General features: G+C 40.3%; 1 protein-coding gene, 2 long non-coding RNA genes and 2 other non-coding genes across 12 annotated transcripts; 2 read left to right on the forward strand and 3 right to left on the reverse strand.

Annotated features, from left to right (window-relative positions):
• Positions 1 to 259: 259 nt before the first annotated feature.
• On the reverse strand, positions 260 to 27,065 carry TMPO (thymopoietin). Of its 5 annotated transcripts, XM_055576557.1 has the most exons (9): positions 26,523 to 27,042; positions 18,950 to 19,076; positions 16,656 to 16,814; positions 11,306 to 11,403; positions 5,080 to 5,199; positions 4,885 to 4,980; positions 4,353 to 4,463; positions 3,291 to 3,379; positions 260 to 2,516 (listed from the first exon to the last, which is right to left on the reverse strand). In XM_055576557.1, the coding sequence occupies exons 1-9, from the start codon at positions 26,799 to 26,801 to the stop codon at positions 2,231 to 2,233; spliced, it is 1,365 nt and encodes a 454-aa protein (XP_055432532.1). In that variant the 5' UTR covers positions 26,802 to 27,042; the 3' UTR covers positions 260 to 2,230. The 5 variants fall into 5 exon arrangements, with proteins under 5 accessions (XP_055432532.1, XP_055432540.1, XP_055432550.1 ...); XM_055576565.1 differs by lacking the exon at positions 5,080 to 5,199; XM_055576575.1 differs by lacking the exons at positions 4,885 to 4,980; positions 5,080 to 5,199.
• A 169-nt stretch (positions 27,066 to 27,234) lies between these two features.
• On the forward strand, positions 27,235 to 36,734 carry LOC129649303 (uncharacterized). Its single transcript, XR_008713078.1, has 4 exons — positions 27,235 to 27,280; positions 29,394 to 29,463; positions 29,915 to 30,019; positions 35,993 to 36,734. It is a non-coding gene; the product is annotated as an uncharacterized LOC129649303 (long non-coding RNA).
• TRNAW-CCA (transfer RNA tryptophan (anticodon CCA)) lies at positions 36,131 to 36,202 on the reverse strand. Its single transcript has one exon. It is a non-coding gene; the product is annotated as a tRNA-Trp (tRNA).
• A 99-nt stretch (positions 36,735 to 36,833) lies between the features above and the next one.
• Positions 36,834 to 36,905, reverse strand: TRNAD-GUC (transfer RNA aspartic acid (anticodon GUC)). Its single transcript has one exon. It is a non-coding gene; the product is annotated as a tRNA-Asp (tRNA).
• A 17,552-nt stretch (positions 36,906 to 54,457) lies between these two features.
• LOC129649307 (uncharacterized) lies at positions 54,458 to 83,799 on the forward strand. 4 transcript variants are annotated; one of them, XR_008713084.1, is made up of 4 exons: positions 54,458 to 55,076; positions 57,294 to 57,578; positions 59,312 to 59,364; positions 83,705 to 83,799. It is a non-coding gene; the product is annotated as an uncharacterized LOC129649307 (long non-coding RNA). The 4 variants fall into 4 exon arrangements; XR_008713083.1 differs by lacking the exon at positions 83,705 to 83,799 and adding an exon at positions 77,289 to 77,658; XR_008713081.1 differs by lacking the exon at positions 83,705 to 83,799 and adding an exon at positions 72,244 to 72,359.
• Positions 83,800 to 144,179: the final 60,380 nt, after the last annotated feature.

Consider the following 144,179-nt stretch of genomic DNA (forward strand, 5'->3'; position numbering starts at 1 on the left):
CCACATGAATGGAAGAGAAATGAGACATCAAGAGATAACATATTGCAAAATGCTTTATGTAGAGAGTGAGAGGTACCTCCGAGAGCTTGCTTCCCTACATCATTCTGTGAGTATAATAGCTATACACTGCTTACCTAGGAACAAGAGGACCAGATTATTACAACAACTAGAAGCAAAACATAAAGGAGTAGACTAAAATGAGAACTAAAATTCAATAATACACAAATCTCACATACAAAATGTTACCAGGAAACCTTAGTTTGTGCTATTTGAAAAAGTATTTATTGCAATGACAAAACTAGAGGTTAATTACTTTTTTATTATTGAATTATATTGTAAAGTCTACATCTACAATTTTAATCAGGAAGAAATGCTTTGCATTTACATCAAGGACACATTTATTCTAGTGGAATTAAACAGACACAGACAAAAGACCAAGTACACATTAAAAAAAAAAAAAAAGACTATATGTTTTACCTGGTCCTACTTTTGCTAGTTTGGACCATACCTTTTCTACTAGAAAACTGATCTCACATACATGTTAAGTCTGATTTATCCTCCCACATTTCTGAACATTAAATGCAGCTTCTCACAATTTCTAATTATAAACAAAAGATGGGAAACATAGTTTACAAACAAAGTAAGTAAAAGTAGACTGCTATTACTGTATAGAGGCAACGCCGAATACAACGTACTCCCTCTGTGGCTCATCTCAAAATACTTTTACTTGGAGAGGCAAGCATTTCTCACCTAGGAGCAAGTTTCCCACTGCCTTTGCAGAGACCAGACCTGCAAATGTTTCTGGTCAACTGCAAAGTAAGTGGAAAATGACTACAAAATATCTAAAAGCTAAATGTCACACAAGGGCTGATGCAAATCAAAATTGTGTGCTGATCTAAATATACACCTTCAGCTTTTTCTTTTTAAAAAGTATCTATTTCAGATGATATTTAAAAATAACTTACATTTTTAATGTGCTTTATTGTCAATGACTGTAAAGTTGAAACAAATGATTAAGTCAAATTTTTGTTTTACTTGATTCTATAGAAATTTCAATTACCCACTACTTTACCAAAGTTATACATGAGGTAAGTTTTCGCTAAAAAAATAAACCAACCACAAGGATAAAATTAACCATTTCAAGAGTAAACAAAAATCATAATGCCCGCCTCAATTTCAGAGTTTATAAATTTATGTGTTAACTACTGTGTATCCAAGGAAAGTTTGTAATGTAGCTTAAAAGCACATCTTTTTGCACTTTCAAATCAAATTATGTTGGGAAATACAGGGCAAAAAACCTTGGCAAAATTTGTTTTTAGTAACAGAAGATAATTCAGTGATGAATCCAAATGGAAACTAAGACTGGTGTTTAAAATTTCTAACTTCTAAACACACACACACACACTTATCTAAAAAGTATTTTGGTAACGAATTGGATTGATAGAATAAAATGTCCTGTAAATAAAAAGTACAAGTTTCCAATTATAGCCTTATAGCTAGCCAAACAGTCTTTAAAAACATGTACAGCCAGCTAACAGTTCTGTAAAACACACATGTTGCCCTGATAGACTCCTGCTAAAATCAATGTCATTTAAATGGGTCTTACTGAAGTAGGACACTCATGATACTAGTTATCTTTTAAAAAGTGAGTACAATAGGGCTACAACAAAAACATTACTATTAAAGGTTACAGAAGAGATTATCCCAGGACTTTCCCCCATAAACACCATCAAACTTTGTTGCAGTTACAAAAAGTAGAATCCCAAGTTACTTTTTCTCTTACTGAATCTCACATTTCCCATATCTCTAGTTTTTATTCAGTAGAGAGTAGTTCTTAAAATCTTTTCTGTAAGAATTCAAAGTATTTAAACATGTAGCTTCACATTATACTGCCATGTTTTGCCCTTCTTGTTTCCCAAATACACAAAAACAATATACATTTTTCTCAAAAAAGAAATAAAGATGTCCACATTAAAAAAATAAAGCCTACAAAAAAGTTCCAGAGCTAAAAAAGGTTATTCATATGGCACGAAGTGATCTCCTACTAGTCCAAGTTCCAAAACATTAAATGAAGTCCATTTATATATCTTGCTTGCTTTCAATGGAATACTACATTTATTGAGGTGAAATCACATTTTTTTTTTGTTCTTGAGTCAACAAGTGTACACAAATGTTTTTTGATAGTTATTAAAAATAGGAGACCAAGTTGAATGTGCCAAAGACATATCATTCAGTTGACTTTTTTAGAGTCATTAGATAGAAACTTATAGAATGGATTTCCTTGATTGGTTTCCATAGCTTGATAGACCAGAAACAAAAAACCGGCCACAACAACAAAGAGCAAAATTTTTATCCACATGGGAATGGAGCGTCCCTTTTTTGTCTTTTCTGACTTGACATCTGCCAAGGGAACATACTTAGGAATATATTTAGATGAATAAGATTCCTCCATCCTGAAATCACTGAGTTCTAATGGCCGGCCAGCAGCCCCTTTGATTGGTCTGCGGCAACTAGCACTGTTGGGAGTGAAAGGAGGAAGAGAAAAATAAATATTAGATAAAGTTATGACCTAAATAATAAAAAATGTCATATCATTCCTAATTTCAAATTCCTAATTCCTCAAATTCTTTGAGATAATAGTAAAAAACTGTCATTAGTCAACCTATTTAAAACTTCTATACATTTTTCATTTAGATTCATGTTTTATTAGAAAATAATTATTCCGAGTATTATAAATAGTCACTAAATTTGCCTTTTTAAGGTTTTTCAGAGCTAATATATTTACGAGATTAAGAGGAAAAAAAAAAAATAAAGGCAGTTTGGTTGTGATTCCCCCGTGACGAAATAATTCAACAGATATCTAAAAGCAGTCTTTTCAATTAGTAAAGAGAAACACTCAGGAATAAAACGGATTTCCTTCTTGTTCGCTTTCAGTTTAGATTTAAAAATAAGAATTAAATAATAGGTAAACTGATTTACTGACAACCCTTCAGCTTAACAAATTTAATTTTGGAATTGACTCAACTTTCAAGAATATGAACTAGTTAGTGCTTAGAAGAATTAAAGAGCTCCCAGAAAGAACATTTTACTTCTGAGAACAGAGGCACAATAATTTTGTGAAGAATTAAAATTTCTGATTATATATGAATATATAAAATAATTACGTTGTATACCCTAAATTTATACAATTTTAATGTGTCAAATATACTTCAATAAAGGTGGGAACAAATAAATAAATAAAAATGCTCTAATAGAATACATTATATACTTGTTTCAGTGTATGTGAATACCTAATTCCTGTTGGTGTAGCTGCTTCAAAGGGAAACATTTCCTTAAGAATATCCCTTTCTACTCTTCTTTCCTCTGTTTTTTCTCCCACCTATTAAGAAACAAATAAACAACCAAAAGTTAAAATTTAATGTAAATGCACAATGATTAGAACATAATTTTAAAGAGAAGTTACAGAGAACAGAATGCACTTAAATCTATCCAACTTTTACAACTGCCATTTTAAAATTCATTATTTCTTAATTATCCATGCATTTCCAAAGCTCTCTTCAAATTTCCTCAATGTGAAGATATGTTTATGTTGTAATGGGGATCACACATTCAAAAACAAAAAAATAAAATTCAACAGCTAATATGGCAGTGTTAAGTTCCCTCTGATGCTTTTCATAAGCATTAAAAGTATATTGTTTCTTCCTATTAATTTTGTAATAAAACAAATGATCAAATATAGAACACATAAAATTAAGATAGATCTTTTAACAAATTTTAGTATATGCTTTTAACTACAGTCAATCCAATCTTCCTAACTTAAGAAACAGAATAATTTTTTAAACAACCCGATTGCTTTGCTAAATTACCGTTATGCCCAGATCAAAACAATCTTTGATGAAGAATCATTAAAATTATATCATGCAGTTAGTACTTTAAAGCTTAATTTTATAAGAGTTAATTCAAGTATTATACAAAGGCACTGTAAAGTCCCATTACCTGACCTTTCAATGAAAGATAGTATAGCTTCCCCCATAGCCCAAGTAACACCTTCAACTCAGATCCATTTTAACAGAGGACATATTAGAAGCAGCACATAAATAATCACTCCCTTGAAAAATGGAACTTAAAGAGGCACATAGTAGCAAGAGGATAGTATTAGCATGTCATACTATATTAGTTACTTTTCACCGTCACTAATAAAGTATGCCTTCAAGATAATATATGCACATATATAGACACACACACCCCACCCAATTAAGAAAGCACCGCTCCCTCCCACTTCAAAAAACAAATATAAATATTTCTTCATTAAAAGATCAATGATAGCATCGATCTAAATTTTATTCATTTACTTCAGCTCTTGTCAATGGTTTCTTTGGTGTTCTTCTGGGTATGTCTGAGAATTCAGTGATTGGCAGAATAGGAGCTGCATGCTTGAAATTTCCAGTCACCCTATTGACAACCTGCCAAGATTCAAATTATTCAGACTCAGAATTATCCAAACAAAACAAAGACATCGTTAAAAGAAAAAAAAAGATAGTTGATTTCTGTAATATTTGAAACTTTCCCTTAATAAAAATTTAGGCATAAGAACCTAAAATAATTATTCAGTGTTTCATATGTGAAGGAAGCCTTATCATTCTTTAAACATGTTAGCAAAAAAGTATCCTTATAACACTAAGGATTCTTGAACAATGAATTATATATATATTTAAGTGGCTATATTGAAAAATTCTAAAATTCAGAATTATATGGGGGAAATGAATTTAAAATATGCTTTAAAACATTTTAAGTTTGAAGTCTGTCAAAATTTACCACCTCCCCAATTCTAATTAAAGGGTAATTTACAGAAAATACCACTTGTATATTATGAAACATATTTACTAAGGTTTCGTTGCTTGAAGCCATTATAGTTTCAGCTATGGGAGTACTCTCTGAAATTATTGCACCATCTATACGAAAATGTTCTGAAGTTTCCACCTGTTAGTTTGAAAACAAAATAAAAACAATAAATATAAAATAACCACTAAGACCCTACCAATCTGAAAACCCAATTCTAGGCAGTAAGCCTTGCATCACCCTTTTCCTCGGAGTTCTTCTTGACCCTCTTGTAGATTCCCTAGTTAATGCCTGCAGAGGTCCGCCTTTTGAAGATCCACTTGTCCATTCAGTCTCAGTTACTCCAGCTTGAGAATAGCTCTATTCAAGCATCGACACATTAAAAAGTCATATTCTAACATCAAAACCTTAATAATGATGGCCATATTAGCACACTAAGAATCCATTAATGCCAGCATTTGAAAATAATGCTCTGCCTTCCAAGTATCACTAAATGTAATGACTGAACATATATGCAGGCACCAGAAAACACTGAAAATATGGTCGAGTCCAACTATAGGAGCTCACATACTATAATAAAAGTGAGGGTGGGGAACACATTAATTTATCACTGGCTCCTTTTGTGACTTGCTGTTCGCTATATGGCTCCAGTATCATAGCTGCATCTCTGGCTGTCTAAACAAAAAAGCAGGCTGATCACTACTTGTAAGAAAGTCATTTGTTATATATAAGAAGTTAGTTTCCTTTTAAAAACAAAATATAAATTTTATAACTGTTAGATTAAATATTAGTCTTATCATGTGGTCAGGACTAAATAGAATCATGTGAAAAGCACTATATTAGTGCCTATACTTGAAGTTTTTGTTAAAATGTAGATTCTGATTCAGTAGCTCTGGAGTAAGGTTTGAGAATCTACATTCCAAGTATCACCTTATTTAACTTTGAAACCTCTATTACCAGAGGATTCTTTTAACTAGGGGACACCCATAAATGATTAGTTATACTAGAATATGCCTAAATTGTCACTTCTGCTTTCAAGCTAATATTTTATATAGATAACTGATGTTTTTATATCCAAGTTAGTGTCTACTGATTTTAAAGACAGAAATATATTTTACTCTTATCTTGGGACAAGAACAGTCATCCAGTAAGTAAGTTCATTTGGCTGGAAGCACTACTACCAAAACACCACAAGGTACACACTTTGTCTCACACACCTGGTTTTGTATTTATCTCTATTTGGAACTGACTTTATAAGCTTTTCCCCTTTGACTCATAATCTGAATCTTTGGGTTTCTTTTCCTACTACCAATAGGAAAAATCTGGTGAATGTAAACAATGTCCCTCAAAAGACAAATCTGTAAACAATTTACACACATATATAATGTGTGTGTGCGTGCTTAGTCACTCAGTCATGTCCGACTCTTTATGACCCCATGGACTGTATTCCGTCAGGCTCCTCTGTCCATAGATGATGCTTAATAGTTAAAATTTCTGATTATTTGAGTAGCATGGAACACTAGTTTTAATCTGAGGTTCTCAATCCTGGTGGCACAGTATAATCTAGGAAGCTTTTAAAAAACACCAAATGCCCCAACCCCACCTTTGATCAATTAAGTCAGAATTGCTTCTAGACTGGCCTGGGCTTAACAAAATTTTGTAGCTCCAAAGGGATTCTAATCTGCCAGGGTTAAGAATAACTGGTTTAAGACAATGTAACTGACTTATTATGCATTTGAAAGTCAAGTATTTTTTTCAAACTAATTCCAACACTGCTACCTCTTTAATAATCAATTAATTGCTCAAGGCCAATAAAAATAATAAGAGTACTTAAAAAGACCAAATATTTTACCTATAACCACGAAGGTAAATGGGTGAAGAAATATCCTTTTCCCTTAAAACTGGTTATTTACCAAATTCCAGGACTTTCCATTTGTTTTATTCTGAATAAATAACTGAGATAATCTCATCAAAAATTTTACCAAACATCTACTGAAACTATTATAGTTTATACAAAAAAAAGTTTACATTTTTAAAATTAGTTATTTTTGACAGTAAAGGCCAAGTTACATTTAAAGATTTTTAAATTTTCTTCCCTGAAAGAAAACACAAGAAACTTACTTGTTGCCTGTGGGAATAGCTGGCAACAGGGAAAGGAAGGACATTCTTCACTATAAATCATTTATGCTTTCTCTGAATCAGGTTTATTAAGTTCTCTGCTTGAGGACTGTCAACCAATTTTTATTAGCTCTTGACTATCACTATCTAATTTAGAATTAATCATCTTCACAGAAAACTATCTTTCACTATGAAATATAGTTTTCTGTGAAGATGATTAATTCTAAAAAAAGAAAATTTTTTTCTACCAGAATCCACTATGAAACAAGTGACTTTCAGAAGTGTAAATAAAAAACAAATTACATTCAATATTATAACTACTTCAAGATGGACCAAATAATCACTGACTGAAAAGAAACTCACTGTTATGTAAAATTAGTAGTTAATGTGACTGCTGTCTGCTCTGTGGTCAAAGTAAGAATTGTAATGTCATCTATATACAGCAAGATATTCTATAGAAAGTGGTCAATTTATCATGGAGACAACAGGAGGAAGAAACAAACAAAAAAATCTATCAGGTAAAAAGTTATTCAGAAGACATTAGGTAGTTGGGGTACATGAGAATGCAGGAACTAGGTTACTAAAGGAGGCCATATAAATCCCACTCAGTAATAATACAAGCCCTAAACAAATTTATAACTAGTTTGTAAAAAAAGATGATCAGGATAATTAAAATCCACCTTACTAAGTACTACTGATTTATGTAAAACATGACCAATATGGTTACTCATATTAACATCAAAAAACAAAGCAAAAATGGCACCATATTCCTCCAGGAGAGAAAGATACTCCCACACAGTACTTGTGGGAATTGAAAATGCTTCAACTTTTACACAGGGGAATTTGCTAACATCTAGAAAAACTGCCCAGTAATTTCACTTCTAGATTTTATAAACTGACTAAAACATGAAACAACGCATGTAAAAAAGGCTGTTCGCTGGTTCACCTTCGCATTATTCAGAATACCACATAACTGAAAACAATCCAAATATCCACCAAAAGGAAAGCTGGTGGCTGAATAAATTACAGTAAATCCATAAAATGCAATACTATGCAGGGGTACAAAGCAATGAGGAGGATGGCTCTACTATATCCTGTTATGAAGTGACTCCCCAGGATATGTGTTCAGATTAAGAACAGAAAGACAAAAATGTGCAGTGTATTATTTACACTCGCTTCCTTTTTTATAAGGAAGTGAGTGTAAATAATAATAAAGAGATAAATGTATTATTTTTCTGTAATGTATTATTTATCTGTATTTAAAAAAAGAAACAAAATATAAACCAGAAAGAAATAGTAACCTTTATAGAAAGAACAAAGATAGAAGCCAGATTTCTGACTCTTCTTTTGCCCAAATAAAACCACATATATTCTCAATAATTAAAAATAAACATGAAAGGAAAAAAAAATTATTTTCAAGTGACTTTAGGCATAATATTTTGATTTTATATCCTTGGCATAAGAAAAACTGCCCCCAATCTGAAACTGTAATTAGCAGTTTTACTACTAGTAGTAAATACTGTTATTTAGAAACATAAATATAGTGAAAATTACATAAGAAGCTATTAAGAACCAAGATACTCAGCATAAGAAAAGAGAGTCAGAAGTTTGTAAGACTGAGAAAATAGCCTACATTCATAAACTTGAGAAACTTATGACCTATTTTCTCTTTCTAAAAAATAAGTATTCCTAGCTCTACTCAGGCATCCCTAGTGGCTCAGACAGTAAAGAATCTGCCTGCGATGCAGGAGACCTGGGTTCGATCTCTGGGTTGGGAAGATTTCCTAGAGAAGGGAATGGCTACCCACTTCAGTATTCTTGCCTGGAGAATTCCATGGACAGAGGAGCGTGGCAGTCCATGGGATCGCAAAGAGTTGGACACGACTGAGCAACTAACACTTCCACACTTTCACAAGCTCTACTCATTGAGAAAGCCCAGAACAATGACAACCCAGCAGGAAAGAACTCCTTGGCATCCAGGTTGTAGGTACCTACCTCCCAAATATTTTCCACTAAAAGGATTAGGAATTCTTTGGAAAAAATGACTAACTTATAAGAGGCAGGAAATATACATGAGTCCAGGACTTCTTACTGTGCCAGAACACAAGAAATTATCAAAGACAAATGGGGTCAATCAAAGAGAGAAACCAACTCAGTTAATTCCCAGCAGCTACGGATGCTATGATTTGAACATGAAAAAAATAATGACTACAACTGATCATATATCAAATATATAAAAACCATACTAGTAAAAATACATTATTGATAACCTTTCAAAATGACTGGGCACTTAACTTGAAAAATGGCAAATAAAAGGCATGTAAGCAGTTATCCTGGTTCTCCTACATGAATTTTATTTCCAAGTCACTAAGCAATTCATAAGGGGAAGTTCTTTATAAAGGAATTTTAGTTATATAGGTAAAAACACAAGTCACATCCCAAGTACTGGTTGTGGCTAGAGGCTACTTAATGAATAGCAGATATAAAATATTTCCATCATTACAGAAAGCTCTATATAGCATAGCCCCACTAAAAGTCTAACTCCCAGTCTACTGGAAATACAGGGCATAAATGAATGACCCTTGAAGAAGCAATCTGCCAAATCCACAAAGTGAGAAATTCTGTAGAGAACTAATCTAGTTTCAGCACCAAATAAATAGAGGAAGGGAAAACAGTTACAGCGGAAATAACTACAGACTTAAGACAAACCCCAAAACACCGAATGATTATGTGGAGTTTGTATGCAACCTAATTCGAGTAATAATCAATCATAAAAGAGACATTTCTGAAACTGGAGGTGATTCTATGAAGAATGTATAGAGCTTTGAACACAGATATGAAAGAATTATTTATACACACACACACAATGCCATTATCATTCCAAATAAAAATAAAATCCAGCTATTATCTTTTAGAGATATATACTGAAATACTGACATTTTTTAATGTGTGAAATGAGAGGTGGTTGGAGATTTATTTTAATACACTTCAGCAATAAACAACAAAACCAAAAAAACTAAAAACGCTGCAGGGTGCAAATGAAGATAAAACTGGTAAAATGTTAACTGCTGAGGTTCTGTGAATGGTCAATAAACTCTTTCCTCTACTTTTCTATACAATTTAAATTTTATATAATAAAGCCATCATCTAAATCCTGCCTGCCATCTCCTTAATGTACTCTCTCCTTTCACTGTCTATCCTGTCCTTTGATTTAGATTCCTCAAGTCAAACAATAACCCCCTGAACCTTATTTAATACCATCCTCCCAACATCAACCTCTTTTAACCTGGTATTTGACAAACCAATGCATTCTTCTTAGCACTAAACCATCTTGCCTACATTAACTGGACCAAAGTTCTCCATGTCTGTCTATTTCAGTGCTCCTCACCAGATCTTCCTAGTTTCTCTTGCTTTGTTATTTCCTTATTCTTCAGTGTGCCCCTGCAGCTCTTCCCTGGCAATAACAGATAAAAGGACAAAATATTTATTCCAGTCTTTGTTCAGTATTAAACAAAATCTTCTTTCATTCAAAGTTCTACACATTGTCCATACAGTCACTAAGCTTGTTGCTAACAGTTCCAATATTGAAACTAATTACATCAAACTAAGAGAGACACATGGCTTAAGAAATCAATAACACTTCCACTGAGGATGTGTGACTTAAAAAATGACAAAGGAAAAATGAAAAAGATAAACAGTCAATGAGACAGAAAAAGGATAAGGAAAAGAACTCTAGGGATAGATCAATCCTTGATTAGTTAATACTTTGTAAACTGAATTCATTTGTATCTGTGCTTAATTTTCCCTTAGTTTCTACATTTTCCTTTTGGAAAACTGCACCTTGCCTCACCTATAAAATGCTGAATTTTCATCTAGAATAAGGAAAGAAAACAGTATGGTCTTAGGACCAGACTAGCTTCAGAACTGAGGGAAAAGCCACAGAATATAAGACAAAAATAAAAGCAAAATCAAAGACCTAGAAACAAAGACACAAATATGAAACCATTACCCTGCCTTTTATTGTATCAGAATTGCTTAGGTGTTTCCACCTTTTAAAAATATTGGCATTTCTCTTAAAAAAGCAATATGACTGGCTCTGAACCATGCTTAGCACAGAATCAAACACAAATGAGACATTTACTAAACACTTAGGTTTTGCAGTAAACACAGGATACACTACTGACAGAACACACATAGTTCAGATTTCCAGAGTCATTTACTGAACACTTTATTATTGAATGTACTGGATTCTGGGTGTCAACTATTAACTACAGGCTGGGACACAGGCAAATAAGTGTTGTAGCAGATTGCTTACAACTGAATACAGTGATCATAAAGCTAAAGATACCTGATTGTGCTCAACTCTTCTTTGCTTGAGTGTTACCGGAGTCTTTGCTCTGCCTTTCAGTGGTTCTCTCTTCTCAAGCTTGAGCTCTATTTTAGAGTCTGGAAATAATATTGGAGAAACCGTTACTCTCTGAAGTACACCATAAACTGTGTCATCCTAACATTACTTGGAACCCTGGTTTTGTTTCCCTGATATGTAAAACAAGTCTATTGGTATTATCCCCAGAGACCCAAACTGGTTAACTGCAATATCTGTCTTTAAAAACTTTTGTTTCTCATTCTTATTTTATTCCATTTTTATGTCATCCACTCCATAATATGATCACCACTTCTTCCTATTTACTTTTTTTTCCCTGGGACTAACAGCCTGAAACAATGTAAAATTCCAGAGGCTTTTCACTGAAAACAATTTAGAAGTGAGAAAAGGACATTAAAACGCACAGTTACCATTTGTTTCGATACAGTGCATTATTACTATACAAAGGTTTTTAAATTAAAATTTTGAATGTGGAAGGGAAAGTGCTATAAAGAATTTGAAGAATGAGAAAAACTTGTATGGTATCAAGCTGCTAACACAGTACTCTTGCCTGGAAAATCCCATGGACGGAGGAGCCTGGTAGGCTACAGTCCATGGGGTCGCAAGGAGTAGGACATGACTGAGTAACTTCATTTCTTTTTTTTCAAGGAGGTATCTTGTTCATAGAAAAGTAAATCACAGGTCACTTCTTCTTTCCATAATAAAGTAACATTTCTTTGAAGAGAAGCTAGTGTATATATATTACTAAGCATATCACCATGATAGTTATTACCATAACAACTCAAATACATGTATCTTTTTATATGGTTCAAAATCCCATTCTCCTAGTCTTGATTTTTGTCACCATTTGAGAGGCTAGATTTTTCAAGAGACTGATAAAAATTTTAGTTAGCTTCCATACTTTTGCGGCCATTTATCAGTGTAACAAAATTAATGTTGTCATTTCTATTAACAAAAAGTTAATTACTTTCTTATCAGAGACAGAAATGGAGTCAATTCTTAAAACAAAAGCTTAGTCTTCATGAAGTCAATGGTTTCGCTAAAAAACAGTCAAGATAATTATGTGGCTTGCTAACTATCTAGACTAGCACTAGTCACTCCAGTCTACTTGCAAGTTTCCCAAAAATAAACAGTGATTTTTCCTTTTTACTATGTCAGTTCAGATAGTTTCATCTTTATTTAGGATTAAGGTATCAACTCCATCCCCAACTTCCTAGTAATTCTATTAATGGCTCTATTATCTATGGGACAATCCTTAACAAAGTCTTTTGTCCGTTAACTCAGAATCTTAGGAATTAGAAAGCACAAAGTAAAGAACCCAACAGTAGTTAGCAGAAATTTGGTTACACAAATTAGTAATCTGGTCACAGACTAGTTTCTCTTACAAACTTAAATTTCAATAGCTGATAAAAAACATGATCCTCATGAACTATACTAAAATGAAAAAAAAAAAAAAACAAAACCCATGGTCCTCAAATAGGAAAAAAAAAAAAATCTGAATATTTTCAGCTATACCATTGGAATGTCAGGTGAGTTTCTATGAGGAAATGGAAAAGGCATGTTCATCCACAAATATCTAACTTGCTGCAACTCCAAGAATAAAACACACATACAACATGTTTGTGGAGACCACACAAAACTGTTCCAATTTAACAACTTTATTGAATTTGCAGAAGCATTCTACAGTTATACATTTAAAAAATCACAGAGTACTTAATAGGTACATGTATACATGTACATTTCAAAAGACAAATAACAAAATTACTCCCAGAAAGCTGCAAAGATGGACAGGTTAGTCTAAGAATATAGTAATAGCTGTAAGTCCCAAGAGACTGTATTTTGCTTATACTTAATCTACTATTTTCCATAAAAATACAAAGAAATTCAATAATCAAGTGCCTCTACAATTAGACTCTCTCATCTTACAATCATAAAAATGAAAACAAAGAATAATATACTGCTTTATATTGACACATAGAAACTGGTATACAGTATGATTTCTTATAACTTAAAAAAAACTAATAAAATTGCTTTGAAAATTTAGCTTAGATTAAGCCAAATCATCCATGAATTACTACACACCTTAGGAGTGTAAGTTCCAGCTTTCTTAATTCATCTGACTATAGCTTTACAGTTATGGTGAGACTGCAGTATCCCAGAATACTACGGTCTAGAGCAGTATTTCTCAAAGTGTGGTCTACCAACTGTTTGCTACCAGTCCATGAAAAAATGAGGCATTTGCACTGGAATGTAAATCAGCACACTGTCTGTCTCTCTCAATAAAATTTTACCTCAAAAATAAACCCTGTCATTGATCTAGATTCAAATTCTGGTACATGCTTATCTTATCTGTGGATAAGTAACAGTTTGTAGACTGGCACTTTGAGTTGCACTGATTTGGAATATTATGAACAATACTGTAGACATCAGCAAAAACAACACAAGTGAGAAGAGAAATTATGTAGAAAATATAAGTTCTGGAAAGCAAAGAGATATTTAGTAATATTTAAACCATGAAGACTCAACTTATAATCTAGTTAATGGAATTTTCTTAAAGAGCTATAAGAAAACCTTAAAATCTTAAAATAGGAACAACTATTTGAGAAAAAAAATATGATCTAGAAAAGCTTTAAATTGTTAGTCTCAGGCTTTCTATATATCCAACTTAAAAAAAAAGGCAGTTATATGTAGGCAATTACCTTTATAGTGCAATTTAACTGGTAGAAGTTTGACAGTTTGGCATAAAAGTATTTCAAATTCCTAGAAAAGCTGCCAAGTTCCCCATATTAAAGATTACATAGATGTCTTTATTCTTAATTTTACTAGTGTTTATTTCCACACTTTTTAATTACTTTGAGTACTTCTCTTCCAAATAATGTTCCACCTTTAAAGGGCACAACAGCCAGCTTATTCTTAGAAGCTGGATTTATTTTGCAATCCTTTAGCCAGAGATGTCGGCGGCCTAAAGTAGAAGATCCCATGGTATGGGCAGCCATCTTTACCTCATCAAAGGCAGCTTCACAAAGGAATGAGGCTGCATCATATGCTCTGCTTAGCAATCCAAGTGCCTGGTTCGTGCAACTAGGATCTGAGCTAAGAATCTGTGCAGCCTGACTCACATCTGCCTGCAGAGCCCGAGCTACAAAGGCAGTGTGGGTTGCAACCTGCAATGCTGATGCTGCAGCTTCATAGGTTCTACAAAGTGCTAAGTCCAACTGTTTATCACAGGACTCAGTGGAAGCTGCCTGAATACTCGCTGGTGGAGCGGCATGAGAAATAAACTCTAGGATTTCATCATCTACTTTTGGAACTGATAATATCCGTGTTGCCTCTCTAGAAGAAACTGGATACCTGCATGCCAATGAAGGCAGCTGCCTATCAATTTGCTGCCACTCCTCTTTAATTACTTTTAAAATAGATTCATGGAAGGGAAAAGATAGTTTGGGGGCATCTATTTTATCATGCTGTGATTGCTCAGACATTTCTATGCCTAAAGTAGAGAGTGAGTGAGAAACAACAGTTTTTGCAAAAGACATCAGTTCAGATCCAGGTGTATTTTGAAATGTCACAAAGGAACCTGAATCCTTTTCCTCTACTGACTTTTCACTGAATCTTGGTAATTTTCGTGGAGGAGACAGGGGTTCAGTTTCTCGAACATTAGATGGACCAATTCTCTTCCGTGTATTTGCTACATCGAGAAGGGGTGTAGAGGTAGAAGTCCCAGGCAAACTACCTCCTCCACCCTGGACCAATAGAGAATTGACATAATCTCTGATTGCCCTAGCAAGTGGTGGAGAAATTACTTGTGATTGCTCAGACTCTTCTAGTGCTTTCCTTTCACTGGAGAGAACTGACTGATCTGAACCATGGGACCTCTTGGTACATACTGGCTGAATTTCACTTTTCTCTCCAAAGTAAGTATTTTCTACTGTGTCTTTATAGCAAGTACTGGTGGTTTCTTTAATCAGTGAAGGAGAAGCTGCAGCAGAGACCAACATGGCAGCGAGTTCATGCTGAGGAGATGACGAAGAACTTTTCTCTAAACATCTATCATGGCTAGACTTGGAGGAAACAAACAAACCTCCAGAGGCTAACTTTTGGTCCCTGTCAGGCAAGGTTGTGGCAATAAGAGGTTCCCTAGGTAGGTCTCCCTTAGAAGAATGTACTTTCTTAGCTGCCTGTTGTTCTGTCCTGCCCAGAGGAGGACGGGTGGAGATTTCAGGAAAAGAAATAGCCTGAAAAAATCCACCAGAGGCAGTAGTTGGAAGTTCAGAAAAAGGAACAAAATCCCTAGTGGACTTCGCTTTCTTGTGTTCTTTCTTCTTTCCTGTAGAGGCAAAAGAGGCAGGAAGTTTAAGCATTACTGTGTTTAATCTGATTCTACTCTTTGCCTCTTTGCTAACATAGTGGTGAAGGAAAAGACTATATTTCATATTTAGAACAACCAATCTGACAGATTGTGCCCTGACAGGCAATGCTTATAGAGATATAACCAATTTGAGTCATTAAATAGTCATGAGCTAACAAACAAGTCATATGAATTAAAAATTTATAAGTGTCAAATTGTCATATAATAAATTTTAAAAGGTTGTTTATTTCACATATTACTTGAAAAATATTTATATACCATGGCCAATTTTCCTTAAAATAGCCCACAAAAAGTATGTCAAATTTACTATAGTTGTCTTGAAATCAGATCTTCTAGCAAAAATCATAAATTTAAATGCTTATCAACAGAGAACAGAGAAAACATGCCATATGTAAAGACTACTGCTATATGAGAAATAAACCAGACGTATGTAATAAATCGAAAAGAGATCTTAGTAATATAACACAGAATAAAGAAAAATAAGTGGCAAGATTTAGCATGATATCACACTGATTTTTAAAAAAGTACAAAATAATACCACAGACAGATGTATATGAAAAAGTATTTTAAAATAGGCTGCAAAAATAAGCATCAAATTAATGATAGTGTTTGCTTCTGTGGAGATGTTACTCGGAAAGGGGTAAGCGGGGAAACTTTGTCTCTACTCGTAACACTTTTTCCTCTTAGAAAGATGAGACTTGGGGCAAAAAAGATAAGGATACCTGGCAATTTTATGTGACAAAAATTAGACATCTGTACTTTTCTGTTTCTTAGAATTCTCAACAAAAGGTATTAAATTACTTGGAGGACTAATCATGGGAACAAAATCTACATATATCTTGGTAATATTATTTAAAATTTTATCTTCACGTTTATTGTATCTGATGAATCTGAAAAATTTTTATTTTTTTGATTATATAGTTTATTAACATCACAAAATTTTACCTTCTTCATTGTCACTGTATCTGTCAGAGTCATTACTTCCATTCTGTCTTGTACTTTCCACTGAAGAAGAAATTGTTGGCAGAGGAGTAGAAGATCTAGATTCTGTTCCTTGTTCCCTCAGTTTCAACAGCTTTTTCTCATATAGTTTCCTGGTTGTTCCTGCATTAAGGCAGAACTTGCTTTATTACTTGTATTGTCTTATATAAAGATTCAGCTCAGACATTATCTTTGGAAACATTAAAATGCTACTTTTCACTGTTTCTTCTTCTAAACTTAAGTGCTTAAAATATTTTCTAAAACAGGTTTTTCTCCTGAGATTTTAATACATGATTTTAACAGTGTTTTTTTCTTTTTAGTAGTATGGGATACACAATAGATTGATTTACGTCTTAAGGATATCCTACTACTGAAGAGTCACGTATGACTGAGTATCTTTGAGTGAAAAGTTTTGAACTTTGTGTAATTTCTCTAGTACTATGTAGTGAGTGTTGTCACTTTAGTCGTGTCTGACTTTTTGTGACCCCATGGACTGCAGCCCACCAGGCTTCTCTGTCCATGGGATTCTCCAGGCAAGAACACTGGAGTGGGTTGCCGTTTCCTCCTCAGGGGTCTTCCTGACCTGGGGATAGAAGCCACATCTCCTACATCTCCTGCACTGGCAGGCAGGTTCTTTACCACTAGCACCACCATAGTATTTGCCTTTGTAGAAAAATGTTTATAAACAGACTGTACTCTAAATTATTATGATTTAAACCCCACAATTCTAAGAGATTAATATGCCTATAAAACGCCATTCAGTTATGGAAAAAGCTCTGTAAAGTCAAAATTTAAAAATCAATATATTTGACACACAACACAGTAAACTTAAGATGTTAAATCATATTTAAATATACTGCTGCAGTAAAAATAACCTTTTATGGAAAACGTGTTATAAACAGAAATTACACACCAATTAGATGGCAAAATAAAACTGATTATAAATAATTTAGTTAAACATCAATGACAACCAAAAATATTTTACGCTAATGCATGTCTTTCCTTGATTTCTATAAGAGGAATAACATGATAAACATGTTTTCTAGAAACAATGTGCATCTCAGAATGCTATGTATAAAAGTAGTCTTAAGATGAAGAGCTGGGGAAGGGGAAATAGAGAGCTGTACTTAACCTTTCAGTTATACAAGATGAATAAGTTCTAGAAATCTAAGTATGGCTTGGGCTATAGTTAACAATGCTGTATCACATCCTTGAAATTTGCTAAGAAGGTAGATCTTTGCTCTCACCACACATACACACATAAAAAGAAAACCATATGAGATATGTTAATTAGCTTGATTAAGGTGATCATTTCACAATGTACATTAAAACAGCAAGTTGTACACCATGTATGTACAACATCTGTCTGTCAATTATACCTCAATAAAGCTGGGGGAAAAAACAAACAACTGGCATATCAACATGTAATTTAATATGTTTGATATACAATACACAGGTTCCAACATCTCCTTTTATAATTTTAAACGAAAAAATATAAAGAGTGTATTTATTGTCTGTTCGTAATTATATTAATAGGCTTACTATCATCCATTTGGAAGCAGTACATTAATTCTTATTTGCAACTACACCTATAGATTAAAAACTCACAAATCTAGAGTATTCAAAATTTTATATAACTGAGAAGATCAAATAGAACTTTCTCATCTTGAGTTTATTGCCAACACCCTCCAAAATTAAGGCATATCAGCCTTGCAAACTTAATGACCTAACAATAACCAAATGATGAAAATCCAGGGTATTTACTTTCAAGTTTTCTCTTTTCAGTTTGTTCTTTAGGGTATCCTTCTTGAATTACAATTAAGGCAAGATTTTTTAAACCGCATTTTTAATGATAACTAAAAGGGGGTACTATGCTGGGAATTTAATAACTTGAGTTATATTAACAAGTCTGCCACTAACTTACTGATTTGGATTAATCTGGCCAGCTATGTTACCTAAGATTTTCCTCAACTGTTATATAAGACCCATTATGTCTCACCAAGCAATATGATACGGGCACAAAACGAAACAATCTAAATAGAGTAATCTTGAGGATTATATAGTTAAGATTATATAGTTCAATTGTCTAACTTTATTTCCCCCATCTATATTTATATTTAGGGAAACTAAAGTCTTGGTCATAAAAATAATTAATGACAGACATGCCCTTAGAACAAAAGCTCTACCTGCTAGACAAGAGGGGAAAACAATTTTGGGGACTGCTTCATAAAAGGATACTCGAAACTTAATCAGCTTACCCACAATAGGACCAGGGTTCACTCCGTATTTCACAAGCTGATCCAGAAGATCTTCGTTAGAGAGCTCTGTTACATCTAGATCATCTTTATCTTCTGGTCTGGGTTTATCAGTTTTCTTTGTGGCTTTCTGTAAACAAAGTCCAATTATCAATTCCTAATTAAAATTTCCAAATTAAGAAATTTTCATTTACTATATAGCTAACACTGCATGTAATAAACATGCAAATTTATCTTCAGGCTAACTTATGCTACAGTAGGGCTTAGCAATTTGATTAATTTAAAAGCAACTCATTATTCAAAAGTATTTTGTAAGTTCAATTATAATTATACAAACCTAACAAGCCAAGCAAGTAACTCAAATTTTAGTTATTACTGTTAAAATAGTCGATTTTGGTTAACTTATCTAAGAAGAGGTGATGGCACCAAAAATTCGAAAAAGCAAGTCTGGGTCTGAACATTTTCATTCAGATATTCCTAAATAACAATTTACTACTGGCTTTTCAATAATTCTTGACAGTTTAAACCAGCAAACTTTAAGACTTTACCATAAAGGTTTACTCATGTTATGTATAAAAATGATTGCTTTTAAACAAGCATACTGGAATTTAGGAAGCCCAAACGGATATTCTTTTTTGTATATAGTGACTTTAGTAGCCAGTTTTTTGACACATGAAGGAAATCAGACTTTATGAATACCTATCATCTCTGTTACTGCTTTGTTACCACACAATCTACATGATCATTTCACTAAGACTAGCTGAAAAATGTGGAGCAAACGCAGAGAAAAAAAATCTAAAGGTGGTTTTTAAATTAATTTAAGGGACAGCATTATTTACTGGAAAAACTATATAAACTTCCAAAGTTAAACAGGGGAAGGAAGTGAAAGTCTGGTTACCTTTTAGCGTTGTGGCAAATAGCTTTACAAATGTCTCAGTAATCCCAGAAAGCATCAGAGTACTGAATATAAATGGTTGTTTAAATAATGGCCACAAATATCAAAGTCAATGTAGGCCCAGATTACTATTTAAGGCAGCAGAGTCAATACTGCATCCTAGAAATATTTTATGCAAAATGGCGAAAATCATAAAGTTGTATGGGCTGTTTACTTTCCAATGATGCTGAGGGGGAAAGAAAAACCAGGCATTATTTGGTCACGTACTAGAATTTGTTTTTCAACCAAACAAAAATGTGAAATAACTTTATATAAAGAGCATAAGTTATGAGCAACCTAGACAGCATATTAAAAAGCAGAGACATTCCTTTGTCAACAAAGGTCTGTCTAGTCAAGGCTATGGTTTTTCCAGTGGTCATGTATGGATGTGAGAGTTGGACTATGAAGAAAGCTGAGCTCCGAAGAACTGATGTCTTTGAACTGTGGTGTTGGATTCTTGGGAGTCCCTTGGACTGCAAGGAGATCCAACTAGTCCATGCTAAAGGAGATCAGTCCTGGGTGTTCACTGGAAGGACTGATGTTGAAGCTGAAACTCCAATACCTTGGCCACCTGATGCGAAGAGCTGACTCTTTTGAAAAGACCCTGATGCTGGGAAAGATTGAAGACAGGAGGAGAAGGGGACGACAGAGGATGAGATGGTTGGATGGCATCACCGACTCGATGGACATGAGTTTGGGTAAACTCTGGGAGTTGGTGATGGACAGGGAGGCCTGGCGTGCTGCGGTTCATGGGGTTGCAAAAGGTTGGACACGACTGAGCGACTGAACGGAAATGAACTGAAAGAGCATAAAAAGAACAATGTCATCAACACAAGAGAAATTGTTGACACAATTTTTTAAGTGTCATGAAAAATTACCAAGGGCACTTTTAGGAGGCTTTAAAATTGTACTCATCTAGGATCATCAACATCCCACTCCAGTACTCTTGCCTGGAAAATCCCATGGATGGAGGAGCCTGCTAGGCTGCAGTCCATGGGGTCGCTAAGAGTCGGACACGACTGAGCGACTTCACTTTCACTTTTCACTTTCATGCATTGGAGAAGGAAATGACAACCCACTCCAGTGTTCTTGCCTGGAGAATCCCAGGGACGGGGGAGCCTGGTGGGCTGCCGTCTATGGGGTTGCACAGAGTCAGACACGACTGAAGCAACTTAGCAGCAGCAGGATCATCAAGCTCAAATCTCAAGCAACCTACAACTGATGTCAAAATAGCTGCCTAGAGTCTAAGAGTTCTAGATAGCAAATCCTTGAATTTTTTACAAAAGGCTTTAAAAAAACAAAAAGACCTAATCCTGTCACCTACTTGAATTTTCCAAATAGATTGGGAAGAAAAACTCCATTGTGTAACATAAATACTTTAGGTATAGATCACTTGTAGAAAAAAAATTCCTCCAACCACAAGAAAGTTCAAATTCTCTTAACATCTATGAATTTCAACGTCTGGATACAGCCTGAGGTTTTCAAGAACTCTATCTTTGTGTTCATCACATTCACTACTCAGTTTTTATTAGTTATCTGCACATATGCTTTACCTTTTCCAGATGATAAACTCCTTCAGCAATAGTCCTTCAGTCTGGTCTGTTATCAAAATCTCAGAACTTTTGGAAGAGTTGCCTCTATTTTAAAAAGTCTTACTCCATTCTGAGTCCTAATCATGGGCCTGAGAATCTTTATTCTAATGTGTAGCTCAGGTGATTTTGGATGTAGCATTTAAGAGGATAACACAAAACAGGGGTACTGTCATATTGTAACCCAAGCATCTGAAATTAAAAAGAGTCCCTGACATAGGAAAAGGTACCTGATAGATGTTTCATTGAATGAATGAATCAAAGCGCCATCCAATGAAGGGGAAATTAGCCACTTATTTAAAAAAAATCAATTTCTTATTAAGAAAGAACAAAGCCTTAGCAAACCCAAGCAGGAAACCAGCTTCCTTACATTTTCTTAAAACAGTGAAAAACTACAGCTGTACAAAGAAATTTTGAGTAAGAGTCCAATAAACCGGCATAAGGTAAGTCAAATAGTACAGGTGTTCATATCAGGGCGCCTGAGCTTTACTTTTAATGAAAAAAAGTTCCAGAAAAGTAATGCCATTCTATGAAATATCAAATTTAATGAGAATATAAAAATTGGGAGTATACATATTTACCAAGTAGTGTAGTATACATGTTTATCAAACCAGCAGTTTCAACCAGGAAGAAGGAATCATTAGTTGTACCGATTTCTGCCTCCAACGAGCTTTGTTCCTTTAAGTAAATATGTAATTTGTTTCCTTTGGTCAAAAATACCAAGTACCAATTAGGTGCCAGGCACCACTCTCTAGTTTCTTCCCAACTACCAGATGATACTGGTTTTTTTCAACTTTAAAATTCAAAAGTTCTATGATATCACCTAATGAGCCACTCATTTAAATCTCTACCATTACCAGCAAAGATGATGAAAAGTGAAAGTGAAGTTGCTCAGTCCTGTTCAATCCTTTGCGACCCCATGGACTGCAGCCTACCACGCTCCTCTGTTCATGGGATTTTCCAGGCAAGAGTACTCGAGTGGGTTGCCATTTCCCTCTCCAAAGGATCTCCCCGATGCAGGGATCGAACCTGGGTTTCCCACATTGTAGGCAGACGCTTTACCGTCTGAGCTACCCGGGAAGTATTAATATAACATTATTACTATAAAACAGATTCTACTGAGCATTTATATACCAAATTGTGTTCTAAGTGCCTTATGTATTAACTTGAAAGAAACTGAAAGTCGCTCAGTTGAGTCTGACTCTTTGCGACCCCATGGACTCTCTAGTAGTCCATGGAATTCTCCAGGCCAGAATACTGGAGTGGGTTAGCTTTATCCCTTCTCCAGGGGATCTTCCCAACCCAGGGATCGAACCCAGGTCTCCTGCGATGCAGGTGGATTCTTTACCAGCTGAGCCACAAGGGAAGCCCAACTTACTGAATCCTAAATATCCTATGCAATAGATACTTCCACTTTACAAGAAAGGAAACTGAAGCCCAAAGTTGTTTAGCTAACTCAAGCAATCTGCATACTAAGTTATAGGGTAACACCTGAGCAGACTTTGTATAAATCACTTTCACAAACTTACTCATCCAATTCTGAATGTATTATGGTAAAACTGTATTGCTCTGGCATTAAAGGCAACAAAATTCAGAAATCCCATGTTGTAACAGCTATCATGTGCTGTAGTTGCTGAGCACTACACGCCTTCACAAATGCAAACTCATGCAATCCTCAATCTAAATAGTTATTAGATTATTCCTATTTCAGATGCAAACTGAGCATCTGATAGGCACTGTTCTTTGTTTGAGATTATCTGAACAAGGGCAGACCTGGGATTTGAATCTGTAATTCGGAATCAGAAGCCTGTACCCTTAACACCTCACTGTAGGTGGTCCATTTATGGTTTAACATTTACTGTATAACATCCTCCTCACTGTTCTGCTCCATGTCATTAAGTATTTGTTAAGAATTCATAATTCAACAGATTAGACCATTCAAAAATGCCATGCTCTCCTGGATCCCCAACAGCTACAATGTTTTACACCCTGGAACTGAAAGGCAGACCATCACCTCTGTAAATGTTTATTTTTGTCGAAAATATCGGTAATTCCATCACTGGAAAATACTGGTTATCATCAAGATGCATGACACAGAAAGCTTAGAAAAAAGAAAACTAAAAACAAAAACCAAACTCTGAACATGTAAACATTCTGTCCTATCACACCAAGTGAGCCTGCTCATGGCAGTGGCTGAAATGAAACAACTCCTTTAATTAAACATATTCCACATAAACCCATATTTAAATTGAAGGTATACACTACGTCCTTGGCCAAATCCATATTAATGTTTGTTTTAAAATGTTAAAAAATTCACCATTAAATTTGGCTTTCTCCTAGGTTATATTTTTTTAAGAATGTGACTCTAAGGACTTCCCCATTGGGTCAGAGTTAAGACTCTGCCTTCCAATTCAGGGGGTACCAGCTGGATCCCTGATTGGGGAACTCAGGTCTCACATGCTGCAGGGTGGGGCCACCAAAAAAACAAAAACACCTGACTCTATATTGTTATTACACATAGGGCTAACAATGACTGGAACGTAAACACTGTATATACAAGAGGAATAATTGTATAAAAAAGGAGAATAATTTAATATGCTGATTATAAATAGCATACAGTATTCTTTTAAATTCAATATATGTTTTTCCTATGCCTAATAAAAAAAATCTATCAGACTCCTCAGTTAAAATAGAACTCAAAAAAAAAAAAAAATAAAATAGAACTCATTTTTTACTTAATGTGCTTTAAAACAGAAAATGATGTTGCTAACCAACTACCACTGTTAACCTTCTCAAGTTGTTGATACCATTGAGTCCAACTCAGGGTACACATTTCTGAGTTTACAGTTATTCTCTATAAGGATTGAAACAGTAATTGAGGTACATGTTACTGGACAAAGGTTCCTTTAAAAAGTTACTTTCTTTCACTCAGTTTATCTGCATGTGTGTGTGCTCAGTGGCTTCTGACTCTTTTCGACCTTATGGACTGTACAGCCTGGACCTTACGGACCTTACAGCCTGCCTGGCAGCTTGTCCATGGGATCCTTCAGGCAAGAATACTGGAGTGGATTGCCATTTCCTCCTCCAGGGGGATCTTCCCCACCCAGGGACAGAATCTTAGTCTCCAGCGTTTCCTGCATTGGCAGGCAGATTCTTTACCACTGAGCTTACCTGGGAAGTCTGTTTATTTGCATTGTGCTGACTAATTTTGATAAAGTTCATAACTTACTGAGCTAATCCAAGAAATTAATTACAGTGGTTGGTAGGCCTACAGGAAACAAACTCTTGTAGTTAAGAGGCCATCATAGGAACTCAACAATGTTAGATAACTGAACTGAAATTAAAAATTTTTACATTCAGGTCTTCTTATACCCCAAACATAGGTCAGATTGGGACATCCTCTCTTCTAAAGTTGGATAAAAAACATCAAAACTGAGATGGTTGTTTCTGTCGACAACAAATCATCATCAGAATAAGAGGAAATAATCCTATCACACACATACAACCAAATACTTCCACGATTCAAGAATGATACATTTGCACAGAAGACCAACATAGGAGTCTATATAAGATTAAAAAAAAAAAAGTGATTTAAATGGAAAATATTTCATTTTTCAACCAAATTTTTACTAAAATAGTTTAAACATTACTTTCGTTTTCTGAGGGGCTGGGGAAAAACAGGTAAGGGATATTCTTTATTTCAAAAATAAATTTCTTCTTATGAAATACAGTGGCTTTTTTCAAATCCACAAAAACAAGCCATCAGAAACAATAAGCTGAAAAAAGAAAAAAAAGAAAAAAAGGAAACAATAAGTTGAGATTGAACTTTTATTTATCAAGCCAATATTTATTTGGCACACCATATGCCAAGTACCGATTTAAGACGTAAGATTTTTAATTTCTCTAAAGCCCAGGCTTAAGATTTAATTAAATCTACATGTATGTATTACATCTTTCCTTCATTTCCATATGGGTAGTCCAGAAAACACACTGGATAAGTTTTAAAAAACTAAAGTTAAAATAACTTTGAAAGAAGCAGTCCTTAATCAGTACCAACAACTCCAAACTCCACTTTTAATGTTTTACAAAGCACTGTACTTTACACCAATCAATTTTAACCATATCCTATAATGATTTGAAGCGACAACCAGGCTTGTTAATACTAACAAAACAGCACATAAAACCTACCGAACAAAACCCAAACTATTCTCAAACAAAATGCGCATTTGCTGGAGCCAATCTGAATTCGGGATTAAATATTTCAAACTGTAACACCAACAAAGCAGAATATCACGAAATAAACATTTCTCCTAATTCCAAAGGCTCTCCTTTCTTCATGCAAATACACCAAAACCAACCCTCCCAAACCATTAGTACCTAGAATTTTCAAATATTTGAGCGTCTCTGATAGTCTTTCAACATATATTTTTAAAAGTTTGCTGAATTTAGAGTAATGCTGCCCCGCCAAAAAACAGCCTGGGGCTAGAAAGGAGTAACCCAAACAAGAAAAACACAAACCGTTCAAAAAGCCCTCCTTATGCAAAGAAACATAAAAAGGCGGGAATTGCTTTATTTCAAAATTTGGTTAGATATCAGCATGTCACAAATTGCCCTCCAGGGAGCGCTCTGAGACCCGCTCACCAATCATTTCGGTTAATAAAGCGGGAAAACGCTCGAGCGTAACCTGTAGCCGTTTCGAGCTAACCCTTCTCAGGGCTTTTCGAAAAGGGCTGGGAAGTCCCGGTCTCACTACCCGCTCCCGACAGCCGGGGGTGCAGGGACACCGAGCTGTCCGCGCGCAACCCGAGAGCAAAGCTAAATTCACACCGCACGACACACCGCGGCCAAGACGCGCGCCCCGCGGCCCCAACTTCGGGGCTCTCCGCTCCGGCCCCTCCCCTCTCAGAGCCCGAGGCCAAGAGGCCGAGTCGGGCGTCCGAAGACCCAGAGGCCAGCCCCCTTGGGCGGGTGGGGGGCCCACCCCGCCGCCGAGGCCCGAGGGGGCGCCCACTGCTCAACGCCCGCCTTTGTGGCCCCGGCCGGGCGTCCTTACCCTGCCGACGGCGGCGCGGCTGCGGCCCGCGACGGCGGCCCCGGAGCCGAGGACCGGGGTAGGTTCGCGCTCCTCGTCGCTGGAGAAGTCCGGGGGTCCCTTGCTGTTGGCGCTGGTGGCGAGCGGCGGCCGGTTGCGCGCCGTGAGGTGCTGCAGGTAGAGCTGCACATACACGTCTTTGCGCTGCTCCCCGGCCGGGAGCGTCACATTGTTGGCGACCAACTCACTCTTCAACTTCTCTTTCGTCAGGACCGAGGGGTCTTCCAGGAACTCCGGCATCTCGGCGGCGAATCCCCTTCCCCGCAGCCCTCACACCCTCCGCTCACGCCGGCGCGCTCGCTCCTCGCCCGGGGGAGGGGGGGCCGCGCTCCCGCCTCCGAGCCTCACGGCTCCCGGCCGGGACTGGCGCCTCGAAGCCCAGCGGAAACCCGCGCACACAAAGCCAAGCCAAAGGCGGACACAAAAGCCCCTGCAGGACAAGTGCGGCCCAGTGCAGCCAAGCCAGGAGTCCGCACCAACCCCAGCCCACACACCACGGCCAGGGGAGAGGAGTCTCTTCGCCCACGCCCCAAGAAGGCGCGCCGCCATTGGCCTACGACCGGAGGAAGCGCGGCGGTGATTGGCCGGACGCCTCGCGCGGGTTCCATTAGCCGCGGCGCCCTGCGAGAGGTGGTGGAAACGCAGTTTAAAAGCCGCTCGGGCGGGAGCCCTTGAGTGTGGCTTGTATGCGTTTCCTTTTCCCCCACCCTTAGACGGCGGTAAGGGACAAGTTGCACTGCTTTTTGTGCGCCGTTTCCTCTCCCTCCCCCTGCTGGAGAAGCTGTTTTTCTCTCCGGGGTCAGTCGCCGCTAACGGGCCGAATTTCAGGGCAGCTGCGAGGACCTGGGGGCTGGGCCTGGCTCAATCCCGGGACCTTGGTTCAACGAAGAATAGCCGCAGCCTTTCCTCCCCAAACGCTAGCCCTGAAGGGAAAGAAAAGAAGCGAGGCGTGCTCGTGGACGCTCGTCTTCCTCGATTTGATTTACTAGGGGGGAGAGCGGGAGTTCAATCCCTGCCTGCTTGCGAACGCTTCTTTTGTTCCTGAAATTTAGGAAAAACCAGACCTTGACTACAGGGCACTTTAACCTGCCGTTGAATTTGTGACAAAATTGTATTGCCAAATACTGCACTTCCACTTACCCTAAAGAAGGTTGGGGCATTCCTAAAGAATTTCATTTAGCTCTTTGGGCTCAACTGCATTTTTGTTGAGAGCCATCTATGGGTTGGATCCCTCCACCCGTGAGTATCTTAAACCATAACTTAAACCTAAATGTTTAATAATGCAGCGAAATGAAATGATTTAGAAATGCCTTAATAGGCAATTTAAGATTACTGAGATAGATAGGTGCATTCTAGATTTTAATCTTAGGGGAAGCCTAGTGATTTTAATTAGGCCGGAAACACTAATCAGAGCCATATTAAGGATCCAAGTTAAAACCTGGTGGAGTCTCAGAAATTTAAGATAAAAATGTCTTCTTGAAAACAAATACCATTGATAACAAATACATGTATACCTTACCAATTTATATATGTTTCAAGAAAAGAAAGGTGACCTTAGAATTAGGTTGTCTTAATCATTTCCCAAATTCTGACCTCCAGACTATGCTTTATAAGCTCCTTTAAAAAGAAAGTTTATCTGATTTCTGCATGGTTCTTGTAAATTTAAAGAACCTTCACCAAAAATGTTTCCTATGAATCAAGCCATTTTATTTTGTTGAAATGGAGACATTATTTCTAACCTAGAGACAATTTTACTAATTATTAAAATTTACATATATTTGAGCAATATTAAGATCAGGAATGCAAATTCAAAATTGTACTTTAATTAGCAAGTTGTTTCGAAGATTTTTAGGTCGCAGTGTAAAAGTTACCTCAACCCCTACCACCATGGTCATCGCCGAGTACAGAAACGAGTGTTTTATTTTCAGAGGGTGAACTGAGCTGACAGGCAAACGATCATGATTTTGCAGTGACTGGTAACCCCACAAACGTAGTCAGCGAGTGTGGGATGACACAGTCTGCGGTGTGCCCTCCCACAGTTATTTCTTTTCGTAGAGTCTTAACGTTAAAATGTGCAGAGCAAAAGTCCTGAGCATAATCTCTGCAAGGCCACAACTAATGGGTTTATTCTACCCTACTCAAATTAGCAAATTATCCTGTTAAGTCTTTACCTTACTAGTTGTAGGGTTTGGCTCTTGGCCTGACTGTACTTACAGTTTTTAAAAGGTAGGTTTTGCTGCTCTGAAAGGGTCAGAGTTACCAGGGCTAGATTTGATCTGAGGAGGGTAGATTATAGAAAGGTCTCCAGGTTCTGGTAGCTAGTGGATCCTGACGTGTTTTCTCAGAGGAGGCGGCATCACTGACTGACACGTGAAAATAAAAACCTACCTAAATTGTATGCAAATACAATGATGGAATCACAGAGCCATATGGGAGAGCTATCAGGATGCTACTCTGCTTTTTTTCCATAGGGCCTTTGTACTAGAAAATTTCCATGCAGTTTAATCCTACATTTTACCACAAGCCAAAAAAGAAAAAAAATTACCCGTTGAACCTGAAAGTTGTCTTATTTAATTTTTTGATTACTATACAATATTATTAATTTCAAGTGTACAACATATGATTCTATATTTTTATACATTATGAAATGATCACTGTACAAAGTTGGTAAAATATTTTTTACTATTAACTTAGGTGCACATTACATCCCCCATGATTTATCTTATAGTTGGGAGTTTGTACCTCTTAATTGCCTTCCCCTCTGGCAACCACCAGTTCTCTGTATCTGAGAGTCTGTTTCTGTTTTGTTTATTCCTTTGTTTTGTTTTTCAGATTCCACATAAAAGTGAAATATATGGTATTTGTTTTTGTCTAACATTTCACTTGGCATAATACCTCCCAGGTCCGTCCATGTTGCTATAAATGGCAAGATTTCATTCTTTTTTATGGTTAAGTATTCCTGTGAGAGAGAGTGTGTGTGTTTGTGTGTGAATTTGTGTCTATATCAATTTATATCACATTTTCTTTATCCATTCATCTTTGGATGGACACTTGGTTTGCTTACATATCTTCAGTGTTGTGAATGATGCTGCAATAAACATAGGGGTGCATTTTTTTTCATTATTTTCAGGTAGTGGAATTGCTAGATCATATGGTAGGTCTATTTTTAATTTTTTGTGGAACCTGCATACTGTTTCCGTGGTGGCTGCATCTATTTACATTCCTATCAATAGTGCACGAGGATTCCCTTTAATCACGTCCTCACCAATACTTTTCTTTTTGATAACAGCCATTTTGATAGGTGTGAGGTGTTATCTCACTGTGGTTTTGATTTGTATTTCTCTAATGATTAGTGATGTGTATGTGCTCAGCTGCAACCGACTCTTCTGTGACCCCATGGACTGCAGCCCACCAGGCTCCTCAGCCCACCAGGCTCCTCTGTCCATGAAATTTTCCAGGTAAGAATACTGGAGTGGGTTCCCATTTCCTAGTCCAGGGTATTTTCCCGACTCAGGGACCGAACCTGCATCTCTTTCGGCTCCTACATTGGCAGGAGGATGCTTTACCACTGAGCCACCTGAGAAGCCCCAGTGATTAGATGATACTGAACACTTTCTCATGTGTATGTTGGCCATCTATATGTCTTCTGAAAGTTCTTTTTTTTAAAAAAATTATCTATTTTAATTGGAGGCTAATTACTTGACAATAGTATAGTGGTTTTTGCCAAACATTGACATGAATCAGCCACAGGTGCACATATGTTCTCCATCCAGAACCCCCTTTCCACCTCCTTCCATCCCATCCCCCAGGGTCATCCCAGTGTACCAGCCCTGAGCACCCTGTCTCATGCATCAAACCTGAAAGCTCTTTTAAATAGACAATACTTTACCCTATGTTGTGTTAGTCACTCAGTCGTGTCCGACTCCTTGCAACCCCATGGACTGTGGACCACCAGGCTCCTCTGGCCATGAAATTCTCCAGGCAAGAATACTGGAGTGGGTTGCCGTTTCCTTCTCCATCTATACCCTATAAGCCAACATTAAAGATAATTCAGAAAGAACTGCATTCTAGGTGCCTGAAATCAATGTTCTCTGAGCGAAACATAGTTTTCATTCCCTTTCATTAATTATCTCTCCTTTTCTTATCACTGGGTACTATCAACAGGAGGTTATTTGCAGATTCTACATTTCTCAGGAAATATGGTTGATGTCATAAGGTGTCAGACTGCCTTTCTACATCATCCCCAAAGCCGTGAGTTATCAAATTCAGACTTGGAATTAGCCTAGATGCATCCAGGTATATCCCCAGCACTACTGTTTTTAGTGACTAAGGTAATTTTGCTTTTAACTCTGCTGTAGAGCTCTGAAGTAGGGTGCTATCAATAGGTTATTTATTTTTCTCATACTCTGTGTACCTTAAGGCCAAGAGGTTGGGCTACAGAGTGTGGCCCCTTTGTTCCTAATTACTTGTTACACACTATTTCTCTTTCCTCCTTCAAAAACGTTTGAAGTTCATATCATCTGATCCCTTTATCATCTTTACAGCTAAAATTTATCAACCCCTTGGGCAGTCTCCCTCAGAAATTAGACCATTGCTTCTTGCACTAGGTTTTGTCTGCATTTTGTGAATTCAACATGACCCGTGTAACACCAACACTGAGCCTCTTAGGTCTTTGACCTCTTCATCTCCAATGACTTGTTCCTCTACTCCATCTCATCCATCCACTCCAGTGGTACGACTCTGAACCCTGTCATCAGTAACTCAGTAAATCTCAATTTCAAGTATCCCAATAGTCAATAAGTAGCCCCTTTTTACTCAGCTCATTTGTCATATTCTTGCTGACCTCCAATTCATTAATCCCAATACTTAAAAAAAAGTCTATTTTTCCTGCTTCTGCCATCATTTAATCATTCCAACTCAACTGATTTAGATTCCTTGATCAATCCTTACAATCACTCTTTTGCAAACATTTTCAACTCTCTCACTCCAGTGTCTCTTTCTTGCTTGGAGGAACTTGGAGCCTTGCTTGGACTGAACCTTGTTGGAACAAACTTTCTCATTGCTTGCGCCCAAGATTGCTGGCAAAAAAAATCATACACCAGCTGGTTTTAATTCATGACCTCAGACCTCACAGGAGCACTTGACACTCTCTGGATTAACCATTCATACTTTCACCTCTCTCCTCAAATTATTCACATCCCTTCCTCCAACCTGTCCCCATTTTCAGCTAGCTGATGATCTTGCCTCATAATTGAGAACATAAAAACCATCTGTGGGGAATGCCTCAACTTCAGACAGTCAAGTCTGCACACATTTTCTCTTGCATCTTTCTTGTTTAAATTGAAGTGGTGTCCTATCAGAGTGAATTCTACCAATTGTACTCTGGGTCTCAGCCTTTTCTCCTCAAGGACCTGATGCTTTCAGTCATCTCCTGTGAAATTTCTGAATTTAAAAATGAGACTCGATTTTTTTGTGTTACATTCATCCAATGTAAAAAAAAATGTAAATTATCTTTTATGTCAAAACAGGTAGTAGGTTAAAAAAAAATTTTTTTTTAATGTTACAGCTCTAATAACCCAAAGCTTCGGGAAACAATGGAAAGATATTTCTATGTGAACCCACAGACTTAAAATTATGCAATTACTTTGTCAGAAAACTCTTACAATTTTTTTTCCTTAAACAATTGGAAACACTTCATTTCCCTTTCTGGAGTTCTTAATGTTATTAACATACAGGTGACTTTTTTATTTTTCATTATCCTGTTTTGTATAGGACTTGGTTGTGAATTTAAGGATGTCACCTGAAACAGAGCAGATGATAAAATACTACATGACATTTATCTAAGAATATGAGAGAATGTTTACAACACAGCTGTAAATAAAATATGAAAAGAAAAAGAGACCCATATTAGAGTAAGATCTCAGTTTTATGAAGAACTGAGATGTGTATGGATATGTGTATATTTAAATGGACTAAATGAGTATAGACCAGAATGTTCATAGTAGTTTCTTCTAGGAGATGGGAACAGATGATTTTTCTTATGTTTTTCTCTATTTCTACAGTGAACACATATGATTTCATAATAACTACTTTTCTATTTTGTAATCATAACTACTTATGATTTATAAGCATAACTACTTTGAATTAGTATGGGAAATTGGAAAATCACTTGTCTTATCAGAATTCACAACCTGTTTTTTAGCTTTCATTTCCAAAGGCTCCATTTTATCAGTTCCTCCAAGTACATCAGTCCTAAGTAACTGATTAAAAATAATTCAAAAGTGAAAGCTATCTTATTAAATGGGTGAAAAATGCTCAGAGCATTCTGTACTAGGGGATAAATCCATTTGTAAGAATACATGATAGACTGGAAAGTTGTTAGTGAAATAGAACAAAATCACAGAGCCATTAAGTGTCAGAATTTGAGAATTCAAATATCAATTTGTGTATTCCAGATCCTTTTTCCTTATATCACTCCTATATAATGATTGTAGAAGTTTAAATGACATGTTCGATTTTGGGTTATTTCACAGTGACATCAAGTCAGTAAAATGGGCCATTGTGAAAGAGTACAAATGTTCAGCCTTGGGAAAGAAGCTAAAACCTGTAAAGTGACCATTTTAGAGTTATAGAACTATTACTAATGATATAAATATTAATGAAGGGGTTGCCAAAGAGTCAGACACGACTTAGCAACTAAACAATGATATATATTAACTTTACAACATCGAAGACACTTTTATGTATTTTATTTAAAAAAAATTTTTTTGTTTTTGACTGTGCTGGTTTTTGTTGTTGGGCTACTCTGTAGTTGCAGTGCACAGGCTTTTCATTGTGGTGGCTTCTTTGTTGCAGAGCACAGGTTGTAGGGTGTGTGGGCATCAGCATCTGTGGCACGTGGGCTCAGTAGTTGCAGTTTCCTGGCTCTAGGGCAAAAAGGCTCAGTAGTTGTGGCCACAGGCTTAGTTGCTCCTCGGCAGGTAGGATATTCCTGGATGAGGGATCAAACCTACATCTCCAGCATTGATGGGCAGGTTCTTTACCACTGAGCCACCAAGGAAGCCCTGTGTATTTTATCTTATGACTCTCTTAACAACTCTGTGAGGTAAGTGGGGCCTCCAGTCCAGCCTTGCTCTTTAGGCCCGTGATTCTTTTATTTTAGCTTGCATCAGAATAACCAGGAAGGCCTGGTTAAAACTCAGGTTGGTAGGCCCACCCACAGAGTTTTCTGAGTCTGTGAGTCTGGAGTGGGGCCTGAAATTTTACGTTTTCAACTTGTTTCCAGGATGCTGGTCCAGCAACAGCAGTTCTAGGCTATTTTTCACGTTCTTTGTAAAGCCATAGCTGACCTTGTCATATTCTTAAATAATAGCTCTTCATTGCTTGCAGAATAAAATCTAAATTAGTTAGAATGGCACAAAAGGTCCTGGGTGAGCTGACTCCTGTTTACCTTTACAGCTTTACTTCTCTTTTCCTCTCCAGCAATAATGAATAACTATTAATAGTAGTTCTCCAAAGAAGTTGTATTAGTTTGCTGGGACTGCCAAATAAAATGATTTACAAGGTAATACAAACTGCTCTGTCTGCCTCACAAGAGTATGATTTTGTACAAATGAGATACCATCCTTAGTCCCAGCTAAGATTAAGCGTCTTGAAATGGCAACCCACTCCAGTATTCTTGCCTGGAGAATCCCATGGACGGAGGAGCCTGGTGGGCTACAGTCTACAGGGTCGCAAAGAGTCGGACAAGACTGAGCGACTTCACTATGCTGCATATGCAAAGTTGCCAGGGGTGAAAATGACCATTACTTCCGTTATGGGCTGAATTGTGTTCCCTGATTTCATTCATATATTGAAGCCCTAATCCCTTGGTACTTCAAAATGTGGCTGTATTTCCAAGGTAAGGCCTTTTAAGAGGTGATTCAGTTAAATGAAGCCACGAATGGGCCCTAATTCGATCTGATTGGTGTCCTGAAAGAGGAAACTTGGACACATACAGAGATACTAAGGATGTATACGTATGCAGGAAAGCCCATGTAAAGACCTAGCAAGAAAGTGGTCATCTATGAGTGAAGGACAGGCTTCAGAAGAAACTAGCTGTACTGTCACTTTGATCTTGGACTTCCAGCCTTCAGAACTGTCAGAAAATAAATTTCTGTTGTTTAAAAGCTACCCAGTCTGTGGTATTTTGCTGTGGCAGCCCTAGGAAGCTAATACATATAAACCTCAGCTTTTATAGTTGGAAGACGTCAGATCCCAGGGTTATTAAGTGACAGTGCTTGATTCATAGAAGGCATTCACATATGTCCACTGGATGGAATGCCTTAAAGTCACATAGAAGCTTTCATTATTTTTCAAGATCTTCCTTTATGAAGACTTTCTGAACTACCTAATGTCCATATTTTAGCACCCTCACACCACTCTGTTTTTGCCACTCATGCTAATATATTATGGTGTTTGGTTACTTAAGGTATCTTTTTGTCTGCTGCTCAAAAAAACACTTTTACTGGGTGTAATCTTTTCCTCAGTGTTCATTGCAGTATCAGTGGTCCATAAACATCTGTTGAAATGTATGATCTAATCGCAATCCAACCAAAAAGGAAAGCAAAGAACTACACAAAAACATGATGTCCAATGCTAGAATAGGCTGAAATGTAAGAAATTAGTATTTGCCATATTCAAAATATTGAGCAAGAAAACTCAGGGACTTGCATGGAATATACCCAATAAAAAACCCCCCAAACTAATAATTTCTCATAGTCTTGCCATTCACTTTTTGTACAACAAATATTTGACACATGCCTCTAAGGCACTATTCAGTACCAAGAGTCCTGGAACTTACAAAGGTGAATGAGTAAGCTTTGCTTCCTGCTATGAGACTAATAGTTGAAAGTGGTACCTAATTTATTACTACTTGCATTAGTTGATGAAAAGATAAAAGATGCATTGGTATCACTTAGGGCCAACGGCTTCTAGGCAGTTTTTTCAATAGTTTGTTTCAACCTTTAATATAAGATAGTGAAGACAGGGATCTGGAGTCATTCACCAGGTTCAGGGTCTTCGGTTAGTCATTTTTTAGTGTGCCACCGTTTCACCTGTAAGACTGTACAGCGTGCACATGTTGATGTCAACTATTACACAGAGTTAGAAATTGTACCTTGTTGGACTTGCTTTCCAAAGGGAAACAGGTCTAAAATTGTTTTTGGAAAAACAGCTCGTACGGTTTATGTACTGTACGTTCCCTGTTACGGACCACCATCAGCTAATATGCTCTCTAATGCACAACAGTAACAGCCACATAACTATGCATTATGAATGTTCAATGACAGAGAATTCACAAGGCTCAACAGTGAAAAAAAAAGACCAAAACCACCACCTTTAAGGTGATCCTTGTCTTTTGGCAGACTAAGGTAATCTTTGTCTTCTTGCAGACTAAGGATTACTGGGATAACATTTGAACAAGAAGATTTAATCCTGCAATGAAAGGCACTTCCAGAAAATGGCGGGAACACATCTAGCTTGAATACATCTAGTTCATAGAAACCAGAAGGCCTAAAAGTAAAAGGCCATGACCCCGACGTGATTCGAACACGCAGCCTTCTGATCTGGAGTCAGACGCGCTACCGTTGCGCCACGAGGTCCTGCTGGGCTGTGGTTCGCGCAGTTTCTTAGGACTCCGGTAAAATGGCGTCTCTTCCGGGAGCGCCTTGCCTTTCCTTCCATTCTTTCCTTGCTTCTCCATCGGAGACTGATTCCTTTAGCTGCAAGATTTTCCTCATAGCTAGCCCTCTACCTAGGCTAGGATGAGATTAACAGACGCGGGAGAATGGAGTTTCTCGTTTAGTCGAGTCTCCGAGGTCAAAGGAAACTGGTCCTTCCCCTTTTTCTGTAAGCGGTTTCCGTTCCAACCCGCCTGGTTAAGGGCGGAGCCTCGGCCCTCTCTCCCTACCCTCTCCTGTTTCCGTAGGCCGAGTTCGTGACCTCCATTTGGAATTTGGCGGGGCGCTACTGCGCAGGCGTTTGCCAGCCAGTGTTAGCTTGTTGCTGGAAGCAAGCAGCGGGCGTTCTCCAAACATTTACTTCTTAATCCTTCTGAAAACAGTATAAAGCGTTTACCTTCAGTGTTGGCTTTTACTTCACGGTGAGCTTTAAAGTTATCATTTTGAAAAGACGCACTTAACAGAAGATAACAGCATGTTGTATTTGTTAGCTGTGTCGGGCAGTTGAACTATGGGAAATATTTGTGGTGGTTAGTAAAAAAGAATTACCAACCTCCCCGTCGGGGAATTGAACCCCGGTCTCCCGCGTGACAGGCGGGGATACTAACCACTATACTAACGAGGAGCTGCTTCTTAAGCACCTCGCAAGTGTTCCTTTAAAGTAATATTTCTCTCTCTTCTGCCAGCCACCTGCAAATGTGAAAACCCCCAACAGTCGGTCTATTGCTGCTCACATCTGTTCTGGGCGCCTTGGACTCTTTTCTCAGTGAGAAGAGTAAATGATTTAGAATAAATGAAACAAAATGAGCCTCAAGTTTTAGTGATGGTGAATTGTTGAACATAGTTTGCCGGAATTTTTCATGCTTTCCAGATGATTTAGGTTTCTGGTGGGAGGTTTTTGTTTTGATAATTTAGTTTTTTAGTCACCAAGAATACGTGAGTTGAAGCAGCGTGTTTTTTTTTTTTTTAAATTTTAACTTTATTGGCATATAGTTGATTTATAATGTTTTAGGAAGCAGAGCTTTACTTCCACAAATTTATATTTTCTTTCTTTAGTCGAAGTTCAAGAATATCATATGGTTGCCAGATGTCCTGGGCAGTCAGAGTTGTTCTATGGTCCAGTGTCTCTTCAAACAGTTTGTGAGCTTTTGAGACACAAAAGGACTCACGTAGGCCAAAGGAAATTGCATTCGCTGATTTTTCTTGTATTTAGGTCTTTTTCCTGAGGCATCTCCAGTTTAATCGGAAATGACAAATACTTACATGGTTAAATAATAATACATTTAAATAATTCAAAACCAAGGATGTGCCATTGATTAAACATAGGGTTAGGAAAGAACACTAACATTAATTTGTATTATCCTGAGCCTTTTCTTAAACAGGACCAACCCGGTTCTCAGGAGAATCAAGAGGGCTTCACCTACAAACTTCCGATGGTAACTCTAAATAAGCGAATATATAGTTACAAACCGACATGATTAAAAGTTTTTATTATAGAACTTAAATTTACGTCTCTTAAGACACATTCCTTGTACTGTGAATTAGTATATTTTTATAGAGCACAAGTTGCATGGTGTTTTCCATCTGATGAAAGTGATTTTGGACTTAAACACATTAAAAAAAATGACAATTTCTGAAACCTGTTTTGGCACTTTTTTCTTTCTTTCACTCTTAAATAAACCCAGAGCTTCAATAAAACTCAGTGTCCCCGGGCCTCCTCCTACTTCTGACCCTCCAATAACTCTTGCAAAGTCAAAGGGCACTGTGATAACTATGATGATGTCCTTTTCCGGTTAAGATTGAAGGGACTTGCCTCAGATCTCTCAGTTGGAGGGCTGCAGGGCAATGGGAAACCAGGTCTCCAGAACTGTTTGCGCGGGGTTCCACCCTGTGGAAGAAGAGCCTTAATCTTTGTCCCTTCAGAAAAGACACCATCCTCTCCACCTCAGCTAACGCTATGCCAGGAGCCACCCATGTGTTGTACTGCGCCTCTCTTGTCCTCCCTAGGGACAGGAAGAAGCAGCCTGAGTCAGCAGAGGTCGTGGAGCAGGGAACTCAACACCTGCTGTCCATCTTCCTAAAATGGAAAGGAAGAGCGAGGGTAACTAACCTGAACAGGGTAAGGGAGCTCAGAAGTTTCTCAGTGTCAGCACTGGGAGAAAGTAAAGGTCAAAATCGAACCGGCAGTACAGACGGCACAGAACTCTCTGGAGGTTAACAGTGTGATGGCAATTGATGTTACTGAAAGTTTTGAATATTGCTTTCCTAAACTGTTAGGATAGCTTGCAAAACTATTCACATTTATTTTATCTTCCCAACAAACCCCGTGAGGTCACACGGCGAGTGTTTTATTCCAATAAGAGAATCTTGTGTAGTTATACAGGTAGGAAGTGGTGAGAGGCCAGGAATCACTCAAACCTTGACTGCAAATCTTGTGCAGTTTTTACCCTGCTGCACAGTTCCACATATATGAATATTAACAAAGAAATATGAGTCATGGAGAGAAAAGCTTGTATCACTTTGTATGTCACACTTATTCCTATGCTAATATTTACTAATCTCTCTTCCTTAGCAGACACTGCAGTTATTCATTCAGTATTGAGCCTCCAGTATCCCCGACATTCCTTTAGATGCACAAGGTTTTAATTAATAAGAACAGGTTTGTTCTTGTAGAGCTTATATTCTAACAGAAGGAGGACAGACCAAAAATGATGATGATCATAAATAAAAGTTCAGTTGCTCAGTCGTGTCCGACTCTTTGCGACCCCATTAGATGGTGACAAGAGAGCAAATATAAAAAAATGGCACTGTAAATGGGTTTGGAGAGTGGCAAGTTAAATAGAATGGTCAAAGCAAGCCTCATTTTAAGAAGGTAACATTTGAACAGACCTGAGCGAAGTAAGAGGTGTAGTTACATAACTATCTGGGAAGCCTGTGGGACCTTAAGGTTCATTGTAGACTTTGGCTTTTACTCTGAGGAGAAATAAGGAGCTATTATGGGGCTCTGAACAGAGAAATGACATGGTCTGGTTTTTTTTTTTTTTTAACTTATTTAATTAAAAAAATTAATATTTACTTGGTTGCACCAGGTCTTAGTTGTGGCATATGGGATATTTACTTGCAGCATGCAGGATCTAGTTCCCTGATGAGGGATTGAACCTGGCTCCCTGCACTGCAAGCACAGAATCTGAGCCACTGGACCACCAGGAAAATTTCTCCTTTATGTTTTAAAGGGGTCTTAGCTCCTCAGTTGCGAGTAGACGATCATGGACAAAAGCAGCAGCAAGGAGACCAAAGAGGTCTCTTGCAGTAATGATAGTGGTTGAGGCTGGGGTGGGAGTGGTCGGGAATGTGAAAAGAGCTGATAGAATTTGAAGGTAGAGCCAATGCAATCTTCTGGTAAAGTTACCGTGAGGTGTGAGAGTGAGAGAGGAATCAAAGACACTTCTAACATTTTTGGCCTGATGAAAGAATAGAGTTACCATCAATTGAAGTCAAGAAGAATAACACTCAACTTCAAAGCACACTATCCATATGAAGAGTCCAATGTCAGGAGCACAGCTGGTAATAAGGCAGGCCATCATCCCCTTTCAGGATTTGAAATAGCTCAACTGGAATTTCATCACCCCCACTAGTTTTGTTCATAGTGAAGCTCTCTAAGGCCCACTTGACTTCACATTCCAGGATGTCTGACTCTAGGTGAGTGATCACACCATCGTGATTATCTTGGTCATGAAGATTTTTCTGTACAGTTCTTCTGTGTATTCTTGCCACCTTGGACACTCTGTGGCCATCGTTCCTTGAATTCTGCAACATGGCAACTCTGCCAGTAGAGCGGTATTTTGGGGGATAAGAAGCATTTTAGTTTGGGATGTGTTAAGACTGAGACATACAGAAGGCAGTTGAATGTAATAGTTGAATATTTGTTGTACCGGTCATTGTACCAGCACAGTGTGGAGGGCAGGAGATATGCTGATGAACAAAGACAGACCCTGACCTCACTGAGCTTCCATTTTAATAGTGGAGACACAGAATAACTACAATGACAACAACAACAAAAATTAAAATTACAAATGTAACAGTTTTTAAGAAGAAGATGCAGAAAGAGCTTTCTTGGTAGGTGGAACTGGATGTGTGGAGGTTATAGGAACTGAGGAAATGTGGTGAGCATAGGGGCTGAAAGAAGGCTGACGTGACCAGGGAGCATGAGGAAGGTCACAGAAGAGACAGTCTGAAAGGCCAGTGGGAGTGAGACAAAGTCTCTTAGGCTGTGATAAGAACTTTGCCTTCTGATTCATTCAGTTCAGTTCAGTTCAGTTGCTCAGTCATGTCCGACTCTTTGCAGCCCCATGGACTCCAGGCCTCCCTGTCCATCACTAACTCCCGGAGTTTACTCAAACTCATGTCCCTTACGTCGGTGATGCCATCCAACCATCTCATCCTGTGTCCTCCCCTTCTCCTCCTGCCTTCAATCTTTCCCAGCATCAGGGTCTTTTCAAATGAGTCAGTTCTTCCCATCAGGTGGCCAAAGTATTGGAGTTTCAGCTTCAGCATCAGTCCTTCCAATGAATATTCAGGAATGATTTCCCTTAGGATGGACTGGTTGGATCTCCTTGCAGTCCAAGGGACTCTCAAGAGTCTCCTGCAGCACCACAGTTCAAAAGCATTAGTTCTTCGGTGCTCAGCTTTCTTTATAGTCCAACTCTCACATCCATACATGACTACTGGAAAAACCATAGCTTTGACTACGTGGACCTTTGTTGGCAAAGTAATGTCTCTGCTTTTTAATATGCTGTCTAGGTTGGTCATAACTTTCCTTCCAAAGAGCAAGTGTCTTTTAATTTCATGGCTTCAGTCACCATCTGCAGTGATTTTGGACCCCAAAAAAATAAAGTCTGACACTGTTTCCACTGTTTCCCCATCTACTTGCCATGAAGTGATGGGACCGGATGCCATGATCTTAGTTTTCTGAATGTTGAGTTTCAACTTTTCACTCTCCTCTTTCACTTTCATCAAGAGGCTCTTTAGTTCTTCTTCACTTTCTGCCATCAGGGTGATGTCATCTGTGTATCTGAGGTTATTGATATTTCTCCTGGAAATCTTGATTCCAGCTTGTGCTTCATCCAGCCTAGCATTTCACATGATGTACTCTGCATATAAGTTAAATAAGCAGCATGACAATATACAACCTTGATGTACTCCTTTTCCTATTTGGAACCAGTCTGTTGTTCCATATCTAGTTCTAACTGTTGCTTCTTGACCTGCATACAGATTTTTCAGGAGGCAGGTCAGGTGGTCTGGTATTCCCATCTCTTGAAGAGTTTTCCACAGTTTATTGTGATCCACAGAGTCAAAGGCCTTGGGTAGTCAATAAAGCAAAAGCAGATGTTTTTCTGATTCATTACTATTTATTTATTATTTTTAGGATTTATTGAGGTATAATTTACAAACAGAACAATTCATTTTTTAGGCATACCATTCTATGAATTTTCACTACAATCAAGTTATGGGCAATTTCCATCACTTTCATCAGAAAGTCACCTTATGGCCCTTTACAGTCAGTCCTCTGCCTCCAGTCCCAGGCACCACTGATCAGATTTTCATTTCTATAGAATGTCATATTACTGGAACTGTGCAGTTTGTAGCCTTTTGAATATAGCTTCTTTCACTTAGCATTGTGCTTTTGAGAGTCATCTATGTTGTGTGTATCAGTAGTTTTTTTAAAATTGATGACTAGTGTTCTATTGTATGGACGTTTGTTTATACACACTAGTTAATGGACGTTTGCATTTTTTCTAGTTTTTAACTAGTATAAAAATAGCTATTACAGACATTAGTGTACAGGTTTTTGTGTGGACATGCATATTCATTTCTCTTGGGTCAATACCTAGATGGGACTGCTGAGTCTTAGGGTTTTACCTTCACAAGAAACTACCAAAGTGTTTTCCTAAGTGGGTGTAACATTTTGCATTTCTATCAACAATATATGAGAGTTCTTATTGTCTCATATCTTTGCCAGCACTTGCTATTATATTTTTTATTTGAGCCTTTCTAATAGACGTGCTCCTGGAGAAGGAAATGGCAACCCACTCCAGTATTCTTGCCTGGAGAATCCCACGGACAGAGGAACCTGCCAGGCTACAGCCCATGGGGGTCACAAAGAGTCGGACACAACTGAGTGACTCGCAACAACGACAATAGATGTGTCGTGGGATCTCACTGTAGTTAATTTTTTTGTGATGCCGATGTTAATTTTTTTTTAAATTGAAGTATAGTTGATTTGCAATGTTGTATTAGTTTCTGGTATCCAGCAAAGGAATTCAGTTATACATATATATACACATATATCTATTTTCTTTTTCACATTCTTTTCCATTCTGTTAATACAGGATATTGAATATTGTTCTTTGTGCTATACAATAGGACCTGTTGTTTATCCATTCTATATATAATAGTTTGCATTTGTTAGACTCAAGTTCCTAATGCAACCCTCCTTGACCCTCTGTTTACTATAGTTTTAATGTGCCTTTCCCTCATAATTAATGGTGCTGAGCATATTTTCATGGATTTATTTGTGTATCCAAGCCTTTGGCCATTTGAGAATTGGGTTGTTTTATTATAGAATTGTTGAAAGTTTTTTGTACATTCTGATTACTAGTCTTTTTATCAGATATATCGTATCTGAAATATGTCTTGGGAAATAGCAACATATATGTGTGATATATATGGGTGTCAGTGTCTTGTATTTTTATTCTTTTTAATAACTTTTTTGTTTCATAGCATGCATGACCTGGTTTCTCATGTCTCTTCCCTTTTTTCTCTATTATGCTCACTTTCTCAACCCAACTTTTGGGCATAATGTAAATAAGAACTTGGGCTAACTCACTGCTCAATCTTCCTTCTTCCCTGCCTCCTTCCCACAATTAAAGAAGAGTCTAAATTGCTTCTGAGTAGCTTCTGGATTCTATAATCGTTCATTCACAGAAACATTATTTTTATATATTAAATCACTGAGCTTCCCATGCAAATATGAGAATTAACCCTCCCTAAACATTAAAATTCAAAGTTAAATGTTCATGGTTTGGGTCTGGAAGACAGACCTAGATGGGTACATGTTTAGATTATTAAGGGGAAGAAAAAGTGTACTTCACTTTTTCCTGGCCTGATTTATTTAACCAATAATCCAAAGTTAAAACTGAGAGACAAAAGTGTGCCCCCTGTAGTTCAATCAGCCTTTTCCTTCTCATTAAAAACACACCCATGGGGATGTCCCTGATGGTTCAGTGACTAAGGGTCGCTCCCAGGGTTTGATCCCTGGTTGGGGAACTAAGATCCCATAGGTCTCAATATGAGTTTGCATGCTGCAACTAAGATGCAGCACAGTGAAATAAATAAAAATATATATTAAAAAGCACAGCCAACACTTATTGCTTTATTCTTTGTGCCAGGCATGGAGCTAGGCACTGGGGACAACCGTATGGATAAGACTCACATCCTACCTTGAGGAACTAAGGTCATGCAGGAGGTAGACCTTTTGACTGATACAGTTTTGTTTTGTTTTTTTAATTTTTTTTATTTACCACAGTATTTTTATTTTTATTTTTTAAAGGTTTGCAGCTATTTTATTACAAGTGTACACTTAACACAATGAAATCAACACTGATATTGAAGCCTAGTTAATAGTAGTGTAATAATATTTGGATGATTATATTATTTTAAACAACAAACTACACTGAAAAATTAATGTGATACACTTCTTGGTCATACTATTATTAAGAAACACAATGTATACATTGAAAACATGATTGCTTAAAATTTTTTTTTTTTTACAATTTTTTTAAATTTTTATTTTGTTTTTAAACTTTACAAAATTGTATTAGTTTTGCCAAATATCAAAATGAATCCGCCACAGGTATACATGTGTTCCCCATCCTGAACCCTCCTCCCTCCTCCCTCCCTGATACAGTTATAATACAGTTTAAGTGCTCTGGTGGAGGCATAGGCAAGGCTCATTGAGAACCTGGTAAGTGTTCAGTTCAGTTACTCAGTCGCTCAGTCGTGTCCGACTGCGACCCCATGGACTGCAGCACGCCAAGCCTCCCTGTCCATCACCAACTCCCGGAGTTTTCTCAAACTCATGTCCATTGAGTCAGTGATGTCATCCAACCATCTCATCCTCTGTCCTCCCCTTCTCTTTGCCTTCAATCTTTCCCCAAATCAGGGCCTTTTCAAATGAGTCAGCTCTTTGCATCAGGTGGGCAGAGTACTGGAGTTTCAGCTTCAGCATCAGGCCTTCCAATGAACATTCAGGACTGATTTCCTTTAGGATGGACTGGTTAGGTCTCCTTGCAGTCCAAGGGATTCTCAAGAGTCTTCTCCAACACCACAGTTCAAAAGCATCAATTATTTGGCACTCAGCTTTCTTTATAGTCCAACTGTCACATCCATATATGACTACTGCAAAAACCATAGCCTTGACTAGACGACCTTCGTTAGCAAAGTAATGTCTCTGCTTTTAATATGCTGTCTAGGTTGGTCATAACTTTCCTTCCAAGGAGTAAGCGTCTTTTTATTTCATGGCTGCAGTCACCATCTGCAGTGGTTTAAGAGCCCCCAAAAATAAAGTTTGCCCCTGTTTCTACTGTTTCTCCATCTATTTACCATGAAATGATGGGACCGGATGCCATGATCTTAATTTTCTGAATGCTGAGTTTTAAGTCAACTTTTTCACTCTCCTCTTTAACTTTCATCAAGAAGCTTTTTAGTTCCTCTTCACTTTCTGCCATAAGGGTGGTGTCATCTGCATATCTGAGGTGATTGATATTTCTCCCGGCAATCTTGATTCCAGCTTGTGTTTCTTCCAGCCCAGCATTTCTCACGATGTACTTTGCATATATGTTAAATAAGCAGGGTGACAATATACAGCCTTGAGTACTCCTTTTCCTATTTGGAACCAGTCTGTTGTTACATGTCTAGTTCTAACTGTTGCTTCCTGACCTGCATACAGATTTCTCAAGAGGCAGGTCAGGTGGTCTGGTATTCCCATCTCTTTTAGAATCTTCCACAGTTTATTGTGATCCACACAGTCAAAGGCTTTGGCATAGTCAATGAAGCAGAAATAGATGTTTTTCTGGAACTCTCTTGCTTTTTTCGATGATCCAGCGGATGTTGGCAATTTGATCTCTGGTTCCTCTGCCTTTTCTAAAACCAGCTTGAACATCTGGAAGTTCTCGGTTCATGTACTATTGAAGCCTGGCTTGGAGGATTTTGAGCATTACTTTGCTAGTGTGTGAGATGAGTGCAATTGTGCGGTAGTTTGAGCATTCTTTGGCATTGCCTTTCTTTGGGATTGGAATGAAAACTGACCTTTTCCAGTCCTGTGGCCACTGCTGAGTTTTCCAAATTTGCTGGCATATTGAGTGCAGCACTTTCACAGTATCATCTTTTAGGATTTGAAATAGCTCAATTGGAATTCCATCACCTCCACTAGCTTTGTTTGTAGGGATGCTTCTTAAGGCCTGATAAGTGTAGGCTCTGCTTTAAGTGCTTTACATCTGTTAACCATTTAATCACCAGATGGTCAACACTGAAATCAGATTGATTATATTCTTTGCAGCCAAAGATGGAGAAGCTCTATACAGTCAGCAAAAACAAGACCAGGAGCTGACTGTGGCTCAGACCATGAACTCCTTATTGCCAAATTCAGACTTAAATTGAAGAAAGTAGGGAAAACCACTAGACCATTCAGGTATGACCTAAATCAAATCCCTTATGATTATACAGTGGAAGTGAGAAATAGATTTAAGGGCCTAAGTCTGATAGATAGAGTGCCTGATGAACTATGGAATGAGGTTCGTGTCATTCATTGTACAGAGACAGGGATCAAGACCATTCCCATAGAAAAGAAATGCAAAAAAGCAAAATGGCTGTCTGGGGAGGCCTTACAAATAGCTGTGAAAAGAAGAGAAGTGAAAAGCAAAGGGGAAAAGGAAAAATATAAGCATCTGAATGCAGAGTTCCAAAGAATAGCAAGAAGAGATAAGAAAGCCTTCTTCAGCGATCAATGCAAAGAAATAGAGGAAAACAACAGAATGGGAAAGACTAGGGATCTCTTCAAGAAAATCGGAGATACCAAAGGAACATTTCATGCAAAGATGAGCTCGACAATGGACAGAAATGGTATGGACCTAACAGAGGCAGAAGATATTAAGAAGAGGTGGCAAGAATACACAGACGAACTGTACAAAAAAGATCTTCACGACCCAGATAATCACGATGGTGTGATCACTGACCTAAAGCCAGACATCCTGGAATGTGAAGTCAAGTGGGCCTTAGAAAGCATCACTACGAACAAAGCTAGTGGAGGTGATGGAATTCCAGTTGAGCTATTCCAAATCCTGAAAGATGATGCTATGAAAGTGCTGCACTCAATATGCCAGCAAATTTGGAAAACTCAGCAGTGGCCACAGGACTGGAAAAGGTCAGTTTTCATTCCAATCCCAAAGAAAGGCAATGCCAAAGAATGCTCAAACTACTGCACAATTGCACTCATCTCACATGCTAGTAAAGAAATGCTCAAAATTCTCCAAGCTAGGCTTCAGCAATACGTGAACCGTGAACTTCCTGATGTGCAACCTGGTTTTAGAAAAGGCAGAGGAACCAGAGATCAAATTGCCAACATCTGCTGGATCATCAAAAAAGCAAGAGAGTTCCAGAAAAAACATCTATTTCTGCTTTATTGACTATGCCAAAGCCTTTGACTGTGTGGATCACAATAAACTGTGGAAAATTCTTAAAGAGATGGGAATACCAGACCACCTGATCTGCGTCTTGAGAAATTTGTATGCAGGTCAGGAAGCAACAGTTAGAACTGGACATGGAACAACAGACTGGTTCCAAATAGGAAAAGGAGTTCGTCAAGGCTGTATATTGTCACCCTATTTATTTAACTTATATGCAGAGTACATCATGAGAAACGCTGGACTGGAAGAAACACAAGCTGGAATCAAGATTGCCAGGAGAAATATCAATCACCTCAGATATGCAGATGACACCACCCTTGTAGCAGAAAGTGAAGAGGAACTAAAAAGCCTCTTGATGAAAATGAAAGTGGAGAGTGAAAAAGTTGGCTTAAATCTCAACATTCAGAAAACAAAGGTCATGGCATCTGGTCCCACAACTTCATGGGAAATAGATGGGGAAACAGTGGAAACTGTGTCAGACTTTATTTTTCTGGGCTCCAAAATCACTACAGATGGTGACTGCAGCCATGAAATTAAAAGACGCTTACTCCTTGGAAGGAAAGTTATGACCAACCTGGATAGCATATTCAAAAGCAGAGACATTACTTTGCCAACAAATGTTCATCTAGTCAAGGCTATGGTTTTTCCTGTGGTCATGTATGGATGTGAGAGTTGGACTGTGAAGAAAGCTGAGCGCCAAAGAATTGATGCTTGTGAACTGTGGTGTTGGAGAAGACTCTTGAGAGTCCCTTGGACTGCAAGGAGATCCAACCAGTCCATTCTGAAGGAGATCAGCCCTGGGATTTCTTTGGAAGGAATGATGCTAAAGCTGAAACTCCAGTACTTTGGCCACTTCATGTGAAGAGTTGACTCATTGGAAAAGACCCTGATGCTGGGAGGGATTGGGGGCAGGAGGAGAAGGGGACGACAGAGGATGAGATGGCTGGATGGCATCACTGACTCAATGGACATGAGTCTCAGTGAACTGCGGGAGTTGGTGATGGACAGGGAGGCCTGGCATGCTGAGATTCATGGGGTCGCAAAGAGTCGGACACGACTGAGCAACTGATCTGATCTGATCTGATCTGAACCATTTAATCCTATTATAATTCTTTGAGTTTGGTACAATAACTCTTCCCTTTTACAGATGAGGAAACAGATATAGGAAGGCTATGGTTACACAGGTAGAAAGTGATGGAAGTATGTGCAAAATAGTATGGAATCACAGCGAAGGGAGGAGTACCTCTGCCTCAGGTACCTGGAAAAAAACTAGCTGGGTATGCAAAGGATGATGAACTTTGAAAGAAAAGGAGGAATGTTTTCCAGCACTTCTTCAAGGCAGAAACACTGAGTGCTAAAGCACAGAACTTGTGAAGGAGTTTGGGGATTTATACGTATATACATATACATGCATGCTCAGTCGTGTCTGACTCTTTTGCAACCCCATGGACTGTAGCCCTCTAGGCTCCGCTGTCCTCGGAATTTTTCAGGCAAGAACACTGGAGTGGGCTGCCATTTCCTACTCCAGGGGATCTTCCTGAACAAGGGATTGAACCTGTGTGTCTTGTATCTCCTGCATTCGCAGGCAGATTCTTTACCACTTGTAGCACCTGGGAAGAGAAGGGCTGCTGCTTTTGGGTTGCAGGAGGCAGGGACCATCTTCATCTGTCATTTATGTGCACAGTTGGGGATGGTAAGAAATCACAGACTCTGAGGGACTGGCAGGAACCTTAGATCTTTTCTTCCCTTTCACTTCTACACACGTGGAGACAGAGGTCCAGAGAGCTCCAGGACTGAGAATACCACTCTCCCCGCCTGCTTCCACCCCCGCCTTTTTTCCCTTGCTGTACTAATGCTAGGAATCTGAGGACTGAGTGATTAGGTCTAAAAGTAGGGGTGGGGGTGGTTGTTCCAGGGCATTGGATCTTCGTCACCTCCCTGGTGGTTATCTGCCCAGACCGGTCTCTGCTTCCTTTCCCATCTCTGAGGAAGACACCTGCTAGCCCTGGCCCCAAGACTCAAGGTCACTGAGCTTGCTGTTTCCGACTTTTTCCCGGGCCGACTGGCACCTGCAGACCTGCTGGTTAGTAGCTGTGCAGATTGATCTGTCTGAACTTAAGGCATGTACTAGCTCCACCTGCAGGACCATGGGTCTTGGTGACCCACTCTCTCCCCTGGCCCTTTGGACTCATCCTCAGACAACTGGGAAGGACAAGTTCATTATTTGGGGTGGGATGAAATAGTTTCTGTTTCTTTGCTTTAGTCTTTACCTGTTTCCTCTTCTAAATGCAAAGCAACAAAAATTCTTGCCTCATATGCACGACTTGGGTTTGACATTCAAGGTGCTATCTTGGGGAAAAAGCTGTAGCCCTTCTTATATTCCTTATTCTTCTGTGATTTACTCATGAGATTAGTAAGGTTATGTTATCAGAATTTATTGATAGAAATGAAGTTGATGATATAATAAAAGAGAAGAAAGCCAGCACAAAATTAGATGGAGTACTATTTTTCTATGCATTTCAAATATTGAAAAAAGTTTGGAAAAGAATATGTGAAAATGTTCAAAGTAATTGTATCCAAGTTAGAGTATGTTGTTGATCTCTTTTTCTCTTTTCTGTATTTCCTGAATTTTCTACTATGTGCGTGTATTATTCATGAACGCAGAAAAACAAGAAATATTTTGGGCGGGGAGTGGGCCGGTAGTCCCTAATATGAGGCAAAGCAGAAGGCTCAAACACACACCTGGTGATAGTCTTTCTTAGAACTAGGGTGAGTAATCCCTTCTCTGATTGTCCTTGTCAGTCCAAGATTTCATTATTTTGCAGCGTTAGTTGTTTATATGTAGTTCCTTGAGGGAGGTGGGTGGATGAGGAAGCAGATTTCCACGCCAGTAAAACAGGGCATGCGGCTTTTTTCCTTCGTCCCTTTGTCTCCTGGCCGCTGTGTTCCTAGCCTTTTGTTGTTTTCTGCACGGACTTAGATTCAGAATTTAAAGAAAAACAAGTGCCAGCCCTCCGCGCGCCCTCTGGTGTCCCAGTGAGGTATAGCCAGACAGTAACCTGGGAAGATCAGGGCCATTTCACGCGGCGCTCTCCCCAGAGACGGTGCGGCAGACGAGATGTGTGGGGTCTTAGAGGAAGGACTCGCACGCCAACAAGCTTGGCAGGCTTAGTCTTTGAAACCATAGGTGTGGAAGGTGATTTTTGAAAAACAAAGTCCGCATCTGGTATTTAAAAAAAACCGATAACGTAAATTCTCAAAGCATTCCGCACAGGTGTTTGGGGTCTAAAACGAAGAAAGTCCCATTTTGTTGTGTTAGATGCTCAGTCGTGTCAGACTTTTTGCGACCCCATGGACTGTAGCCCACCAGGCTTCTCTGTCCATGGGATTCTCCAGGCAAGAATGCTGGAGTGGGTAGCCCTTCCCTTCTCCAGGGGATCTTCCCAACCCAGGGATCGAATACTGGTCTCCCACATTAAGAAAGTCACATTTTGTCTACAATTAAAACATAAATCAGTACTTTGAATTGAGTGCAAATAAATTCAATGAAAGGGGTCGGAATACCTGGGCTTGACTGCTGATAATGATTTCTGCCACTTTAAGCTTTGTCAGTGTAATGTGAAAGTTGATATTGAAGGTCCTTTTGTCTATAATTTAGTTCTTTGTATGGCATTTTCATCAAATTACATGTTTTTTTCAAAGTCTATTTCCACTAAAAAGCGACCAACCAAAAAAAAGCCACCAAAAGTCAACCAACCAACCAATATAGACAATATTTTTCAGTGTGTAAGGATCGATAAGTTTGTATGTGTGTGCTTAGTCGCTCAGTCATTTCTGACTCTGTGATACCATGTACTGTAGCCCACCAGGCTCCTCTGTCCATGGGAATTTTCCAGGCAAGAATATGGAGAGCAGGTTGCCACTTCCTACACCAGAGGATCTTCCTGACCCAGAGGTTGAACCTGAGTCCTCCCTCGTTTTGGTCCTTCCTGAATTCTTCCAGGTTAGTTTTGCTTCAAGACATATTATGGGCTGGCGTCTCCTCCCTGCTTTTGGCCCTCCTGAATTCTCCCCATTAGTTTTCAGCAGCAGCACCCTATTTCTTATTGGGACCTACCATTGTGAGACAACTCAAGCAAGAGGTTATTACCGAGCCTGGCCAAGGCAGGTGGCTTTGGTCAACTTTTAATGTAACATTTTCATGATCGTCACCTCATGGTTGCAGCTCTGGGCATTATGGCCACTTTCAGGGTTGGAGCCTGAGGAGAGGCAACTCCAGCAAACTCCCCTTTTGAAGTTTTCCCTTAAGAAAGCCTCTCCAGAAGCACTCTGGCCATTGTTTCCCAGTGTTTCTCATCCCTGTTGGGTTACATTCTGGAAAACTATCTGGGAAAAATGGTTAGTGATTACAGTATTGATTTTTTTTTTTAAACTTTAAATTTTGTATTTGCGTGTAGCTGATTAAAAATGTGATATAAAAAAAGGTGGACCACAAAGGGACTCAGCCATACATACACGATATTGGTTTTTAGTATTCTAGTGTTATGAGCTGTTTTTACTAACTGAAATCTGTTAGTTTATTACTGCTTTTCCTTAATTTAGCAGTATGTTTTACTTAATCTGTTTTATGTCTGGAGATTTATGCTTGGAAAATTACATACTGCATTGAAACTTCAAATCACACAAAGGTGCATATGTTTTGAAAGCCTTGTAACTACATCCTTTATTTCAAGTTCTTTCAAGGCATCTCTTTACTGACTTAATTCCAGTTTTCCTCATAATTAAAGAGGTTGAGTGTCTTTTCATTCGTACTTTCTCCAGAACTAGTTTGGATCCTACTTTTCTTACAGAGTTTCCTGGTGGAGTCAGTTTAGAACAGCAGCTGAGATGATGGTGAACCCTCATTGTCTCATGATTACTAATAGTGACCATATCTCCCAGTTTGCTTGGAACTATCCTTGTTTGTTCCCATTTGTCCCAGTGCATTTTATTAATAGTATGTCATTTGCTTTCAAAAATGTCTTGATTTGGGTGAAAAATTATACGGTTGTCTATTACTTGAAATATACATCAAAATGCCACAGGGGCCATTCTTCTCCAGAATTTCAGTCAGTAGGTGCAGGGTTATCATGAAGGCTGAAGTTTCGTCGACTTCATTCAATATTGTATCCCCAGAACAGTGCCTAACACAGAGTAAGCGCTTAATAATTATGAATGAATCAACAAATAAACTTAGTGCTTGGAGCTTGGCCCATTGCCACCTGAGCACCTGGGCTCTGTTAGCAGGGAACACGGAGGAATGATTTTGGGGTGTAAACTCATGGTGCCTGCCAAAACATGCATTTTTAGATTTTGATAGATATTGTCAAATTGTTCTCTACAGGGACTGAGCCAGTTTACACTCCCACCAGCAATATGTGAGAGCATCTGTTTCTCTAACCTCCATCCTCATGGTGGTATCAAAATCTGTATCTGTCAATCTGGTAGTTTTAATTTGTATTTCCCTTATTATGGAGAAGGTTGAGTTTATTTTCATATATTTAAAAGCCATTTGGGATTTCTTTCCTGGGAAGTGTCTGTTCGTATCCTTTGCCCATTTTCAATTGCGTCAGTGGTCTTTTTTCCTGTCGATTTGTAGGAAGGCAAATAGTTGTCCCCCGTTTTTCATGTCTTTTGAGTTTGTTTTTGGTGCTTTTTGTTTTCTTGGGCAGAATTTAAAAAATGTATTTTAGACCAACTTGTCTTTTATAGCTTCTGTGTTTTACATCATGTTCACCAAGGCTTTCCCTACTTTCAGATTGGAAAATAATGCTCCTGTATTTTCATCTTGTACTTTAAGGTTTTCATTTTTTTTGGACATGTAAATCTTGATCCACCTGGAGTTTATTTTGATGTGAGATTTGAGGTATTTCAAAAGAGTTCCCAGATCCAATTTCAGTGTGTGTGTGTGTGTGTGTGTGTGTGTGTGTGTGTGTGTAGAGACTTCCCCACATCAACAAGCAATTCTTGGATGCCAGCTGGGTGTCTGAGAATTCAACTCGATTTTGACACTATCTACCTGCAGATGGAACCAGATTCCATGGGTAAAGGGCTCAGGCCCATAAGGTGCAAGCCCAAGTTGTTACCTGTGCTTCTGACCAACCTATTATAAATTGGACGTTCCTGTGACTCCCTCCTCAGGTTTAATTAATTTGCTAGAGTGGCTCACAGAACTCAGGAAAATCCATTTACTTACTAGATTACCAGTTTAGTATGAGGAATATTGGAGAAGGCAATGGCACTCCACTCCAGTACTCTAGCCTGGAAGGCTGCAGTCCATGGGGTCACACAGAGTCGGACACGACTGAAGCGACTTAGCAGCAGCAGCAGCAGCATGAGGAATAGTAAATGATACAAATCAACAGCCAGATGAAGAGATCTATAGGGCTAGGTATGAGGAAAGAGCCTGTAGCTTCTAGGCCCTCTCCAGGGGTCCCTCTCTCCATAATCTCCACCTGTTCATCAACCCTGAAGCTCTTTGAACCCTGGCTTTCTGTGTTTTTATGGAAGCTTCATTACCTAGACATGACTGATTAGATCATTGACCATTGTTGATTGATTCAGTCTCTAGCCAGTAGCTCTTCCCTGGAGGTTGAGGGGTGGGACTGAAAGCTCCAACCCTTTAATCACATGGTTGGATCTCCTGACAGCCAGCCCCCATTCTTGGGTGGAATCCAGAAACCACCTTCCCTGACCCCTTTTCACAAGAGATCAAATATCCCACTGCTCTTACTGCTCAGGAAATTCCAAGGGTTTGGGAAGCTGTGAGCCAGGAATTGTGGATGAAGACCAAATGTATTTGGGAAGTATACTTGAGAAAAGTATAAATCATATATGAGAAATGTATAAATATATATGAGTATATATATATATTTATATATATAAATATATAAGTATATATATAAATATGAGAAATGTACAAATCATAACATCACAGGTATGAATCCAGTCTAATCCTGTTTATTGAATATTCTACCTTTTTCTCAAAATGGAAACTCTGAAGTGTTCCTGGATTTTAGGGTTTCCATTTCCTAAAGGAATTGATACTTTTGAGCTGTGGTGCTGGAGAAGACCCTTGAAAGTCCTTTCGACAGAAAGAGATCAAACCATTCAATCCTAAAAGAAATCAACCCTGAATGTTCACTGGAAAGACTTATGCTGAACCTGCCAGTATTTTGGCCACCTGATGCAAAGAGCCAACTCGTTGGAAAAGACCCTGATGCTGGGAAAGATTGAGGGCAGGAGCGGAAGGGGATGACAGAGGATGAGATGATTGGATGGCATCACTGACTCAATGGACATGAGTTTGAGTAAACTCCGGGAGATAGCGGAGGACAAGGAAGCCTGGTGTGCTGCAGTCCATGGGGTTGCAATGAGCCAGACACGAGTGAGTGACTGAACAACAACAATTTTATACAACCAATACTTTTAACATTTTAGTAAATTTTAGGAAAAGGCATTTAAGGGCAAAGCAGTCAGGATGAAAATTTAATCTTTAACTTCATGTCTTTACATCTGTTCATTTTATAATAATGCTACCTTTGTTAAGCACTTATGTAGCAAGTATAATATACACAGAAGGTTGTATAAAACATATATGGAGAGTTTAAAGAATAATGACAAAATGATACTTGCATTACCTGGGTTAAGAAATGAAACATTTCAGTGACTTGAAATTCCCTGTGTGTATTCTTCTTTAATCATATTTTCCATCCTCCTTCTCAGCAGATAACCATTAGTCTGATTTTTTTGGCTTAATTTCCCCTTGATTTGCTTTATATGTTTACCACCTGTATGTATCGTTAGGTAATATATTGTTTAGATTTTTGACAGCTGAGTGGCAAGTGCAGTCATTGTGGCAGGGTCTCAGAAGATAAACTGAACAGATCCCCAGGTCAAGTTTGGTTTCAGCAACTGAGAGAACCCAAGTGCTCCTTCTGGAAAGTCAGGGGTCAGATCAAGAGTGAGTTCTGGGAACCACAGGATATGCCACAGTTGGACCATCTGGTGGAGTTGTAAGTAGTTTAGGTCAGGTAACAGACATCTGCAGGAACATAGTCAGGCGATGGGCATCTTCTCTCATACTTTCCTACCTGTATGGCCCCTTTCCTGCTCTCTAGAGCAATGGTCCCTAACCTTTTTTGGTACTCATGACCAGTTTTGTAGGAGGGGTGGGTATGGTTTCATGATAATTTAAACACATTACATTTATTGTGCACTTTATTTCTGTTGTTAATACAGTGTTATTATATGTAATGAAATAATTATACAACTCATCATAATAAAGGATCAGTGGGAGCCATTGATCTGACAGAGGTGGAGCTCAGGTGGTAATGCTAGTGATGGGGAGTGGCTGTAAATACAGATGATGCTTAGCCCACCCTGCAGCCTGGTTCTTAACAGGCCACAGGTTGGTAGCAGTCCATGGCTGGGGGGTTGGGGACCCCTGCTCTGGAGGATATCAAAACTGACCCCTTCTGTAAGGTGAAGGGAATCTCCTCAGCTCATCCAAACATCAGGCCATGGTTGGTGTGTTCATCTTCTACTGCCATGTAACAAATTCCCATAAATGTAACAGCCTGAAACAGCACACATTTATCATCTCATAGTTTCCACAGGCCAGGAATTCAGCATGTTTTAGCTGGCTCCTCTGCTCAGGATATGGTAAGGCTGAAATCCAGGTGTGGATTGATTGTATCCTTATCTGGAGGCTTGGTTGGGGAAAGCTCTGTCTCCACACACCCTCAGATTGTTCAGTTCAGTTCAGTTAGTTGCTCAGTCATGTCCGACTCTTTGTGACCCCATGAATCGCAGCACTCCAGGCCTCCCTGTCCATCACCAACTCTCGGAGTTCATTCAAACTCATGTCCATCAAGTCGGTGATGCCATCCATCCATCTCATCCTCTGTCGTCCCCTTTTCCTCCTGCCCCCAATTCCTCCCAGCATCAGATTGTTAGCAGAATTCATTTCCTTGCAGCTGTAGAACTAAAATCCCCATTGGCTTGCTGGCTGTCACTGGGGATTGCTCTCAGCTCTTAGAGGTGGCCCTCAGGTCCTTCACCAGTTGGGATTAAAGCCATGGCTTGCAGATGGAGTCCTGTGAAGCACTGCTTCCAGTGGCTTCTCCCCTGATCTTCACACTCTAAACTCTGGTTGTATAAACCTCCGATTCCCTCTATTAAAATGTTTCTCTTTGTGTACCTTAGAGTGGCTTCTGTTTTCTTGCCCAAACTCTGATACAGTTGTTTTGCAAATAATAAGGAAAGAGGGCTGTCAAGTAGACAATCAACATTATTGGCCATGTTTCTGATATAAGCATACCACATATACCATTGAAGACTTGATTAGTTGACAGTGAGTAGGCAAATCAGATTAAAAGTGTTTTGAATGTCTCAAAATTATGTAACATCATTTAAGGTGCAGTGATTAATCCATCAGTAAAACAGGGGTAGAAGATAAGAATTATATTTTATAAGAATGAAATATCTGACCAGAATCAGCAAAAGTTTCAGAGTTTGGCTTTAGAAATAAAGTTAAGACAGTGGAGTAAGAGTTGGATTAAATTCACAGCTGGAATCAGGTATATCACATTAATATTAATAGCAAAAAAGTCAGGAAAGAAAATACTTCCAAAGGGGAAAATAGGACATGTGAAGTTTTGGGGGGAATTTCTACTTTTGAAAGAAATGGTTCTCAGTTGGGAAAAAGTCAGTAGACCTCTCTACATAGCTGAGGAGAGTAGCCAGTCCTGCTGCTTTTGATGAATTATTTGAAGACTCATCCACTTAGAAAAAAATCTGTGTGCATTTAAAATAAATCATTAATGATAAAATTGATTGGAGCTTGTGAAAAACCAAACAAACAGGTATGGCAGTTCTTTTTGAAATATTTGTTCTGAAGTTCTGAAGGAATTGTGCCAAGTTGGGTTTTTAGTCCCATGTAACTGAACTTACTCTAGCCAGTTTCAGTAGGAACATAACTTATTAAAGTCTGATTGATAGCTCAGAGAAACTCTGAGGGGGTCAGAGTTAGACTTGGTAGTCTCACAAAGGTCAAAGTCAAAGTGAAGTCGCTCAGTCGTGTCCGACTCTTTGCGGCCCCATGGATTGCAGCCTCCCAGGCTCCTCCGTCCATGGGATTTTCCAGGCAAGAGTACTGGAGTGGGTTGCCATTTTCTTTTCCAGGGGATCTTCCTGACTCAGGGATTAAACCCCAGTCTCCCAAATTGCAGGCGGATGCTTTACCCTCTAAGCCACCCCTGGTAGCCTCACAGCCAGAAACAAAAGACTACACGGAAGACTGCTTCACAGCATCAGCCACTGAAGACCCTGCTGGAGCAGCCGCACTGGGACATCTGCAGCCTTCACGCTGGGCACCTCCCCCTCTCCCAGAATAATCCTGTACACTACCTGTTGCCTCCTATTGTTCTGCAAGTTGAATTTACATATGGGTGTATCTGATCAGCAAAGCCTATGTCACACGTCGGCAAGCCTAGCTGCAAGAGAGGGCCAAGAAAGTGAGTTTCTGATTTCTGCCTTTGAGAGTGGTGCTTATAATGTGGATAAAAAGCCAAACCTGCGAAAAATGTAAAATAGATGCTGGGCTGCCCTGAAGAGGGCATATGCCAAGTGGAAAGAGGACAGACAGGGCTAAGAGCTGTGGACTTTGGAATCAGATGGACCTTAGTCCAAGTGGAGTTGCACAGCTTCCCCTCAGTTCACTCTGGGTCAGCTACTCACGGCTGTTCCCTCATTTATAAAATACAGATAATAATAATGATGACATCATAATGGTGCTATTAAGGTTAAATGAAGAGAAACTTAAAGCATTTAACCTAGTGCTGGTGCAGAGTGAACACTTGCTAATTGTAGGTTCATATAATTGTTGATGTAAAGAAATCAAAGCTGAGAATATAAGAGTGAATCTTTAGAGAAACCATTTGATAGTTTCTGTCTCAGGCATTGGTTTCAGTGTTTGATTCAGATCCCCCTTTCCCAGTTTATAAAAAAGCAACCAATGTCCCCCTAAAGTAGAAATGCTTATTAGTCTATTTTCTTATATCTCCTCCACCACTATACTTCTCACAAAATGCCAGTTATAAGTCAGCATGTGAAAGTCAAAGTGTTAGTCACTCAGCCATACCAACTGTTTGGGACCCCATGGACTTGTAGCCTGCCAGGCTCCTCTGTATGTGGAATTCTCCAGGCAAGAATACTGGAGTGGGTAGCCATTCCCTTCTCCAGGGGATCTTCCCAACCCAGGGATCAAACCCCCGTCTCCTGCACTGCAGGCAAATTCTTTATGGTCTGAGCCACCAGGGAGGCCCCATAAATTAGCATACGCCCTCTTAAAAATCAAAGTAGAAGAATAGCTCAGAGAAGGCAATGGCACCCCACTTCAGTACTCTTGTCTGGAAAATCCCATGGATGGAGGAGCTTGGTGGGCTGCAGTCCATGGGGTCGCTAAGAGTCAGACACGAATGAGCAACTTCATTTTCACTTTTCACTTTCATGCATTGGAGAAGGAAATGGCAACCCAGTCCAGTGTTCTTGCCTTTAGAATCCCAGGGATGGGGGAGCCTGGTGGGCTGCCATCTATGAGCAGCCAACTCTCAGGGGACTTCCCTGGTGGATCAGACAGTAAAAGCATCTGCCTACAATTTGGGAGACCTGGGTTCGATCCCTGGGTTGGGAAGATCACCTAGAGAAGGAAATGGCAACCCACTCCAGATCCCATGGATGGAGGAGCCTGGCAGGCTACAGCCCATGGGGTTGCAAAGAGTCAGACACAACTGAGCGACTTTACTTTCACTAACTCTCTTAGAGGATAGTGGGCAGAGTACATTGTTTTGGGGCCAAAGTTTGGCATGTAAATCTCTGCCATGTATTAACTGAGTAACTGTTTTGAACCTCAGATTTGTCATCTGTACATGGAAATGAAGTAGGGTTCTTGTGAATTAAATGAAAGGTTTAAGTGTGTTTGGTGCTTTAGTAAAGTGTCTGACATGTAATATGCATTAGCCACACATGATGAAGCTATACACTGACAAAAGGGAAAGGTAGGAGAAATTAAAACATTAAATTGAGACTTGGCTTTCGCTGTACTGCTTTAGCTGTTTATAAAGAATTTGCTTTGTTAATTAGTTTTAGGCTGGTAACATTAGGTTTTCCCTATGTCTTAGTCAGTTTGGGCTGCTATAACAGTATCATAGACTGGGTGGCTTATAAACAATATAAATTTAATTCTCAGAGTTCTGGAGGCTGGGAAGTCCAAGATCAAGATTGTGGCACATCCGGTGTATGGTGAGAACTCGCTTCCTGGTGCATTTACATGTGTATTTACATGGTGGAAGGTATTTACATGTAAATGTGCATTTACATTCCTGTGTCTTTACATGGTGGAAGGGGCAAGGGAGCTCTCTGTGGTCTTATCTTTTTTTTTTTTTTTTTTGCCACATCACAAGACATGCAGGGTATTGGTTAGGGTTAAGACATCTTAATTCTCCAACTGGGGGTTGAACCCATGCCCCCTGCAGTGGAAGCACAGAGTCGTAGCCACTGGACCACCAGGGAAAACCCTGGGGTTTCTTTTATAAAAGCACTACCCTCATCATCTAATCACCTCCCAAAGTGCCCACCTCCTCATTCTATTACATTGGGGGTTAGGATTTAACACATGAATTCTGGGGGGAACATAAGCATTTTGTCCATAGCCCCACTGGATACTGTTGGATCTCTGGCCTGGTTTTCTATTACTGCAGAACAAACCCTTGTAAACTTAGTGGTATAAAATAAAAATTTTATTATGCTCCCAGATTCTATGGATCAGGAATCCAATGAGACTGTAGAGATCGCTTGCCTTGTCTGGGGCTTCAGGTGGGAAGACTTGAATAGCTAAGGATGACTCAATCGGTGAGGGGCTGGAGACTTTTTACTTACACGTCTGGTACCTGACCTGGACTTAATTGAGGTTGTCACCTGGAGCACCTACACTTGGCCTCCGCATGAGACTTAGGCTTGTTACAGCAGAGTGAGTGGGTGCCAAGACAGAGCATCCAGATGGTGAACACGCATGCCAGGGCTAAGCTGTGTGGCTTTTCTTTTTTTTAAATTTTATTATTTATTTAATTTTTTGGTCTGTAGTGGGTCTTCCTTGCTGCACGTGGGCTTTCTCTAGTTGCAGCGAGTGGGGGCTATTTTTCACTGAGGTGTGTGGGTTTCTCACTGCAGTGCCTTCTCCCATTGCAGAGCACAGGCTCTTGGGCGCTCGGACTTCAGTAGTTGCTGCACACAGGCTCAGTAGTTGTGGCACAGGGGCTGAGTTGCTCTGTGGCATGTGGAATCTTCTCAGACCAGGGTTCAAACTATGTCCCTTGCATTGCAAGGTGGATTCTTAACCACTCGACCACCAGGGAAGCCCTGCATGGTTTTTCTGACGTAGTCTCAGAAGTCACAAAACAGTCATTTTTGCCATATCCTATTGGTATAAACAAGTCACTAAGGCAGTCAGTTCAGTCACTCAGTCATGTCTGACTCTTTGTGACTCCGTGTACTGCAGCATGCCAGGCTTCCCTGTCCGTCACCAACTCCCGGAGCTTGCTCAAACTCATGTCCACTGAGTCGGCGATGCCATCCAACCATCTCATCCTCTGTTGTTCCCTTCTCCTCCTGCCTTCGATCTTTCCCAGCATCAGAGTCTTTTCCAATGAGTCAGTTCTTCCCATCAGGTGGCCAAAGTATTGGAGTTTCAGCTTCAGCATCAGTCCTTCCAGTGAATATTCAGGACTGATTTCCTTTAGGACTGACTGGTTTGATCTCCTGGCAGTCCAAGGGACTCTCAAGAGTCTTCTCCAACACCACAGTTCAAAAGCATCAGTTCTTTAGTGCTCAGCTTTTTTTATAGTCCAACTCTCACATCCATACGTGACTACTGGAAAAACCATAGCTTTGACTAGACGGACCTTTGTCAGCAAGCTTAAGGACTTTTTGTCAATAAGGCTAGCCCAGAATCAAGAGGAAGGGGAATTAGTCTCCAATTTTTGATGGTGGAGTGGCTGGCTCACGTTTCAGAAGAGCTTATGGGATGGGAGATGTTATTTAGGCCTGTTTAGAAAATGGTATCTCCCAGAGATTGAGTACATTTCGATCTGGCATGAAAATTTGGTCCCTGTAAAAATGTTCCAGGTGTTATTAAACCAGAAAAGCAGATTGTAAAACAGCATGTACAGTACAGTTCTATTTTTGTTTAGAATATGCAAAACTCAATATATGTGTGTGTGAATACATGCATGTGTCTGTAGTAGGTCTCATATACCAAGGCCACAGAAATTGGGTGTGCTAGAAATATGACTTAATTATTTTCTAAAACTCAATTTTTGACTATTAGCTCCATATTTCCACCCCCAGAGTCCATCTCTGCCCATTCTGCCTGATACAGAAAATGGTTCTTAGTTGCTTTCAGATGAACCCAATTGACTTTAGTGGTTTCTCAGTCACTTCAGCTTTAAAGTTCTTTCAGATTGAGGATTGTTTCCTCTTTGTATTCCTCTTGCCAGCCCTTGGGGACTGTTAAAAGAAAAACTGAGACATGTTAAACATTTTTAAGAGTTTATTTGAGCAAAAACTGATTCGAATGGGCAGTGCCAAACAGAAAGTGGTTAGGAGTTCTCTGTGGACAGGATCCAGGGGATAGATGTACAGAGAAGGTGCAGAAGCAAAGGAAGGAAGTTATTTGATTACAGCTTAAAGCCCAGATGGCTGTTTGTGATTGCTTGTCCATAGCGTTTTGATTTTGTAACCACGAGGCATTTACAGGCTTAGATTTTAGTTTGCTTATTGGCCACCAGGACTTCAGAGCCACATCAGTCTAATGGCCTCTTAGTTTAATTGATTTAACAGGAGTTTGTGTAAATGCCACTTTACCAGCAACAGGAAGGGGGTGCCTACTTTTTCATCTTGCCCACGACATCCTGCATCAGATGTTTCTCTGCCCACCTATCAGCCTGAAGACGCTGGCTTGGCTCCACCTGGTTTCCTAATGCTGGATCTCTCTGGAGATGGGGCCTCATCTTCAACACGCACGCAAAGCAGCAAGTGTCTCATATCCTTCCACTGTGGTGGTCTCTTGTCTGGGCTGAAAGATGATCTTTTCTTCTGGGCTGTTCTTTTCCTCTTTCAGCTTATTTCCAAGCACCATTCAGGCCCTGGTGAGAGTTTGGATGCTCTTGCTTGACAACCTGTGAGCCATGGAGATCCAGAGTGCGGACTGGGCTCCTTTAATACATGGACATGCCCTTCTGTCCCTTCTTCTTTCTGATTGCTGCTCCTCTGTACCTCACCAGCTTGCAGTTAACTTACACATCTTCTCTACTCTGGGTTCCCCAAATTTTAAACGTTTTTAAAAAACTGACACCCATTTAAAATTCTACCTTAAAGGATCCTTACATCTTCCAGGAATGCTTTTGGTTGCAAGAAACAGAGAACCTGACTTACCGCAACTTAAATCAATAAGGCTTTATTTTTCTTACAAGCAAGAGTTGTGCAATGACTCCATGATGTCCATGTTCCAGGGCAGCACAGTCCAACAGAAATATAGTGAGAGCTGCATATGTAATTTTAAAATTTCTAGTATTTCTAGTAGTAACATTAAAAAGAGCAAAAGAAACAGGTTAAAATTGATTTTAATAATATAATTTAATCCACATATCCTCAAGCTTTCATTTTACTATGCAATCAGTATAAAAATCACTAAGGAGACAGTTTTACATTTTGGGGGTGTTAATTCTTCAAAATTCACTGTGTATTTTACAGTTATAGCACATGTTATATGAACTCCTGCATTTTAATTCTTTGATAGCCTCATGTAACAAGTGGCTATTTATTGGATGGTGTACATCTTGGGCTTTTATCTTTTTGTTTGATAACCTAGCTTAGCCTGTTAGCTTGTTGCTTCATGGTTACAAACTGGCTGCTGCATGCTAGGTATCAAGTCTGCACTTAAGGAAGGAAGAAGGAGAAGATGAAGTCTGTATCACAGAAGTAAAACATTTCCTAGAAATCTCTAGCAGACTTTTGCTTATATCTGATTGGCTAGTACTCTGTCACCTGGGCATGCTTTACTGCAAAGAAGTTTGGGAAAATGGAACCCAGACAGAACTGGGCTTCTGAGAGTAAGAAAGAGGAGGGTGGATATCAGGGCACAGTCAGCAGAGTCTGTTGCAGGGCCCAGTTGCTCCCCCCCACCACACACACTGCGCTTGAGCCTCTTGCTTCCTCTCCTGTTGTTGTTCAGTCGCTCAGTTATGTCCAACTCTTTGCAAACCCATGGACTGCAGCACGCCAGGCTTCCCTGTCCTTCACCATCTCCCGGAGCCTGTTCAAACTCGTGTCCATTGAGTTGCTGATGCCATCCAACCATCTCATCCTCTGTCGTCCCCTTCTCCGCCTGCCTTCAATCTTTCCCAGTGTCAGGATCTTTACTAATGAGTCAGCTCTTTGTATCAGATGGCCAGAATTTTGAAACTTCAGCTTCAGTATCAGTCCTTCCAATGAATATTTAGGGTTGATTTCCTTTAGGATTGACTGGTTTGATCTCCTTGTAGTCCAAGGGACTCGAGAGTCTTCTCCAACACCACGATTCAAAAGCATCAATTCTTTGGCACTCCGCCTTCTTTATGGTCCATCTCTCATATGCATACATGACTACTGGAAAAACCATAGCTTTGACTAGATGGACCTTTATTGGCAAAGTAATGTCTCTGCTTTTTAATATGCTGTCTAGGTTGTTTATAGCTTTTCTTCCAAGGAGCAAGCGTCTTTTAATTTCATGGCTGCAGTCGCCATCTGCATTGATTTTGGAGCCCAAGAAAATAAAGTCTTTAACCATTTGCATTGTTTCCCCTTTTATTTCCCATGAAGTGATGGGACTGGATGCCATGATCTTTGGTTTTTGAATTTTGAGTTTTAAACCAGCTTTTTCACACTCCTCTTTCACCTTCATCAAGAGGCTCTTTAGTTCTTCTTCACTTTCTGCCACAAGGGCGGTATCATCTGCATAATCTGAGGTTATTGATATTTCTTCTGGCAATCTTGATTCCAGCTTGTGCTTGATGCAGCCCAGCATTTCGAATAATGTACTTTGCATATAAGTTAAATAAGTAGGCTGACAACATACAGCCTTGAAGTACTTTTCCAATTTGGAACCAATCTGTTGTTCCATGTCCGGGTCATTGCTTCTTGACCTGCATACAGGTTTCTCAGGAGGCAGGTAAGGTGGTCTGGTATTCCCATCTCTTTAAATATTTTCCATAGTTTGTTGTGATCCACACGGTCAAAGGCTTTAGCATAGTCAGTGAAGCAGAAGTAGATGTTTTTCTGGAGTTCTCTTGCTTTTTCTGTGCTCAAACTGTTAAAGCCTAGCTTGGAGGATTTTGAGCATGACCTTGCTGGCATATGAAATGAGTGCATTTGTGTGATAGTTTGAACATTTTTTATTTAGCATTGCCGTTCTTTGGGATTGGAATGAAAACTGACCTTTTCCAGTCCTGTGGCCACTACTGAGTTTTCCAAATTTGCTAGCATATTGAGTGTAGCACTTTAATAGCATCATCTTTTAGGATTTGAAATAGCTCATCTGGAATTCCATGACCTCCACTAGCTTTGTTTGTAGTGATGCTTCCTAAGACCCACTTGACTTCACACTCCAGGATATCTGGCTCTAGGTGAGTGATCATACCATTGTGGTTATCCAGGCCATTAAGATCTTTTTTGTATAGTTCTTCTGTGTATTCTTGCCACCTCTTCTTAATATTTTCTGCTTCTGTTAGGTCCATACCATTTCTGTCCTTTATTATGCCCATCTTTGTATGACATGTTCCCTTGGTACCTCTAATTTTCTTGAAGAGATCTCTAGTCTTTCCCATTATATTGTTTTCCTCTAGTTCTTTGTATTGTTCACTTAGGAAGGCTTTCTTATGTCTCCTTGCTATTCTTTGGAATTCTGCATTCAGATGGGCATATCTTTCCTTTTCTCCTTTGCCTTTAGCTTCCTTCTTTTTTCAGCTTTTTGTAAGCCCTCCTCAGACAACCATTTTGCCTTTTTGCATTTCTTTTTCTTAGGGATCATTTTGATCACTGCCTCCTGTACAGTGTCACGAACCTCTGTCCATAGTTCTTCAGGCACTCTATCAGATCTAATCTCTTGAATCTATTTATCACTTCCACTGTATAATCATAAGGGCTTTGATTTGGGTCATACCTGAATAGCCTAGTGGTTTTCCCTACTTTCTTCAATTTAAGTCTGAATTCCCCCACCCCGCCCCTGCCCATTTCCCAGCTCCAAGGTCCTTCCCCAGGTGGGGAGTGGGAGGGAGAGTGGGGGAGTGCCCAGGAAATACTGTTCTCAGCTGTTTACATACCCTTTCCAATCCTTTGTTTTACACTGCAATGTGGCTTTGGTCTTTAAAAAAATGTGGTATGTTCTTTTTAGTACCTGCCTTAAAAATCTCTAAAGTAATGGGTGCCCACCCATCTAGCTGGGGGCAGGAGCAACAAACACAGTCTTCGAAAGCAAAGCAGTTAATATTTTATATATCATCCTGCTATATATGCTTAGGAAAGAGAATGATGTACATTTGGATGATGAGAAAATCTTTTTTTTTCCCAGTTCTTTAAAAAAATTTTATTAATTTTAATTGCAGTATAGTTGCTTTACAATGTATGTTAGCTTCTACTGAATGGCAAAATGAATCAGCCATACATATACATATATCCCTTCCCCTTTGGACTTGCCTCCCATTCAGGTCACCACAGCGCCTTAAGTAGAGTTCCTTGTGTTATACGGTAGGTCATCATTAGTACCTGTAGTGTAAATATGTGTATCCCAATCTCCCAATTCCTCCCACCCTGCCTGTTTCCCCTTTGACATTCCATTTCTTTTGGTTTGTATTTCTAAGCTTTATACTCTGAAGAAGTAAAATGTACTTCTAGGATTAAAATTTCTGATCCATATAATTCAGGTGTAGCAAATTACAATTTTAAATCAAATAATCAATCCTAGGATGTAACTGCGGAGAAGGCACTCCAGTACTCTTGCCTGGAAAATCCCATGGACGGAGGAGCCTGGAAGGCTGCCGTCCATGGGGTCGCACAGAGTCGGACACGACTGAAGGGACTGAAGTGCAGCAGCAGGATGCAACTGCAGTTAGTGTGATACAACAGCACCGAATCAAACATTGGTATACATTGCCAATTGGATATTCAGGGTGTGTATTTAAAAAGAGTAGAGTTCTAACTCATTTCAGAGGCTAATGAAATCACTGGAGGAAGAGTAAGTGCTGGTTTGGTTTCAGAGGCAGCCCATGGTTTAGGTTAGCTTTTAGGTTGGTGGATTTTTAACTTGCCTGTTCCTGAGTCACTTGTAGGTGGGATGGATCCTAGATGCTTGGCCTGGGGCATTTGGTTTGCCCTTGGCTAGAAGTTTAGATCCTAGCCCAGATTACAGTTCTGGTTCAGGCCCACAAAGGCCTCGAGGGAGTGAGATGGCAGTGCTGTTTTTCTTGGCAGCCTCATGGCAATTTCTTCAGCCCAGAGTGAGTTCTTGCCGCCAGGCTGACATGACAGTCCAACATCATCTATGAGGGAGAGCTTGGCACTCCTGGACAACCCAGCACAGAGGAAAACGGAGGTTCCCTTGGAGATGCCAGGCTCCTTGAGGATAAATGAGATTTTTTAGGAGAGCTCTGGGAAAGGAGAATGTGTGGTTTTGATTTTGTGTTTTAAATCAAGTTTTAAAACTTGGAAAGTGTAAATAAAGGGAGAGTCAGAGGAAGCTCCCAGGTTGCTGAAATCAGTACAATACCAGGATTAAGTCATGGAAGTCATCCGGAAGGGAACCTTTTAGAGAGGAAAAACAGATATGTTTTTCTTAAGTAACCTGGTGATTTAAGTGAAGTGAAAGTCACTCAGTCGTGTCTGACTCTTTGAGACCCCATGGACTATACAGTCCAAGGAATTCTACAGGCCAGAATACTGGAGTGGGTGGCCTTTCCCTTCTCCAGGGGATTTTCCCAACCCAGGAATCAAACCCAGGTCTCCTGGATTGCAGGCAGATTCTTTACCAGCTGAGACACCAGGGAAGCCCATATATATATATATATATATACACACACACACACACACACACACACACACATACACGTACACACACACACATGAACATAAACATATATACATATGAACATATGTATATGCATATACATATGTATGTATGTATGTATGTATACATACATATACACTTTTTTGTAGGATCCTAAGACCTATGTATCAAAACAAAACCTAAGTAGCATTTTGATTTCCAAAGGTTTATGTTCATTGATTGTTTTTAAAGTTTCAACAATGAGCAGGGTAGAAACATATTTATTATCATAAATACCATTTGCAAGAAAAATTGATTGCAAGAAATTATATTATACTAATTTCCTTAGTGTTTGCTAATATTTTCCTCCATCTCAAATCCTTGAAAATGTGGAAACACAATCCAATTTTTATTGTCTCAATAATAAAGAAATAGTGTTCTAAATACATCTGCTGAATTTACACAGAGTTCTCAAGTTTTGATAGGACAGTATATAAAATGGTCTAAGAGTAAAATAAATCTAGTAGTTTTTGCACTTGTGCATTTCTTAAGTGTGCAGCGTTATGGAAACATAGAATTTAGTGAGACAAGTGTCCAGTGTCATGTTTATTCTGTAGGACCTAAACGGGAAATTTCACTGAAATTCTTGGTACTGTTAACTGCAAAAGAGCCTCACTGTTTTCTAGGAGGGAACAGACTATCTTTTTTACATTGTGTGGTAGCAGTGGGGTAGCTCTTTTTTTTTAATTAAAAATTTTTTTCTATTGAGGTATAGTTGACATATATTATCATTATATTAGTTTCAGATGTGTAACATAATGATTTGATATTTGTATATATTGTGAAATAATCACCACAATAAGTTGTTAACATCTGTTACATAGTTAAAAAAATTGTTTTCTCTTGTGATGAGACCTTTTAAGATCTATTCTTGCTGCTGCTGCTGCTGCTAAGTCGCTTCAGCCGTGTCCGACTCTGTGCGACCCAATGGACTGCAGCCTACCAGGCTTCTCCGTCCATGGGATTCTCCAGGCAAGAACACTGGAGTGGGTTGCCATTTCCTTCTCCAATGCATGAAAGTGGAAAGTGAAAGTGAAGTCGCTCAGTTGTGTCTGACTCTTAGTGACCCCATGGACTGCAGCCTACCAGGCTCCTCCATCCATGGGATTTTCCGGGCAACAGTACTGGAGTGGGGTGCCATTGCCTTCTACTCTTAGCAACTTTAAAATATGCAATACAGGGTTATTAACTGTAGTCACCATGGTGTACATTACATCCCTGGGACTTAATTATTTTATATCTAGAAGTATGACCCTCCCCTTCACCCAGTTCTTCCACCCTCCACCCCCTTCCTCTGACAACCACCAATCTGTTCTCTGTATCTGTGAGCTTGGTTATTTGCTGCTGTTGTTTATAGATTCCCCACATAAGAGAGTCTTTCCTGTGGCTCAGCTGGTAAAGAATCTGTTTGCAATGTGAGAGACCTGGGCTTGATCCCTGGGTTGGGAAGATCCCCTGGAGAAGGGAAAGGCTACCCACTCCAGTATTCTGGCCTGGAGAATTCCATGGACTGTGTAGTCCATGGGGTCTCAAAGAGTTGGACACAACTGAGCAACTTTCACTTTCATGTAAGAAAGATCATACAGTTCTTTGTCTTTCTCTATCTGACTTATTTCACTTAACATATGCCCTAAAGGACCATCTATGTTTTTGCAAATGGCAGGAGTTCTTCTTTTTTTAATGGCTGAATAAAATTACATTGTATATATGTGCATACCACATCTTTTTAAAAAATTGAATATAGATGATGCAGTGGGGTGAAACATTTTTTAGCTTTGCTAAAAGAGGCTGTACAAAACACAACTCTGAGAGAGTAGCTATAAGTCCACCTTTTTAAAACCAGTAGGTTTTTACCCACTCAGGGGCAGGGCTGAGAGAGTATAGAAAACCATCCTCATAGTTCTGTGCAGAGTCTAACATGTGGCTCCTGCTAGTTAGCCCTTTGAACTGGTTCATACCTTTTAGGTCTTAAGCAACAGAAAGCTGAACTCAAACTCATCTAACCTGTTAGATGGTTTATTGGCTTCAGATCAGTTCAATTCAGTCGCTCAGTCGTGTCCCACTCTTTGCAACCCCATGAATCACAGCACGCCAGGCCTCCCTGTCCATCACCAACTCCCGGAGTTCACTCAAACTCATGTCCATCGAGTCGGTGATGCCATCCAGCCATCTCATCCTCTGTTGTCCCCTTCTCCTCCTGCCCCCAATCCCTCCCAGCATCAGGGTCTTTTCCAATGAGTCAACTCTTTGTATGAGATGGCCAAAGTATTGGAGTTTCAGCTTCAGTGTCAGTCCTTCCAATGAACACCCAGGACTGATCTCCTTTAGAGTGGACTGGTTGGATCTCCTTGCAGTCCAAGGGACTCTCAAGAGTCTTCTCCAACACCACAGTTCAAAAGCATCAATTCTTCGGCGCTCAGCTTTCTTCACAGTCCAACTCTCACATCTATACACCACTGGAAAAACCATAGCCTTGACTAGACGGACTTTTGTTGGCAAAGTAATATCTCTGCTTTTCTATCGCATTGCAAAGTTGAGGTAGAATGGCCTTCAGGGTTAGTTTGATCTGAGAGCTCAATTATGTCACTTGGGACTTAGTTCACTTTTCAAGTGCCAGCTTTATCCAAAGTTTTCCTGCCCGTATAGTTGCAAGATGACTGTCAGTAGCTCCTGGACCTATGTACTTTTGTGTCAGAGAAAGATAGACTTTCTTCTCCAAATATCAAATAAAATGCTGGGCTTCATTCTGATTAAACCACTTTGGGTCATGTCAATAGTTTCTGTGACCAGAGAAGCTACATGATGATAGATCACTGAGGTAAAAGGTGACTGGCTCAGGCTAATTAGATCTGGAGCTGAAGGGGTATCAATTTCCCCGTGACTAAGCATAGAGGAGAAGTAGCTCCCCAGAGGGAACTCTGAGTACTTTTAGAAAAGGGAAGTTTTAGGTAGTCAACTCAACAATTGCCCACTACATTTTGTTTCTTTATCCTCTGCTAGCCACACCACATGGCATGCAGAATTTCTCTGACTGGGGATCAAACCTGTGCCCCGGGCAGTGGAAACTCAAGAGTCCTAACCACTAGACCACCAGGAAAGTCCCATAGTCATGATTTCTTAACGCCTCTTCTTGCAGTTGGAAGTTCTTGAGCTTGATTAATAATCCTTCTGCTCTGTCCCATTCCCCACCAATCCTTCTCATTCTATATCATACACGAAGTCTGTTTTTAGAAGGATGGTTCTATAAGAAGGTGGAAATTTCCTTGGAACTCATTTTTTCCAACCCAAAGCAGTGAGGTCATGATAAAAAGCCTCTTCTGCAGTGTTGGGATGGAGAAGGAAATGGCAACCCACTTCAGTATTCTTGCCTGGAAAATTCCATGAACAGAGAGCCTGGCAGGCTCCAGTCCATGGGCTGCAAAACAGCCACACAACAGTGCTGGGCACAAGGACCGTAAGAGTAACAACGTCTGAAGGTGAGAGCCACCTGAAATCATGGCATGCAGGATAGCGCCAGCAATGGCCATGGAAAGCATGTGGTCAGCATAGACAAGGTACGCAGTAGAAGCAAGTGGCGGGACTTGTGCCCCTGGGTGTGCAGTCACAGGTCAAGTTTCTTGGATGGTGGGAGGTCTGGAACTTCCAGTTCTAACGTATTTCCTTGATCAAGGATGTGATGTGCTGCCTACCAAGGACTTACTGGTCCCTGTAGCTGATAGCACAAGGGAGAACTAAGGCCAGGACAGAAGACTTCATTACCTGGAAGGCAAGAGAATAAGAGAATTGAGATGTTCCCATCTAGGTGGGAGGAAGAGGATATACCGCTGAGGGCAGTGAGATTCAGTCATTCATGAAATATTTATCGAGTTCTGACTATATCCGAGGGGCTGTGCTGGCCTTGGAGATGTAATGATGAACTTGTGAGCTCTCCTGATTGCATGGAGAATTCAGTAATGGGAGCATGCACTAGTCAAGTTTCTTTTGGCTCTGGGGAGCAGAAGTGACCCAGGCACAAGACAGAAGGAGCAGGGTCTACGACAGCTTGGGGCACCTTACTGGCTAGAGTTACAGTCTTCTCTGAGAGTGCTGTTGTTGGTGTGAAGGGGTTTCTGTGTCCAGAGACTGTGGGTCTCAGTTCCAAACTCCTAGAAGGAGAATCTGATTGGTCCACCTTGAGTGAATCAACTAGGGTGCAGGGCCCAAGGTGATGAAATACAGACATGGTGGTCAGAGGCCTCCCCTGTTGAGTGCAGTTTGCAGGGAAGGGCAGATGCTGTGAACCTGAAGGCACTCTCTGTGGACAGGGAATTAGATAAGCAGCAGCAGTTACAGCCCAGTGTCAGCAGTGCTGTGCTAAGGAAAGCACAAAGTTGTGTCAGGGTGTACCAGTCAAGATTCTTTTGGAGGCAAGGTTTAGAAACCCAGCTGAAACCAACTTAGGCAAAAAGGGGAAGTTGCTGGAAGGCTCACATTGAGAAGGGTGAGGGGCAGGTGCTATCAGGGGTCTCTGGAATTAAGAACTTGAATCCTACGAGATATTTTTTCCTTAATCTCTCAACCCTGCTTCTCTCTGTGTTGTCAACTTCTTTTCCTTAGAAATAAACATTTGAAATTTGAAATATTGCCACTGGCAGCTCCTTAGTCCCATATATTTGGCCTCACCACCAGAGAATAAATCTTTTTGTCCAGTGGCAGTTACAGAAATCCTACAGAATGATCCTGATTGGCTTGACTTCAGTTATGAATCCATCCCTTAGCCAATTAACTGTGTCTAGAGAGGTAGAGTAGTGTAAAAGCATATTCCACACTACAGCTTCATGGTGGTTACATGACAAACCAAAATGATTAATACTCAGTGCTTTAGGTTAAAAGTCATTAAGTCATGTCTGACTCTTTTGTGACCCCATGAACTGTAGCCTGCCAGGTTCCTCCATCCATGGGATTTTCCAGGCAAGAATACTAAAGTGGATTGCTGTTTTCTCCTCCAGGGGATCTTCGTGACTCAAAGATTGAACCCATGTCTCCTGTGTCTCCTGCATTGCAGGTGAATTCTTTACCACTGAGCAATCTGGGAAGCCCAATATCCCCTGTAAGAGTTATCTACTGCATAAGTTACCTCTAAACTAGTGGTTTAAAACCACAATAAATATTTATGATTTCACATAGTTTCTGTGGTTTGAAATTTGATGTCAGCTGGAGCTGAAATCATCTGAAAGCTTGACTGAGGTTGCACGATTCAATTCCATGACAGCTCACTCCCATGGTGCTGAGTCCCTTTATATGTTGTTCTGTCCACAGGCAGCTTGAGTTTCCTTATGACATGGTGGCTGGCTTTTCCCAGGATGAGCAATCCAAGAGGGTGCAAGGTGAAAGCCATAGTGTCTTTAATGGCCCAGCCTTAGAAGTCACACTGTCTCATTTATGCAGTATCATTTTTTGTGTATTGGTCAGCTCTACTAAATGAGGGAGGGGGCTGTACAGGGGTGTTATTCCTAGGAGGTGAGAATCAGAGGGGCCATCTTGGAGCTAACTTAAGCTAGCACTTTCCTTAAAACACCTCCTGAAGGCTTGGGATGTTAAAAGTTGTTACGTGAGGAAGGGGATTTGCTGTCAAGTCAGTTTGAGAAAGGTTATGTTAAACCAAGTTAAACAGGTGTCTTTCCTGGAGTGTTTCCATACAGCTTTTAGTACATTGAAACCTGCTTTGAATTCCTGAAGAGGGGTAGAAGTCAACCACAATTTCTTTCTCATTCTCCAGCTTTTACTCCAGTGGGCCCTTCTGCCCTCCCTCACCCCCAGTTCCTTCCCTCTAAAAACATACCAGAATGCTGCCTGTCCCTTGTTAAAAAAGTGTGTTTCTGGCAAAGCAATACAGTTTCATTTGGAATTGCTCATCCTCAACCCTTCAACACCTTCCTGTTCATTTGGGCAACTCACATCATGAGAACCTAGGCATGATTAAAAAGTAAGGGGACACATTTTCTTATGAGGTGAGCGGACAGTTTGAGGAAATTCTGCACAGAGTTTTATTGAAGCTCTCTCTTGGCAGTGCCACTGGGTAGTACTGAGTCATATAGTGACAAACACTGAAGACCAGCAGTCATTCTTACGTGTACGATTGGGTGGCTTCTTTAAGATATGTTTGTGGGTCGATCCACAAAATATGATCTTGTATGTTGAGGTTTCGCCAGCAAATACTGAACCTTTCATTTTGGGACCTTCTCCACCTCCTCTTAACTAAGTGGGTTATTTTTTGGTTGTTGTTTCTTTTGCTTAGGTTATTTGTTATGGCAACAATCCAATTTATTTAAAGTGTCTTATCACGTTTCTGGGGCTTCCTGGTTACACCATCTTGAATTATTTAGCTCAGTGTAAACACTAAGGTAGAACGTAAGTGAAAGCTTGCACCGTATGTGGTTATGGAAATGTGGAAATGTGCTTGTTGACATGCTTCCAAGCACAGCATCTGCTCTTATGCATCTTTTATTATATTTTGCCTCAAACCCATATAACAATTGATCTCTACCACCTCATAATTTTTAATTTAAGACAGTTTTCCCTCTTATGTTTTTAATATTTGGGAGCAAAAAAGCATCTAAGTTAAAAAGAAGAATAGTTAGAAAAAATGTCTTTCCTGAGATCTTTAATTTCCTTTGTCCAATGCATAGTTTTTAGGGAGAAGTGAAGTCTGTGCATTTAGAAATGTCAGGTCTTCTGAATAGTATCTCAAATGGAAAAACCAAAGTTTATTCAACCTGTGATTCACCTGGAAGTTCACATAAAGGCTGCTGAGAGTAAAATTCCTCTTTCCATCCTTCTTCTCCAGACTGAAAATTTGGACTTCCTCTGGGTTCGTGATTACAGTGCTCTCAGGCATCCTGCCTTTCTGCACAGGATGGAATTTCACAATGTCCAGTGTTGCCTAATGGCTTCTTTTATATTTCAAATCTGCCTTAAGATCCTTTGGTCATCTCTATGGAGAGAAGACGTAATAAATCCCCACATACAACCCCACAGAGACCTGTACATGTACAGCTGTTGATTTCTGAAAATAATGAATCATGTAATAAGCTAGTGTTCATCTACCTTCTTGAAATAGCACTTGAAACAATCTATTATTAACAGTGTTTCCTGAGTTCTCAAAACCAGAGAATCAGCTCTATCTAGAGGACCCAACTCCCTGTTTTTTTCTTTTCGGCTGTGAGCAAGGCATGTGGGATCTTAGTTCCCCAACCAGAGATTGAACCCACACCCCACTGTGTGAAGTCTTAACCACTAGACCACCAGGGAAGTCTCTAGGGGACAAATTTCTTGATTTACCAAAACATGCATTGGTTTAAATGAGAGAAGGAAGCGCAACCACCTAGACTATAAAGCTTGCTGCTTTTAAAAGTAGGGGAGATGCCTAAGGACCTCCAAATACCGAGTATATCAGTGTCTCCCTGGTGTGGCAATCCACTATCAGAATGCAAGATGATTTTCGGTGGTATATGGATAAACTTTCAAAAAAACCTGTGGTCATTATTCACTTGTAGTGGGTTGAATTTGTGTCCCTCTCAAAATTCCAGAGCCTCACGAACCACACAATGTGACCTTAAGTGGTTGCAGGGTCTTTGTGGATGTAATTAGTTAAGGATCTTGAAATGAAATAATGTTAGACTTACAATAGGCTTTGAATACAATGACTGGTGTTTTTATAAGAGAAAGGAGAGGGAAATTTGGACAGAGACATTAGAGAGACGACAAGCTCATGCAAATATGTAGATAGAAATCGGAATGATGTGCGTACAAGCCAAATAACATCAGGAAGCTAGGAGAGGGGGTGTAGGGCTTCCCAGGGGGCTCAGTGGTAAAAAATCTGCCTGCAATTCAGGAAACATGAGTTCATTCCTGGGGTTTGGAAGATCCCCTAGAGAAGGAAATGGCAACCCAATGGCAAGATCCAGTATTCTTGCCTGGAAAATTTCATGGACAGAGAAGCATGGCAGGCTGCAGTCCATGGGGTTGCAGAGTCGGACATGACTGAGCATGAGTGCAGGAGAGGGGTGTGGAATAGTTTCTCCTCCAGGAAGAACCAACCCTGTTGACCCCTTTATTTTGAACTTCTGGCCTCGTAAATAGTAAGAGAATAAATTTCTGTTGTTTTAACCCACCCAGTTTACAGTATTTTGTTATGGCAGCCCTAGGAAATGAATACATTTTAAAATTTATTATATAAAATATGCATGGTGTGTAGAACTTGTTATTTCACAGTAATTATTATTTAGACAGAAATTCCCTAATTAATTTAGGTAGCAAAAAAGTGCATTGATTTTAAAAAATTAAGTAAATAATCCCATAGGAGGTAGGAAGATGTTGCAAAAGTGATGCGGGTGCCACATGGATGGAGGACCAGCTCGGGAAGCATTGCTCTTTGCAACTCACAGGCTCCTCCTTCCACCTGGAGTGGCATTATGGAAGATTTGAATCAGCTCTTATCTCCACCCCTAATCAGTGCTGTGATTTGGATAAAATACAAATAATGGCCATGACAAGCCCATCTTCCTCAGCAGTAAAACGGGGCCAGTAATAAATATCTCACAGAACTTATGTGGGATTTATAAGTTCCCTTTCCTTCAGTCTTGAAACACTGAAAGCTTAGTTATCTGAACCCACTTTTGCTGAGTGTGGGGTGGGATCTCCTGGCAGCTGGGCTATGTACAAAAGAACGTTTTGTAATCGGTACTCTCAAATGTGAGTTGCGGGTGATAAATATACAGGGCTGAGCAATAAGAGAAGTGAGTTGTGGTAATGCAGTAGCAACTGATGCAAATTGCCCTTGATGAGTCATAGCTGAAGCCAACTATCTATTATTTCTGGGCCTCATGCATTTTTCTGAGTTATGATAGCCTTTATTTCTCTCTCTTTTCAACCCTGTCATCTTGAGTTCATAAAAGTGAGTAAAAGAATTCTAGACATAGTCTGATATATCTTAGATATAGTGAAGTGCATATTTGAAAAAGTTCAGAGAAATTTTATAAATTTGAAGTGGATCCCTGGAAATACTCAAAAATGGTTTCCTAAGCAGACTTGGTTGATATCAGCAAGGTGACCTGAAGTGTGAATAACACACCTTACATCTGTTATATCCTAGACAGTCGGTAGGCACTGTGTTCAATGCTATCTTATTTAGTCAGCCCTGAAATCTCTGAGGTAGGTAATAAAATACTAGAACTCTTATTTTAGAGGTGAGGAAACTGAGGCATGAAGAAGTTAAATAACTTGTCCCAGATCATCAAGCAAGGCAGTCTGCTCTGAGAGAGCTTGCCCTCCTAACCCCTTTGTTATGCTCTCGAAAGGCTTAAAAAATGTAGTAATACAGGAAAGGGGAGAATGCCTTTAAATGGTGCAAGAGAAATAACTTGGTCTTTGAAGTCACGAAGATCTTATTGCAACCCTGGCTCTGCCATTTAGCAGTTATTTGACCTCAGGCAAGCTACTTGAGCTTGATGCAACTCAGATTTTCCGTATGTAAAATGGATGCAATAATATATCCATCATAGCATTCTTGTGAGGCTTAAACAAAATGTATTCAGTGCATGGAAAATAGCCTGCATTGTACCAAATATTTCTCCTGAGGTAACTTGCTTAATCTTTACAAACAACTCTTTGAAGTGGATGTTCTTATCACTCCTACTTTACAGATGAGAAAATTAAGATTTAAAGACATGAAATAACTTTCTGAGTGTTACCTAGTTGGCACATGGCAGAGCTGGAATTTAAACCTAGGAAGTCTGACTCCACAGCACAAGCTCTCATCTAATACTTTCACTATCTTCCTTTCCCATGGACTTGAGAGTTGGGGTTAAATACAAGCTTGAGAAGATTCTACAGGTGTAGCAACCAGTGAAAAAGCCTGTTCATATTTAGGGCACATTCAGACAAAAATAGGGTCCAGTACAGATGTTATCTGTGCTGTTCAGATTGTATCTGGAGTGGTGTGTTGAAGTTTGGATGATTTTTTTTTTTTTTGGATGATATATTTTTTTAACAGGTACTAAGAAACTGGACTTGGAGGAGGAAATGACAACCCATTCCAGCATTCTTGCCTGGAGAAGCCCATGGACAGAGGAGCCTGATGGATCACAGTCCATTGGGTCGCAAAGAACTGGACATGACTGAAGCATCAAGGCTGTATATTGTCACCCTGCTTATTTAACTTATATGCAGAGTACATCATGAGAAACGCTGAGCTGGAAGAAGTACAAGCTGGAATCAAGATTGCCGGGAGAAATACCAATAACCTCAGATATGTAGATGACACCACCCTTATGGCAGAAAGTGAAGAAGAACTAAAGAGCCTCTTGATGAAAGTGAAAGAGGAGAATGAAAAAGTTGGCTTAAAACTCAATATTCAGAAAACTAAGATCATGTCATCTGGTCCCATCACTTCATGGCAAATAGATGGGGAAACAGTAGAAACAGTGTCAGACTTTATTTTTTTGGGGCTCCAAAATCACTGCAGATGGTGATTGCAGCCATGAAATTAAAAGACGCTTACTCCTTGGAAGGAAAGTTATGACCAACCTAGATAGCATATTGAAAAGCAGAGACATTACTTTGCCAACAAAGGTCCGTCTAGTCAAGGCTATGGTTTTTCCAGTGGTCATGTATGGATGTGAGAATTGGACTGTGAAGAAAGCTGAGCGCTGAAGAATTGATGCTTTTGAACTGTGGTGTTGGAGAAGACTCTTGAGAGTCCCTTTGACTGCAAAGAGATCCAACCAGTCCATTCTAAAGGACATCAGCCCTGGGATTTCTTTGGAAGGAATGATGCTAAAGCTGAAACTCCAGTACTTTGGCCACCTCATGCGAAGAGTTGACTCATTGGAAAAGACTCTGATGCTGGGAGGGATTGGGGGCAGGAGGATAAGGGGACGACAGAGGATGAGATGGTTGGATGGCATCACTGACTCGATGGATGTGAGTCTGAGTGAACTCCGGGAGTTGGTGATGGACAGGGAGGCCTGGCGTGCTGCGATTCATGGGGTTGCAAAGAGTTGGACATGACTGAGCAACTGAACTGAACTGAACCAAACTTCTAATAGCCAATACATATACCTGAATGCTAGTTACTTAAAATTAGGAACATAAGCACCAAACAGATTTTATACATATATTTGCTGATCAGAGCATCTCGTGTGTGTGTGTGTGTGTGTGTGTGTGTGTGTTGGGGGGCGCTTATATTCTTTTGTCAGAATGTATATAACACTGTGGTAAGCTAACTTGTCAGCTTGCAAGTAGGGTAAAATCACAGGCCTTTTACAGTTTCTGGCTTAGAATGATCGTCAAAAATTGATACGTCATAAATTAAAAAAAATACTGATAGCTCATGGACTTTCCTGGTGGCCCAGTGGTTAAGACTCTGTGCTCCCAATCCAGGGGACCTGGTCAGAGAACTAAGTCCCACATTCTGCAACTAAGAGTTTGAATGCAGCAACTAAAAATACCATATGCCACAACTAAGACCTGGCTCAGCTAAATAAACTTTTAAAAAATTGATTTCTCATTATTTTGTTAACTTGATTTATTAACTTATTTTCATTAACTTTATATCTCATTATTTTATTAACTAAATTTAATCATATGAACAATAGTTCATATATGGTTTTGAATATTTGTATCTTGTCATCTGCAAGTTGTATGCTTATATTCTTAATTAATATTAAGTTATTTTTAATTAGATGGTTGATTTTTTTTAACAGTGTAAGGGTTTTAAAAATTTATTTGTAACATTAGGCAAAATTATTTAAAGTCCGTACATTATTTAAAGAATTTTACATGTGATTGCTTCCACTGTCCATCAAAGTCACTTTAGTTCCTCGAAAACTTGAGTCAGGGTTTATCTTTAAGACAGCCCTTTTCCCACCCCCAAAGTTTTGCTTTATTTCAATCTCTAAATGATGCCAGGCACTGATCCTAGGATTGAGTACAGAGTTCCAAGAGTAGCATGAAGTTTTAGTGTCATTTCCATATTCATGAATGGTGTGAACTTGGAAAAGACCTTTACCTTCTATGAAGATGTAATTAATGGAAAATTGTCTGTGAGCCTCAAAGAATCATAAATAAATAATGCACATACATACTTTCATTAGTTTATCTTAAAACAGATAAGTGTAATAGCTCACAAATATTTGTATGTAGGACCAAGGTCTTTGGATGTTGAACACCATGTAATCATTCTCCAACAAATAATCTGTAATTGATCATTTTTAACTTTTAGTCTTAGTGTCTTCAAAAGGGATGATAATTTAAAAAGAAACTTGGGAAGCAATTTTAAGAAGATATCTCTTTTTAAAATAATCTATGCTTAATCCACAGTTGTCCTGTCAGTCAGCCCATAATTCTTTTAGTTGGACTTCTTTTATCTCCACTTGAATATGCACACACTGATAATATCAAACATTTCCCCACCTAGGATCTTTGGGACCTAATTCTTCAAGTAATTTACTTTGGGGTGACTTGTAGGGTCAGTGTAGATGGATTTGCCTGGGTTTTCAATTTCAGACACCCTCTAAACCTAATGAGTTCAAAGCATATACACTTCAAAGCTATTACACCCAAGAATATTACAGACTGTGGGAAGGTATAAAAATGAAATACTAGGTCTCTCATACTTTTAACGGTTCTTATAATTCTTTCCAGAGATCTAACAAATAGTTCTGTGAATGGAGCAAAACCAACACAGTTAACTCCATGAGGCATTTCCAACAATGTGAGCATGCGAGTCTATAGGAAAAACCCCATAGGGATAGATGTCAACTCTTAGGTTGTTTTTTTACTGATCGATAGAATATATATGTATTTAAAATATTTGTCTGTATTTGGATAACTCAGATAAACTGTGATACATATATATTTAAAGTAAAATAAAGTATAAAATTTTATTATATCAATTGCAAATATATTTTGTCATAATTCACTTGCTTTTCGACTTTGTTTATATGTCTTCTGTCGTACACATAATGTATGTTGAGTTTTATGTTTTGTCAAGATAGCTTTTTCTTGGGCAATTCCCTGGTAATCCAGTAGTTCAGACTCTGGCCAGGGTTCAATTGCTGGTCGGGGAACTAAGGTCCCACAAGCCTTGTGGCCAAAAAAAGATTGCTTTCTCTCCCCAAGGTATAAATATATTTTCCCATATTTTCTTTTATCCTTAAAAAAATTTACATCTTAAATACATGTGGAATTTATGTTTTTTATGTATGATGTGAGAAAGGCTCTGTGTCCTAACACCAGTTTTTAAATAATATGCCAGTACCTTTCTGATTTTTAAATGCCTCATTTATCACATACTAAGATCACTGACTGTTTTTCACAGTACCACATTATTTCAATTACTGTGACTTTATAATATACATTTTAATACCTGCTGAAGTTAGTCCTGTTTCTTGTTTTAAAAAAACCCTTGGCTTTTTTGGCTTAACTCATAAACTTGAAAACTAGCATGCTAATTCTTTAAAATGTGTGCTCAATCATGTCTGACTCTTTGCAACCCCAGGCTCCTCTGTCCATGGATTATCACAGCAAGAATACTGGAGTGGGTTACCATTTCCTCCTCCAGGGGATCTTTCTGACCCAGGGATTGAACCTGCGTCTCCTGTGGCTCTGGCATTAACAGGCAGATTCTTTACCTCTGAGCCACCTGGGAAGCCCAGTTCTATAAAATATCCCCAAATTGCATCACATTTTAAATTTAACTTGGGGAGCATTAATATCTGGATAATATTAAACCTTTTAATTAGGAATATCTTTTATGACTTTCATTAAAATTATATGGTTATCTTCAATAAGTTTCATAATTTTAAGTTTTTCCTAATTCAGAAATTCATTGAAACTGAATTTGGCTTTCATCTCAATTACGTTTTCAAATTCGTATTGTAGAAAAGCTGTAGATTTTTATATGTTAATCTTGTTTCTGTGTCTCTAGAACTATTTAGTTAGTCCATATAGATATTATGTGATTGCCTTGAATTTTCCTGGTATCTGTCTACCATGCCAATATTCATATTTATTTTTTTCTGCTTTTTTTGTGTTGACTAGTAACTCCAGGACAAAATTATTGACCGTAGGTATCATTATATATTGTTCCTGACTTTTATGAAGATGTGGTTTAATTTTTTTTCAGAATGACATTTGAAAATTAGCAATATGTTAGTAATTGTTAAAGATGAGTGATAGATACATGGAGCTCATTAATCTGTTTTCCCTATATTTGTATATGCTTGAAAACTTTTATAATAAAGAGTTAAAAGAGTTAAATAAATAAAGGAGAACAAGATGTTTTAGGTTTTTGGTAGAAACTACTTTCCAAATTAAGGAAGTATCTTTTTTCCTTATCTTATTGTAAATTTTTATTTGAATATGTTAGTCTGTCAGTCGTGTCCGACTCTTTGAGACCCCACGGACTGTAGCCCACCAGGCTCCTCCGTCCATGAAATTCACCAGGCAAGAATACTGGAGTGGGCAGCCATTCCCTTCTCCAGGGGATCTTCCCGATCCAATGATAGAACCTGGGTCTTCTGCATCGCAGGCAGATTCTTTACCATCTAAGATGGGAATAGAATTAAATGTGTCTTCAAAAAATTTTTTGAAAGGAAAACTGTGACAGGGTCCACTCGTTTGGAAAGACCAAGGAAAAAAGCAGGAGAATCTCAATATAAAAAAATTGAGAACTCATTCATCAAACATTTAGATTGGCTTCTCTCTTTTCATCAAGTGACAGTTTTCAATGAGATAAGTGTCTATGGTACTTAGCACATTGCTGAAAACACAGAAGGGACTAAATAAATGTTTCATTGTTAGAAGGTTTTTGTGGGGAATATATGTAGGATGTGGAAGCTGTATTGCATCACCTAGACTACCCCCTCCAGGACTGAAGGACATCCTCCCATCACCCTGAGCTGTTGGGATCATAGTTGGCTGATGCTCTCCAGCTGCCAGTCGTTTTCCAGGAATTGCATGTGACTGAAGAGAATCACTTTGTTCAAGCTTCCACCCTCTCCTCAGGAGCCTCTGTGTCGGCTGACTAGCCTGAGTGCAACAGTAACATCCCAGCACCCTTGTCCTACTCAGGACAGCCTGGAAGGGCTCTCCCAGCTCCAGGGCTCCCTGTCAGCTGGTTGAAGCTGTAGGGTTGCCAGATAAAATAAATACAGCATGTCTAGGTAAACATGCTGAATTTTAGATAAACAATAAATAATTTTTAAAAATCAGTGTGTCCCACATATTGCATGGAACATATTGCTGCTAAAATTCTTTTTGCTATTTCTCTGAAATTTGAGTTTAATTGTGCACCCTGCACGTTCATTTGCTAAATCTGGCAGCCCCGAGAGACATCACAGCCTAACTTCATCTCCTATTTTCCTGCTTCTCTTCTTCATTCCTCAGCCACTTTCCTGCATGCTGACCTGTCTCAAAGTCTGCTTCTGAGTAACGAGTCTACAATAAAAACTTAAAACACCTTTCTTTGTCCTGCCTGAATTTTACAACCAGTTGAGAGATTGGCTGCTGCTAAGTTGCTTCAGTCGTGTCCGACTCTGTGTGACCCCATAGACGGCAGTCCACCAGGCTCCCCCATCCCTGGGATTCTCCAGGCAAGAACACTGGAGTGGGTTGCCATTTCCTTCTCCAGTGCATGAAAGTAAAAAGTGAAAGTGAAGTCGCTCAGTCGTCTCCGACTGTTCGTGACCCCATGGCCTGCAGCCTACCAGGCTCCTCTGTCCATGGGATTTTCCAGGCAAGAGTACTGGAGTGGGGTGCCATTGCCTTCTCCTGAGAGATTGGCACATGGGTTCAAAAGATTCTCTTAGACTGATTTTTGCAGAGCTGAGACTAGAGAATACAGCTGAGAGCCTAATGGGTTCACCCGTATGTCATTCCCAGTTGCATTTACTCAGAGCCTGCCACTAAGCCTATTTCTATTTCCTGTTTACCAATTAGTTAAGTCATTTCTCCTCTCCTGGGGAGGTGTGAGTAAGGGGGTGGGTGAGAAGCCAGGATAGTTTCTCCTGCAATAGTCCCTCTCCATGAAAATATGAAGCCAGGGAAAGAGGTCTCCTACCACAGTGTTTTGTTTAAGATAAAAGCAGCCCTGTTTGAATGGTCAGTGCAAAGGAGTATAGAGGACCCTAATGCAAAACAGGCTGGGGCCTTCCAAAAATATGACTTCTGTCTCCTTTACCTCCTCTGTCTCGTCTCCTCCCCTAAGTGAAGGGTTTCCTCAGGACATGCTTATTCCTTTTCTCTGTGTGATCTGCTTTGTAGAGCTTTTATGGGCATGACCTTCAGATCAACTTTTGCCTTGGACTCTCTCGTGAGCTCCAGTTCTCTCAGTATATTGCCAGAGATTCTGTCCTCTATACCTCAGTTTTCTGAAAGTACTCTAACTGTGGTATGTCCCTGCTTCAGGCATACTCTTTCGCTTCGGTGTGAACAAATTCTCATTCAAGCTGCCAAGCAATGAGGAGCATGTCTGAGGAGGATGTGGGAACCTGGGGAAAGGAAGCATCAAGATTTCAAGAAGAGCAGGGACTGGAGTATGGGACAAGACACAACAGTCTTTGTTTTCAATTCTTAAAGTATCTATTTCTTAAGTGCTGACTATGTGCAGGTGAGGAAGGAATTCCAAATGCCCTGTGAAGGGACCTCAGCTACAACCGTTGGTAGATTTCTACTTAAGTGCTTCACTGTTATGGAGAAGGCAAACCACTCCAGTATTCTTGCCTGGAAAATCCCATGGGTGGGGGAGCCTGGTAGGCTGCAGTCCATGGTGTCACTAAGAGTCGGACACGACTGAGCGACTTCACTTTCACTTTTCACTTGGAGAAAATTGGAGAAGGAAATGGAAACCCACTCCAGTGCTCTTGCCTGGAGAATCCCAGGGATGGGGGAGCCTGGTGGGCTGCCGTCTATGGGGTCACACAGAGTCAGACACGACTGAAGTGACTTAGCAGCAGCAGCAGCAGCTTCACTATTAATGGGGCTCACTTTTTTTTGACTGTGCCCAGAGGTATGTGGGATCTTAGTTCTCCAACCAGAGATGGAATCCAAGCCTCCTGTAGTGGAAGCGTGAAGTCTTAACCACTGAACCCCAGGGAAGTCCCTAATGGGACTCACATTCTGCGTGTTTTGCTTCCTTTTGACTTAACTGCTGGATTAAGTTTTCCCTCTTAACAGCTTTTGCCTCTTCATTTTCCTTATGCTTTATGGTTCTTTCCAAGTTCATGACCCTTCTTAGTACCCTTCAGGGTCACCTACATTAACAGCCTTATTTTTGTGTGTGTGGTCTTCTTGGATTCCCTGAACAAATCACCTGATCAGCTGTGCTCAGGGTTTTGAGCCAGGACAGCTCACGGGTCCTTGGTCAATCTATTGTTGTCATTTTGTTGTTGTCATGTCGGACTCTTGCGACCTCACGGCCTATAGCCTGCCAGGCTCCTCTGTCCATGGGATTTCCCAGGCAAGAATACTGGAGTGGATTGCTGTTTCTGGCTAGTTCACCACATGCATCAAATGACTGGTGATTCTAATTGTTTAAGGCAGTGATTTTCAAGCTGTGCTCTTAAGAGCACTCAGAGGCTCCATAGGAGGTGAGGGGCATGCTGAATGGATGCACTTCCTAACTTCCCTTTTTCTTCTTTCACTAAAATGATTCCAATTTCATTCATCTTATATTTTCAGGCTCTAAGATTATATTTGAAAGACGTGTTCTGCTTGAAGCTTTTCTAAGTGTGTCTGTTCTGGTTTTAGTCATACCTTTTCCTTTTCCAGCTTTCAAACTATTTGAGAAGTAGATGCAGTAGTTAGATGGAGAGTTTTAAAATGACAACCCTATATGCAAGACAGCAAAAGAGACACATGTAAAGAACAGACTTTTGGACTATATGGGTCAAGGCGAGGGTGGGATGATTTGAGAGAGTAGTATTGAAACATGTATATTACTATATGTAAAATAGATGACCAGTACAAGTTTGATGCATGAAGCAGGGCAGTGAAAGCCGGTGCTCTGGAACAACCCAGAGGGATAGGGTGTGGAGGGAGGTGGGAGAGGGGTTCAGGATGGGGGGTCACATGTGCACCCGTGGCTGATTCATGTCGATGTATGGCAAAACCCCCATAATATTGTAAAGTATTTAGGCTCTGATTAAAATAAATGAATAAATTAAAAAAAAGTCAGCTTTATTATGAGTAACACTCAACTGGGGATTGCAGTCTGGATCCATGGCAATAACTAGGTATCCTAATATTGTTTCTCTAAGCCTTGACTTAGGACTGCTCATCTAAGGGGGTAATGACTTTCCCTGAGAATCCCTGGCTTTTTCTTCTTTATTAATTCTTAAAGTTTCCATGCCCAGTGTGATGATTTCCCTTGGCAGAGAAGATGGTCAATTTCTCCTCTTTCTTATTTCTTGAAACCACACTGTTCATACCAACCCTAACTCCTCTGAGTATCCTCCTGTGACCGCAGGTGGGAGCTGTATCTTTTGTTACCAGAAAGCTCTAGAATCGTACAGAGGAGGAGCATGAATTAAACTATCAGCAAGGTTGGTCTGCATTCTTGGCTGAAAATAAGTCCCTATTCTATTTCTCATTTCAATTTATGCTCAGCTGCTAGATGATAGAGTATATCAGAAATCAGGCAGTGAGCCCAGATGACAACATAAAATCCTTCAAGTAATATAATATGACAAATATAAAAAACCCCCCACATTGAAAGTCCAAGAACTAAATTCTTTTCCTTTATATAAATTTAAGTGCAAAGAAATTATAGCTCTTACCGATTTACGCTGCTTAATCTCAGAAGGGTTACACTCAAACTCGGGATAGAAACTGCCGTTGGCAGCTCTGGCTTCTTCTGTTGGAATAATACCGTTTTCTGTGAATCATCAGCATGGTGAACTCAAGATTTTCTGCTTTGCACTTTCATCACACAAGCTGGATTTCACTTTTTTGCTATCTTTGAAATTAGCGCTAATATTTGACTCACATTGACCAATGGAATGTGAGTTGAAACAATGTGTTACTTCCTGGTGGAAAATTTATGAGCCAGTGGGCACTTTGCTTAGACCTTCTGCTCCAGCACATGTGGAAATTTTGGCTTGAGATGGAACATCCAGTGGAGGGGGTCCCTGATTTACTGTGATTAGTAGAATTCCCTAGCAATAGAATGTAGTGTAGAAGGAGAATCTTTACTGATACAGTATCATCCTGATTGATACACCTTCTCAGGAATATGGAGATTGAATTAATCCAACCTATAGTCATTCAAAAGCCCCACTTTCTAAGGAGTCTAAAACCTGAATAGGTCATATATAAATACAGTTATTCAAGCAAAAAATTTAAAAAATAGTCACATCCTTTGCCTCTTGAGTAATTATTACAAGCAAGGTGACCTTCCCAGAACCGTTACCTTGTTCCTGACCAGACTTTCAGGGGTATTTGAAGGAAGGAGAGAAACAGTGGAAACACATGATGCAAAGAGAAAGGCCTGTGAATCTCAGCCTTACCAGGTATCAGTCAGTCTGTGCCAATTGCTTGGAGACCATGATGACCAAATAGAAACTCAGGAGAATCTTCCTTCAGATATCAATTATGGAATAACTATGGCATCAGGCCCTGTGTTTACTGTATCTTGGGGGAAATTCCTCAACGAATAGTACTTCCTGTCCCAGAGAACAGCTTTTGTAAAATTTAGAAATTTGCCGAAGTGCCATGCCCCGACAATTATTTGAGATGCCCTTCTTTCCTCTTCAGCATATTCAAAGCTTCCTTACTCCCAACTGCCTTTTGAAGCCTGCTTCTCTGCCACACACACCAGCGTAGAACTAAATGTGAGCCCTGTAAGGTATTGCTTCTGATTTGTTCCCACGAGAGGCATTTCTAGTCCTTTATTACACTGGCTGTTACCATGGTCTGTTTTGCAATTGTCATTTGGCCACCTCATGCCAAGAGTTGACTCATTGGAAAAGACTCTGATGCTGGGAGGGATTGGGGGCAGGAGGAGAAGGGGACGACAGAGGATGAGATGGCTGGATGGCATCACCGACTCGATGGATGTGAGTCTGAGTGAACTCCGGGAGTTGGTGATGGACAGGGAGGCCTGGTGTGCTGCGATTCATGGGGTCGCAAAGAGTCGGACACGACTCAGCGACTGAACTGAACTGAACTGAACTGAAACTAGGGGGTAGGCTGTTTACAGCCTGGGGGCAGAATCCAATCCTCTATATATGTGTGTATAAATACGGACTGTAGCCTACCAGGACTCCTCTGTCCTTGGGATTTCCCAGGCAAGACTACTAGAGTGGGTTGCCATTTCCTTCTCCAGGGATTGAACTCATGTCTCCTGCACTGTCAGGTGAATTCTTTACCACTGAGCCACCAGGGAAGCCCAGACTTACATTTACATTTATATAAAACATATCACTAACTTATCACATTTATTGAAAAATATAATGATTTTTGCATTTTAAATGGTTGAAAAATCAAAAGGATAGTAGTTCGTGACATAAAAATAATATGAAACCAAGCTTGATGTCCATATGTCAAGTTTTATTGCAATACAGCTATGCCCATTCATTCCTGCCTAGGGTGTGGCTTCTTCCACATCCTGAGACCTAGTTGAATAGTGGCAACAGATTGTATAGCCTACAAAGACTAAATACTTATTAAAGCTGGCTCTTTACAGGAAAGGTTTGCTGACTTCTAGCCTAAGCATATAAATTTTGCTCCGCTCCCTAACTTGAAACTGTTGTTACTGTCTCTGATGTGTTCCTAGGAGCCTGGTGAAAATCAACACTTTTATAGTGGGTTCGGTCTTGGACTTCGCCTTTCTTTTTTTTTTCTTTTTTTTCCTGTTTTGACTAACTTCTGAAACTCAGAGGAATAAGCACTGCCTTCACTACAGCTTTGCCTGAAATAATGAGATATGACCTACTGGTCCATTTTCCTCCATGGTTCCCGTAACCTTTCCAGGAAGGCTCAGCTAAGTTTAGAAAACAAGACACAACAAAAACCTAACTTTTTTTTTCCTTTCAATTTAAATTTCACAGAAGAGTTTTATATCCTGGTTCATGCTGGTTTTGGGAAGCTTGGCAATTTGGGGGTTAGAGTTGAAGGGTAAATGACCTGAAGAGTGAAAACTCAGACCTTTGATCTGGCCGGCCCTTCCTTTCTGATTTTATATGTGGTTCAGCAAAACTGTGTGAATTGTCCTGATTCAGGGTTCTGATTCTATTATAAACCAAAGATAAGCAAATATTTGGCACAGGGGCGTCAGACAAGCACTGGGAGTAATCTGCGGATGTGCAAACCTCCATCCTCACCAGAGGTCCTGTGACACGGCAGGAAGCTCACGGCAGGAGGAAGAGTTTGCTTTTCCACAATAGGACTTGAGTTCTTCCTCTGGAAAATGGCAGGCGCCACTCTTTTTTCCCTAAAGAGTCTTATGTTGCAATATCCTAAAATAAAGTCCTCTTCCAGCAAACAGAACATATTTTCAGTCCACCTTTTGTCTCCCAGCAGGAAAGCAAGTCTAACACCTTTACAGTTCCTCAGGCCTCATCTAGTGTCCCCACTGAAAACTAAACTTCTTAATTCATCCCATTCCTTCTCTTCATAAACAGGGCTGATTCTGAAGGATCTGAGTGTCTTTTTACTTTATCTTTTCTTATTTCTTTACTCCCGCTTCCCCCCACCAGACATCTCTTTCCCTAACATACTCTATTAGAGTTTGATCCCTGGGTGGGGAAGATCCCTAGAGGAGAGCATTCTTGCCTGGAGAATCCCATGAACAGAGGAGCCTGACAAGCTGTGGTCAATAGGGTGGCGAAGGGTTGGACAGTATTTAGCAGAATGGACTTAGCACCCATGCACAGACTACTTCAAAATCTAATTCAAAACGTTTTGTGTTCTCATATAAAAGCCTCAGTTTTAGTACTCCTTTTTGGTATTAAATATTTAAAGAGACTTGTAATGATATTTTTGTTTAACGCTGCTGAGTCTCCCAAGGACATTACCTCTCCTGACTGGTTGAATACATCGCACTGGGATAAAGATGATTTAGTTTTAAATGATGCAGTTTCCTGGAGGAATTCTAAGCAAATTTTGGACCATGATTTACAAAACAAACTATTGTTTAGTACTTTTGATCCAGGTGTTTAAAAGGTGTTTAAAACCAACACCTTTTTAAAGCAGCCACATGTATTACCAGACCCATTAAAAAGCTTCTCTGTGTCCTGTTCTTTGGGCTTAGTTCTTAGGTCAGAGTGCCAATTACACTCTTAAAAAGTGGTTATTGATTGTCCAAGTAAAGTGTTAATGATTCAGGAAAATATCTTTCCTTTTCAAGAAGACTTTCTCTTCATATTTAGAAGTAAAACACAGACAGGCTACTTCAGGGTGATAATATCCTGGAGCAAGATGAAATAATTTGACAGATAATAAAAAAATGAAGATTCTTATTTGGAATAGGAGACTCCGAATTGGCTGATTTGGGAAGTTGAAATCCAAGACAAAATAATAAATAGCATGTTTTGAAATGTCTTTCTATGGGGCATTTATAATGTAAACTGAGGATTACTTAATGGTTTATTTGAATTGCCAGTGGTACAGAAAAGAGCAAAAAGAGAAGAAAGAAGGAAGGAAAGTTCTTTATTACAGGTATCAGAGTAGCACACTGATTAAGAAAGAAATTAACTATGCAAACATGATTACAGTAACATCAATGGAACTTTAAATAAAAGAAAAAAATTCACTTACATTTCTGCTACTTCCAAATCAATCTGTTCTCCTTTTTTTTAAGGATTCTTTTGTTCTGTTAATTAGGTGGAACATTGTTTGTTGGCCATTTCCAAACTATAAGGCAGACAGCCCAGGGTTGTTTTGTTTTGCTTTAATATTGTAATAATGCTAATCTTTGTGCAAGTTTAGGAAAAACTTTTGCATTGTTTTCCTAGAATAAATCCACAAAAATAAGATTTCTGAATCAAAGGACATTACCATTTTAATAGTTCTTTATTATGTTAACTCTAAAAATTATCATATCATTTTATTTTATGCAAGTACATTGCCTCATCTGGATATTTTAATTTGAAATCAAGTTGGCATAAAATGGTGCTGTGTGCTAAGTCGCTTCAGTTGTGTTCAACTCTTTGTGATTCTGGACTGTAGTCCACCAGTCTCTTCTGTCCATGGGGTTCTCCAGGCAAAAATACTGGAGTTGCCATGCCCTCCTCCAGGGGATCTTCCCGACCCAGAGATGGAACCTGTGTCTCTTAAGTCTCCTGCCTTGGCAGGCAGGTTCTTTACCACTAGTGCCACCTGGAAAGCCCATAAAATGGTGCTTTGTTGTTATTTCAATGCTTATTTCTATCAATATTAGATGGATTGAACATTTCCCCATATTTGTGTCTACTAATTATAATTTCTATTTTGGGATGCAAACTCTTTGATTATATTATATATTTATTTGTGTCCTGGGAGCCTTAATAGTGTTCTTACCAGATTTTCACAAGTGCATTTTAATGTAGGTATTAACCCTTTGCTTAATTACTATGAATATTATTTTGTCCATTGTATTGATTTCCAGTTTTTTTGGTTTATCATGTTTTGAATTTTGAATGATAAAATAATTGGTCCTATCTTTTATAGTTTCTTCTGTTGCTTCAAAACTTAGAAAATTATGTTAAACTCAAGATCAAATTTCATGAGGTCCTAGTGCATAGGGGGAATTTAATGGTAGTGGGAGCTGAGTAAGGAAATCAAGACAGATAGAGCTAAAGTTATACAATTGTTAGAGTGTGCATATGAAACATTTTCCCATAGAGAAATTGTATTGTCCCTAATGAGAAGTATTAATACTATCAGCATGACTGATACCTATGATGCCCAAATGTGCAATAAGAACGAAGAAGGCAGCGTATCACTTTCTGAGAAATTTAGCCTCAAGAAGGTAGCCAACTAGTTTATCCACATTCAGGATAATTTTGTTTTTTGTTTTGGTTGCTTGAGATGAATGGCTGTAAATAGAAGTCTAACTAACAGCATAGCTTCAGGAAAGAATGAAATCTCACAATGATGCAACTGTTGCTAAATAATTTCCTGCTTGTCCCTAGAGTGGCCAGTTTTAGAAGGATCAGGGAGATCTCATCTTATACCATGTTATACCAAAGATGGAGGCGTTAAGAAATCACACTTCCTCATTGCCACATGCCTGTACTTACAATAAGCAAAGATTTTCTGGGATGTCCTCAATTTAGGTACTCTGTTTTGTTAATCTACAGTGCAGCCTACTTGCCAGATCACAGGTCCCAGCTTCTGTTCAAAACAGCAGAGTCAACATAGGAGTTTGGCAACAAATTCTGAGCTGTTCTCACCTCAACTCCTCTCTTCTAACCCATTTTACTTATTTTCATGGACTGAACAACACACTTTTATGTTCAATTCTCAGTCTCAGAAAGTCTAATGGTTCTTTATTATACATTGCAATAAGCCCAAACTTCTTTTTTCCATCTTTAAAGACTGTCCCACTTAGGTAACCTTATTCTTCCTGTTTCCTGGACACTCTTTCGCTCTAGTCAAGTACCTCTGATCTCTTTTCCTTGCAGTTGACCTGTTCATTTCCACCTGTTATGCTGTTGTTTTCCTTTTGTCAATCTGTTCCAGCAGCTAAACTAGAATATAATAGACTGGGTGGCTTATAAACAACAAAAATTTATTTGCCACCATTCTGGAGGCTGGTGAGTCCAAGGTCAAGGCAGATTTGGCATCTGGGGAGAGCTTGCTTCCTGATTCATATATGTCTTCACATGGTGGAAGGACGAGGAGTATTTCTGGGGTCACTTTATAAGGGTACTAATCCCATTCTTGAGAGCTCCACCCTCATGGCCTAATTGGCTCCCAAGGGCCCCACCTCCACACTTCACACTGGGATTAGGTTATTTTTTTTTTTTTTTTTAACTTTACAATATTGTATTGGTTTTGCCATACATCAAAATGAATCCACCACAGGTATACATGGGATTAGGTTTCAACATATTAATTTCGTGGGGAACACAAACATTTAGTCTATAGCACTTTCTTTGCCTAATGCTTTCCTCCTGGAATACTTTCCCTCCTTTCCTCACTTAAAACCAAACTCACTCGTCAAACCCTAACTCAAGTCTGACATTAAACAAAGCAAAGGATAGTATAGAACTCATGCTCCTTGAGAAGTTTAGATGCCGTTGCACAGATAAATCTCTGGACAGAATCGTATTCATTAAACACTGCTCTAGCCTCTTAGAGATGGATTGATGTTCTCTTTATGTGTCTACTGGTCTTTGTTGACAAGTGCACATCTTTTGGGGAGAAGGCAATGGCACCCCACTCCAGTACTCTTGCCTGGAAAATCCTATGGACGGAGGAGCCTGGCTGCAGTCCATGGGGTTGCTAAGAGAGTCAGATACGACTGAGCGACTTCACTTTCACTTTTTACTTTCATGCATTGGAGAAGGAAATGGCAAGCCACTCCAGTGTTCTTGCCTGGAGAATCCCAGGGATAGGGGAGCCTGGTGGGCTGCCGTCTGTGGGGTCACAGAGAGTTGGACACGACTGAAGCGACTTAGCAGTAGCAGTGGCAGCACATCTCTTGGGCAGTATTCAGGTTCTTAAAGGATACTAGAGAGGTACCCCTCCCCCACCCCCAATACTGCTTGCAAATGTAGTCAGTATATTGGATGTACTGGCTTTGGGTAGTTATATGGAGTTGGACCATAGAGCACCAAGAATTGATGCCTTTGAACTGTGGTGCTAGAGAAGACTCTGAGAGTCCATTGGATTACACGGAGATCAAGCCAGTCCATCCCAAAGGAAATCAACCCTGAATATTCATTGGAAGGGCTGTGGTTGAAGCTGAAGCTCCAATACTTTGGCCACATGATGGGAAGAGCCAACTCATTTGAAAAGACCCTAATGCTGGGAGAGGTTGAAGGCAGGAGGAGAAGGGGATGACAGAGGATGAGATGGTTGGATGGCATCAATGGATTCAATGGACATGGGTTTGAGCAAACTCTGGAAGAGAGTGAAGGATAGGGAAGCCTGGCATCCTGCAGTCCATAGGGTGGTATTTCAGACACCACTGAGTGACTGAACAACAACAAAAACAATTGACTTTGGATGTTATGCCAGTAGGAACCACTTTATTTCTTCTTACTGCTGCCTTCAAATCAAACCTTTACATAAACTCCAAACTCCTGATGGTGTCTCAGGTTTTTGTTTCTCTGGATGTGGGGGATTAGAGCAATTTCAGTTATTAAAAATTCCAGCCCAATCTAAATCAAGATTTTAATCACATGTCTAATGAAAAGATTCTCCTTCCATGTGTTCCCAGAGACTTGATGTGGGAAAGGGGGAGGCAAAGTCTGCCTTTGCTTTCTTCCTCTTTCCATCTTTTGCACCTGCCTGCTAGATGCAGAGTTAGGGGTGAGGAGGGGCTAGAAGTTGAGGGACATTTTTAAAAAACTTAATTAGTCTAGTCTGCAAAAAACCCTCTGCATAGTCAATATGCAAATACTGACCATTTTTCAAACAAGGTGCTTGTGTTGGTTCTTTGGGGACACCTGTTGGAGTCAGAGGGCTCCAACTCTCTTGTGACATGTCCTCAGTCCTCCTCCAGCAGTTCATACTGGGTAACCTCTTTTTGATTGAGTGTGGTCCACTGGAGAAGGGAATGGCAAACCACTTCAGTATTCCTGCCTTGAGTACCCCATGAACAGTATGAAAAGGCAAAAAGATAGGACACTGAAAGATGAACTCCCCAGGTTGGTAGGTGCCCAATATGCTACTTGAGATCACTGGAGAAATAACTCTAGAAAGAATGAAGAGAAGGAGCCAAAGCAAAAACAATACCCAGTTGTGGATGTGACTGGTGATGGAAGCAAGGTCCAATGCTGTAAATAGCAATATTGCATAGGAAGCTGGAATGTTAGGTCCATGAATGAAGGCAAACTGGAAGTGGTCAAACAGGAGATGGCAAGAGTGAACGTCAACATTTTAAGAATCAGCGACTAAAATGGACTGGAATGGGTGAATTCAACTCAGATGACCATTAATCCACTACTGTGGGCAAGAATCCCTTAGAAGAAATGGAGTAGCTATCATAGTCAACAAAAGAGTCTGAAATGCAGTAGTTGGATGCAGTCTCAATAACGACAGAATGATCTCTGTTCGTTTTCAAGCCAAACCATACAATATCACAGTAATCCAAGTCTATGCCCCAACCAGTAATGCTGAAGAAGCTGAAGTTGAACGGTTCTATGAAGACCTACAAGACCTTGAATTAACATCCAAAAAAGATGTCCTTTTCATTATAGGGGACTGGAATGCAAAAGTAGAAAATCAAGAAACACCTGGAGTAACAGGCAAATTTGGCCTTGGAATACGGAATGAAGCAGGGCAAAGGCCAATAGAGTTTTACCAAGAGAATGCATTGGTCATAGCAAACACCCTCTTCCAACAACACAAGAGAAGATTCTACACATGGACATCACTAGATGATCAATACCAAAATCAGATTGCTTATATTCCTTGCAGTCAAAGATGGAGATGCTCTATATAGTCAGCAAAAACAGGACCGGGAGCTGACTGTGGCTCAGATCTTGAATTTCTTATTGCCAAATTCAGACTTAAATTGAAGAAAGTAGGGAAAACCATTAGATCATTCAGATGTGACCTAAATCAAATCCCTAATGATTACACAGTGGAAGTGAGAAATAGATTTAAGGGACTAGATCTGATAGAGTGCTGATGAACTATGGACAGAGGTTCGTGACATTGTACAGGAGACAGGGATCAAGACCATCCCCAAGAAAAAGAAATGCAAAAAAGCAAAATGGCTGTCTGAGCAGGATTTACAAATAGCTGTGAAAAGAAAAGAAGTGAAAAGCAAAGGAGAAAAGGAAAGATATACCCATTTGAATGCAGAGTTCCAAAGAATAGCAAGGAGAGATAAGAAAGCCTTCTTCAGCGATCGGTGCAAAGAGATAGAGGAAAACAACAGAATGGGAAAGACTAGAGATCTCTTCAAGAAAATTAGAGATACCAAGTGGACATTTCATGCCAAGATGGGCTCAATAAAGGACAGAAATGGTATGGAGCTAACAGAAGCAGAAGACATTAAAAAGAGGTGGCAAGAATACACAGAAGAACTGTACAAAAAAGATCTTCACGACCCAGATAATCATGATGGTGTGATCACTCACCTAGAGCCAGACATCCTGGAATGTGAAGTCAAGTGGTCCTTAGGAAGCATCACTATGAACAAAGTTAGTGGAGTTGATGGAATTCCAATTGAGCTATTTCAAATCCTAAAAGATGATGCTGTGAAAGTGCTACATTTCAGTATGCCAGCAAATTTGGAAAACTCAGCAGGGGCCACAGGACTGGAAAAAATCAATTTTCATTCCAATCCCAAAGAAGGGCAATGCCAAAGAATGCTCAAACTAGTGCACAATTGCACTCATCTCAAACGCTAGCAAAGTAATGCTCAAAATCCTCCAAGCCAGGCTTCAACAGTATGTGAACCATGAACTTCCAGATGTTCAATCTGGTTTTAGAAAAGGCAGAGGAACCAGCAATCAAATTGCCAACATCTGCTGGATCACTGAAAAAGCAAAAGAGTTTCAGAAAAACATCTACTTCTGCTTTGTTGACTATGCCAAAGCCTTTGACTGTGTAGATCACAATAAACTGTGGAAAATTCTTCAAGAGATGGGAATACCAGACCACCTGACCTGCCTATTGAGAAACCTGTATGCAGGTCATGAAGCAACAGTTAGAACTGGACATGGAACAACAGACTGGTTGCAAATAGGAAGAGGAGTACATCAAGGCTGTATATTGTTACCCTGCTTATTTAACTTATATGCAGAGTACATCATGAGAAATGCTGGGCTGGAAGAAGCGCAAGCTGGAATCAAGATTGCTGAGAGAAATATCAATAACCTCAGATGTGCAGATGACACCACCCTTATGGCAGAAAGTTAAGAACTAAAGAGCCTTGTGATGAAAGTGAAAGAGAAGAGTGAAAAAGTTGGCTTAAAGCTCAACATTCAGAAAACTAAGATCATGGCATTGGATCCCATCACTTCATGGCAAATAGATGGGGAAACAGTAGAAACAGTGTCAGACTTTATTTTTTGGGGCTCCAAAATCACTTCAGATGGTGATTGCAGCCATGAAATTAAAAGACGCTTACTCCTTGGAAGGAAAGTTATGACCAACCTAGACAGCATATTCAAAAGCAGAGACATTACTTTGCCAACAAAGGTCCGTCTAGTCAAGGCTATGGTTTTTCCAGTTGTTATGTATGGATGTGAGAGTTGGACTGTGAAGAAAGCTGAGCACCAAAGAATTGATGCTTTTGAACTGTGGTGTTGGAGAAGACTCTTGAGAGTCCCTTTGACTGCGAGGAGATCCAACCAGTCCATCCTAAAGGAGATCAGTCCTGGGAGTTTATTGGAAGGAATGATGCTGAAGCTGAAACTCCAATACTTTGGCCACCTGATGCGAAGAGCTGACTCATTTGAAAAGACCCTGATGCTGGGAAAGATTGAAGGCAGGAGGAGAAGGGGACGACAGAGGACCAGATGGTTGGATGGCATCACGGACTCAATGGACATGAGGTTGAGTAAATTTTGGGAGTTGGTAATGGACCCGGAGGCCTGGCATGCTGCAGTCCATGGGGTCGCAAAGAGTGGGACATGACTCAGTTACTGAACTGAACTGAACTGAACCTCTTTCTGTTGAGGCCATCTGGACCCTGGTGGGCAGAGTTCTTGGATGGGGTCTCCTTAAGGAGGCTCTAGCCTGGCTCTCCTCTGCAACATCCATTTAGCCCACAGGTTACCTGGCATGTTACCCCTCTGGATCCTAAAATTACAGTATTCTGTCTTTGGTTTCCATTACAGATAACTCCAGCTGTGCTCTCCTTCTTGGACTTTATGAGGTGAGAATCAGGCACAAGTCTCTGTGTTCCCCAGACTCCAGGGAACACGGATCAAATTCTCTGGGGTAGGCAGAAAATTGCCCCCCACAGTTGTACATGCCTTAAGCCCAGAAACCTGTTATTATGTTACCTCACATGACAAACTGGACTTTGCAGATGTAATTGAGGTTAGGGACTTTGAGATGGAGAGGGTATCCTGGTAGATCATCCAGGTGGATCCCAGTGCATTGTCCTGGTGGATGTTTCAGTGTCAGAGGTCTCCAACAGGGTGTCCCCAAAGAACCAAAAAAAGTACCCTGTTTGATAAACCATCAGTATTTGGATATTGATTCTGCAAAGGTGTCTTGGTGTGCCCAGTACATTATTTTAGCACCCTTACTCCCTCAGTCACAGTGCAGAGGCAGGAAAAGTCCCATTTAACATTTCTGGACAAGTTTTGTAAATCTTTGTCCCTTGTTCTGTGTTTCAGTACAGGTGCATATAAACCATCTCTAAGCATTACCATTACTCACTAGCTGCCTGAATTCCTTTGCTGGACTTGGTCTTCTTAATAGAAACTCTGTTACTGAGTGTCCTCATGCATTTTGATAAACATATTCCTTGTGTTGGGGCCTGTACATTTTTGCTTATGTTTCTGGTCTGAAATAAATTTATGCAACCAAGTCAGCTCCTTCATGCTCTCATTCTATTTTATGTAAATTGGTAGAGACATATCATGTCTTAGGTCTGTGGCTTCCAGAACATAAATGGAACTTCAGGTTTGGATGAGTTGAAGGGAATCTAAAGATGAGATCTTTGATTTGCTTCTTTCCTACCACTCCTGAATTTTCAATCATCTCTTCTCACTGTCAAGGGGCTTCCCAGGTAGAGCACTGGTAAAGAATCCATCTGCCAAGGCAGAAGATACAAGAGATGTGGATTTGGTCCCTGGGTTGGGAAGATCTCCTGGAGAAGGGAATGGCAAGCCACTGCAGTATTCTTGCTTGGAAAATCCCATGGACAGAGGAGCCTGGTGAGCTACAGTCCATGGGGTCACAAAGAGTTGGACACAACTGAGCAAGTAAGTACTCCTCACTGTCATCCAGGATATGCAAGTGTGTGATCCAGGGGTGTTGTCCTACTTCCTGTGTCAGTTTATTCCATTATGGAGATTTTTTTTTGAGCTCCTTGAAGGCAAGGGCCAAATCTTATTATCATAGCAACACCAGGCCAGCTCAGAGCCTGGAACAAAGCAGGAACTCAGCAAATGAATGAATGAATGAACAAATATCATCAGGCCCCAAACTGGCTTCCATAACATCTTCCTTGGGACGATTCAGAAGGATTTAAATCCCTTCTCTGCAGACTGGCCTTTAACTATATGAAGCTATTTTGTGCTAATTAATTAAGTCTTTTCCTGTGATATATTTTCAATCCCCCAAAGGATATTCCTGCACATCGGTTATAACCCTTTCTACTTTAATTGTATGATAGCCTCCTAAGGAATGTTCAGTTTTCTGAAATGAATTCAGTAGGAGGGTGGGCCGGAAGTGATTGTGTAACTCTTGCAAAAGGCTGTGGTTTGAATCTTTCCAAAAGTCTTATCTCAGCAGCCCAGACGCAGGACTGTGCCAATAGTCACAGCTTCTCTGTTTACCATTGTGTAGTCTGCAGATAGCCCTGGTGAGGGCCAAGGGCTTATATGGAAGGCGTCACGGTGTGTTTTAAGTGTGACAGGATATCAAATGGAACTTTTCATGGTGTCTTGATATTTCATCTGAAGCTTCAAAGTTGAGAACAAAAATGAGAAGTATTCCTAGGTTTCTGAATGGGGTGCTAGCTAGCACTAGATGTATCCATGCAGAAATTGTAAAAAGACAGCAAAAAGTTGACTGTGTATCAACTTTCCATCACACACCTCCAGCTGATGCAGGAGAAGGGGTTTGATTAAAGACACTGTAGGGGTAGTGGACACTATTGTGGCATTCCCCTTTCTCTTCTTATGGGGAGACCTTTGAGAGAATTGGGGGCTCCAGTGGTATCCTGGGATTGGAATAGAGCAAGATGAGAGAATTCATGGAGAAATGGATATGTGTCCTGTGAAACTTAGGCATATGAATAAATAGGACCTAGGGTTTACCTCCTGCCTTATGAGTCTGGAATGTGGGAGGCTGGTCAGAACTATGACCGATCTCTAAATGAGTGAAGAAGGCTGTAGTGAGCCTATCTGCACTGCCGGAATTTCCAGTGGTGAGGACATGTGTGTTCTAGGAGTTACAAAGGAAGATAACTGACCTTGAACCAGGAGCTCTGCTGATGGTGTGAAGGGACCCAGCAATAAGCTGCCCTATGGTATATTTCTGAGCAGGAGTTGAGCTGTTTGCAAGAAGCTTCTGGGAGAAGTGGGAGAATGCATCAGGGTTAAATGGGGCTTTCTAGCCAGGCCATCCCCATTGTGAGCCCTGGAGAGAGCCAACAAGTGGGCTCCTACCTCAAGACCAGGGTCTACTGTGTTGTAATAGTACCAACCATGAAAGAAACTCTCTCCTTTTCCTCTGATCCCTGTGCCCTATGCTTTGACCCTGGAGAAGCCAGAAGCAGTGGGAGGGGAAGGAGAGTGAAGGAGATGCAGGAAGGACAGGTAGTACTTCCTTCCCACCCTCTAGGCCTGCCAAACCGGGAGACGCGGGAGACCCGGGTTCAACTGCTGGGTCAGGAAGGTCCCCTGGAGGAGGAAATGGAAGTCCACTCCAGTATTTTTGCCTGGAAAATCCCACAGACAGAAGAGCCTAGTGGCCTACAGTCCATGGGGTCACAAAGAGCTGGACACGACTTAGCGACTGAACAACAATAACAATAAGGTTGTAGTCACTGTCTCTGGTTGGGGGGGGGCTCTGGGTATGGTGACAGGGGACTCTGATTTGTGTATGTGATTGAAGTTTTAAACAGGACTTTTAAAATGAGTTGTGGGGTTTATTTGGCTGTAGTAAGCAGTCTGTGGGATCTTAGTTCGCAGACCTGGGATCGACCCCATGCCTCCGGCAGTGCAAGCACAGAGTCCTAGACACTGGGAATTCCCTGATGAGTTTTAATTCTTCAAAGTAGCTTTACAAATCTGTCGGGGCAGGCTTGAGATATTTCCTAGAGATGAGAAAGGGTAATTTGTCACAGCATGTTGAGAAGAAGTGATTAGAGAAAAATAAAATTATTAATATTATCTGGGGAACACCAGTGAGGTTAGTCCGTTTGATAAACTAAGTAAACAAGGGATAGGTGGATAACAGATAATTCTCGGAAATTTTGGGCAAGGAAAACTGGTCAAGGTAATAACATTTTCAATGCAAATGTGGATTAGCAAGTTTCCAACTGAAAATCATGGTACTGGGCTAGAAATTCCCAGTACTTGTTCTTCAAAAAAGAACAGACAATACACTTTCAAAAACTAGAACACACATGTTTAGTGTATTGGCAGATCTAGGAGAACTTTCATTTACTAAACAGCCAGTGGGAATGGATTGAGAAACACGTGTGGCCTGAGATAGAGGAAGTATTTTTGTCTAAAAATAATAAGAAGTACAAAGTATGATGTATAGAATAAGCTACAATAATATATTGTATAACATGAGGAGTATAGACAATATTTTATAATAATTATAAATGGAATATAACCTTTAAAATTGTGGATCACTATACTGTATACTTGTAATTATATAATACTGTACATCAACTATATTTCAGTTTAAAAAATTAAAAAAAATTCTCAAAGCACTTTTTATCAGTCTTCTACTATCTGTACCCAGGTTCAAAATGCAGGGTATGTTTTGACCTTACCTGTATAGTGTGGGTGTGGCTAGAGGAGGGGCCTGGAGCATGCTTCTCCTCACTGTCCCAATGGGTATCTTTCTTTCCTCAAACTCTCACTGTCTGCAGTTTCCAGAGATGAATGGCAGGAAGCACGAAGGGATGGGGGTTGGTGCGTTTCACCTTGGGGTGAGCCCTAGAAGCTAGACAGGGACTTCCCTGGTGGTCCTGTGGTTAAAACTCCGAGCTGCCAGTGCAGACGACCTGGATCAATCCTCCCTTGGTCAGGAAATGAAACCCTGCACACTGCAACTAAAAATCCCATATGCCTCAATATAGATGGAGGGTCCTATGTGCCTCAACTAAGACCTGGAGCAGCCAAATAAATGGATAAATAAATATTTTTTTAAAAAGCTAGGTCACTTTGCCTCTGTTCAGAAAATGAAAGAACCAACAACAGAGATGCAGTGGCCCTAGATAAATTTCTGCTTGATCCTGGGAACTGGGCCAAGGAACTGTCAACAGTTTTTCCCCCAACATGGATTACAGAGTGGAATTATACTAGCGCCCAGTGATGCCAAGGAGAGAAGCAGTCCCTAACATTCAGGAATGAGTCCCTGGTGTCATTATAAGCTGGCGTGTGCTTACAGTTACATCTTGATGTGCTCTGGTTGGACATAGGAAGTTTCACGGGACTTCAACATTAGACAAGGCCATTCCATGACCAGGATGCTTCAAAACCAACACGAGAGCACTCAGTAATCATGTCTGAACACAGACAATACAAGAACATTGTTCAAGTCACAAAATACCAAGCAGCCTCTGCCAGCTAAAATGAGTGACAGCTGCTTCCTTGCCATTATAAGTTCTGTCTTGCTCCATTCTGCCCTTCTGTAAATAAAACTTACGGAGACGCCCAATTATAAAATTGCCATTGCTTTATGACAGTGCCTAATCTGCCAAATCACCCAATCAAAGCCCAGATCCTAAAATAAGTTCTTTCTACATCCTCTCACTGAACTGCCTCGTAGTTCCCCATGGCATCAGATCAGATCAGAACAGTCACTCAGTGGTGTCCGACTCTTTGCGAACCCATGAATCACAGCACGCCAGGCCTCCCTGTCCATCACCAACTCCCGGAGTTCACTCAGACTCATGTCCATCAAGTCGGTGATGCCATCCAGCCATCTCATCCTCTGTCGTCCCCTTCTCCTCCTGCCCCCAATCCCTCCCAGCATCAGGGTCTTTTCCAATGAGTCAACTCTTTGCATGAGGTGGCCAAAGTACTGGAGTTTCAGCTTTAGCATCATTCCTTCCAAAGAAATCCCAGGGCTGATCTCCTTTAGAATGGACTGGTTGGATCTCCTTGCAGTCCAAGGGACTCTCAAGAGTCTTCTCCAACACCACAGTTCAAAAGCATCAATGGCATAATGCTCACTAACTCAATTGGTAATACATCAGACTTGTTCAGTGTGATACTGACTGGCCTTTGGTTTGAGGACAATGGACAGAGAATGGGATAATAGGTACTTGGAAAATACCAATTAAGGGTTAATCCCTCTTCTTTCAAAGATAAGCAAGCAATAAAATGAAACATGACATGTGGTCTAGGGGAAAAACTGCTGCTAATAAAGAAAAAAGAACAGCATCCCTGGACTTGGTTGGGGGCCCTAGCTATACATTTCTATAACTTCCAGTTTTGTACTGTTCATCATAGAATTCTGAGGAAACTAATATTTACTAGTGTGTTTGTTGCTCAGTTGTGTCTGACTCTGTGACCCCATGGACTGTAGCCTGCCAGGCTCCTCTGTCCATGGAATTCTCCAGGCAAGAATACTGGAGTGGGTAGCCATTCCCTTCTCCAGAGGATCTTCCTAACCTAGGGATCGAACTCGGGTCTACGGCATGGACGGCAGATTCTTTACCGTCTGAGCCACCAGGGAAGCCAAAATTAGTAGGAAATTGAAAACCCTAATTAAGGAGCCAAACTAATACTGTAGAAAATGGAAGTGGTAAGATTGAGAGGAAACCTGAGAGGTTTTCCTAGACCAAAGAAAAGAATAACGGGAAAGCACATAGTAGACACAAAGCAATTCAATCCAACAAGGATTTGTGTTCACTATGAAAAAACAAGAGTGATTTTAATGGGCTCAGTGCTAGTTAGGCAAATTAGCTCTCTCAAAATGCATTCCGACCCTCTATAGCATGCAGAGCCAAGTCTCGCTCTTCCTAGAATTGCCTGCTGTATTATTGCTTCCCTGATGGTACAGTGGTAATGACTCTGCCTGCCTTTCAAGAGATGCAAGAGACGTGGTTTGATCCCTGGTTTGGGAAGATCCCGGGAGGAGAGCATGGCAACGCACTCCAGTATTCTCTCCTGGAGAATTCGATGGGCAGAGGAGCCTTGTGGCTATAGTCTATGGGGTCACAAAGAGTCAGACACGACTGAGCAACTGAGCATGTACGCACACGTGGGAGAGCAGCAGGCAGGACTGTCGTGGGGCATCTAGTTTGCTGGCGCTGATTGTGGCAGAGGCAACTCTGGAGACAGTTTTTCAGTTTGGCAATCAGCTTTCTGTTGGGGGCAGAGGTGGCTGAGTTCTGGAGCCAGCAGGGGTTGCAATGCTCTTGTCTTGGCAGGCAGCCTCCTGACTCTGGACTCCCTGACTAGGGCTGGAGCAGCGGCTTTCTTGGTAGCCCAGTTCTCAGATGTGCCTCTTGGAGTCAATCACGGAAAGCCAGTCTAGAGCAGCACCAGCCTATAGAAATGTAACAACACACATGCATTATTTAAACTTTTCTAGTGTGTATGTGTGCTCAATGTGTCTGACTCTTTGTGACCCCATGGACTGTAGCCCACCAGGCTCCTCTGTCCATGGGATTATCCCAGCAAGAATACTTGAGTGGGTTGCCATTTCTTGCTCCAGGGGATCCTCCTGACCCAGGGATTGAACCCATGTCTCCTGCATTGGCAGGTGGATTCTTTACCACTGCGCCACCTGGGAAGCCTAAATTTTTCTAGTAGCTGTGGTTAAAGAAGTACAAAGAAATCAGTTCAGTTCAGTCACTCAGTCGTGTCCGACTCTTTGCAACTCCATGAATCGCAGCATGCCAGGCCTCCCTGTCCATCACCAACTCGCGGAGTTCACTCAAACTCATGTCCATCAAGTCGGTGATGCCATCCAGCCATCTCATCCTCTGTTGTCCCCTTCTCCTCCTGCCCCCAATCCCTCCCAGCATCAGAATCTTTTCCAATGAGTCAACTCTTTGCATGAGGTAGCCAAAGTATTGCAGTTTCAGCTTTAGCATCACTCCTTCCAATGAACACCCAGGACTGATCTCCTTTAGAATGGACTAGTTGGATCTCCTTGCAGTACAAAGAAATAGGTGGCATTAATTTTAGTAATATATTTTAATACAATATATCCCCAAATACTTTTATTCCCACATATCAATATATCACTTTTTCTTGTACTGAGTAGCTATATGTGGCTCCTATATTGCACAATGAAGGTCTAGAGCCTGTTTTTTCCTTCCTGGAAATTTAGTAGATAACTTAATACCCTGTAATGAATCTCTCTCTGCTTAAACTTGTAGGTTGTGTTTTCCACAATTAAACACTGGCTGATATAGCAGCAATAACAAGATAAGCATGAAAAGGACTCAGTCTATACCAGTAAAATTCATGAAAAGAAGCCGTACTAGACACTGGGACAAATTCTTTGAAATGCAAAGATAAAGACCCTCAGATGCATCCAGATAGTCCCCCTTGCCCCCTTGTAAATCTGTTAAAGAAAAACATACAGATTGGCCTTAGCCTTCTTTTCTGCAAAGATAAATGGCAGAAGGAAGTAGAATGATGACTATATATTTGGGGGATAGAAGGTATAGCTTGAGAATTTTATGCTCAGCCAGGTTGTTTTTCAGGTGTAAGCATAGCAGGAGGATAGATGCTTAAAGGCTTATGAAATATACCATTCGTATAGCCCTCTTGAAAAAGGTATTCGCTGGTATTTTCTTTTTCATATCAACCTTCTCCCTGTGACCTTGATCACGGCATCTGTGATATTGCAACTTTAGGAGGGCACAGCTCAGCCTCTCCACTTGGCTGCCAGGCAAGCTGTATATGGGCTCAGTGACTGGATCTGTGACTTTTCATTTTGTTTTTAAACAAATATAAAATTAAAAAAATTAAAATTGAGGTATAATTGGCACACAACATTATGCCATTAACCCTTGAACAACTCAGGTGTTAGGGGTGCTGAAACTCCACACAATTGAAATTCTGAAAAATCTGTGTATAACTTCCAATTGGCCCTTGTTACCTGAGATTCTTCTGCATCCTCCAAGTCCTTGTATCTACGGTTCTGCATTGACAGGTTCAGCCAGTTGTGAAGGGTGTAGTACTGTAGCATTTACTATTGAAAAGAAATCCATTTACCGATGGACACATGCAGTTCAAATCCATGTTTTTCAAGGGTCAACTGTATTAGTTTCAAATGTTCAATGTAATGATTTTTAAAAATAATTTTTCAAGAAATTTATTTTCTTATTTATTGGCTGTGCTGGGTCTCTGTTGCTGCTAAGGCTTTTCTCTGGTTGTGGTACATGGGCTTCTCATTGTGGTGGCTTCTCTCATTGTGGAGTACAGGCTCTAGGCATGTGGGCTTCGGTAGTTGCAGCTTCTGGGCTCTAGAGCACAGGTTCAACAGTTGTGGCATGCAGGCTTAGTTGCTCTGCAGTGTATGGCATCTTCCTGGACCGGGGATCAAACCTGTGTCTCCTGCATTGGCAGGCAGATTCTTTACCCTGAGTCACCAGGGAAGCCCCGAACATAATGCTTTGATATCTGTATTTGTTTAAAAATGAGCACAATGTCTAGTTAACATGGCCATGGCTGTTATTTTCTTCCATATTTTATGTATTAATAAAGGATCAGAGGAGAGGACCTCAAGATATGTATTAGTGATATCATTCTGGCAAGAAGCTTCTTAAAGATGTGGTTTAGATGACCAAAACATATCTCAAAGTGAAAGTTACAGAATTAAAGTATTATATTATCTTAGTTTTAAAGAGTTGGTGGAGACTGCATACACGCATGCCAAAGTTTATTAAAGTCTAACTGATTGACTAATTCTAGACACTTACAAAACGGAATGTGTTAGCATTCTTTAAAGTGAATATGTGTAATTTGAATCCTAAAGTTTCAGTTCAGTCACTCAGTCATGTACAACTCTTTGTGACCCTGTGGACTGCAGCACTCCAGGTTTCCCTGGCCATCACAAACTCCCGGAGTTTGCTCAAACACATGCCCATCGAGTCGGTGATGCCATCCAACCATCTCATCCTCTGTCCTCCCCTTCTCCTGCCTTAAATCTTTCCCAGCATCAAGGTCTTTTCAAATGAGTCGGCTCTTCGCATCAGGTGGCCAAAGTATTGGAGTTTCAGCTTCAATATCAGTCCTTGCAATGAATATTCAGGACTGATTTCCTTTAGGATGGACTAGTTGGATCTCCTTGCAGTCCAAGGGACTCTCAAGAGTCTTCTCCATCACCACAGTTCAAAAGCATCAATTCTTCGGAGCTCAGCTTTTTTATAGTCCAACTCTTACATCCATACATGACTACTAGAAAAACCATACCTTTGACTAGATAGACCTTTGTTGGCAAAGTAATGTCTCTGCTTTTAATATGCTGTCTAGGTTTGTCATAGCTTTTCTTCCAAGGAGCAAGCATTTTTTAATTTCCTAGCTGCAGTCACCATCTTCAGTGATTTTGGAGCCTCCCCAAAATAAAGTTTCTTACTGTTTCCATAGTTTCCCCATCTATTTGCCATGAAGTGATGGATGCCATGATCTTAGTTTTCTGAAAGTTGAGTTTTAAGCCAACTTTTTCACTCTCCTCTTTCACTTTCATCAAGAGGCTCTTTAGCTCTTCCTTGCTTTCTGCCATATGGGTGGTGTCATATGCATATCTGAGGTTATTAATATTTCTCCTGGCAATCTTGATTCCAGCTTGTGCTTCATCCAGCCTAGCATTTTGCATGATGTAGTCTGCATATAAGCAGGGTGACAATATACAGCCTTGACATACTCCTTTCTCAATTTGGAATCAGTCTATTGTTCCATGTCTGGTTCTAACTGTTGCTTCTTGACCTGCATAAAGATTTCTCAGGAGGCGGGTCAGGTGGTCTGGTATTCCTGTCTCTTGAAGAATTTTCCACAGTTTGTTGCCCCTGGTATCCTAAGCTCACTGTCAAAGGCTTTGGTGTTGTCAATAAAGCAGATGTTTTTCTGGAACTCTCTTGCTTTTTTGATGATCCAGCGGATGTTGGCAATTTGGTCTCTGGTTCCTCTGCCTTTTCTAAAACCAGCTTGAACATCTGGTGTTGGGAGCCGCGTTAGGCATTACTGACAAAATGGAGACACAGCCCCAGCCTCCTCTCCTCATCCCACAGGCACAGTCCCAGGATGAGGGAGTTAGGTTTTGTGATTCTGACTTGTTCTTTCCTTTCTTCGGTTGGGTTGGCTGGAAAGAATGTTAAGGTGCTTATTGTTCTTGAGAGAAGCATGAGAAAGCACAAAGCCTTCGGCAGTTGTGCCCAGAAAATAATCTATAAAGTAACCACTGACATTTGTTCAAGGATTTTTACAAAGAATGTCCCAGGATGAGCATGTAGGGCGCAGTTTGAGGCCATGGGAAGGATTGTTATCTGAGACCTGTTTGTGAGGGAAATGTTTATGGCAAAGAAGTTTGCTGAGTTTAGGGTTTAGGAATAATTAAGAATAATTAGAACGCTTTTTAGGAGACAGTGAGCTTAGGATACCAGGGGCAAGCAGGATCTAGAAAGATAAGAAATAAACGAGGAATGTGGTATGCAGCCCAGATAATACAAGCATGAGTTACAATGTAATCACAAGTAAACACTATTCTGAGAGAATTGCTGAAGCAGGAACTCTGTTTGAAAGGCAACAATGAGACAATAAATCTGGGGAAGGGGGAACTGAAAATGTCAAACCTCTGACCCAATGCTTTTGTCAAAGTATAAAAGAAGACCTGATGCTTGAAATAAATGTGTACCTCGAGTCAGAGGCTACGTCATTCTTCGCCGACACAGATCTTTCCTTCAGGCTGATTCTCTGGCTGCTGGAGCTGGACTCTGGCAATCTGGAAGTTCACGGTTCACATTCTGTCAAAGACTGGCTTGCTAGCGTGTGAGATGATGCAATTGTGCAGTAGTTTGAGCATTCTTTGGTGTTGCTTTACTTTGGGTTTGGAGTGAAAACTGACCTTTTCCAGTCCTGTGGCCACTGCTGAGTTTTCCAAATTTGCTGGCATATTGAGTGCAGCACTTTCACAACATCATCTTTTAGGACTTGAAACAAGCTCAACTGGAATTCTGTCACCTGCACTATCTTTGTTCATAGAGATGCTTCCTAAGGACCACTTGACTTCTCATTCCAGGATGTCTGGCTCTAGGTGAGTGATCATGCCATCGTGGTTATCTGGGTCATGAAGAATCTTTTTTTGTATAGTTCTTCTGTGTATTCTTGCCACCTCTTCTTAATATCTTCTGCTTGTTAGGTCCATACCATTTCTGTTTTATTGTGCCCATCTTTGCATGAAATGTCTACTTGGTATCTCTAATTTTCTTGAAGAGATCTGTAGTCTTTCCCATTCTGTTGTTTTCCTCTATTTCTTTGCACTGATCGCTGAAGAAGGCTTTCTTATCTCTCTTTGCTATTCTTTGGAACTCTGCATTCAAATGGGGATATCTTTCCTTTTCTCCTTTGCCTTTCACTTCTCTTCTTTTCTCAGCTATTTGTAAGATCTCCTCAGACAACCATTTTGCCTTTTTGCATTTCTTTTTCTTGGGGATGGTCTTGAGCACTGCTTCCTGTACAATGTCACAAACCTCTGTCCATAGTTCTTCAGGCACTGTGTCTATCAGATCTGATCCCTTGAATCCATTTATCACTTCCACTGTATAATCATAAGAAATTTGATTTATGTCATACCTGAATGGTCTAGTGGTTTTCCCTACTTTCTTCAATTGAAGTCTGAATTTGGCAATAAGAAGTTCAAGATCTGAGCCATAGTCAGCTCCCAGTCTTGTTTTTGCTGACTGTATGGAGCTTCTCCATCTTTGACTGCAAAGACCATAATCAATCTAATTTCAGTGTTGACCATCTGGTGATGTCCATGTGTAGAGTCGTCTCTTGTGTTGTTAGAAAAGAGTGTTTGCTATGACCAGTGCATTCTCTTGGCAAAACTCTATTAGTCTTTGCCCTGCTTCATTCTGTACTCCAAGGCCAAATTTGCCTGTTATTCCAGGTGTTTCTTGACTTCCTACTTTTGCATTCCAGTCCCCTATAATGAAAAGGACATCTTTTTTAGTGTTTGTTCTGGAAGGTCTTGTAGGTCTTCATAGAACTGTTCAACTTCAGCTTCTTCAGCATTACTTGTTGGGGCATAGACTTGGATTACTGTGATACTGAATGGTTTGGCTTGGAAACGAACAGAGATCATTCTGCCATTTTTGAGACTTCACCCAAGTACTGCATTTCGGACTCTTTTGTTGACTATGAGGGGTACTCCGTTTCTTATAAGGGATTCTTGCCCACAGTAGTAGATATAATGGTCATATGAGTTAAATTCACCCATCCAATCCATTTTAGTTCACTGATTCCTAAAATCTCGATGTTCATTCACTCTTGCCATCTCCTGTTTGATCACTTCCAATTTACCTTGATTCATGGACCTAACATTCCAGGTTCCTATGCAATAGGAATCCAGGTTCCTATCCAGTTTTAGACATTACTTCCATCACTAGTCACATCCACAACTGGTGTTATTATAATATGTGACATAACAATGGAGATGGGTGGAAGAAAATGAATGTGATAAAATTAACAAACACATTATAAACAAAAACTCACATTCACTTAGAAATGAGAAGAAAAGAAGAAACAATTTAAATATTTCACAGTTTGAAGTAGACTTTAAAAACTACAACTACAAATGATTTAGAAAATATTGGAAATGAGCACATCATAAGGAATGAGTCCAAAATTGAGTTCAGCAAGTTGATATTCTCAAGAGAATTCTTATGAAAAAAGCAACATTCAACCTAAGAAAAACTAACTGAATCAACCTAAGGAAAGCAGTGGTAAAAAGGAAATATTAAATAACTTATTAACAGAAATATTTGATTTAGAAAACAAAAAACTGTAGAATTAATACATTAATCTGAGACCCAACACATTGAGAAACCAATATCTTTGCCAAGAAAACCTTGGGAAATAGAGAAGGAAAGAGAAAAAAGTTTAAACTGAATGAGAAATGAGATAAACTTATAAACATAGAAGAGTTTAAACTTTTATTTATTTATTTATTTTTAAATTATTTTATTTTATTTTATTTTTGAACTTTACAATATCGTATTAGTTTTGCCAAATATCGAAATGAATCCACCACAGGTATACATGTGTTCCCCATCCTGAACCCTCCTCCCTCCTCCCTCCCCATACCATCCCTCTGGGTCGTCCCAGTGCACCAGCCCCAAGCATCCAGTATCATGCATCGAACCTGGACTGGCAACTCGTTTCATACATGATATTATACATGTTTCAATGCCATTCTCCCAAATCTTCCCACCCTCTCCCTCTCCAACAGAGTCCATAAGACTGTTCTACACATCAGTGTCTCTTATGCTGTCTTGTACACGGGGTTATTGTTACCATCTTTCTAAATTCCATATATATGCATTAGTATACTGTATTGGTGTTTTTCTTTCTGGCTTACTTCACTCTGGATAATAGGCTCCAGTTTCATCCACCTCATTAGAACTGATTCAAATGTATTCTTTTTAATGGCTGAGTAATACTCCATTGTGTATATGTACCACTGCTTTCTTATCCATTCATCTGCTGATGGACATCTAGGTTGCTTCCATGTCCTGGCTATTATAAACAATGCTGCGATGAACATTGGGGTACACGTGTCTCTTTCCCTTCTGGTTTCCTCAGTGTGTATGCCCAGCAGTGGGATTGCTGGATCATAAGGCAGTTCTATTTCTAGTTTTTTAAGGAATCTCCACACTGTTCTCCATAGTGGCTGTACTATGCATTCCCACCAACAGTGTAAGAGGGTTCCCTTTTCTCCACACCCTTTCCAGCATTTATTGCTTGTAGACTTTTGGATCGCAGCCATTCTGAGTGGTATGAAATGGTACCTCATAGTGGTTTTGATTTGCATTTCTCTGATTATGAGTGATGTTGAGCATCTTTTCATGTGTTTGTTAGCCATCTGTATGTCTTCTTTGGAGAAATGTCTATTTAGTTCTTTGGCCCATTTTTTGATTGGGTCATTTATTTTTCTGGAGTTGAGCTGTAGGAGTTGCTTGTATATTCTCGAGATTAGTTGTTTGTCAGTTGCTTCATTTGCTATTATCTTCTCCCATTCTGAAGGCTGTCTTTTCACCTTGCTAATAGTTTCCTTTGATGTGCAGAAGCTCTTAAGGTTAATTAGGTCCCATTTGTTTATTTTTGCTTTTATTTCCAATATTCTGGGAGGTGGGTCATAGAGGATCCTGCTGTGATGTATGTCAGAGAGTGTTTTGCCTATGTTCTCCTCTAGGAGTTTTATAGTTTCTGGCCTTACGTTTAGATCTTTAATCCATTTTGAGTTTATTTTTGTGTATGGTGTTAGAAAGTGTTCTAGTTTCATTCTTTTACAAGTGGTTGACCAGATTTCCCAGCACCACTTGTTAAAGAGATTGTCTTTAATCCATTGTATATTCTTGCCTCCTTTGTCAAAGATAAGGTGTCCATATGTGTGTGGATTTATCTCTGGGCTTTCTATTTTGTTGCATTGATCTATATTTCTGTCTTTGTGCCAGTACCATACTGTCTTGATGACTGTAGCTTTGTAGTAGAGCCTGAAGTCAGGTAGGTTGATTCCTCCAGTTCCATTATTCTTTCTCAAGATAGCTTTGGCTATTTGAGGCTTTTTGTATTTCCATACAAATTGTGAAATTATTTGTTCTAGCTCTGTGAAGAATACCGTTGGTAGCTTGATAGGGATTGCATTGAATCTATAAATTGCTTTGGGTAGTATACTCATTTTCACTATATTGATTCTTCCAATCCATGAACATGGTATATTTCTCCATCTATTAGTGTCCTCTTTGATTTCTTTCACCATTGTTTTATAGTTTTCTATATATAGGTCTTTAGTTTCTTTAGGTAGATATATTCCTAAGTATTTTATTCTTTCCGTTGCAGTGGTGAATGGAATTGTTTCCTTAATTTCTCTTTCTGTTTTCTCATTATTAGTGTATAGGAATGCAAGGGATTTCTGTGTGTTGATTTTATATCCTGAAACTTTACTATAGTCATTGATTAGTTCTAGTAATTTTCTGGTGGAGTCTTTAGGGTTTTCTATGTGGAGGAGCATGTCATCTGCAAACAGTGAGAGTTTTACTTCTTCTTTTCCAATTTGGATTCCTTTTATTTCTTTTTCTGCTCTGATTGCTGTGGCCAAAACTTCCAAAACTATGTTAAATAGTAATGGTGAAAGTGGGCACCCTTGTCTTGTTCCTGACTTTAGAGGAAATGCTTTCAATTTTTCACCATTGAGGATAATGTTTGCTGTGCGTTTGTCATATATAGCTTTGATTATGTTGAGGTATGTTCCTTCTATTCCTGCTTTCTGGAGAGTTTTGATCATAAATGGATGTTGAATGTTGTCAAAGGCTTTCTTTGCATCTATTGAGATAATCATATGGTTTTTATTTTTCAATTTGTTAATGTGGTGTATTACATTGATTGATTTGTGGATATTGAAGAATCCTTGCATCCCTGGGATAAAGCCCACTTGGTCATGGTGTATGATCTTTTTAATGTGTTGTTGGATTCTGATTGCTAGAATTTTGTTAAGGATTTTTGCATCTATGTTCATCAGTGATATTGGCCTGTAGTTTTCTTTTTTTGTGGGATCTTTGTCAGGTTTTGGTATTAGGGTGATGGTGGCCTCATAGAATGAGTTTGGAAGTTTACCTTCCTCTGCAATTTTCTGGAAGAGTTTGAGCAGGATAGGTGTTAGCTCTTCTCTAAATTTTTGGTAGAATTCAGCTGTGAAGCCGTCTGGACCTGGGCTTTTGTTTGCTGGAAGATTTTTGATTACAGTTTCAATTTCCATGCTTGTGATAGGTCTGTTAAGATTTTCTATTTTTTCCTGGCCCAGTTTTGGAAAGTTGTACTTTTCTTAGAATTTGTCCATTTCTTCCACGTTGTCCATTTTATTGGCATATAATTGTTGATAGTAGTCTCTTACGATCCTTTGTATTTCTGTGTTGTCTGTTGTGATCTCTCCGTTTTCATTTCTAATTTTATTGATTTGATTTTTCTCCCTTTGTTTCTTGATGAGTCTGGCTAATGGTTTGTCAATTTTATTTATCCTTTCAAAGAACCAGCTTTTGGCTTTGTTGATTTTTGCTATGATCTCTTTTGTTTCTTTTGCATTTATTTCTGCTCTAATTTTTAAGATTTCTTTCCTTCTACTAACCCTGGGGTTCTTCATTTCTTCCTTTTCTAGTTGCTTTAGGTGTAGAGTTAGGTTATTTATTTGACTTTTTTCTTGTTTCTTGACGTATGCCTGTATTGCTATGAACTTTCCCCTTAGTACTGCTTTTACAGTGTCCCACAGATTTTGGGTTGTTGTGTTTTCATTTTCATTCATTTCTATGCAAATTTTGATTTCTTTTTTGATTTCTTCTGTGATTTGTTGGTTATTCAGCAGCGTGTTGTTCAGCCTCCATATGTTGGAATTTTTAATAGTTTTTCTCCTGTAATTGGGATCTAACCTTACTGCATTGTGGTCAGAAAAGATGCTTGGAATGATTTCTATTTTTTTGAATTTACCAAGGCTAGATTTATGGCCCAGGATGTGATCTATCCTGGAGAAGGTTCCATGTGTGCTTGAGAAAAAGGTGAAATTCATTGTTTTGGGTGAAATGTCCTATAGATATCAATTAGGTCTAACTGGTCTATTGTATCATTTAAAGTTTGTGTTTCCTTGTTAATTTTCTGTTTAGTTGATCTATCCATAGGTGTGAGTGGGGTATTAAAGTCTCCCACTATTATTGTGTTATTGTTAATTTCTCCTTTCATACTTGTTAGCATTTGTCTTACATATTGCGGTGCTCCTGTGTTGGGTGCATATATATTTATAATTGTTATATCTTCTTCTTGGCTTGATCCTTTGATCATTATGTAGTGACCGTCTTTGTCTCTTTTCGCAGCCTTTGTTTTAAAGTCTATTTTATCTGATATGAGTATTGCTACTCCTGCTTTCTTTTGGTCCCTATTTGCATGGAAAATCTTTTTCCAGCCCTTCACTTTCAGTCTGTATGTGTCCCCTGTTTTGAGGTGGGTCTCTTGTAGACAACATATGTAGGGGTCTTGTTTTTGTATCCATTCAGCCAGTCTTTGTCTTTTGGTTGGGGCATTCAACCCATTTACGTTTAAGGTAATTACTGATAAGTATGATCCCAATGCCATTTACTTTATTGTTTTGGGTTCGAATTTATACACTGTTTTTGTGTTTCCTGTCTAGAGAATATCCTTTAGTATTTGTTGGAGAGCTGGTTTGGTGTTGCAGTATTCTCTCAGCTTCTGCTTGTCTGAAAAGCTTTTGATTTCTCCTTCATATTTGAATGAGATCCTTGCTGGGTACAATAATCTGGGCTGTAGGTTATTTTCTTTCATCATTTTAAGTATGTCTTGCCATTCCCTCCTGGCTTGAAGAGTTTCTATTGAAAGATCAGCTGTTATCCTTATGCGAATTCCCTTGTGTGTTATTTGTTGTTTTTCTCTTGCTGCTTTTAATATTTGTTCTTTGTGTTTGATCTTTGTGAATTTGATTAATATGTGTCTTGGGGTGTTTTGCCTTGGGTTTATCCTGTTTGGGACTCTCTGGGTTTCTTGGACTTGAGTGATTATTTCCTTCCCCATTTTAGGGAAGTTTTCAACTATTATCTCCTCAAGTATTTTCTCATGGTCTTTCTTTTTGTCTTCTTCTTCTGGGATCCCTATGATTCGAATGTTGTAGCGTTTAATATTGTCCTGGAGGTCTCTGAGATTGTCCTCATTTCTTTTAATTCGTTTTTCTTTTATCCTCTCTGTTTCATTTATTTCTACCATTCTATCTTCTAATTCACTAATCCTATCTTCTGCCTCTGTTATTCTACTATTTGTTGCCTCCAGAGCGTTTTTAATTTCATTTATTGCATTATTCATTATATATTGACTCTTTTTTATTTCTTCTAGGTCCTTGTTAAACCTTTCTTGCATCTTCTCAATCCTTGTCTCCAGGCTATTTATCTGTGATTCCATTTTGATTTCAAGATTTTGGATCAATTTCACTATCATTATTCAGAATTCTTTATCAGGTAGGTTCCCTATCTCTTCCTCTTTTGTTTGGTTTGGTGGGCATTTATCCTGTTCCTTTATCTGCTGGGTATTCCTCTTTCTCTTCTTCTTGTTTAAATTGCTGAGTTGAGGGTGTCCTTTCTGTATTCTGGCAGTTTGTGGAGTTCTCTTTATTGTGGCGTTTCGTCACTGTGTGTGGGTTTGTACAGGTGGCTTGTCAAGGTTTCTTGGTTAGGGAAGCTTGTGTCAGTGTTCTGGTGGGTGGAGCTGGATTTCTTCTCTCTGGAGTGCAATGAAGTGTCCAGTAATGAGTTATGAGATGTCTATGGTTTTGGGGTGACTTTGGGCAGCCTGTATCTTGGAGCTCAGGGCTGTGTTCCTTTGTTGCTGGAGAATTTGCTTGGTATGTCTTGCCCTGGAACTTGTTGGCCCTTGTGTGGTGCTTGGTTTCAGTGTAGGTATGGAGGCGTTTGATGAGCTCCGGTCAATTAATGTTCCTTGGAGTCAGGAGTTCCCTGGAGTCAGGGTTTAGACTTAAGCCTCCTGCTTCCAGTTATCGGTTTTATTTTTACAGTAGTTTCAAAACTTCTCCTTCTATACAGCACCATTGATAAAACATCTGCGTTAAAGATGAAAAGTTTCTCTACCGTGAGGGTCACCCAGAGAGGTTCACAGCGTTACATGGAGAAGAGAAGAGGGAGGAGGGAGTTAGAGGTGACCCGAATGAGATGAGGTGGGATCAATAGAGGAGAGAGTGGGCTAGCCAGTAGTCACTCCCTTATGTGCACTCCACAACTGGACCACTTAGAGATGTTCACAGAGTTATACAGAGAAGAGAAGAAGGAGGAAGGAAACAGAGGTGGCCAGGAGGATAAAAGGGGGGAATGAAAAGGAGGGAGACAGATCCAGCCAGTAATCAGTTCCCTAAGTGTTCTCCACCGTCTGGAACACACAGAAATTCACAGAGTTGGGTAGAGTAGAGAGGGGTTAGGGAGGAGACACAGGCGACCTGGTGGAGAAAAAGGAGAGTCCAAAGGGAGAGAGAGCAGTCAAGCCAGTAATCTTGCTCCCTAGTGAAAAATGGGTACTGAAGATTGGGTTCTTAAAGGTACAAAATTGGTAACAAATACATAAAAGCAAAAATTAAAAATCTAGAGTAGAGTTTGGAATTTCAAAAATCGATGTTAAAGAAAAGAAGAAGGAAAAGAAAGAGAGAAAAAACGAACAAACAAAACCAAACAAGGTCGTGAAAATTATAAAGAAAATACAGGTACAAAATTGATAACTAATACCAAAAAGCAGAAGTTAAAAATCTAGAGTAGAGTTTGGAATTTCAAAAATACAATGTTAAAAAAAGAAGAAGAAAAAGAAAGAGAGAAAAAAACCAAAAACAAACAAAGTTGCAAAAATTATAAAGAAAATACAGGTACAAAATTGATATCAAATACCAAAAAGCATAAATTAAAAATCTAGAGTAGAGTTTGGAATTTAAGATATACAATGTTATATAAAAGAAGAAAAGAAAGAAACAGAGGGGAAAAAAAAGTCACAGAAATTATAGAAAAAACTATAGGTACAAAATTGGTAACAAATACCAAAAAGCTAAAATTAAAAATCTAGAGTAGAGTTTGGAATTTCAAAAATACAATGTTAAAGAAAAGAAGGGGAAAAAAAAACAAAGTAAAAAAATTATAAAAAAATATATGAAGTTTGCTTAAAAAAATAGGGTCTTTTTTTTTTTTTGCAAAGTAATAGGTTATAAAAGTGAAAAAGGAATAATAGAGGACTTAAATTTTTTTAAAAAAATTAAAAAAAAAGAAAGAAAGAATGATCGTAAAAATAGTAAAAATATATCTAGGACTTTCTCTGGTTTTGTTGTGAGTATTGTGTGTTCAGTTCATTTTGGGCTAGTTCTTTGGTCCGACATATTTCTCAAGATCTATAGGCCCCTTCCTATGTAGTCGGTAGTAACCACAGGGTTTTAATCTATTGCCTGTAGCTTCCAAGGCGGTTCCCTCTGTTATAGCTTCTTCTGTTTGCTGGTCTCTTCAGTGTCTGGTTTCCGCCTGGACACAAAGGGGACGGTGGAGGACACTTTTTTTTTTTTTTAGGCTCACTTGTTCAGTCGAGCTGTGGGGAGGGAAGGAGGGATGCTGCAAACAAATAACACTGGCGTGTGCTCGCAGTGCCTCAGCCACACTGGGTCTGCCCCTGCTCACGGCGCGTGTAGCCTCCTTGCCCACACTGCTCAGGCTCTAGGTTGCTCCGCCGGGAACCATCTGTGGTCGGCCCTGGGCTGCCTGCCCCTCCCAGGTCCAAGCCGCTCAGGTTCAGGCGCTCGGGTAGTCCTCAGAGGCGCAGACTCGGTTGGGCCTGCGTTTTGTGCCCTTCCCAGGTCTGAGCAGCTCAGGTGATGTGGTGTTTGGCGAGTGCGATTGCTGCGACTTATCGCCTCCCTGCCGCTCGGTTATCTAGGTACGCAACCGGCGCACCTTCTCAGGCAGATGTTGACCATCCAGACCCCCAAGAAGTTTTAGTTAGCAAAGAAGCCTGCTTACAGTTTTATAGATAATGTCTCTCTGGGGCTGCGATTGCCCCCTTCTGGCTCTGCCTGCCTGTCTCCGGAGGGGAATGGTCTGCAGCTGGCTATCTCTGTTCAGTCCTTTGTTCCGTGCGCGGGCCTGGCGGTGTCTTAGGTTAGGGCTGGCTTTTTGAGTGATAGATATCCCACAGTCTGGTTTGCTAGCCCAAATTATTTCACTCAGATAGCGCTCAGGGTTTTCAGGCCAGATCCTTACTCTAAGCGATGCAGCCCGCACCGCGCCTCCCTGCCCAGCCCCGCTTGCTAATGGCCTGTGCAGGCTTTTCCGCTGGGGGAGTTACCGTAGGGCTTGCAATCTGCGGGTTTTAATTGTTTATTTATTTTTCCTCCCTGTTATGTTGCCCTCTGTGCTTCCAAAGCTCGGCACAGATTTGGCAGTGAGAAGGTTTCCTGGTGTTTGGAAACTTCTCTCTTTTTAAGACTCCCTTCCTGGGACGGAACTCCGTCCCTCCCTCTTTTGTCTCTTTTTTTGTCTTTTATATTTTTTCCTACCTCCTTTCGAAGACTTGGGCTGCTTTTCTGGGTGCCTGATGTCCTCTGCCAGCATTCAGAAGTTGTTTTGTGGAATTTACTTGGCGTTTAAATGTTCTTTTGATGAATTTGTGGGGGAGAAAGTGTTCTCCCCGTCCTACTCCTCCGCCATCTTAGCTCCTCCTCCCGAGTTTAAACTTTTAAATAATAAAGTTCTAAAAGAAGAATTACTGAGGTTTGTATGAATGGAATGATTGGAAGGCTGGCACTTGTTTTACAATGCAGTGCTTCTCAGCTATGAGATAAATAAGCTCTGAGGTTCTAACGTATAACATGGTGACTGTGGTTGTTAACACTGTTTTGTATAATTGAAATTTGATATGATTTTAGATCTTGAATATTCTCATCAAGGGAAAAAAGATAAATATGTGGTAAGGTGGATGTGTTAATTAACTAGATTCGGGTAAATTTTTCAAAATATGTATGTGTGTCAAATCATCATTATGTACACTTTAGATATCTTACAATTTTATTTGTTAATTATGCTTCAGTAAAGCTGAAAAAATATAGGGCTCTATTTTAAAGAGATGATTGAGGAATAAGTGAAAGAATATTGGCAAAAATGTTGATTACTTTTAAAGCTGGGTAATGGATATGTGGAGGTCCATTACATATTCTGTCTCATTTTATGTGTGCATAAAAATTTCTGCAATTAACAGTTGAAAATTTTAGAAGAGAATGTTATTTCTGACTCTTTGGTAATGTATTTGAGAAGCTTCCTAATGAAGTAGATGGTTTTCTGAGAAAACACATTACTAAAACCAACTCACGAAGCAGAAAATCTGGAAGAAAAGTAACCTTGGAAGAAATTATAAAAGAGTCACTTCCAGAAGAGATTCTAAGATCTGATACTTTTATTCAAGAATACATTTTTTCAAAAAACACCAAATTCTTATGCTCTGTTAGTTATGTAGAAATACATGATAGCATCAAATTCATCCTATAAACTTAGCATAACCTTACCACTAGGGCCTGATAAATGAACAACAAAATTATAGAACAGATTTATGTGCATGCGTATGGGAAATTTCTAAGTGAAATGACAAATTAAACAGTTGCATTCAGCTGATCAACCTCCACTTAATCAATTTATCAGATTAAGAAAAGTTCATCATTTTCTCTGTAAAAGATACTGGTGACCACAGAAGGACGACTGCTCATGATAAGTTTTACCCTGGTAGTTCTGGCAATTTTGCTCAGATAATAACGTGTTTCCAAACCAGTTTATGTCAAGTGTACTTGTTTCTGTATTTATGCAATCTAATCAAGCATGTGTGTACACTGATGAAATATGAGTGTGGAAGAAAAGAATTGTTCCTGTGAAAGCTAAATTGAATATCAATAACCTCAGATATGCAGATGACACCACCCTTATGGCAGAAAGTGAAGAGGAACTCAAAAGCCTCTTGATGAAAGTGAAAGAGGAGAGTGAAAAAGTTGGCTTAAAGCTCAACATTCAGAAAACTAAGATTATGGCATCTGGTCCCATCACTTCATGGCAAATAGATGGGGAAACAGTAGAAACAGTGTCAGACTTTATTTTTTTGGGCTCCAAAATCACTGCAGATGGTGACTGCAGCCATGAAATGAAAAGACGCTTACTCCTTGGAAGGAAAGTTATGACCAACCTAGACAGCATATTCAAAAGCAGAGACATTACTTTGCCAACAAAGGTCCGTCTAGTCAAGGCTATGGTTTTTCCAGTGGTCGTGTATGGATGTGAGAGTTGGACTGTGAAGAAAGCTGAGCACCGAAGAATTGATGCTTGTGAACTGTGGTGTTGGAGAAGATTCTTGAGAGTCCCTTGGACTGCAAGGAGATCCAACCAGTCCATTCTAAAGGAGATCAGTCCTGGGTATTCTTTGGAAGGACTGATGCTAAAGCTGAAGCTCCAATACTTTGGCTACCTCATGTGAAGAGTTGACTCATTGGAAAAGACTCTGATGCTGGGAGGGATTGGGGGCAGGAGGAAAAGGGGACGACAGAGGATGAGGTGGCTGGATGGCATCACCGACTCGATGGACATGAGTTTGAGTGAACTCTGGGAGTTGGTGTTGGACAGGGAGGCCTGGCGTGCTGTGATTCATGGGATCACAAAGAGTTGGACACGACTGAGCGACTGAACTGAACTGAACTGAAGCTAAATTGAATATATTGGGAGAACTCAACCCAAGTGAGTCACTAAAAGAAAGAGAGAGAGAGAGAGGTTGAGACAAGTGTAAAGTCTGTGGAAAATACACCCTGTTGCTCTGCTCTCTGCTCTGCTGTCTTTGCTTCCACCTTTATCCTAAAAGGACTCATCAGTGTGGTTGACAGTAGCTCCTGAGGTTATGTGCTTCACTGACCTTGTTTAGGAATAGAGGTGTCTTTGTGTCAGTATTTAAAGTACTTTGATTGGACCAACTTGGGTCACAGGCCCACCCTGTACCAATCATAGGGCATGACTTGTGCTGGTTGACTTGGTCAAGGTCTATACCCCACAGGGTTGGGGGTGGAGTCAGCTTTTCTGGAAACACTTTTGTCCCCTGATAGGCATTTGAAGGCTACCATGAAGGGGATGAGTGTTGACACAGATGAGATAATCCACAAATACCTTTTATATTAATGCAAATTATGTCAGGTGGCTCAGTGGTAAAGGATCTGCCAGCTTTGCAGGAGACATGGTTCACCCCTGGATCGGGAAGATCCCATGGACAAGGAAATGGCAACCCATTCCAGTACTCTTGCATGGGAAATAGCATGGACAGAGGAGCCTGGTAGGTTACAGTCCATGGGGTTGCAAAGAGTCAGACACGACTTAACAACTGAGTATGCACACACAAATTGTGTCATCAACATATCCAATTAGAAAAACACATGGTAACCATAATGGAGTAAAAGACAGTCTCTATAAAAATATTTGGCAGGGAATTCCTCGATGGTCCAATGGTTAGGAATCTGCTTTCCAATGCAGGGGACTCAGGTTCTGTCCCTGGTCTGGGAACTGAGATCCCATATGCTATGGGACAACTAAGCTTGTACCCTGCAACTAAGACTCAGTGTAGCCCCCCAATTTTTTTTGACAAATTAAAGAGTGAAACACTAATATCCCCTAAGAAAAATGGACAAAGTGCATAAATAGAACTAGCCAATAGTATGTAGAAGATATATAATTTCATTAGTTAATCAAAGAAATGAAAATAAAAGCTATTATGTCATACCACTTTTTGCTTAATCAGTAGACTAAGTATTATGCAAGGAGCAGGATTGTCCCAAATAACCCTGTGTGCTTACCTGGTGTTGTAGACAGAATTGTATCCTCCACTAAGATTCAGGGCTGAAGCACCACCCCCCCCCCCCCCCCCACCGCCATGCAACTATATTTGGAGAAAAGCCTTTGAGGAGATGATTCAGGTTAAATGTGGTTATAAACTGTGGTCCCTAACAATAAGACTGGTCCTTAAAGGAAGAGGAAGAGATACCAGGAACATGTGTGCACAGAGGAAGGCCATACAAGGACACAGTGAGAAGGAACCAAGGAAAGAGGCAACAAAATCTGCCAACACCTTGATCTTGGACTTCCAGCCTCAGAGTTGTTAGAAATACATTTCTGTTGTTTAAGCCACTCCAGACTGTGGCAGCCCTAGTGGGCAATTAAATTGCCTGGGCCAGAGGCTGACTAGGGCTCAGGGCCTTTCTCTTCCTCCAGTTGGAGGGGCAGTGCCCAAGCTCACCTTCTTGAGGAACTTGGGCTTCCTCCCCTTGTGAAGGCAGGGACTGAATTAAAATGTCCTTAGGGCTCCAGAGCCCTGGAGAAGGGAATGACTATCCATTCCAGTATTCTTGCCTGGGAATACCATGGACAGAGGACCCTGGCAGGCTGCACTCCACAGGGTTGCAAGAGTTGGTCGCAAAGTGAGCAACTAACACTTAAATTTTTACTTAGGCACTCGGCAGTCTCCAGGTGCTGGGAAATTGGCATTTCAGGACAATTCCTGTAAATAGCTGGCACTCCCAAACCAGATTGCTGTAAGGCTGACCTCTCATTCTTGTCATATAAGAAGGTATATGGCATTGGTCCAGCAGACTATGGCATGCCTCATCATGGGCTGGAGGAGTGACTGTGAGTTCTTGTCATGCTGCCCCTGGCCTTGAAAGCTTCTTTATCCAATTAAGTTTATTCTGTATTCCATGTCATGGAATGTGAAATTTCACCCAAACCCTAGTGCATTATGTAGGGAGACCCAGAAGAGAATATCTTACACAAAAGAGAGATTTAAAAAAAGATATATTTTAAGAAAAGATATACTCAGTGGTGATGAGGTGCAGGTAATGGACATCCTCATTTTGTCTGTTAGCCTAAAGCTATTTACAGCCCTTTGCAGAACCAATTTATGATGTATTTAAAGAGTCTTTGGGGCTTCCCTGGTGGCTCAGATGGTAAAGAATCTGCCTATAATGCAGGAGACTGGGGTTTGATCCCTGGGTTGGGAAGTTCCCCTGGAGAAGGGAATGGAAACCCACTTCAGTATTCTTGCCTGGAGAATTCTATGGACAGAGAGGTCTGGAGGGCTACAATCCATGGGGTTGGAAAGAGTCGAACACGACTGAGTGACTAACACACACACAAAGCGTCCTCAGGATATCAGTTTTTAAAAAAGCATGGGAATATACTTATTAATCAGTGGATTCATTTCTCTGTATCAAGATACCAAGGAAATTTAATAAAAGTATATATTGTTGAACAGAAAATTTAGCTGCAACATTAGAGTGAAAAATGTATAAAATTTAATTTTCTTCAACTGAAGACTCTATACCTATGTTGTTATTGATAATTTTCCAGATAAGTTGATACGTTTCTGGAGAACAACAGAAAAGCTGCCACTTCTTGATCGTGATTTCGATGGCAATCTTTAAAACACACCTCTGTGTCTGTCACCCTGCTTTGAGGACTGAAGTTACAACCTGGACACGAACGTGGGTCTGAACAGTGAGGCCATCTTGTGGTCACTTTGAAAAGTGTCCCATTTCTGACACGCAGCATTGTCTGCGTTCCTACATTGTTCCCCTTGTGCTGAGGTGTGACCTTGAAAGTGAAGCTGCTATACAGTGGTGAGCACTTTTGGTATTTCCTGAACGAAATCTTCTGGAGGGAGTCCAAGATTCAGCTGCCAAATTTAAATTCCAGTGTTTGTGGGCTGGTGAGTGTTGCAGAAGGATTTCATGCTATGTGGTTAGTATGTATGCACATGTCCTGACTGTCACCTGTTCACAGCTAGGCTCCTCTGTCAATCATCCTGATGAAATGGAAAGTTTCTAAAACAAAAAGGTTCTGCTGGAAACATATAACAATGGGGTACTGTGAACAGAAGCAGGGTCAGATTGGAAGGACAGCACAGAGAGAAATACATTTCTGGATTTTCCTAGTCTTAGTCCTTTGTGAATGATTTCTAAATGATATAGCCAGTTCTCAGGAAACATATTAACTCCTGTGTGAATAAAAGAGAAACAGTATTAGTATGTAAAGAACAAATGGGTCATATTTTCTAAAAGTCTCTGTTTCCCTGGACGAAGCCCGACTAGAGTTGTGATAAGTAAATTCATCTTTGCTTAGCAAAGATTTGCAAATACCTGGAACATCACTTTGACGATGTTATCTCTCTGTGTTGTAAATTCACATCTTCTCCTTGACTCTACATTACCATAACTGTATGTATGTAATTGTATGTATGTATGTATGTAACTGTATGTTATTTATAAATATAATCTCTTTTCAATCATCCTTAAGTGTGAGAGATGTAATTTCGCTTTCTAATTTTCAAGTTCCCTTATCTTCCTGTTTCTTTTCCCCACTCTGAAACAGAATGTAAAATTTCCTTCAAGATTAGAGAAACAAAATACACAAAGCAAATTTTTTAGGGAAAAATATTTTCCCCTCCTTTCAGCCAGACTTTCTTGGGCTATCTTTGTGAGATGGGATATCAGATACTGCCTTGAATAGTTGTGTGAATTAGGAAACGAATGCAGATCTGTTCTTTGGCTAACTTTGACTTTGTGCAGGGAGATCAAAGGAATCCAAAGGGGGAAAAAAAAACAAAGACCAGAGAGAATTGGAATGCTCAGTGAATGTCGTTGGAAAAATATATTGCAAACTTCAGAAAGCCTGCACCGTGATATTAACAGCTGGTGCCTGTCCAGCCATTTTCAGTTTCTAAAGTGGTTTTACGTCTGTTAGCTCAGGACTGCTGTAAAGAGAAGGGCAGTCCAGGCATTGTTGTTTTCTTGTTACAAAGGAGAGCGCATACTCGAAGAGACTGAGTGCATACCATGGGGCCACTCACTTTGTTAATGTGGGAACTGGTGTTTGATCTTGGATCTGCTGACCCCAAACTTAGCTTCCTTCTGCCCCATAACAAATTCCACTGGCTTGGGTTACCCTGGAAAGGGAGCCTGTGTTGACACACCTTCTGCTGGTGGGACTCGGAGCTGTAATGGTGCATTCCTGGCTCCCCTCCAGTCCCTCACCCTGCACCCACATACTGCAAATGCTTTTTCTGTGGAAGAGCTCCAGATGGGGAAATATTTTGGAATCAGCCTGAGTTAAATACCAAACCCTATTTGTAATTTCTGCTTAGGCCTAGACACTTAAAGGATTCCAAAGGGGAACAGTCATGAGGCCACTTGGCATCCTTCTTGGGGCAGTGGAGCAGGTGATGAAGTCAAAGGAAGTTAGAATGATCCATTCCCAGCTGAGCCCAGCTGCCAGGGCCTGAGCAGAATTGATAGTCAGATGAAAATCCAGCAGAGTTCTGAATCAGATTTCAGCAGTTCCATCTCAAAAAGGATTTTCTCATGGGTCTGGCAAGAGCCATGCTGGATTTAAAGTGAAATTAAGTTGTGGACTCTGGGGGATAACACAGGAAATTACAAATGACAGCTGCTTGTCCCAATAACCACATGTGCTCAGGAGGCCCCGTCCAGGGCCCCTGCTAGTTGAGGAATGGGGATGCATTAGAATCCAGTTTTGAGCCCCTGGGGGAAAGTTGTTTTAGAACAGACTGGAGATTCAGAAGGTTGGTTCTGTTTCTTCACTGGGCATGTCATCATGAATCAGGTACACAGCTTCTCCAAGGCTCAGTTTGTTAATTTGTAAACAGGAGAGTAATAATATTTGCCTATCAGGTTTTTGTTTTTAATTTTCTGGTGGAAAACATCTTATTAGCTGTAAAGTGTTCCAGAAATGCAGGGTTTGTTATTATTATTGCCTTTACTTATGGGTTTAAGTTTCCTGTGAGAAAAGGCGATAGAGATGCATAAGACACAAGTGGAATACTGAAGAGAAGAGTAGGAACAGTGATAATATAATTAAAATCAATTTTTAAGTGTTTACAGGCATCTGGGACCATACTAAGAGCTCTAAAAATGAGGCTCCCAAAATGTAATCTGTAATCCAAGACCATTGCTTGAAATGGCGCAGAGCCTATGGGATAGAGGACGAAGTTAGGGGAGGAATGAAGTGTGGCATCAATGCAGCATCTATGATGTGTGAGGCATTTTTGAAGATGTCATTATCTCATTAAGTATGTCACATGAAGTATGTCATACCTCACACAAAGTATGTCCCAGTCTCATTTCAGAGAGGAGAAATTGGAGACTCAGAGGTATTGAATACGTTGCTCAAAGCCCTGCAACCAGTGAATGATACAGCTGGGACTTTGCTTCCAAAGCACATTCTCATGTATGGACATGAGTCAATCAATAGGGTATAAACCAGGTAGTCAACAGGACATGTTCTCAGAAGTGGTGAGGGCTGAGAAACAAGACAGCGGCCCTGAGAGCTGGGATGACCCGTGTGTCCTGATTTGCCTGTGAGTTTTCATCTTAGCGCTGAAAGTCCTGTGTCCCAGCCCCTCAGTCTGGGGCCTCCTCAGTCCAGGCAAACTGAGACACTTGGTCACCCCACAGCTGACAGCTAGTGGATGTGCTCTTGGTCAGTTCAGTCACTCAGTCATGTCCGACACTTTGTGACCCCATGGACTGCAGCACGCCAGTCTTCCCTGGCCATCACCAACTCCTGGAGCTTGCTCAAACTCATGTCCATCAAGTTGGTGATGCTGTCCAACTGTCTCATCCTCTGTTGTCCCCTTCTCTCCCTGCCTTCAATCTTTCCCAGCATCAGGGTCTTTTCCAAAGAGTCAGTTCTTCACGTCATGTGGCCAAAGTATTGAAGTTTCAGCTTCAGCATCAGTCCTTCCAATGAATATTCAGGACTGATTTCCTTTAGGATGGACTGGTTGGATCTCCTTGCAGTCCAAGCGACTCTCAAGAGTCCTATCCATCACCACAGTTCAAAAGCATCAATTCTTTGGCACTCAGCTTTCTTTATAGTCCAACTTTCATATCCAAATGTAACTACTGGAAAAACCATAGCTTTGACTAGATAGACCTTTGTTGGTAAAGTAATGTCTCTGCTTTTTAATATGCTGTCTAGGTTGGTCATAGTTTTTCTTCCAAGGAGCAAGCATCTTTTAATTTCATGGCTGCAGTCACCATCTGCAGTGATTTTGGAGCCCCCCAAAATAGTCTCTCATTGTTTCCATTGTTTCCCCATCTATTTGACATGAAGTGTTGGGACCAGAAGCCATGATCTTAGTTTTCTGAATGTTGAGTTTTAAGCCAACCTTTTCACTCTCCTCTTTCACTTTCACCAAGAGGCTCTTTAGTTCTTCTTCACTTTCTAGCATAAGGGTAGAGTCAACTGCATATATGAGGTTGTTAATATTTCTCCTGGCAATCTTGATTCCAGCTTGTGCTTCATCAAGTCCAACATTTCGCATGATGTACTCTGCATAATAAGTTAAATGAGCAGGGTGACAATATACAGCCTTGACATACTTCTTTCCTTATTTGGAACCAGGCTGTTGTTCGATGTCCAGTTCTAACTGTTGCTTCTTGACCTGCATACAGATTTCTCAGGAGAATTTTCCACAGTTTGTTGTGATCCACATTGTCAAAGGCTTTGGCATTGTCAATAAAGCAGAAGTAGATGTTTTTCTGGAACTCTCTTGCTTTTTCAATGATCCAGTGGATGTTGGCAATTTGATCTCTGGTTCTTCTGCCTTTTCTAAGTCCAGCTTGAACATCTAGAAGTTCACAGTTCATGTACTGTTGAAGCCTGGCTTGGAGAATTTTGAACATTTCTTTGCTAGTGTGTGAGATGAGTGAAATTATGTGGCAGTTTGAGCATCCTTTGGCATTGCCTTTCTTTGGGATTGGAATGAAAACTGTCCTTTTCCAGTCCTGTGGCCACTGCTGAGTCTTCCAAATTTGCTGGCATATTGAGTGCAGCACTTTCACAGCATCATCTTCTAGGATTTGAAATATCTCAGCTGGAGTTCCATCCCCTCCACTAGCTTTGTTGGTAATGATGCTTCCTAAGGCCCACTTGACTTTGCATTCCACAATGTCTGGCTCTAGGTGACACCAATGTGGTTATCTGGGTCATGAAGATGTTTTTTTTATAGTTCTTCTGTGTATTCTTGCAACCTCTGCTTAATATCTTCTGCTTCTGTCAGGTCCATACCATTTCTGTCCTTTATTGTGCCCATCTTTGCATGAAATGTCCCCCAGTATCTCTAATTTTCTTGAAGCGATCTCTAGTCTTTCCCATTCTATTGTTTTCCTCTATTTCTTTGCACTGATCACTGACGGAGGCTTTCTTATCTCTCCATACTATTCTTTGGAACTCTGCATTCAAATGGGTATATCTTTCCTTTTCTCCTTTGCCTTTCACTTCTCTTCTTTTCTCAGCTATTTGTAAGGCCTCCTCAGACAACCAGTTCCCTTGGTGAACATAAGCAATTTCATGGACTATCGGCATCAGATGGGGGATTTCATGGATGTGATGGAACAAGACAGAAAAAAGACCACTCTGTAATTATGCCTGAACAGGGATAAAAGTAAATACCATGCAATTGCCAAAATGACCAAATGATCCCCTCTACTTCTAACAAGAAGGACTACTGTTTCTTCTTCAATGACAACCCTAGCCCTGCTTCTTTCCTCCTGATTACTAAATCAAAATTAATATAATCACAAAATTTGCCTATGTTCTGATAGCTCCCAATTCACTTTCTTGAGTCCTCCTGCAAATCAGCTAACATGGCTCCAACTCCTAGAACAAGCTCTTCCTGATGTCCTCTTTCTGAGACACTTCATGGCTCCTTATGATGTCAGGTGTCCTCATAGCAGGAAGCAGCACCTACTCTATTTGACCTCAGGTGTGTTCCTGGATGGTCTTTGGCTAGGGGATGTTGACAGGACTTATACAAATACAAGGGCTGTGTATCAAGAAGGGTTACCTTTCACTAGTGGTATTGTAATTCTCTGTCTCTGGGCCATCTCTATAGCTAGACTAGAAGTTTTTCAAAGCAGAAATGCTTACTAAAGATGGTAACTAAAATTTATCGAGGACTTCCACTTGCCAGGCACCATGCTAGGCTCTCATTTAAGGTTCACCCACATTTTTGAGGGCTTCTTTGGGGCCTCAGATGGTAAAGAATCTTCCTGCAATGCACGAGACCCAGGTTCAATTCCTGGGTCAGGAAGATCCCCTGGAGAAGTGAATGGCTACCCACTCCAGTATTATTGCCTGGAGAATTCCATAGACAGAGGAGCCTGGCAGGCTACAGTTCATGGGGTTGCAGAGAGTTGGACACATCTAAGTAACTAACACATACACACACTTCTTGAAGCAATTCCTGTTGTAATTCTCATTTGACAGATGCCGAAGAAGAAGCTGAATGAAACTATGGACTTTGCCCAGAGTTAATAAGTGGCAGAGCAAGTATTTCAGAACCATTGAGTTTGACTCTAGAGCCCTAATGGCACCCACAGAACATTCAATGTTTGGGGACTAGATCAATAACCAATTCGTCTTCAGATGAGTCAGAGGTCTTGGAATGATAATAATACTAAGGTCTGCTGCCCTGAGCCATACTCTGTTTTGAACACTTTCTATGTGTTAACTTACTTGACCCTTACAACAACTCCATTAAGTTGGTATCTCCATTTTACAGTTAAGGAGGCTGGGCTTCTAAGAAGTATACAATACATTCATATAGAGTTTATAATGAATAAAATCTTTTCACACTTACATTTTTAAGCCCTGTAAAGGACTCTGTTTCACTAATTTAAGATGCCATTGATCATAAGATGCACCATTATTTCATGTGCCACTGGGGAAAAAAAGCTGCCAATTACAATTGCAATTTGTCAGAAGCCCCCAAATGTATCCAGTTTTGGGAGATGCTAAAATGCAAGGAAAAAGATATTTTAGAATTGATGGAATGGAGTAGGTGTTATTTACCCCCATTGTTTAGATGCAGAGCCCAGGGCTCAGAAATGAGTACATTTCTCAAGGTCATAAAAGTGGCAAAAGAGGGATTTGAGTCCAGGTCCACAAAATATTTCCTCTCTTCAGTGGTATTCCAAACATTATGGGCATCTTTGACCCCTGGGTTAAAAGGAGGGCCAGTGGTTTAAATGGAGACCTCCTAAATCTGACACAGAAGACTTTTCGGGCAAAGAAACACTTTTTGTGAAGTTCACATCACATCTTGTGGCCATGTACTGCAGGGTGAACTTTTCTTCTCTTTTTAAACAGTTTGTTTGTTTATTTATGCCTGCACTGGGTCTTCATTACGGCGCTTGGGCTCTACACTGTGGGGCTTCTCTATTGTGGCGAGCAAGCCCTACTCTCTGGTTGGGAGGCACAGGGTTCTCATTGCGATGGCTTCTCTCGTTGCAGAGAACAGGCTTTAGGGTGCATGGGCTTCAGTAGTTGCAGCACGCGGGCTCAGTATTTAGGGCATGTGGGTTTAGTTGCCCTGCAGCATGTGGGAATCTAAGTTCCTGGATCAGGGATTGAACCCATGTCCTCTGCGTTGGTAGGTGAATTCTTAACCACTGGACCACCAAGGAAGTCCCTCTTGTTTGCTTTTTAAGTTGGCTAAGATTTGAAATTCCTGTGAGGACTTTGGCCAAAGAGATGCATGAATGAGCTCACCATGCCTGGGAGATGCTTCTCTTTTCCAAGTCCCAGGGATTCTCTGTAGAACTTTCTCTCCCTCTCTCTCTGGGCTTCCCCAGTCATGGTTTAGGTCTGAGACTGTCAACTTGCTTTAAGTTGTCTTGGATCAGGGTCTTGCAGGGAGTTGGACTCCATATTTGATGTTCTACCGTTGACAGCTTTGAAGCCTCACCTCCTCCTCTCCCTCTCGGCCCCATGTCTGGACAAGCTGATAAGAAAATCAGGGTGCCCTCTCCTTTGGTGCCAGTGGAAGATGTAAAGGATGCCAGCCCCTGGCAGCATGTGTGCACCCTCTCTCTGGCCCTACCCCTCACTATACCCTGCAATCCTCCCCAGCTTCCTTTCCTTGGATTCCCAAGTCATTGTGGACCTGATTGGGAGGCCTGTCCTGATCTCCCCAGAAAAGCCTCAATCATCTAAAATCTATTTAAAATTTTTTAACAGAGAAAAATGTTAATAATTTTTTACCTAGGTGTTTTTAAAATGAAGAGAGGTCTGTGTTTAACCAAAGTCTATAGTTGCCTCTCTGCAGCAGTCTGCTAAGGGAGCTAGCAGTAAGGGCTGACTGTGTGCAGTTCAGCCATCATCTTCCATGGGTTGTGTCATGTGATGATTAAGGCAGGTGAAGGAAGACATTCCATGCTGTCAGCCCAAACAAGCAAGACTAAGAGAACCTGGAGGGTTTTTAAAGGTTCTTGTGGAGCAGATAAGAAATGGAATGGATAAATCGGATTTAAAAAAATGAATGAGAGAGAGAGAGCACTTATGAAATTGGAGGAAGAATGAAAAGGGAAATCAGAAATAAAATGACTGAAGAATGAAAAACTAAAGCTAACGAATCTCTGAAAAGGCCTGGTGCATTAAGAAATGGGAGGAGAGATGAAAAAAGAATAATTGGACAAAGAGAAGACAGTAAGCAAGATAAACAATAATACAAGAAAACGATGTTCTGATCTTATATAGACTTTTAATCAAGAACCACAAAGTTGTGCCACGTGAGGGTTGAAATACATCCATTTCTGGGGATGTGGGTGGTGGGGGTATGAACAGGATAAGCTAGTTGCTGTTTGGACACAATCCGCAAAGTAATTACAAGGTCTAACAATGCCCTTCCCAAGACTGAATCATTAATCACCATTTCCGATGATGCTGAAATCGTAATGAGAAAACCCATACCAATGTTTCCCAGGTCAATTTCAAGCTCTGTTATAAAAGGTATGGAGAGAAATCGATGGCATATTATTTTCCTGATTCCAAGTCGACATTTCAAACAGCACAGTGTGAAAATATAAAGACAGTGCCCTTTTAAAGGTCAATAGTGATTTCCATTACAATCCCTGATTTATCATTCAGCCCAGAAGATTTATTCCAGGCTGGGATGTAACAAGAGTTTGCTCTACACAAGGGAGAAGCAAAGCAGAAAAAGAAATTACTTGGAAGTTTTAAGGGCCTTTTTCCCCATGTACTTTCCCCCCTTTGAGCTCAAAAATAACCAGGCCAAATCTTCAAACATTTATGTTTGGGGCTTTCTCTCTGTTTTGTAATAAATTTTCTCTGACACCTCCCCAGAAGCTCTGCTCCCACTAGCCTGATAGGTCTGGGGAATATACTGTTCAGAGTTTCTCCTTTTTGGCATCTTGAAGAAGTGTTCATGAAGAGTGTTAAGAATCTCTTTCTCACTCTACCACCTGCCTTCCTCTCTGTGGCTTTCCCCGGGGGAAGAGTACTGTTTCCAGAGAATTCCTTAGGCCCTTTTGCCCTCCAGGAAAAGAATGACTTCAATATAGGGCATCTCCAGTATTTAAGAAAGGGCTGTCCTAGGTGGCTTCTTCCCTTCACCGGCAGTTCAGTAGCTGGGAGTGTTTTGGATCAGATCAGGGAGCAAACTGGCTGGGAGGCTATAGAACAAGCCATGAAATCAAAGTGGAGGGAAAATAGCTGTTGGTGTTATTTTGTAAGTTTTCCCTCTTAGTTATATTACTGTCCAGTAGTATTATGGGTTCCAAAACTGATGGAAAAATAACTCAATTAACTAGGATGCCTGGGCCTCTTGGCTATTTTGTTGACTTGAGAGTGAAACTGTCTGCTATCTCTTCTAACCATCAATATTGACCTGATTGACGTAATGCATGGGGTCAAATTCAGGATCTTGGTAGAGAGGCATCTGAGAGCAGGTATATTTAGAGTCTTATTGGAGATGGGAGAGGGGAGATGTCTCCATTTCTAGTGTCTTCCTCCACAGAGGGACCAGGAGCCCTGTTTCTTTACCTGCCTCTCCATTTTCTGCCTGCCTTTCCCCACAGGAGACAGAGAGCTGCCCCTGAGCTGTAAGTGAATGAAGAAGCTGTGCATTTGGGGTCCAAACCCTCCCACCCTGCTCTTAGGAATGAATTGTCCATGGGGAACCTGTGTTCTCTTCTGCAATTTTGTACCATAACTCCCCCCATTTTTTATTGTGGTAAAATGTACATAACAAAATTTACTAGACGACCTGACCTGCCTCCTGAGATATCTGTATGCAGGTCAAGAAGCAACAGTTAGAACTGGACACAGAACAACAGACTGGTTCCAAATCAGGAAAGGAGTACGTCAAGGCTGTATCTTGTCACCCTGCTTATTTAACTTATATGCAGAGTACATCATGAGAAATGCTGGGCTGGATGAAACACAAGCTGGAATCAAGATTGCCTGGAGGAATACCAATAGCTTTAGATATGCAGATGACACCACCCTAATGGCAGAAAGTGAAGAACTAAAGAGCCTCTTGATGAAAGTGAAAGAGGAGAATGAAAAAGATGGCTTAAAACTCAACATTCAGAAAACTAAGATCATGGCATTCGGTCCCATCACTTCATGGGAAATAGATGGAAACAGTGAGAGACTTTATTTTTTGGGCTCCAAAATCACTGCAGATGGTGATTGCAGCCATGAAATTAAAAGACACTTGCTCCTTGGAAGAAAAACTATGACCAACCTAGTTTGACCAACAGCATATTAAAAAGCAGAGACATTACTTTGCCAACAAAGGTCTGTTTAGTCAAGGCTATGGTTTTTTCCAAGAGTCATGTATGGATATGAGAGTTGGGCTATATAGAAAGGTGAGCGCTGAAGAATTGATGCTTTTGAACTGTGGTGATGGAGAAGACTCTTGAGAGTCCCTTGGACTGCAAGAAGATCCAACCGTCCATCCTAAAGGAAATCAGTTCTGAATATTCATAGGAAGGACTGATGGTGAAGCTGAAACTCCAATACTTTGTCCACCTGATACAAAGAACTGACTCCTTGGAAAAGATCCTGATGCTGGGAAAAGTTCGAAGGCAGGAGGAGAAGGGGACAATAGAGGATGAGATGGTTGGATGGCATGACTGATGCAATGGACATGAATTTGAGTGGGCTCTGGGAGTTAGTGATGGACAGGGGGACCTGGCGTTCTGCAGTCCGTGGGGTCACAGAGTCGGACATGACTGAGCAACTGAACTGAACTGAACCATCTTAACCATATCTTAAGTGTTCAGGTCAGTGATCTTAAATATATTCATGTACAACCATCACCATCATCCATCTTCAAAGCTCATTCGACTTGTAAGGCTGAAACTCTGCACCTGTTAAACAGTTACTCTTCATTTCCCCTCCCACTTAGCCTCTGGCAACCACCATTTGACTACCTTTCTCTGTGGTTTTGATTATTCTAGGTACCTTATATAGCTAGAGGACTCGTATGGTATTTGTCATTAAAAAAAATTCCTTTTCCCCCAGTTTTATTGAGAAATAGTTGACATACATCACTGTATAGGTTTAAGGCATGTAGCCTGATGGTTTGATTTACATATGTTATAAAATATTTACCACAAGAGTTTCAGTTAAACATCTGTCTTCTCACATAGATACAATAAAAAGGAAAGAAAGAAGAAAAGAAAAAAAATTTTCTCCTTGTGATGAGAATTCATAGAATTGACTCTCTTAATAGGGAGGCCAGGCATGCTGCAGTCTGTGACATCACACAGAGTCGGACATGACTTAGCGACTGAAAACAACGACACTCTCTTAACTTTCCTCTGTAAAATACAGCAGTGTTAGCTGTAGTCATCATGTTCTACGTTACATCCCTAGTACTTACTTACTTATGAATGGGAGTTTGTATCTTTTGGCCACCTTGCTCCAACTTTCCCTCCCTCCCCCACCCTGCCTCTATTATCTACAAATCTGATCCCTTTTTCTATGAGTTTGCTTTTTAGTGTTTTGCTTTTGCTTTTTTTGGTTGTGCCACACAGCACGCGGCATGTTAGTTCCCCCACCAGGGACTGAACTCGTGACCCTTGCAGTGGAAATGTGATATCTTAACCACTGGACCACCAGAGAAGTCCTTGTGTTTTGTTTATAAATTCCACCTATGAGTGAGATCATACAGTATTTTTTTTTTTGCTCTGTCTGACTTATTTCACTCAGCACAATGCCCTCAAAGTCCATCCACATTGTTGCAAGTGGTAGGATTTCCTCATTTTTATCTCATTGTATATAACAGTACTTGTCTTTTTGTGATGGGCTTATTTCCCTTAGCACAATGTCCTCAAGATTCAGCTGTGTTATAGCCTATGACATAATTTTGTAAGGGAGGCTCCCCCACCCCTAAGCAGAGCCTGCCTAGAGATTAGGAATTGGCTTCGTATGATTCTGAGGTTTAGTACTGTGGGGTCACTTGCCAAATTTTTACATTTTAGCTCTATTGTTAATAAAAGTAAAATTTTGATTCTGTCAGCTCCTTTGTTTTAATTCTCAACTGGCTCAGAAAGGGGAAAAGAGGGCTATTACTGGGCCCTCTTTAGGTCCCAACAAAGTTGAAATTATGACTCTCCTTAATCATCTTGAAAACTTTATAACTTGCTGAAAGAATGCAGAGATTCCATATGATAGTTTGTTCCACATTTTCAGGCTGCATTCATTTCCTGAAAAAATTAAAAAAAAAAAATCTACTGTGTTTCAGGAGCTATGCCTCAGCAATGTGCAACAGAGACAAATTCCTGCCATCAAGAACTTCTTGTTGAAAAAAAAATAGTAACAAAAGGAAATTGTTGTGAATTGTGATTATTTCTAGGATGGAAAGAAACAAAGGGCAAGGAAGAATAAAAGAGGCAGAGGTTGGCTTTAGATAGAGTGGATTCGGTTATAGGCAGAGCTCATCCTTGCAAGTTCAATCATTAATTAAAATTGCCCATGATGTTTGAATGGAGACAAAACCAGTAGTTAGGAAACTTGATATATGGTGGGATAACTTTTAGTCTCCCTAGAACTTACATATTTTTGCTAGATTTATTACATATTGTAATAAATCATTATGCATTCATTTCTTTAGTCAATGCATTTCCTTTATTTATTGATTGATATTTATGTATTTATATATGAATGTAGTAGGTTGTGTGGGGTCTTAGTTGCAGCCTGCAGGATCTTCAATCTTCATTGCAGCATGCGAACACTTTAGTTGCAGTACGTGGGCTCTAGTTCCCTCATCAGGGATTGAACCCAGGCCCTCTGCATTGGGAGCACAGAGTCCTAGTCACTGGACCACCAGGGATGTCCTCTAGTCAACACATTTCTAATGTCAGAAAATTTGAAAGAGGTGAAGGATATATGGATGACTAAGACATTCTTCCTGCCCCAAGGGACAACCTGCCTTGTTGAGATATCCAGGGACATAAATAAGTAATTAAAATAGAGTGTGATAAGCTGGGGGAAGATCATGAAAACAGAGTAGGGGGTAAGCACCTCAAGATACGGAAGTTGGGGAAGTTCAGGCAGAGTGGATGTGAGCATTTTCTGAAGCTCAAAGCAATGAAAACCATGGCTCATGTTTTCAGGGCAGCAGGACTGAAGTGTGCTAAGGACATAGAGTAGTTAATGCCCTGAGGTTCTGAAATAACCAGAGCATTTCCAGCACAAGTTAGAAACACAGGCCTGATAGCTTCACCTTTTGCTTTGAAGCTGTCTTTAAACCTTATCTTAATTATTATTCCCATTTTAAAGGTAAGCTAACCAAACAGGTGAAGTGATTTGTTCAGGTCATGGTTGGTAAGAAGCAGAGCCATATTAGAATGACTGTTGAACATAAAGCAGATTTTATTGGTATTGGTTAGAATTTATGAAAAGTCAAGAGTTTAGCTTTTTAAAACAAAATCTATTTCCGTGATGGCTCAGAGGTCAAGAATCTTCCTGCAGTGCAGGAGATGCAGGAGATGCGAGTTTGATACCTGGGGCAGGAAGATCCCTTGGAAGAGGATATGGCAACCCACTCCAGTATCCTTGCCTGGAAAATTCCATAGACAGAGGAGCCTGGCAATCTACAGTCCACAGGGTCACAAAGAGTAGGACACAGCCAAGCACACACACATTCCACAAAGTACACAGTCTTAATCTCCTTAATCTGCAAAATTTCTGCTTTATCCCCAGAAAAGTATATAAAACCCCACCGGAATTTAATGGTGGCTGTGCATCTCCCCATATTCTCTAATGAAATGATTATTTGGGTGGTGATGTTGGGAAAGCAATTCATTTAATTCTCAGCTAAAACATGACAGTTAGAATTTAAGCATGAAAAAGAGTGAGACTTAAAAACAAAGAAAAACAAGTCAGTTTAATTAATGTTTTGTTTGGCCTGAGTGCAAACAGTTTTCTTGCTTAAGCTCTTGTTGGATAAAGTAAAAAGATATTTTTCCTTAAAATGTCCAAAGATGTGTTCAGTGAATTGGTCTTGGTAGGTATTTAAGACGATAATTACAGAAAAGGATGGGTTTAAGAGTGACTTATGCACTATCTCCACTAATTATTTTTAATAAGGAGTGACTCATGAGGCAGAGTGCTATTTTTTTTCTCTTCTCTTTGCGTGTCCAAAGCAGAAGTAATGTTATGTGTGTGCTGAGGCATATCAAAGCTTGGCTGAACCTTTCTTAGCAGGTCTGGTGGTTTGAAGTTAGTTCAAAGGAAACCTCCAATCCCAAAGACTTTTAAATTTCTTCCTGTAAAATAAATTAAACACAAAAAGCCAATATGAACCCCTCTATGCCTCTGTATGTGAGGGATATAACCAAGTTGTTTCTCTCCAAAGTGTTCTTGGGAAATGTGTCATTTCTTGTGCATAGCATACACATATGTGATAATAAAAATATGATTCAATCTTGAAAAGATGATCAAGAGTCTGGGGGCTGCTCTTGAAGGTGAGCTCTGCCAACTTCCCTGTGGCTGTCCTTGGCAGAGCCCCGGAATGCGAATGCTTGAATGTGATGTGATAATTTATCCTTCACACTGAGGTTGTCTACAGCACACATGTAAGCATGTCACTCTCTCTCCCCAATGTGGGTAAAGAAAAACATCCTTCATTTGCCCTGTAAATCCCATGGGATCTGGATCCTTCCTTCCTTTCCAGCATCTAGTACCATCTTCCTTCTTGTGTTCCTAGCTCCTCTTACCACAAAGACTTTGCCCAGCTGTTCCCTTCCTCATGGAACGTACTTTCTTACACTTTTGCATCGGATAATTCCTATTACTGTTTAGGTCTCAGCTCTCCTTCCTGCTTTAGGCAAACCTTCTCTGACGTCCTTGCATAGCTTAAACCTATTACACACTTCTATACTACTCTGCATATTATTCATGCACCTCTGCATGCTATTATGCTGTGATATAACAAGAAAGATATATTTGGTCTTTATCCCTAGGTCCTGATACACAACTCTTACTCCTGAAGCCCTTGGAATTTCTGTGTGATAGAGCTAAAAGGGGGGTTTTTTGTTATTCATAGCAAACCTCTTTCACCCATACCTGAGGAGGTGGGGAGGCTGGTTTCCAGAAGGACCAACTGTGTGATTAGAGGTTGGAAACTTTCATCCCCACCCCTGACCTCTGTGGAGGAGAGATGATTTGAGGTAGTGTTCACTCAATGATGACCAATGATTTAATTTATTCTGTATAGATTCACCTTTCTGAGATGGGCACCCATGAACATAGTCTGCAGAGAGGGATCAATGAAACCAGAAAGACATCCTCTTAATCTCCACCATGAACTATAAGTGTCAAGGGAACTTGCCACTTGACTCTGTGTCCTGACCCAGAATATTATTTCCCTAAAGGCAAAAGGAGTAGAGGGTGGCACAGGATGAGATGGTTGGATGGCACCACCAACTCAATGGACATGAACTTGAGCAAACTCCGGGAGATAGTGGAGGACAGGGAAGTCTGGTGCGCTGCAGTCCAAGGGGTCTCAAAGAATTGGGCATGACTTGGCAACTGAACAACAACAGAGGCGTTACATGGGAAGGCAAATAAGAGTCTGTTTGGTCAACCTGGAATCAGCACTAGGGTGGTGAGTGCTAAATGACATGTGCCTGCTTTGTGCCCTTCCACATAAGAGAAATCTTGCTCTAGGGCCCCCTTGGGTAGTGTCTACATCTGTCTCAGTGGCTCCCCTTATCCACTCTTCTGTGGTTGATCAGTCCCACTGCTGACTAACAGGTTTTGGATGTGTCAATAAATGGATGGCAAGTGTATGCTCTCCTTGCCATCAACCTCCTTCGGTATGCATGGCAGACATTACTAGTTGATCATGGCTCTCTTTTCCAGTGGGCTCAAATGAAGCCTCAAGAATCTTCTACACGGCACTCCAGGGACCACGCACAGCCAGTTGACTGGAATGGGCATGTCGCATATACATGATTTCTCTCCCTAGGTCACAAATTAAGGTTGGTCAGAATACATCTTTTCTCACTATCACTTGCATACTTCATTTTCAGAGGGTAATTTCAAATTCTTGGAGAGTGTAGCTTCATGACTGCCTTTCCTGTATGCCTTCTAAATATGCCTTACAAGACATATTTAGATTTTTACGAGGACCTTCAATGTCCTCATTCACTCCTTCCTTCCACAGATAGCTATTGGGAGTTATTTAATGCCAGCCTCTGGGCCCCTCCAGGAACTGTTCTCATGAGATGTTAAAATTAGCTGGCTTAAAATCTGCAAATGGTTCTAAAGTAGATGCCTAGAAGAGTCAAGGCCTGATTCCAGTCTTCCCCTAAGGGCATGCACCTAGTTCCCTGTAGGTATAGCTTATCCTTTGGGATACCAGTGCCCAAACCAAGACAGCTTGATTCCTTTTAGATTATAGTTTTTATTTTCTCCTTGGATTTGTGTTCCTGTGGTCCCACACTTCTTTACAAATTCACGCAAAGGTGCCTGAGCTTGATGCTTGGAATACCCTGCTTTTAATAAAGGGATGGTCATGTGTCCCTTTGTCTTCCAAAGTTAACTGTGGCAGCAAAGGTATTTAAATATTCTCACACCCCAAGAAATGCCTGTTACGTTGTAATAAGAAAGAAGGCAATGATTCCACTCCAGAAGTAAAAACGCAGTGGGACAAATAAAAAGAATTGCCTTATGAGGACGCAGATAACCTGCGAGGAGGAAGAGAGCTGGGTTTGGAAGAGAAGGGGCCTGAGTGCCTCCTGACATCTGGGCGAGCGCGTGACTCTGCGCCCCTGCGTCTGCCAGCTCTGAGCGTGCGCCACACTTTTACAAAGTAAAGAGTCAGGAACATTTCTGCCCAGCCAGCTGCCCCTGCCTTTTGCTGGGAGCTCCCACCATGCAGCTCCTGCTTGCTGCATGAGCTCTCATTCTGAGGGGAGGCTTCTGTACCCTGTGGCGCTTTTCTTGCCACAGGCGCTGCGGGGCTCAGACGCTTGCAGCTGGGGGGCGTGTCTGCAGCGTCACTGTTTTCCTCCCTTCACTTCCTCCTAGAAAAGCTATCTCCTTGAAAGGGTGGGTGTTTAGAAGTGTCAAGGAAGAAAGTAAAAGCGAGAGGAGGGAGGAACGAAAGGACAGAAGCGGAGGCCCTAGCGCTTCACGTGGAGGGCGTGGATCACTGGTCAGACCTGGGTTCGCATTCTGACTTTGCCATTTTAAACTATGGGTTGCTAGACAAGCCTCAGCGCCTTCCTCTTTCAGATGGAGGTGATTATTCTAGTGGTCATGTAGGGTTGTTGTAAATGAGTCAAGGTAAATTAAACCCTTGGGAAAGAACCAGGGTAAGGGTGACAGTTACAACCATGATGCTGATGCTGAAGCTTTTGCTGTTGATGGTGATGCTGGCGATCGCCTCTCTGGGCTTCAGCTCTGTTATCTGAGTGACTTGAATCAGGTGGCCTGTGACACCCCTTCTGAGAGTCTTTGTTTTCATGATTAAGAGAAAAGGGAAGTAATAGGCTTAATAATGAAAGATAAGCATGACTGACATTTGTAGAGCTCATGAAGTTTGCAAATAATTTTTAGATAAATTTTCATCAGAACCTCTTAGCGTATCTGAATAGGGATAGCTACCCTAATTTACAGATGAAGAAACTGAAGTTCTGAAAGTCAGATGATCCATTCAAGGCTATGAGGTTAGCAAGTGGTAGAATTGAGACTCATCTTTCCAATAGAACGCTGCTCTGCATTTAGTGCTCCCTAAACTGCATTCCTTGGTGGCTCAGGTGGTAAAGACTCTGCTTGCAATGAGGGAGACCCAGGTTCGATCCCTGGATCAAGAAGATCCCCTGGAGAAGGGCATGGCAATTCACTCCAATATTCTTGCCTGGAGAATCCCGTGGATAGAGGAGCCTGGCAGGTTACAGTCCATGGGGTGGCAAAGAGTTGGATATGACTGAAGTGACTTAAAATGAAAACTGCAGTCCAGGTGGCTCAGTGGTAAAGAATCTGCCTACCAATGCAGTAGATGCAGGAGACTCCAGTTGGATCCTTGAGTTGGAAAGATACTCTGCAGAAGCAAATGGCTACCCACTCCAGTATTCTTGCCTGGAAAACCCCATGGACAGAGGAGCCTGGTGGGCTACAGTCCCTGAGATCACAAAGAGTCAGACATGACTGAGCATGCACACAGATCACATTCACATTTGGATCACTCTGTCTCTACTCTTGCCTTTTCCTCTGCCCAGAATGCTATCCCATCAAAGTGTCTCCTTCCTGGTTCTGTCAGCCCCTTTTCAGTCCTTCTAGAGCCTGTACTGTGAACAAGCTTCTTTCACATCATTTATCCCCATATGATTGTTTCCTGCCTGCTCTGGGAAGCCCTTTAAGACAGAAGCTAGTTTTTATTGTCTTTGTATTCCTAGATACTATCACATCATCTGACACATAGTAGGTTCTCAATCAGTTTTCAACCAATGAATAAGTATAAGTGATTCCACTAGCCTGGCTGGGGAAAGACACACATTTGAGGCAGTGTAAGCTTATTGGAAAATCGATCAATTTTACAATAGCCTACATTAATCATCATTTATTAAAAAAAATAAAGCCAAAGTCTTCAGAATTTGTATTAACACCTATTGAAACCAATTAAAAATTACAATATGCCTTCTTGGAAACTTCGATTGATCGGCATTTTCAAGGTGGCCTTCTGAGCCAAAATTACATTTAAAGGGCTCCATTTGATGACTATCACTCAATTCCAGGTATACCGCAAACAGATCAACATAGAGTGATGTGTTGTGAGTGATGCTTTCACTAGAGACCTTAGTTCCTTAGGGCCTGCTTTTATTTCTTTCTCATCCTAGGCTCATGGGTCATTTATTTTATCCCCCAAAGGTTCAATCTGATGGTTGTTTTAGACAACTTTGATAGAATTTTAAATGTCATGGCTCTGCGTGGGAGGAGGTGATTCAAGGTTAATGAGAGCCCAGACTGCACTGGATGTAAATCTAGCCCTTTGGATTGACAGCCATGGGTGACAGAGACCGAAGATTCTGGTGCACAGTAGATGCGGTCTGACCTTTACCTGGGGGAGAGGATGAGTTGGCTCATTCTGAGCCAGGTGGAGCGCTGCTGGTGTGAAAGTTTCAGGAAGATCAGTTTGAGAGCTGTAAGGGACCTTGAGGTGGTCTCCTATGTGTATATATATATATATATATATGTGTGTGTGTGTGTGTGTGTGTGTGTGTGTGTGTATGTGTGTGTGTATGTGTGTGTATGGTGGTGGTGATTTAGTCTCTAAGTCATGTCCAACTCTTGAGACAGCATGGACTGTAACCTGCCAGGCTCCTCTGTCCATGGAATTCTCCAGGCAAGAATACTGGACTGGGTTTCCATTTTCTTCTCTAGGGCATCTTCCTGACCCTGGGTTGGAACCCATGTCTCCTGTATCACAGGTGGATTCTTTACTGCTGAGCCACCAGGCATTCCCGTATGTGTATATGTGTGTGTGTGTATACAGTATATATACCTATGCATGTACTTGTTTATATACATATGTATGTACATGTGTGTGTACCCATTCCTGTCCCCTTCTATGCTTAAGGCATCAGATTTTCAGAGACACATCTGCTATGTTTGTCTCCCCTGCCAAATTCATATGTTGAAGCCCTAACCCCTCAATGTGATGGTATTTGGGGGTGGAGCCTTTGGGAGGGGATTGAATTTAGATGGGGTCGTGAAGTGGGGCCCCCATGAAGGAATAAGTACCCTTGTAAGAAGAGACACCAGAGAGCTTGCCCTCTCCTCTCTTAGTCATAAAAAAACACAATGAGAAGGAGGCCTTCTGCAAACCCGGAAGCAGCCTCTCACTAGACACTGAGCTGGAGACACTCTCACCAGACACTTGATCTTGGACTTCCCAGACTGCAGAACTGTGAAGAATACATGTCTGTTGTGTAAACCACCCTGTCTATGGTATTTTGCTATAGCAGCCTATGGGGCTGATGCAATACTCAAAGAAGTTTGTGAAGCCTGTGAAAGTCTGTGCAAGGGACTTCCCTGGTGGTCCAGTGGTTAAGACCCTGTGCTTCTAATGCAGGGGACATTGGGTTTGATCTCTGGGCTGGGAAATAAGAGCCCGTGTGCCATGTGGCATACCCACCTTCACCCCTGCTGATAATTTTTAGAATTATTAGAAAAAGAAAGTGTGTGTAAAACATCAGTGTGCACATACATAACTTTTACCTAGCTCTTTCTCAAAAGAGTTTCCTCACTGGTGGTTTGTTTCTTCCCCACTGCTCATTTTCTGTTGAGCAGAAGGAAGGAATTCTCATTGTACTTTCCAGCAGGATAGAGGATGGGACGACCCGCCCCACCTTCATGTTCTCAGCAGTCGGGTTCACCCCTCCCCTGGAGCACCTTCTGTGCTTGAGGAGTCTGATTGCCCCTCTGGAGTTTCCAGGGCCTGTCTGTCATTGGAATCTGCCTGTTGCAGAGGCAGGACTGGCTTCATAGGTGTGTACCTTGATGTAGTTACACAGGCCCTGATGCTCAGAAGGGCCCTGTGCTTGGGTTAATGTTCTGCCTTTGCCATTTTGAAATTAACAATTAAATAAGCATTTATTTATTTACTTATGGCTGCACTGGGTCTTCATTGCTGACAGCTGACTTTCTCTAGTTGTGGGGAGCAGGGGGTAGAGCCATGAGGCTGTGACCCTCTTGTTAATCTTCTAGAATCATCTTGATTATTCTCTGAACTCCAGAGGA

The sequence above is a fragment of the Bubalus kerabau genome, chromosome 1 (assembly GCF_029407905.1).
Source record: "Bubalus kerabau isolate K-KA32 ecotype Philippines breed swamp buffalo chromosome 1, PCC_UOA_SB_1v2, whole genome shotgun sequence".
Taxonomy (NCBI): domain Eukaryota; kingdom Metazoa; phylum Chordata; class Mammalia; order Artiodactyla; family Bovidae; genus Bubalus; species Bubalus kerabau.

Coding starts and splice junctions, on each gene's coding strand:
- TMPO (XM_055576547.1), bottom strand. CDS start 26,801: ATGCCGGAGTTCCTGGAAGACCCCTCGGTCCTGACGAAAGAGAAGTTG. Junction 16,815..18,949: donor GAACCCTGGTCCTATTGTGG/GTAAGCTGATTA, acceptor GCCTTAATGCAG/GAACAACCAGGAAACTATAT. Junction 15,669..16,655: donor ATACAGTGACAATGAAGAAG/GTAAAATTTTGT, acceptor TTGCCTCTACAG/GAAAGAAGAAAGAACACAAG.